Source organism: Peromyscus leucopus, chromosome 4, assembly GCF_004664715.2.
Source record: "Peromyscus leucopus breed LL Stock chromosome 4, UCI_PerLeu_2.1, whole genome shotgun sequence".
Lineage (NCBI taxonomy): Eukaryota > Metazoa > Chordata > Mammalia > Rodentia > Cricetidae > Peromyscus > Peromyscus leucopus.
In genome coordinates this window covers 129,665,107-129,806,236 of record NC_051066.1, presented here as the reverse complement: position 1 = coordinate 129,806,236, position 141,130 = coordinate 129,665,107, and the positions used below count along the sequence as shown (strand labels likewise).

The window sequence follows — 141,130 nt, the reverse complement described above, 5'->3', positions numbered from 1 at the left end:
TGGACTCCTATAGCTCTGCCTGGTGTTTGGCTGTGAATCTCTGCATCTGCTTCCAGCAGTCATTGGAGAAAATCTCTGTGATGACAGAGTATTCACAGATCTGATCACTGGGGTAAGCCAGGGAACTAGCACCCTTTTGAAAATGCCAGCAGATCCTTTGCAGTTGTAAAGGCTGCGGCTTTCCTGTCTTTCTGGAATTACTTGGCCTTCTAGCTCCCTACAGACTTTCAGTCCTAGTAATGTATATTTGTCCACAAAAGCTTGCTGCTGGGGAAGCTCACTCCTTATTCCTCCTTTGTTCTTTCTTCAGTTCATTTTATTACAGTCTATTGAGTAAACCAGGCATGGTATTGGGGGCATGGGTGAACTACACTGATTTTAAAACTTCTATTCTCACAAAACTGACATTCTGGCTTAGTTATAAACAAAATAAATAGATATTGCGCGTGTCTGGTGCTAAGTGGAGAAAAAGACAACACAGAGAGGGAAGGAAAAGATGCTTGAGATACAGAAGTCAGAGAAACCGTCACTTTGAGAGTGACTGGTGGCTTCAGGAGACAAGAGACCAACATAAAGCTATGTAGAGGAAGGATAAGCAATCCAGATGTGTGCAAAGGTCCTGGGGTAGGAAAGACACCTCCTGTGTTAGAGGAATAAACAGTGAGGAAACAACAAAGCAGGTATAAAGCAACACAGCAGAAAAGAACAAAGGATGAGATCAGACAGACAAAGACCTTCCTGCACCAAAAATATACATCTTGTGGGGTAGAGATACGGGAGAGAGTCATATGTGTGTGTGTGTGTGTGTGTGTGTGTGTGTGTGTGTGTGTGTATGTATGTATGTATATATATGTATATATATACATATACATACATATAGACTTCTTGAACTATTCTTGGTGACACTATTGAAACCTAGCACCCTGGAAGCTGAGACAGGACCATTAAGAATTTAAAGCCAGCCTGAGCTACACAGGAAGACCCTAGGAAGGAAAGAAGGAAAGGAAGGGGAGGAAATTACATATGTTGATTAAATTTTTCTTAACCTTATCCTTATCCTTAAGATATTCAGTATCTAAACAGTCTTTGGACCATGAGATGGCTCAGTGGATAAGGGTGCTTGCCAACAAGCCTGGCTATATGAGTTCAATCCTCAGAACCCACATAATGGAAGAAGGGAACCAGTCTGTAAGTTGTCCTCTGATCTCCAAATGAGTGCCATGGCACATGGGCTTCTCTGTACACATACACTACACCTACAAAATAAATTAAATTTGAAAATGTAAAATTATCACAATCTTTTAGATTGTTAGTGTTATCATTAGAAGCACATGTAATAAATTAATACTCTTTTAATAACACTTAAGCACACAGGAATCTGTGGGAGCTCTCTCTCTCTCCCCCCATCCTCTCTTTTATCTGTGAATTAATTTACATTATACTACACATAGTGGGTCCTTAGAACCCATCATAGACCCAACTGTCATTATTAGTGATATAAATGTCCTCAAAAATGTCTGTCTGTTCAGCATGTTGCAGGTGAGAACAGCAGGATTGCCTTTGAACAGAGTTGCTCAACACTCTGGGCTGTTCCAGCATCTTCACCAGGAAGCACATGATAGGATGCTATCAGAACCCATCTCTCAACCACAGAGCAACAGCACCAATAATCACAATGCTCCTCTTTGTTTGAAATCAAACTAGAAGCCACTTGGCAGGCCTTCTTAACCACAGAGGGCTACTGGCAGCCCTTTGTTCAGAGCATGAATGCCAGTGTTCCCGGCCATGAACTTGCATAGGGATAAGAGACAAGAAAGAACTCTGAAGTGTTTAGACTCTGAAAACAGTTTCCCTTAAGTTATTCTGTGTGAAGCCCCAGAAAGTGTTGTGCATCCATCCCTGCTTGCTCAGACTTCATTTCCATCACTGTGATACATCATGCTAATCAAAAGCAACATTGGGAAAGAAAGGGTAAACCTTTGGTTTACATTTATAGGTTACAGTCCATCACTGAGGGGAAGTCAAGGCAGGAACTTAGGCAACAGTCAAGAGCAGAGCAGAAGGAATGCAGCCATGTCGCCTGCTTGTTTGGAAGCCTGCTATTTTTCATCCTGTATACTTCAGGACTCCCAGCTTAGGGAATTGCACCGCTCACCATGAGCTGTCACTTCCTACATCAATTAACAATCAAGACAATCCCCCAGAGACATTCCCACAGGCCAATCTGATAAAAACAGGTACTTATGACAGACTGATCAGGTGATACTCAGTTGTGGTAAGCTGACAATAAGAACCAGTCATCATGCTGCTCCAACCTGCCATGGGTTTCATGGCATAATGTGGAAGAAGTTTCAGTGAGTACTGTCTCACCTACTTCTTATTAGTGTTAACTGATTTGTGTTGTGGAATATTTCGTTACACTGTGAGAAGATATGTCACTGTGATTGCTTTAATAAAAAAAACTGAATGGCCAATAGCTAGGAAGGATTCCCAGGCACAAAGGATGGTGGAAAGAAGAAAGATGGACAAGCCAGCCAGACACAGAACAAGTCAGACACACAAAATGGAATAGAGGTAAAAACCACCTGGTAGAACATAGATTAATAAAAAATATGGATTAATTTGTTTTGAAAGCTAGCTAAAAAAAACAAGCCTAAGCTTTCATAATTAATAAGAAACCTCCATGGAATTATTTGGGAGCTGGTAAGCAGGACAGAGAAAGACTCACTACAAATGGCACACAATATCTGGCTGTGTATATACACTTAAGACCTGAGAAAGCTTTTTAAAAAGGTTCTAAACACACAAAAATGGAGCTGCTTCCTAGTCTTCAATGCCTCTCATGCTGGCCATGGTACAGAGACATGTCTCCCAGCAGTTGCCTTCATGCTTGAGCTGCCAGTATGCCATGAGCTAAGCCACATGGTGAGTTTAAGGATTTGCTCATGCAGACAGAAAAGGTTGCAGATACACAGTAAAGCAGGTTCAGATGAAAAAAAAAATTCTAAACAGATTACAGTATATTTAACAATGTGCATAGGCTTAAGAAAGAAAAAATGGGTATAGGCAGTCATAGAAAAAAACTAAATAGTTTAAAAATAATAGAGTAAAGTCTTTAAAAAGAAAGTAAAGTAATAAAAAGAAAATAAGCCACATAAAAATGGAAAACACTCAGGGAGTCTAGATCCTATACAGTGTCTTGTTAACTTTGAATTTTTTAAAATACTAACCTGCAGAAAACAAGAACTTCTGAGAGACATTGGATTATGGGAACTCCAAAATTAAACTAACCTATATATTTTTTAAAATGTCTTAACTTCACAATGAAAGTCAGATAATGTGTTGCATTGGGAGAGAGGTTATGCTTTTGTTTCCGTGGGAAATGAAAGGCTGTGGATTCCTTGCAGAGTAATAGAGATCAGATTTGATCAGGGGAGATTTTCTGAGGATCTTGGCTAGAAACATGGGGGAGGAAGTCAAAAAAGACTACAGGACAGATGATGTGTAAGCTGATCCCTTGACATGAGAACAGCTCTGAGATGAAATGAGACATGATAAATCTTGTTGACTTCAGAGTTCTCATGACTTGTTTATTACATCCCATCCTTTCATATGGCATGGACAGAGACTTATATTACAGTTTGTACAGTCTAAACAGACTTATAAAGGTGACAGATGTCTTTTACCAGCTCAAACATAGAACAAAAAATCATCTTTAACTAACTTGTGCACACCACACATTCCTTATTTGTGTTAATGCAGATATGTAAGTTATCTTTGAAAGTCTGTGTATTTTCAGAGCAAAGGCATCAAACACCAATGAAAATGGGTGGCCCAGCTGATCCAGCCTCTCAGAATGCTGCTGTTGAACTTTCCTCAGAGCTCTGCATCCAGAACAACTTCAAGGATGCTGGCTGAGATGGTCCAGCTTCACAAAGTACTCCAGCCAGGACTTCAGATAAGCCTTGTACTTTCCCATTGCACAGGGACTGGACAACAAATAATACAGCTAACTCTTTCAGAACTTGACCATTATCCAATTTTACCAGGGTCTCCTAAAGATTCCAGTGCCCCCAAACAAAAAGAAGCAGGAAGGAAATTCAGAATTCCCAGGATCCAGGGGGATGGCAAAATTACCAGGTACAGCAGGAAGGGTATCAGAATTCAGGTGGGGAAAGGAAAGAGGCAGCTGGCAGTGTCAGCTCAACCTTTAGAATAACGAACCCTTAGAGCTGGCCCTGCCACTCCCTAGGGGCACTGTCTGGCTGGGTCTTATCAAGCCCAGCCTGTGTTTATCATTTCCAGACTCACATCTTACCTGAAAAGTGGCCAGGCTGCTGACTGACAGGGAACTAAGCCTCTGTCTCTGCACAGTCAGCCCCTACTTGGGTACAGTGGGTAGCTGAATGGGGTATATGGTGGGGAAGAACTCCCTAAAACATCTCCACAGGCCAGCCAGTCACCCCCAAATGGGTTCACAGATGGTCAGCAAATACCTGAATTCTTAACCATCTCTGTCAGCTGACTGATGTATCCCCCTTACTCACCCCAAGCCTCAATTTCTCCAACTATACCTAGGGTTGGGTAGACAGGGGCATTGGTTCTCTGTGTTTCATCCAAACAACATGTACACTGATTAAGTCAGTTTCCGGGTCCCCACTCTGGAGCCAGGAATGCTAAAGAGACCTTTGGGAATGTGCATCTTACCATCTGCTGTGGCTTCCGCAATGAAGAAGCGCCCCTGGCTCACTCCACTTGCCTCTGAAGTCTCCCTCTCCTATGTCTAAAATAGAAAGGGTTAAAACTGAAGAACTGAAGATTTCAGGTGTGTCACATTTCTTGATTCCCTAATAGGTGGCCCACTCTATGTCAAGGACTTCCAGGTGGGCTGTGACATACAACCACAGACTGAGACTCCATTCCAGAATTATGTACAAGATGGCAGGATGTTCTATTGTAGTTGGAAAAGGGGCAGCTGCCTGCCTCCTTTTTTTTAAAGTTCCAATATACAAGGTCATAGAATTGGCTTTTCCATTCTAAAGGGAAAGAACAGAAAAATAGTAAGGAAAGACTGGACAAAGCAAGACCAAACCCAGCAAGACAAACACAAAATCCTGTAGCTACATGTCCTATATTTGGGGCTCATGATAGAATCTTTTGGGCTCAACAGTCTTGTGAAATCAAATGTTCTAAGTCTATCACTGTGGTATACTTAGCCTCATTCTTGGATTGGCACCACTCTATCCCTGCAACTTTATTTAGTGAGTGTCCCAAATTTATGGCATCTCCAGTGTCTTAAAGCCTCTACTGAAACTAAGACGTCACCACATAAAATGACCTTTCCCAGAATCCATGTGTAGAGAGCACAAGGTCCTTTTGCACACAGATATGTTATTTTATCACTAGCACTGCAGCTGCACCTGGATCTACTGCTATTTCAGCTATTGACTGAGGTTTCACAATCACTGTCCCACTGCTCAGGCCAAGACCCAGCAGGACACAGAAGTCCCATTGGAACCACCTCTTGCTGCTGCCTCCAAATGTAGTTTTTAACTAAATCTATGTTATTCTATTTACCAATAAAGACTCAGGAATCAGATGCTGGGGTGAAAACCTGCTAGCCAGAGAGGCCACAAGAAGCAACTAGCTGACCTTCCTCTTTAGCCAGCTACCCAGCAAGAAAGCATCCTGCTGCTGCCCCAAAATAAAAAATAAAAGACTGCCACACTCAAAGTTCCTCCCTACTACTTCCTGTGTGTGTCTGGATCCATCTTCTGGACTCCCTCTGACTCTCTATGACTAATTTCTGTCAACTAGTTGCTGACTCCACTGCCTGATACAAGGTGGAATTTATTTAATTAACATAGTCTTGTGGTTCACATTGTGATCAAATACCCCTCAATATTTCCCTCTTTTGTCTAAATAAAAAGAAAAGGTTTTAACTAACACAGTACAACTATATACAATAACAATTATCAGGTAAAATTACATTCACAATATCCAGTCCATTTGTATTTGACAACTTTGGAGAAACTATTATCTATCCTATCTTGGTGAGTCCAGAGAATTGTACCTAGATCACTTTCTATCATAACTTATATTACCTAAAAATACATTTTTAGACCTTAAAGTATTTTCTTAGATAAACAACTTAAGCTTTTATGTCTCTCAACATTTGTAAACTTTATATTTCTTTTGTGAGATTCTTATTTGACTTTGGTAACAAAAAAATGGTAAAACTGTAACTATCTGGTTCTCAATCCCATCAGAGAGCTGAGAAGGATAAAAATATTACCTGAGAAAACAGGAAATGCAGAAAAAGCAACTTCCAGAACTATAGAAATGATAGAGACATCTGGATGCCTGGACAGCCACCCAGGGTTCCTCTGCACCACTGGAGCATCCATCTTTGACCTACAGGCCCAGAATGTCTGACAGACTTTTCTGTGAGGTAGGAATTTTGAAGGACTGGCCTGCCTTGTCTTGACAAAGTTCAGAAATGGACTCATTTTGTGTCCTGACTATGCAATCTGGACAGCAGACTGTCAGCAGTCAAGCAAGTGCAGTTTCCTGCCCAGTAGCTGGCACTGTCACATTTGAAGCAAACTCCATAGGGAGGTTTGTTGATGCCCATCATCTTCTCTGACGTAGATTGGTGCTACCAGGAGCAGATGTGTCTCACTGTCATTTAAAGCCTTCTATGATTAAAACATCTTAAATGCCATATTCTGTAGATCTCTGAAGTATTTGAAGACCACGTATCTATCTAAAATATACCTCTGTTGAACTTTGAAAACATACCTAACACAACTACAAGTTTGAGTGTTATAGGAGACTAACTACTAACCTGAATTTCTTAATTATCCTAAGCAGTTTGTAATAGTATCTTTCTAGGACTATAACTTTACATTACATTTTTTTAAAAGATGCATATGTACAATACCTAAACAAGAGTAAAAGCATATATAAAGTATGTTGTGACCAAAATAACCTTAAATTTGTATCACTATACAAAAATCCACACCAATGTAAAATATTTGAGATTAATAGTTGCTTTTTAGTTTAAAATTAGGTTCAAAAAACCTACCCTTTTATTCTATCATTCTTATACCCCCCTTTTTTCATTTCATCACCAATCCCCCTTTGGAAGAGAAAGCAGAATAGAGGCAGGAAAAAGAAAGAGATCCCTAAATCTAACCTCCTTTGCATAGTTTTTTCCCTGATCATGATCAATAACAAATTGCAACCAATCCCCCTAAATGATGAAAAACATCAAAATCCACTGAATGATCAAAAACCACCCACCCCACCTCTTGGGAATGTGAAGATTGTGTTCTATAGACTGCTTCCTGTTGTCTGGGGGTGATGGCATCTTTAGGGGACACTGAGAAAATTGGGATAATGGTCAAGTCCTGGAAAAGCTAGCCATATCACTTGTCCAGTCTCTGGGTGGTGGGAAAGTGCAGGGCTTAACTGAAGTCCTGGCTGAAATAGCATGTGAGGCTGGACCATCTCAGCCAACTGCTTTGAAGTTGTCCTGAGTGTTTTGTAGTCCAAAGCTGATCTTTGGGTAGTATTTGTCAGCTTAGTGACATTATCACAATCCAGGTGAATCTGTCATTGCAGAGCCTCGTCATCTTCTTGGAGACTTCAAAGGTTACTATTAGGAATGGTCATGGTTCACTGTAGAAAACTTAAACATTTTAAATGTCATATACAACAGATCTCCAAAATGTTAGAGGACCACAATCTGTTAAGCACTTCTGATATACACAAACTTAGTTCCTACTTACCTGTTTCAGACTCACACCCAAAAATACATACAGGACACTAGATGAAGATTATTTCTACAATTAGTTAATACTCTTTATGACTATTAATATCCCAACAAAAGGTTTAAATATATATATAATAATCTTCTATATATTGAGAAAATATTTATACCTTAGGAAAAGTTTTAAAGAGTCAAAATAAAACCAAAGGATTATGAGATTAGTAGCAACAAAATAGTCCCTCATTTTTTGTTTTCTTCTGTCCCACTCCAGATAGCTCTTCTGACATGAGACTTTGGATTTTCCTTTAACAAGCATTCATGAGTATAGAGAGGGAGAAAGCCATGCTCCAACTCCAAAGCCAGCTTTGGTTTTTAATTGAATTGGATCACAAAAATATCATTTGCCTTTTGTGTTCACAGAGAGCAGCAAAAACAAGCATTGGGCTGCCCCCGACTTCCCTTCTGGACCAGAGGTGAGTAGCCGGGTCCAACCCGGACCCCATCTCTGGGCACCAGCCACTCCGGGAAGACCTGCCCAACTAGACCCCAGGTTTCTGACCACCGGGCAGGTCCCCTTCTAGCCCCACCAGGAGGGATCGATCCCCTTTTCCAACCCCCCGGCAGCCCCTGCAATCTCCGTGCCCTGCCCCCACGCCCATCTGCCCGAGACCCCAGCCACTTCCTGAGACTTAGAGACCGGCCCCCAGCTCCCATCCTGCCCCCGACTTCCCTTCTGGATGAGAGTTGGACAAGAGAACTCCCTTTTGGACAAGAGAGAGAGACTTCCTGAATCTGTCAGCCCTTTCTGAAACAAGTACACTGATAAGACCAAGAAGGAACCACAAGGAGATGGACAGACGTCAAGGCAGACGCACATACAACAAAATGAAGAGCAATACAGCATCACCAGATCCTAACCCGCCTCCAACATCTAGACCTAAACACCAAAAATTGGAAGAAGCAGTAGAAAGTAGCCTTATGAGTAACTTCATGAAGAAGGTAGAGGCTTGTGTAGAGGAAAAGACAAGAAAATTGGAAGAATGCTGTAAACAACTAGAGGAAAGGGCAAACAAATTAGAAGAAAACAATAAAGCCCTCCAAGAAAACAATAAAGTCCTGGAAGAAAACAATAAAGTCCTGCAAGAAAACAGTAAAGCACTGAAAGAAAATCATGAAAAAGCAATGAAACAAACAAAGGAAACAGTCCAAGAACTGAAAAGGGAAATTGAAAAAATAAAGAAGACACAAACAGAGGGAATGCTGGAAATAGAAAACCTGAGTAAAAGAGAGGGAACTTCAGATGCAAGTATAACCAACAGAATGCAAGAGATGGAAGAGAGGATTTCTGGCATTGAAGATACAGTAGAAGAAATAGTTTCATCAGTCGAAGGAAACACTAAAGCCAACAAAGTCATGAACCAAAATGTCCAAGAAATTTGGGACACCATGAAAAGACCAAACCTACGAATTATAGGGATAGAAGAAGGTGAAGAATACCAACTCAAAGGCACAGAAAATATATTCAACAAAATTATAGAAGAAAACTTTCCCAACTTAAAGAAGGAAATGCCTATGAAGATACAAGAAGCCTATAGAACACCAAACAGACTAGACCCCCAAAAAAAGTCCCCTCGACACATAATAATTAAACAACTAAATGTACAGAATAAAGAAAGAATATTAAGAGTAGCCAAGGAAAAAAGCCAAGTGACCTATAAAGGTAAACCCATCAGAATAACACCCAATTTCTCAATGGAGACATTGAAAGCCAGAAGGACCTGGACAGATGTAATGCAGACACTAAGAGACCATGGATGTCAGCCCAGACTAATATTCCCAGCAAAACTTTCAATTATCATAGACGGAAGGAACAAGACATTCGAAGACAAAGCCAGATTTAAACAATACCTATCCACAAACCCAGCCCTACAGAAAGCACTAGAAGGAAAATTCCAACCGAGGGAAGTCAGATACACACTCGAAAACACAGGCAATAGATAAAGCCACAACAGTAAACCCCAAAGAAAAGAAGTACACACACACTACCACCAAAAATAACAGGGATGAAGAATCATTGGTCATTAATATCCCTTAATATCAACGGACTTAATTCACCTATAAAAAGACACAGACTTACAGAATGGATACAAAAGCAGTACCCATCTTTCTGCTGCATACAAGAAACACATCTCAAATTCAAAGACAGACACTACCTAAGAATAAAAGGCTGGGAAACGACTTTTCAATCAAATGGTCTTAAGAAACAAGCAGGGGTAGCCATCCTGATATCCAACAAAATAGACTTCAAACTAAAATCAATCAAAAGAGATCAAGAAGGACATTACATCCTCGTTACAGGAAAGATCGACCAAGATGAAGTTTCAATTCTGAACATATATGCCCCAAACACAAGGGCACCCACATATGTAAAAGAAACATTACTAAAGCTTAAACCACATATAAAACCCCACACATTAATAGTGGGAGATCTCAACACCCCACTTTCACCACTGGACAGATCTCCCAAATCGAAACTTAACAGAGAAATAAAGGACATAACTGATGTCATGACCCAATTGAAACTAATAGATATCTACAGAACATTCCATCCTAACAAGAAAGAATATACCTTCTTCTCAGCACCCCATGGAACTTTCTCTAAAATCGACCACATACTTGGCCACAAAGCAAATCTCAACAGATACAAAACAATCAGAATAACCTCCTGTGTTCTATCAGACCACCATGGTTTAAAGCTAGATTTCAACAACAACAAAAACTACAGAAAACCTACAATCTCATGGAAACTGAATAATGCTCAACTGAATCACCAATGGGTTAAGGAAGAAATAAAGAAAGAAATTAAAGACTTCCTAGAGATCAATGAAAATGAAGACACCACATACCCAAACTTATGGGACACTATGAAAGCAGTGTTAAGAGGGAAATTCATAGCACTAAATGCCCACATAAAGAAGTTGGAGAAATCCCACACTAGTGACTTAACAGCACATCTGAAAGCTCTAGAACAAGAAGAAGCAAAGTTTCCCAGGAAGAACAGACACCAGGAAATTATCAAAGTGAGAGGTGAAATTAATAAATTAGAAACTAAGAGAATAATACAAAAAATTAATGAAACAAAGAGTTGGTTCTTTGAGAAAATAAACAAGATAGACAAGCCCTTATCCAAACTAACCAAAAGACAGAGAGAGAGAATCCAAATTAACAAAATCAGAAATGAAAAGGGGGATATAACAACAGACATTGAGGAAATCCAGAGAATTATAAGGTCATATTTCAAAAACCTCTACTCCACAAAACTGGAAAACCTAAAAGAAATGGACATTTTTCTGGACAGGTACCACATACCTAAGTTAAATCAAGACCAGATAATCTATTTAAATAGTCCAATAACCCCTAAGGAAATAGAAACAGTCATTAAAAATCTCCCAACCAAAAAAAGCCCAGGACCAGATGGTTTCAGCGCAGAATTCTACCAGATCTTCAAAGAAGAGTTAATACCAATACTCTCTAAATTGTTCCACATAATAGAAACAGAAGGAACATTACCAAACTCCTTCTATGAGGCTACAATTACCCTGATTCCTAAACCAAACAAGGATGCAACAAAGAAAGAGAACTACAGACTGATCTCCCTCATGAACATTGATGCAAAAATACTCAATAAAATACTGGCAAACAGACTCCAAGAACACATCAGAACAATTATCCACCATGATCAAGTAGGCTTCATCCCAGGGATGCAAGGGTGGTTCAACATACGAAAGTCCATCAATGTAATACACCATATAAACAAACTGAAAGAAAAAAACCACATGATCATCTCACTAGATGCAGAAAAGGCATTTGACAAAATCCAACACCCTTTTATGATAAAAGTCTTGGAGCGATCAGGAATACAGGGAACATACCTAAACATAATAAAGGCAATATATAGCAAACCAACAGTCAACATCAAATTAAATGGAGAGAAACTCAAAGCAATTCCACTAAAATCAGGAACGAGACAAGGCTGTCCACTCTCCCCATACTTATTCAATATAGTACTTGAAGTTCTAGCCAGAGCAATAAGACAACATAAGGAGATTAAGGGGATTCAAATTGGAAAGGAAGAAGTCAAGCTTTCCCTATTTGCAGATGACATGATAGTATACTTGAGTGACTCCAAAGATTCCACCCAGGAATTGATAAAGCTTATAAACACCTTCAGCAACATAGCAGGATACAAGATCAACTCAAAAAAATCAGTAGCCCTCCTATATACAATGGACAAAGAAGCTGAGAAGGCAATTAGAGATACATCACCCTTTACAATAGCCAAAAATGACATAAAATACCTTGGGATAACACTAACCAAGCAAGTGAAGGACCTATATGACAAGAACTTTAAGTCCCTGAAAAAAGAAATTGAAGAAGATGTCAGAAAATGGAAAGATCTCCCATGCTCATGGATAGGCAGGGTTAACATAGTAAAAATGGCAATCTTACCAAAAGCAATTTACAGATTCAATGCAATCCTCATCAAAATACAAACACAATTCTTCACAGACCTGGAAAGAATAATACTCAACTTCATATGGAAAAACAAAAAACCCAGGATAGCTAAAAGAAGCCTGTACAATAAAACAACTTCTGGAGGCATCACAATCCCTGACTTCAAGCTCTACTATAGAGCTACAGTAAGAAAAACAGCTTGGTATTGGCATAAAAACCGACATGTGGACCAATGGAATTGAATTGAAGACCCTGACATTAACCCACACACCTATGGACATATAATTTTTGACAAAGAAGCCAAAAGTGTACAATGGAAAAAAGAAAGCATCTTCAACAAATGGTGCTGGCATAACTGTATATCAACGTGTAGAAGGCTGCAAATAGATCCTTATCTGTCACCATGCACAAAACTTAAGTCCAAGTGGATCAAAGACCTCAACATAAATCCAGCTACTCTGAACCTGCTAGAAGAGAAAGTAGGAAGTAGTCTTGAACGTATTGGCATAGGAGATCACTTCCTAAATATAACACCAGTAGCGCAGACACTGAGACAAACAACAATCAATCAATGGGATCTCTTGAAACTGAGAAGCTTTGGTAGAGCAAAGGATACGGTCAACAAGGCAAAGCGACAGCCTACAGAATGGGAAAAGATCTTCACCAACCCCACATGTGACAGAGGACTGATATCCAGAATATATAAGGAACTCAAGAAATTAGACATCAAAACAACCAACAGTCCAATTGAGAAATGGGCTTTAGAACTAAACAGAGAATTCTCAACAGAGGAAACCCAAATGGCTGAAAGACATTTAAGGAATTGCTCAACATCCCTAATCATCAGGAAAATGTAAATCAAAACAACTCTGAGATACCACCTTACGCCTGTCACAGTGGCTAAGATCAAAACACTGAAGACACTTTATGCTGGAGAGGATGTGGAACTAGGGGAACTCTCCTCCACTGCTGGTGGGAATGCAAGCTTGTACAACCACTTTGGAAATCAATATGGCGCTTTCTTAGAAAATTGGGAATCAATCTCCCCCAAGATCCAGCTATACCACTCCTGAGCATATACCCAAGAAATGCTCAATCATACCACAAGAGCACTTGCTCAGCTATGTTCATATCAGCATTGTTTGTAATAGCCAAAACCTGGAAACAACCTAGATGCCCTTCAACTGAAGAATGGATAAATAAATTGTGGCACATATACACAATGGAATACTACTCAGCAGAGAAAAACAATGACATCATGCGGTTTGCAGGCAAATGGATGGATCTAGAAAAAATCATCCTGAGTGAGGTAACCCAGACTCAGAAAGACAAATATGGTATGTACTCACTCATAGGAAGCTGCTAGATGTGGAACAAGGATGACTGGACTGCTACTCACATCACCAGTGAGGCTACCTGGAAAACGGGACCCCAAAAAAGACACGGAGAAATGGATGAGATCTACATGAACAGCCTGGTCATGAGTGGGAACAATGAAGGGCGACGGTCGAGGGAAAGAGAGTGGGAGATCCTAGCTGGATCAAGAAAAGAGAGGGAGAACAAGGAATAGGAGACCATGGTAAATGAAGACCACATGAGAAGGGGAGGAAGCAGAGAGCTAGGGAGGCCCACGGCGATCTACAAAGATACCCCTGCAAAAGACTTCTGGCAATGGTCGACAGACGGCAGGAACTGACCTACTCTGGTGACGGGATGGCCAGACACCCTGATAGTTGTGCCATAAACCCCATCCAAGGACTGAGGAATCTGGATGCAGACATCCACGGCTGGGCCCCTGGTGGAGCACTGGGAGTCTAATTAGTGAGAAAGAAGAGGGTTTATATGAGCAAGAATTGTTGAAGCCAAGGTTGGATAAAGCACAGGAACAAATAACCAAATGAATGGAAGCACAGGATCTATGAACCAAAGGCTGAGGGGCCCCCAACTGGATCAGGCCCCCTGAATGGGTGAGACAGTCATTTGGCTTGATCTGTTTGGGAGGCAGCTGTGCGTTGGTGCCGGGTCCTGGGCTCGTTGCATGAGTTGGCTGTTTGAATCCTGGGATTTATGCAGGGACGCTTGGCTCGGTCTGGGAGGGGGAGGGGACTGGACCTGCCTGGATTGAGTCTACCAGGTCGATCCAGGTCCTCCGGGGAGACCTTGATCTGGAGGAGGTGGGGATGGGGGGTGGGCTGGGGGAGGGCGAGGGGGCGAGAGGGGGAGAACAGGGGAATCTGTGGCTATTAAGTTGAACTGAATGGTGTTGTAAAATAAAATAAAAAAAACAAGCATTGGGAAGATTTATGAAATTCTACCCTGTTGGAGGTAGCCTATACCAATAGGCCAATTTACTTTTTCATGAGACATTTTCTCTTGATGATTTGTCCTTCTTCTTCTTCTTCAGATGTCTCATTTGTCCAGTGGTCTCTGGATTTCTTAGCTAGATGCTTTTATTCTCCTGGAAAGACAAAAACAAAACATTGACCCAACCCTAACTTTGGGAAGTTCCTTTTTGGCAAGTTATACCTTTGTTAAGGCTAAATGTTTTTTGACAATAGAAAAAGTATTGTATTTTAATTTAAATTTTTTTTTGAAATTTTGAAATTAAATATACCTTGGAATGTGTGAATAAATATACCTGTATTTACCTTTCTTTTTATAGATATAAATTTAAGGTTAAGGTGTATTTATTTTTAAATCACAAAGGAAGCTCATTTTAAATTTTAGCCCATCTTTTTAGTAACCCTGTAGAGGGTTTTATAACAATCTATAAATATGGCATGTGTGTGATTTCCCTAGTATGCAAACATACCTATTAGGAGCCATATCTGAATTTTGTCTCTGGGTGGAGGGATTAAAGGCATACACAACCATCACCTCATTTATTGGAACTCTAGAATTTAGAAAACAACTAACTTATAGAGATCCATTTCTCTTTATTGTGATTGATTAAAGGCATGGGCTATCATTGCCCTCCTCAAATATTTTATCTCAGCCCCTAATCATTCTAACTCTTAGATATTAAAAAAAACAAGCTTAAACTGTAGTAACTATGGTGATACATTATGTATCCTAATAAACTTGCCTGAGGATCAGAGAACAGAGCCAGCCACTAGATTAGACATAGAGGTCAGGCAGTGGTGGCACACACCTTTAATCTTAGCACTTGAAATGTCATGCCTTTGCTTGGGAAGCACATATGCCTTTAATCCCAGGAAGTAATATGGCAGAGCAGAGAAAGGTATATAAGGCATGAGGAAACAGGAATTCATTCCCTTTAGGCCAAGGATTTCATAGAGGTAAAAACTAGTGTCTGGCTATTCTGCTTCTCTGATCTTTCAGCTTTCACTCTGGCTCTGGGTTTTTTTTATTGAAAGATCATCTAAGATTCAAACAACAAGTAACACTTTGAATTTACTTAAAACATTTAAATCTCTCCACTGGGTTTTTAATATCAAACAACAGAAATATTATTTTTATTTAAGAAGAAAACTCAAAAGCTGATGTCCAAGATGGTGTTGGTAATGTAGCCATTTCATTCTAACATTCTAATATGGAATTAAGACATGTGGTTTAAGAAACCCCATTTTTTTTTCATTTCTTGCCAATAAGGCAATTCAAAAAAAATACCATTCAAAGATATTTTATCCTTAACTGATCAAATTAAAGGCATTTGTTAGTCTTATAAATTAGTTTATATTGAATGACTAAGCTGTTTGATGAAATTTTGCCTCTCCTAATCAAGAGATCTTTCCTGTTCTAATCAAAACTTTATCAGTCTTGCTGGCTTTCATAGTTTTTCTTATCCTGTGGAAACAAAAGCAAAACCTCTTCCCCAATGTAACACATATCCAGCATTTCCATTCTGAGGTCAACACATCTTTAAAACATGCAGGCTGATTTAATTCATCAGGTTTTTCTACTATCCAGTGTCGATTCCTTTTTCATCAGCATTTTAAAATTCTAAAGTTAATAAAGCACTGTGTAATCTATCTCTGGGAGTCTTTATTTCCCCTTTCTATTTATTAAGAATATCTTTTAAAGTGCAATTGCATCTCTCTATTACCTCTTGTCCAGTAGGATTATGTGGAATATCTGTAATATGCTTCATGTTGTGAAGAACTGTTTCATTTTGCTAGAAACATATGCTGAGGCATTGTTAGTCTTAATTTGTAAAGATATTCCCATAATCACCATAACTTCTAATAAAATTGTAATTATAAAATTGGCCTTTTCAGAACTTAAAGCAGTTGCCCATTAAAATCTTGAATATATATCTATACTATGGTGAACACACTTTAATTTTCCAAACTCTGCAAAATGAAACACATTCATTTGCCAAATTTTATTTCTTTGACTACCTTTTAGGATACTTCCTGCAGGTAATGGAGTATGGTTATGCAAAGAACAAGTAGGACACTTCCTTATAATTTCCTTTGCTTGTTGCCAAGTGATGGAAAAAAGTCCCTTCAACCCTTTGTTATTAGCATAATGTTCATTATAAAATTCTGAGGCTTCTAGCACATTTCCTTCAAATAACTGATTGATTTCATCATTACCTTGTGTGGAAGGGCCTGGTAGACAAAATGAGATCTGAATTTGTTATATATATATATATATATACATATATATATATATATATATATATATATATATATTGATTTCTATTTCTGATTACTTGTTATAATTGAATAAATAAAGTTAGTTCTGAATCATCTGGAGCAAGTTTAGTAGTTTCAATATGTAAAACAACTCTTTCTGCATAGTGAGAGTCAGAAACTATATTACCAGGTTCTGGAAAATCTAATAATACCATGAGAATAGCATATAATTCTTATTTTTTAACAGAATCATAGGGGCTTTGAGCCACTTTACTTATTTTTCCTGACTTATAACCTGCCTTTCCTTATTTATTTGCATTAGTATACAATGTAGGGGCTCCAGAAATTGTTTTTCCTTTTACTATATAGAAAGGGGAGGAAGAAGATGCTGTGAGCTGCCAGTAGGAGAAGCAAGATATGAAAATATCAATAAGTCATAGCCACATGGCAACTCATACATTAATAGAAATGGGTTAATTTAAGATATAAGAGCTAGCTAGCAAGAAGCTTGAACCATAGACCATCCAGTTCATAATTGATATAAGCCTCTATGTGCTTACTTGGGTCTGAGTGGATGCAGGACTAGGCAGGACCCAGGAAATTGATATAAGCCTCTATGTGCTTACTTGGGTCTGAGTGGATGCAGGACCAGGCAGGACACAGGAAAACTTCTGACTGCACTATATGAAGGAGAAACCAATTAATTCTTTCTATAAAGTGAAGTCTCTTGCTTTGGGGATATTTGTTGTTAATATCTCCCAAAAAAATTACCATGAGATCTTTGCTAATTTTTGTTTCCTGCTGATAATGAGGCAATTTCAGCATTAGTAAAAGGTACAATTTCTACTGGGTCTATTCCTGCTAGTTGACGAAGTCTCAATTTTCCTTTAAGAATCAATTCAGAAAACTTTTCTACATAGGTCTTTAATTTTTAGTCTATTTGTGTGCTAAAACTATCCATTTATCTAAGATATTATCTTCCCTCTGCATAAGAACTCCTGTGGGAAAATGAGTAGAAGGTAGAATGACTAGAATACAATCAAGCTCTTGATCCAGGCAATCCACACTTGTATCTTGAATTTTTTTTTCTACCAGAACCAATTCTCTCTCAGCCACAGAAGATAATGTTCTTGGACTAACTATTTAAGTCCTTATTACCTTGTAAGTTTTTAAATAAATTACTTAGCTCTTGAGCAGTTAATCCAATTAATTGGGCTGTAGCCAGTTAATATCACCCAGCAATTTTTGAAAATCATTAAGCATTTGTAATTGATTTCTACTAATTTGTACTTTCTGTGGCTGAATTTTCTGTAAACCTATCGTATAACTTACTTAATTGATAGAATCTCCTGTTTGTGATTTTGCAGGAGCAATGTGTAATTCCCCATCAAGGCAAAATTCTCTTTACTCAATCAAACATACTTTCTAGGGTATCTGCATCTAAATCAACCAACAAGATATCATCCATATAGAGGAAATTATAGATTGAGGAAACTATTTATATATTATTTCTAATGGCAGTTATACAAAATATTGACACAAATTTGGGCTTTTTAACATTCTTTGTGGGAGAATTTTCCAATGGTACCTTCTAACAGATTGAGAATTATTATAGGTAGGCACCGTGAAGGCAAGAACATTATCCTGTTCTTGTAAAGGTATAGTTTTTTTAAGCAGTTTTTTAAATCACTTACTATAATAGACATCCCTTAGGTAATAAAGAAAGCAAGGGAATTCTGGGCTGTAAAGATCCCATTGGCTGAATCATCTAATTTATAGCTCTCAGATCTGTTACCATTCTCCATTTTCCAGATTCCCTTTTAGTGATAAATATAGAATTCCAAGTATTGGTCTTTTAATTGCTCCTTGGATGAGTTTCCCCAATATTGACAGGGAATAATTGAACTAAATTTAATATTAGGTCTTGCAAAAGGTGCCCTAAGCCATTTTCTGATGGCAAAAGGTTACCTTGCCTGTACCTTGCTGATCTGCATTAATTAGCCCAATGCTGGCCTTTGCCACACCTTCTTCATACTCCAGAGGGCATGGGCTGTGTAACCAAACTATAATATAAATCTCCATCTGTGCATTATGAAAGGATGGCATGTAATAATAAGTCATGAGGACTCTAGCTAACAAAATTTATCATGTCTCATTCAGTCTTAGAACTGTCCTCATGTAGAGTTATGAACTTACATGTCACCTGTCTTGTAGTTCTAGTTTTTCTTGGTTTTCTTCTTCATGCTTATAGCCAAGATTTTCAGGAGTTCTCCCAGACCAAATCTTGTCTTTATTAATTTTTAAAGAATCCACAGCTTTTTATTTCCTGTAGAAATAAAGGCATAATCTCTCCCCCAATGCAATACATTTTCTGACTTCCATTCTGAAGTTAAGACATTATTAAAATATATAGGCTAGTTTAATTTGGTAGTTTTTTTTACATAATCCAGTATCTCTCAACAGCTGTCATTTTTTTTTTTTGCTCATTGGTGTTTAAAAATTTAATGTCAACAAAGCACCATACAGGATCCAGACGCCCTGTGTATTTCCCATCCTTATATGGCTTATTCTTTTTATATTACTTTACTCTTTCTTTAAAGACTTTATTTTTAAACTATTTTTCTATAACTGTCTATACCCATTTTCTTTCCTTTCTTCAGCACCTAAGCACATTTTTATGTATACTGTATCTGTTCGGAGGTTTCCTCAGCCTGGACCTAAATTTTTTTTTTTTGGCATATTTTCAGTATTTCTCTGACCATGTGAGCCAAACCTTAAATAGCTAGGGCAACTGCTGTGCAGCTCCACTTAGCACAGGGCACTGTCAGCTGGCTCCATAACTTTCAGGTTGTTAATAGCTGAGCCCCATTTCTGCAGGCCCTGGCCTGGAGCCATGTCTATTTCCACCAGTCCTGGAAAGTTCCTAGGCCTGCATTGTGGCAGTGGTTTCTAACTAGTCTCTCACTGGTAACTTGCTATTCAAGTGCTCTGCTGCATAGCAAGGCCTCTTAAAGGAGCTGTGCCTCTATACACTGCAAGCTCCAAGCCAAATTGTGAGACCACAATCACCAGGAAGCCATATTCAATCTGTGTTTGGAACTTTTCTTCAGCTTTCTCAGTCCCTGTGTGGATATGACACAGTGCTGGACATTGGGCACCAAATGTAGTTGGACTTTTTTTTGGACTTCTAGCCCCCAAATTACTGATGTGGAGACCTATTATTAATTATGAAAGCTTGGCCTTTAGCTTAGGCTTGTTGCCAACTAGCTCCTACAACTTAAATTAACCTACTTCTACCAATCTATGCTCCTTACCTCTCCTCCATTCTGCATGTCCAACTCCCTCCATGTCTTGCTGGCATCTCTCACACACCTAGATTCTAACCCTGAGTTCCTCTCTCTTCCCAGAAGTCCTGCCTATTCTCTCCTGCCAAGCTATTGGCCATTAGCTCTTTATTAAAACAATCAGAATAAAACAACAACACATTTGTACACAGTGTGATCAAAATATCCTGCAACACTCTCCGTAGCTCCCTTGATCCAGAGTCTCCTCCTCCAATAGCTGTTTACTCCTGTAGTACAGCTGGGGATGGACCTTGGAAGATCTTCTGGGTTGGGATTCCTCAAAGAGATCTTTTATTGACCCTGGGCGTTTTGTGAGCTTCCCCCATTGCCCTGGAGGGAATGTCTCCTTTGAGAGGAAATGGCCATGCAGCATCAGGCTGCCCTGCTCAAACAAGATGACAAAGCAAAGTGTTTCTCAGGCTCCCCTGGCAAACAGGCAATTGCAGCTGTGGCGAAAGTGGACCTGGCTACATCTTGAGCCGGCAGCAGACCTGGGTGTCATCTGCATCTTGCTGGGTTCGAAGCATGCAGAATGGAAGAGTCAAGAAGACTGGAGGCTTGTGCCAATGTTCCAGAGAAAAGCCAATGAGGCCAGGAAACTTGTATCCATTCAAGCTCTCGTCAGGAGGGACTAAGTGCAGAAATGAATCTTATTGAGCCCACAGGACAATGAAGTACCGGGAATGGAGAACACTGCCCAAGAAAGCTCAAGACATTGCAGGAAGCAGAGCCTAGAAAGAGGCCGTGTTTGCAATAAACAGCAGGGCCATGGGAACTGGGCTCTTTAAGACCTTTGGGAGCCCAGATGAGGCCAGCATGTGCCCCAAATGCTAGGCATGGAGCTGGGGCTTCCCACTAGGTTTGAGTCTTGCTCTAGATCAGTCTTTCCTTGCTGTTCTCCTTCCCTCGCTTTTGGAATGGGAATGTTTATTCTGTGCTTTGTATACTGGAATTGTGTGACTTTTTTGTTTAAATGAAAGTTCATAACTAAGAGTTTGTCTAAGACACTGGGCTTTTCAAGGATATTTGGAACTGATAAGGGTCTCTGGGCTCTTGAAGTTAGACCTAATGCGTTTTTCTCTATGAGATGGTCATAAACCTCCAGTAACCAAAAGAAGACTGTTATAGTTTGAATCTGAAATGTCCCCCCACATGCTCATGTTATGTCCAGGTAGTGGTGCTGTTTTGGGGGTACTGTGGGGCCTTTACCTAGCAAGCTTAGCTGGTGGAAACAGGATACTGGGTATGACCCCTTTAAAGTTCTAGCCTAGCTCTGGTGCCAGTCTAGCTTCTGCTTCCTGTTCTGCCCAGATCTGAACATCATGCCACAGGCTCCCACCAGCACGGACTCCGGGCATTATGCCTTCCCACCACAATGGACTAAAACTGAGCCAAGAAAATCCCTTCTCCCTTAGAGTATTTCTGTTTTCTTACAGGGATGGGAGAAGCTCCTAATACAATTAGTTCAGCTCTTCTAATAGCTTCCTGCTTTTGGATTGACCTAGGTTGGAGAGGTGGTCAATGGTTAAGCCAGAAGACCTGGTTTGGATTCCCTGCACCCATAAGGCAAATAACAACCCTCTGTAACTCCAGTTCCAGGGAATCCAATGCCCTCTTCTGGCCTCCACAGGTACTGCACAAACATGCACAGGCATCATGCAGGCAAAACAGTCACACACATACAATAAAAGAATCTTTAAAAAGCATTTGCCAAATCTGTTTCTAACCACAGTGAATATAGATTGAGTACCTACTATGTGCCAGCCTCAGTGCTAAGCATCTCAGGAAAAAAATAATTTTATTTAGTAGCCTCACATCCACAAACACATGAGAAAATTGAGTTTCAAGAAGGCTGAAAATTTTACCAAGTGCCAGAGATAGGACTGAAGTCTTCTTTTTCTTTTAATTAATATTTTTATTAATTCTTTGAGCATAATTATTTTTCATACACCTATACAATGCATTTTTAGCTGAGGACCTTTTGAATGTTTATATAAAGTATTTTTTCTCATGTATTGTTTTATATGTATGGGCATTTTAGTTGTAGGTATGACTGCACCACTTATCAATGCCTACAAAGGCCAGAAGAGGTGTTGAATCTCCTGGGCCTAGAATTACAGACAGTTGCCAGTTGCTATATGAGTGCTGGGAATTGAACCTGGGTCCTCAGGAAGACAGTCAGTGCTCTTAACTGCTGAGCTTTATCTCTCCAGTCCCTATTTTTAACTTTTATTTAAAAAAACTATGTATATATGTGTATATGTCTCAGAGTGTATGCACACATGAACAGATGCCCATGGAGGCCAGGAGAGGGTGAAGATGTCAGATCTTCTCGGAGCTGGAGTCCAAGATGGTTATGTGCTACTCAGCATTGGCACTGGAGTCTGCAAACACAATATGCGATCCTAATCCCTGAGTCACCCCTCCAGCCTCTTGAGTCTCCTTTTTCTAATTCCAAACTCTTTTGTCTCATTGAGCTCCTGACGTAATGAGTACAAAGCTGCCTGTCCTCAGGGTACCTGCTATAGAACACTGCATGGCTATTTTAAATGATGAAGAGATGGTCATTGCCCTTCGGTGTTTCTAGAAGTTTGGGAGTGTGTCAGCTGTGAGGGAATAATTCTGTGGCCAGAGCCTGGAGTTCACTGAATGTCGGCCATTGGCTGTGTGTTCAGAAGCCAATGACTGGTACCCACAGGACTTAGTGCTTTGGAAACCTGCTTGTCCTCAGAGCTATTGCCCTTCCTGTGAGGATCCTAAAACTTTAAGACTACATGAAACCTTGTACAACCAACAACTTTGGACTGGAGGCAGCAGAGCAGTGAACAGTTAAGGCCTAAGTCCCAGAACCAAGCCATAAAGTCCAAGCCTCAGCTGTGTGGCATTGGTCAAATCCCCAAGTTTCTCAGTGCCTCAGTTTCATCATCTGTGAATGGGACTCATCCTGGTTCCGGGTCCCTGATGCTCCCATGAGGTTAAATGATGTCAAGTCCTAATAGCCCTGTACTGAATCTGCAGACTTAAGCTCTCAGAGGATGAGTCAGAAGGAATGTGTGTGTGTGTGTGTGTGTGTGTGTGTGTGTGTGTGTGTGTGTGTGTGTTAGTTTGGGGAACCTGGGATACATCTGGCCACTCTTCTGTTCCTGGGCAAATCACAGCTGAAAAAACAAGAGGAGGGAAGGGCGGGGGGAGAAACCAAAAGGCACAAGCGACAGGGAACCCTGGTCATAATGGTACCAGGAGTTAGGCCGTGACAATCTTTTATAATGTGATCCCTGTTGGCTTTGAATTTATTATTTCTGGATCCAGACCCTCCCTGTGCATTGATCAGTGATGGGGAAACTGAGGCAAGAGGGATGAGCCAAGGTGAGTGCAGAAGGAAGTCACCAAAAGCTGATCTCAAGTCCCTATCCTCACCCCCACTGCTCTGAGGGGTCCTCAGTGTGTCACATCCAGGCAAACAGAGCTCCACTGCCAATATCCAACGCACACTCAAGGACAGAGGAAATTCTGGGCCCCCGGAGGGTCCTTCATGGAGACACTCCAAATGCAGGGAAAGTGAAATGTTTTATTGAAAGCACAAGATCTCAGTCCCCATGCTGTCCTGAGCATGGCATTGTTGGCCAATGGGCAGTGGCTGGATCCTTTCCCAAGGTGAAGGCAGGAGGGGAGGAGGGTGGGAGAGTTGGGAGGAGACCTGTGGCGAAGACTGAAGGGACCTGGAACCAGGACGGTGTCCAGGTGATCCTCTCTGGAGCTGGTTCTGACTTCTTCTCACAGTATCTGCCTCTGTCACTCATGTGCTCAGCACCAGAAGGTCCTTCAGGGCAGAAGAGATAACCAGGTGAGGAGAGGGGGCACCAGCTGCATCTCATGGGATGAACAGTCGGTCGGCCTGTGGACCACCTGTCTGGACCTTATCTTGCACTGAACAGAGGATCTTTGACAAGGTAGGAGACACTTCCCATTTTGTCCCTCATCTTTTTCACCCAAATCAGAGAAGCGGGCCTATGTCTTTGTTTATAGCCTTCCCAAATCCAGGAAACATAACTTAAAGGATGTTATACAACAAAATAAATAGTACATAGACTGTAACCCTGACAAAATGCCCATTGTGAGTCTGTCTTATTACAGATAGTTGAATGAACACATAAATAATGAGAATTGAGGGACAGCTCTTTCTTACATAAGAATTCTGGTTAATAAGCATAAAGGGAATTACACATGTAGAAAACTGAAGCAGACAAACCCATGGCAATAATTATTGCTGACAGGATTCAAAGTGAGTGGGGATGCAATAGGAAGTCAGACATGTGGGTATCTGTGAATTCCCCCACAAGGTGTGTGTGCCTGTCAGAGTGACAGAGGGTGGCTTCACACTGGGGAAGGCTGGCAGGAGCCAGGTAGTAACAACCAGGGAGACTGTCCAGGAGAAGCCAAGTGGATACACAGTGTCCTGAGAGGTGACAGTGGGAGAGACCACCCCAGTGCCATCACAAGGCCGTGTCAGCTCTGTCGAAGCTGAGGCCCTCCCCACAAACAGAAAATGCCACAGTCATAAGGCCAAGGAAAGGTGAGGCTGCATGAGATGGCAGGACACAAAGGAGACCAGACAAGACAACACAATTTGGGACACTCCAGAGCAGACCCTGAGCAGCACCAAGGACATGTGGGTGGGCTGGTGGAGCCATGCGCTGGCAGCGCTCACTGCTTGGATTTGGGTGGCAAGCTCTAGTTATATAAGATGCTAACACAAGGGGAAGCTGGGAAATAGCATGCTGGAACGATCTAGTCTCACTCTCTTTTCAAATTTTCCTGTAAATTTAAAATGATATCAAAACAAAAAGATAAAATAAATGTCTAGCTTTGTGTAAAAACAATAAGAAAAAACATCACAAGGGGCTGCAAGGCCAGGCCGAAAGCTGACTGTACCTTCAAACTTTCCACACGTGTTTACACCTCCTTACAGTACTGTGCTATTTCCTAATTATTCTGGAGAAATTCAAATCATACAGTTTAATCGAGAGATCAACACAATTCCCTTACTGGGATTTGAAGGAGAACTAAAACACAAGTCATTAATGTAAAGTAATAAGTCTTTTGATGTGGAAATAATCACGAGTGATTTTTCAGGAAGGAAAAACTCATTCCTACTTTTTCATAAACGCCTGGAGGGTAGGGACAGCCGCATGGAGGGGCAGTGTTTGGAGTCACCGCATGTTATTTCCCATAAACTCCAGCAGAGTGACTCTGGGTAAGTAGCCTGCCCCGATGACACTCCGTCCTCCTCCGAGTGTGTGAACTGTCCACCATGACCAGTGCCACTACTGATTAGATCCAAAAGTCAGCTGAAGGTTTTGCTCGGCCTGGGGCTGGGCTGTGACTGAACTCATGATCTGGTACATGGGGCACATGCCCAGCAAATGGTGAAATGGTGACAGGGAGGCCAAATCCATGTTGGTCCCGTTCCTATGTCCCAGCCCCTTGGTTAGAATAGCCATACTGCTAATGTGGGGTCACGTGATTTCTCCCTCAAACACCACGAGAGGGGAACTGCTGTTCCCCGATGACAGACAAAGAAACAGGTTCAGATATTGCCAATCCTGTAGACACTCAAAGAATGGGGCCAGGGCAGGCACCCCTGGGGTTGGTTCCAGACATGCGCTGTCCATCCAAGGTCACTATCACCTCCCTGAACTACTCTCCAGATGTAGAGGGAGTATTGCTTCCCAGGCCAAGATCCAGTCACAATGTGTGTGTGTGTGTGTGTGTGTGTGTGTGTGTGTGTGTGTGTGTGTTGCATACCCAAAGCAGTGCAAATACACGAAGCATTCTGCAAGGGTAATTCCCCATGTGGAAGAAGGGTCATTCTGGGAGTGCGTTCTGAGGAGATAAACTCTGAGCTTAGGGTCTCAGATGATCCTCCTACAGCATTATACTGTGGCGCTGGTAATGGCAGACAGTTCCAGAAGGCTTACTGCATGCCAAGGGCTGTGCAAATCCTTTCCACTTGAATTCTCATTTTATTCTAAAAGTAGCCTGGTGACTAATGACTGTGACCAGAAAACCAGAGAGGTTGTGTAACCTGCCCAAGGCAGAGGTTAGAACCAGGCAGAGGTCCTCATTCTTCAAGCCCAGTGCCCTCTAGATCAGAGCCATGACTGAGGTAGAAATTCTAGAAAGATCAGAATGAATGCCAGCAAGCATCCGATGGGGTGACTTGAATGTCCACCTGAGAGATACACGGACTGAACCTCGCCTACACTTCCCACATGCTGCATGCTGAGCACACATGTCTTTTATAATGAAAACAAAGCCCCTGAATTCGAACTTCAAGGCACCTGCTGTCAGTGCAATTAGCCAATTATTTCATGAGTTTGGATCTCTGCTAGGCGGGGGTAGCCAGGTTGGAGCTAAGATTGGGCTTGCTTCCAGCCTCCGGTAGTGTGGGCACAAAGTAGGTGTTCAGTGAACTCAGCCACACTTCAACTTGGCAAAGCTGCCGCTGCTTGGAGCCTCAGCTTTCCCAGCTGGAAAAGGGGGGGGGCGGGGAGCAGGCGCGGAAGTTTTCAGCTTTGTACCATGTCCCTCACTCAGGTCCTGTGCTTTGAAAGGGAAAAACTCAAGTTGTCCCTTCACATACACACACACACACACACACACACACACACACACACGCACACACGCACGCACGCACGCACGCACGCACGCACTTCCTCTCAAAGTGGGCAAAGCTGATGACAAGAGCTGAAAGCGAAACTGCCTTCATCTCTCCTTACCTCCAACACGTCGATGTCGGCGTTGCTGAAGTCAATGTTGAGGATTTTGGGCAGAGGGACTCCAGAACCCAGTAGAGCTGTAAAGGGGGTGGGGGAGTCAAGTCAGGTGTGGTCCATGTGGCCAAGAGGTGGCGGCCTGGCCAAAAGCAACCAGCATTTGCAAGACCGTAGCTGTCTTTTCTGCCTCAAGCTTTGTCCTCGAGGTTCCTGCCCAGGAGCCCAGGCTGGCCTCAGACTTGCTATGTGCCAGAGGTCGACTTGAACTTCTGATCCTCCTGCCCCTATCTCCAAGTGCTGGAATTATAGGCATGTACCACCATGGCCAGTTTATGGTGCTGGGGGCCAAACACAGGACTTCATGCATAGTAGGAAAGCACTCTATCAACTGAGCCACATCCCAGCCCCTCCCTAGTGGGCTCTGTGCCTCCCCTGAGACTGTTCCCAAGTCTTGTCATCTACAGTGCTTCCTAGACCTTAGGCCAGTAACCCCAGGCAGCTGCTGCTTCTGCCCCATTCCTGACTTCCGCCATTAGAGAAACTAGAACACATTAATTCTGTTTTTCTGTACTTGTCACACTTACCCATATCAGTGCCTCGGGGACTATGTCCTTAGCATAAGAGAACAGTAAAAATATTTGCTGAGTGAAGAAATAGAATGATGCATGTGGGTCCCCAACATGTGAGTCACCGTGGAGTTTTGTTTGGTTTAAGATGTCAGAAGCAAAAAAAGAAGGAAGAGGCTGGGATGACTCAGCATGAGAAGGGGCTTGCTGAACAAACCTGGTGATGTGAGTTCAATCCTCAGAACCCATATAAAGGAAGAGGGAGAGAACCAACTCCACACAGTTGTTTCCACATATACACTGTGGCACACACACACCTCCTCACACAACAACAACAACAACAACAACAATAATAATAATAATAATAGTAATAATAATAAATGAAACTTTAAAAACAAAGTCAGAGGCTATATAGATTTGCTGGCTAATGTTCTAGAAAGAAGAAAGGAAAAGAGAAAGGTGGAAGGAAGTGTGGTTAGCCTGCCGTCTTGAGACCACTAGAACTTGAAGCTGGGGATGCTTGGGGCCTGCCCTACAGGGATAACTACACTGTTTCCCAGTCTCCTTTGGCCACAGAACCCTTTTAAGGTTTTGTTGTTTTGCAGACCTACTTTGGGAAGCATAGATCTAGTCAAATCTCTCACTTTTGAAGGGGATAGATTGCACTTGGACTTTCTAAGCTAAAGGGATTTTTCTCAAGGATATTGTGGTAGTTTGAAAGAAAATAGCCCCAAAATGGAGTGGAGCCTACTAGGAGGTGTGTCATTGTTGGAGTAGGTGTGATCTCATTGAAGAAAGTGTGTCACTGTGGAGGTGGGCTTTGAGGTCTCATATATGCTCAAGATACCTACCTCACAGTGTTTTAGGCCACTTCTTGGTGCCTGCAAGATGTAAGACTCTCGGCTACAGCTATAGCACCACATCTGCCTGCACTCTGCCATGTCCCACCATGATGATAATGGATTGAACCCCAGTTAAATGTTTTCCTTTATTAGAGTTGTTGTGGTCATGGTGTCTCTTCACAGCAATAGAAACGCTAACTAAGACAGAAGTTGGTACCAGGGACTGGGGTATTGTGATAGGCCTGACCATATTTTTGTTTGGAGTAATTTAGACTTTGGTACTTTGGGTTAGGAAAGCAGTGGGATGCATTAAGCACTGCTTAATGGACCATACTAGTAGGAACATGGAAGACAGAGGTACTAAGTGTGATTTGAACTGTTGGGGGCTCACTCAAGAGGTTTCAGAGGAGAAGAATATGGCCTAGAGATCACCTTGTGATATCTTGGTGAAGAATGTAGCTACTTATTGTCCTTGTCCTAAGAGTCTACTTAAGGCTAAAGGGAAGAGTTTTGGACTAATTCTGTTGGCAAAGGCAATCTCAAAACAGCCTAGTACAGACTCTGTCATGTGGTTATTTGAATTAGCTCTAATAAATATTTATAATGAAAAGGAGCAAACTGAGCAAATGAAAATACAAAATGTACAGATAGAGAAAAGGGACCACCAGGAAGTGGAATGGAGCTAAATCCTGTGAGGAAGTGTGTCACTGTGGAGGCAGGCTTTGAGGTCTCATATGCTCAAGATACTGCCCAGTGTTTTAGAGCACTTTCTGTTGCCTGCAAGATGTAGGACTCTCAGCTACTGCTACAGCACCATGTCTGCCTGCACGCTGCCATGCTCCCCACCATGCTGGTAATGGAGTGAACCTCTGAACTGTCGACTGCCAAATTAAATGTTTTCCTTTATGAACTGCCATGGTCATGATGTCTCTTCACATCAATAGGAACCTAACTAAGACAGATACCAGGTCAGGTCAAGAGCCTCTGGCTCTGGCCTGCTCAGTCCTGATACTTTCTTCTATCCCTGCTGGATTTTTGTGGCACTTAAGGAGTGGGGCGGGGGGGGGGGGGGGGGGGCCTTGAGGGTGTAAAAAACAAGAGAAAGAGAAAGAAAACGAAATACTAAATATTTGGATGTTCAGATGACTCATCTCTGGGTGGGGTCTTCTAAATTTATTCTGTGATTCACAAAATTTGCACACATACAACTTTTAAAGAAATCAAAGAAATGAAGCCATCAGCCAAACAGAAAGCAGATGTGGGAGCTGGGAACCATGCTGTTCCCTGTCAACAGAAATGTGGGCATTTGCTACTTGCTACGTAAAGATAAATGTTAAAATGGGCACGGTGGCATGCAGCTGTAATCCCAACATGTAAGCAGCTGAGGCAGGAAGATCACAAGCTTGAGGCCTGCTTGAGTGAGACCCTATCTCAAACGAATCTAAGAATAATTTTTATTGACTTGTAAGCTTGAAGAGCATTTGCTTTCAGAAACAATCTATTTTAATAAAGTCCTCCGAAATGGCACTGTACAGTATAACTGTACACTCAATATACCCAATAAGCCAGTCACTAGACCCCTGACTCCCATGCCCCAGAGAGGCTTGGATACCCACTCTTACCATTCATTGCTGGCATAAAGGCCAGGTCAAAGATCTTCTCAACCAGCATTTCCAAGATGAATACCTGAGGAAGAAGAACTGAGCTCAGACAGGCATGTGACCAGCAATGATAGACCCTAGACAACCTGGGGGACCTGGAGTCTAATGTGAAGGCCTGGTGCTGCTTGAGAGAACTCCAGAGACCCCAGGTGGCAGCCCCTTGGTACCCTTGGTCCACCTGCTCACAGTACAGAAAGATGAGGATCAAGGCTGCTAAGAGGCAAGTGGGAAAGAAGGCTTGGCTCCTCCCCCAGGAGGCTAAGGAGCCATAGCTAGCCTGCACATCCCAGCTCAGCCTCTAGGGGCCAATGCCAGCCCCCTGTGATGCCCAACCATGCTGGGCTCAGCTAGGCTCAGAAGACCTGGCCCCCTCAAAAGATCTTTTCTGCTGCCTAAACCCTAATACTTACATCGAAGTTGCCGACATTTGAAGTTCTGAGGTTGAGGCTGGTCCTACAGTGAAAGGAAATAGCTCATTAAAAGCAGCAAAGGCCCGAGACTCGTGACCAACTGTCAGAAGCCTCCGCCAGCATGCATGGGAAGACTCCCATCCTGGCAGGAATGATCACAGCAATTCACTCTCCTATACTGAGCACTAAGAATGTTTCAGACACCAACCTAACAGAAGTAAGCCTGAAATTACAGCTTTGCCACAGACTGGCTGTGCAATCTTAGGGACTTCACCTCTCTGTGCCTCAGTTTCCTCACTGGGAGAGGGGAGGTCTGCCAGGACTAAATAGGGGAGGGGGTCCCTATGAAGTAGTTGGAACCATGTGTGATATGTAGCCAGTGCCCTGTGTGGACACCCACTGCCTCTATCTCACTGAATCCTCCTAGCACCCCCACCTCAGGCTGAGGCTGCTGGTTCTATTGTCTCAGCCACAAAGCTAGGGAAGGGTAACAGGATTCACCCTGGGCCCGTGCAATCCACGCCTGTGTTACACTGAGAAGGGAGGCTTGGGTGTGAGCTCACACTCCACAACCAAAGGGTGTCTGTCTCCCTGCACCCCACAGCCCTGCCTAAAGGGGACTCAGACTCTCCCCAGAGGCAGAGGGAGTTTGTGGCTGCTCAACAGGAAGGTTCAGCCTCCATCTGGACAGACGCAGCCTCCTGAGGAGAAGACTTTCCTGCCTGGACATTGTGAGATCCATGCCCAGCCTGCTCCACCCCACACCACCCAAATGCCTTGACACTGCAAACTGTCCATGTCACATTCACCACTGAGAAGCCCAGCCCTCCTCTTCAGAAGTCCCTGCTCTCCCATGGCTGTTCTCACCAGACCTGGCTGGCCATCCCCGGACCATCCTGAGTGGCCTGCTAGCACCACCTGTGAGTGTCTGGACTTCCTAAACACTGATTGTCAACAGGAAAACTCGCCCTAACCTAAGTGTGTGCTGAGGGTCCAAAGTAGGAACTCTTTAATCTTGAAATGGAGGTAACAGTAACCCTTATTTCTGCAGAATTAAGTCAAGGTTAAACAGAGAAACTTCCCGGACCTTCCTCAGTCCTGCACCAGAGGCACCCAATGGACGGCAGTCTTTTGTCATGAATCTTATGAAGTAGAGGCTGTTGTTCCCATCTTCAGAGAAGTCATCTGGCTGACATCACACAGTCAGTCAGTGATCACATCAGAATCTAAATGGTATTGCTGGACTCTAGACACAGTGCTCACCGTTCAGGACAGTGGGCACCTGGGCCTGCACTGGCTCCTGGCTCCAGTCTGTGTAGCATTGAGCTAGCACATCCACCTCTCCGAACCCTAGTTTCTCGTCTCTAAAACAGGAGAATGAGGACCCTGATATCATGGACCTTCAGGAAGGCCACAATACGTGGATTAAGGACCAAGAGCGACTTATTGTCACCAGCACTGTGGTGAGCCCTGAGGCACTTCCTGGCACAGCAGGTTCTCTAGACTCTATTCCTGCCTTTGGCCCACAGTGGTCTCAGCAGACAGGCTATGGTCACCTCTGCAGCCTCTTGAATTTAGCCAGCCCTCACAGCCACACAGGAGACCTCGCCCCCAAGCCTGGTGGCCTTGCGTGAAGCAGCACCGGCAGTCTCGGTACAGAAGACACTCTCTGGGGAGCAGAAGCCCATGGCCACAGACTCTCTTAGCTCTCTTACTTGTCCAGCTTGGCGTCAATCATGAGCTTGTCCCCTTCCACGGAAAATGAGGCCAAGAGGTCTGTGTCCTGGAGGGAGAGGAGGAGATTACACATCATTGTGCTCATGCAGGCTGCTGCAGGCCGGGTGCTCACGGTGTTCAGTGCCCACTGGTGCCCCATTCACCTGAGCATGCCAGGCCACTCCTTGGCCAAGAGGCCTGGCCTCCTCATAAGCACAAGACTGCCAAGAGTACCCCGAAAGCTATGGCTTACATTCAGGAGTCAGCAAGCACCCAGTGCTGTTTCCACTTACGTCTCTGTACTGGCTGAGTGAACATTTCTCAGAGACATGCCCAAGACTTACACGGTGGGTGTTGACAGATACCCCCAAGATCCCTTCAGGAGGGGACTTACAGCCTATTGAACTTGCTGAGAATGAGTCACTGAAGATGCAATTGGGCAACATCCCTGCCAATCATAACTGCCCTGTCCCATGAGAGAGGCATAAAATGTCCAGAGTCCGCCCACCCCACCCCCCGCAAAAGTTGTCATAGGAAAATTTTTATTGCCCCCCCATAGCCTTCCCCTAATAAATAAAATAAAACAGCCTTCTTAAAATTAAAGTCTGCCTCCAACAAACTAAGGGGGCAGTGTTGGTAAAAGACAGTAGTGGAGAGGACCTAGGAATCCGGTGACAGAGGCAGGGGTCTAGGCTGGCACAGGAAGCCACCCTATGGAAACGGTGTTTGTGCTGAGGACTGGAGGGTGTGTAGGGTTTGAGCAGATGAAAAGGGGTGAGAGAGTCATCCAGGCTATAGGAAGGGGGACACCTGCAAAGGTCCTGAGGCAGGAAAGAGGGAAGCATTATATACAGAAGACTGGACAACAAGGAGGTGAGAGGATTCGGAGGCTGAGGTGGAATGATCTGGGCCAGACCAGGCCAGGCTGGGGGCCCAGGAAGCCCGGACTACAGTCTCAGTGGTGTGCCACTATGGCAGAGGGCTTAGCTGGCTCACAAGGTAGGCAGAGCACTCGCTCCCATTGCCAGATAGAATGGCCCTCTCACCCCCACCCTGCCCACTCCTTCCTCGGTGGCTTGTCATGCTTCAGCCAAGGCAACCACCTTTCAGCCTAGAAGTAGCTCATTGGTCCCTAACCCTGGGAGCAACAGGCACTGTGAAGACACAGCAGAAGGGACCAGAGCCTGAGTGTCTGTCTGAAGCCTCCCTCGGGAGGGAGTGGCCTTGGCACACATTTGCAAAGGCAAAATGGTCACTCAGCAGCTACTGTGTGTTGAGCCTGTGCCAGCCTCTGGGGATCTGACAGGGAGTGGGATCCATCTCTGCCCAGCAATAAACTCGCAAATTTAGTTATTTTGTAACATCGGGTTAAGGCTTCAAGTCTGGGAGACACAGTATGGGAGGGTTGTATTTCAGATGAGTGATATGAGAAGAGAGAGGCTGTGCTTAAGATGAGTGTGGGAGGCTCCTCTGAAAAGGTGGTGTTTGGACAGAAACCTACAGTAAGCAAGTGAGTGAGCCACACAGACATCAAGGAACAGCCCAAGCAAAGACCCTGTGGTTAGACTATGCCCGGCTTTTCTGAAAAACATTGAGGAGCCGAAACATGACCAAGAGGAGCCCTTGCAGTACTTCAGGGTGGGGAGCAGTCATTTTTAGGAGATTGTTTTCTTCTAGAGGGTTAAGGAAAGCGGGGGAGAAGGATGGTTTTCATTTTTAGAAGATTTCTTGAGAAGTCTTCTGTAGTATGGCAAGGTGACAGGGGTTCACAAGATTTATCATACTTCAAAATAGATGGAGAAGAGAATGCTCAGTTTTTCAAGTGCAAAGAGGAGGTGAGTGTGTGAGCAAGATGATAGGTATGTGAGGTAGGTAGTGGGTGTGAGGGGTGATGGGAGTGTGGGGTGATGGAGGTGTGAGCTGACAGGTGTATAAGCTGATGAGTGTGTGAGGTGATGGGTTGTGAGGTGATGGGTGTGTGAGATGATGTATGTGTGTGTGTGATGATGGATGTGCGAGGAGATGGGTGTGTGAGCTGATGGGTATGTGAGATGGTGTGTGTGTGTGTGTGTGTGTGTGTGTGTGTGTGTGATGAGTGTATGAGCTTATGCCTATGTGAATGGATGAGTGTGCTGATGACCCTGGTTTTGTTACTGCACACAATATATGTGCACTGAAACATCTTATGTCCTAGGAATTTATCCAGTGATCAGGTAACAATTAAAATAAAGAGGGCTCTCTACTGTGAAATAATTGTGGAGATAACTATTTTGTTCCTTCCTAGGCACCAGGGACAAGGGAATGGGTACCATGTGCTGTTTCTCTCTTCCTTGGCACCATACAGAAGGTGTAACACACAGTAGGGCCCAGAGTGCTTTGCTTATGTGGTCTGTCTGAACACAGCTACACTTCCATGGTTTCCCCAAAGCTGCTCTAAGCACCTTACTAAGGTCCAGCAGCCACTCCTCAAGGAGAGGAAAAAGGTCAAGTTCAGAGACAGGGAGCCTCTAACCCAAAGTCACACAGCCAGAATGGTAATGGCTGGATGTGAGCAAGCTCCCCTAGCCCCAAAGCTGGACAGCTCATTGGTGGGGACTTTTGGGATGTGAAGAGTATGGAGCCTGTGGAGACTTTGGGGGTCTGTCTTTACATCCAGTTATTGGAGCTTCACCCTCAGACACATACCACATCGATGAGGCAGATGGTGGTCTCTACATCATTGGGCTGGGAGACCACAACCTCAGAGGTGGCAAACACCTTCACCAGCGCCTTGTCCTTCTGCAGTGTCACAGATGGGGGATTGGGCACCTGGATCCTGATGGTGAGTGGGCGGGATTCGGGGTACTGCTGGAACACCTGTAGGCAGCATCAGATGGGTGGGCAGGGTCACCAGCAGTGGACTTTTGTCAGCCAACCTCCAAACAGAGTGGAACACATACATCCATCAGCTCACACACCCATCAGCTCACACACCCATCAGCTCACACACTCATCACCCCACACACCAATCAACTTACACATCCATCACCCCACACACCCATCAACTCACACATCCATCAGCTCACACACCCATCAGCTCACACATCCATCAGCTCACACGCTCATCACCCCACACACCAATCAACTTACACAGCCATCATCTCACACATCCATCACCCCACACACCAATCACCCCACACATCCATCACCCCACACACCCATCAACTCATACATCCATCACCTCACACACCCATTACCCCACACACCCATCGGCTCACACTCCATCACAGGAGGCTTACACACTCCAGGAAAAAAAAGCATGGACCCACTGTGGAGGCTGCCTGCCCTCTCTGATCTCCTCACATAGGACCACCACACTAACTATATATGACAAGACAGAGCCTCAAGCTCAATGCCAGACACATGGAGATGCTTGGGAAATGGCTCAGATCCAAGTGGGGTCTCCTGAAGCCCTGAGCCAGGGGCTAAGTACAGTCAAACTTTTGTTAATTCAATCACTCAAACTCGGGGGCACTTGTTTTTCTGGACTAGAGAACAAAGTGAAAGCCAGTGGCTGCTGTTCCAGCACACAGTCTGTGGCCAGCGAGGGGGCACAGGGCCCTTTGTACCCTTCCTGGGATATGAAGGTAGCCCCAAGCCATCTCAAGGTAGAGTTCAGCTGCAAGGACTGGCTGGACCCCCTGAGAAGCCTACTGTGAGCACTCAACCTGTTTCTGCGGCTCAGATCCCCAAAGCTAACTTGCTGAAAAGACTGGTTTATTACAGTTCCTAAATACCAAGCTAATTCCAGATAAAACTCTTTCCTAAATATGGAAAGCAGGCACCAGACACTGCACAAATCCTTGGTCACTTTCAGAGGGAGAGGGAAGTAACTGTTTCTCAAGCAGAATTTGCCCATGGGTAGGATGAGGGAGATTAGGCCTAAGAAGACAGGTCTTTGTCTTGACTGGGCTGATAGTCTTCTGTAGGAACTCTTGGTCCATGAACAAACTCAGTAAATTCAGCCATTTAATTCACCCTGATAACTCTCCCTCAAGGACATAAGCATCAATTAGTCAGGCGTTTGACCAACTGGCTTTTCACAGAGATTTTCAGGATCATTACCCCAAAACAGGCAGCGTCTCTCCTTCAGAGAGGCCCAAGGCAGTTGGAACTGTGTTCCTAGATAAGCAGGGCTCCAGGAGGCCACCAGAGCCTGGGTCAAGCTGCTCTCTGTGGCTCCAGCCACTTGCCACTTTGTCTAGCCTCAACTCTGTGACCATCTTGAGCCATTTAAAGCTCTGTGTCCTTGAAGATGGGTTGATCTCTCTGTGCCTGTTGCCCAACTGAGAACAGGAGTCTGTCTCCCAGTGAGAGAAGGGATTCCAGAACAATCTCATGAGCTGTCCAGGGGCAATGAGCACAGGAAGTGTTCCAGTATCAGAGGTCCCTGGCGGAGCTGCAGAAGCCTAGGACTAAGGGTGCTTCTGCTATTAAAATGCCAACCACACGAGGGCAGTAGCAATCACTTGCTGAGTTTTGTTCCCATTCTCTCCTCACTCTGATCTAGAAGGGGTGTATGGAAAGAGACGGGAAAGGTACAGAGGGTTGTAAATGAGTATCCTCCACCTGGTGTGGCACTTCTTATCCACAGGTTCTTTAATGCCAGGGAATAGGCCAAGAACTAGAGTTGGGAATTGAGAGGCATTTGTTATACTTTTACATGGTCACTTGAAAGGGAATCTGTAAGTATCAGCAAGAGCAGCTGTTAACATCTTCCCAATGCCCACTCTGGGCCTTCATTTCCAGATGAGAAAACAGGCCTGGATAGGTGGTGTCATTGGCAGGGGTGATATGGCTGGGACATGCTGAGTCATGCCCTGCTCTAAACACCTGCCAACTCCCTTTTCAGCTGCCACAAGAATGTGTGTGCCCACACCGATGTCCCTCTAGCCAACCTGGACAAGCCTCTTTCTACAAATGAGGAGAATAAACTCAGAAATGCTAAGACTGTGTCCAAGGTCACACAGAGGGGAGATCACTTGCCTGGAATATGCAAAGCCCTGAGTTCAAACTCCAAGACTATACCCAGCCAAGGAGTAGCCCAGCCAGGAAGAGACTGTGCAGGCTGGTCCACCACCAGGGCTCAGGATCTGTCATCCTCGCCCTCTATGTGTTATCTCATAAGTGTCTGACCTCCATACCTATCCTGAACTCCAGGGAACCAGGTTAGAACCCTGCCCAAATGCTGAGGCAAGGTTGTTCCCTGTTTCGTGGGTATCACTGTCTGCAGAGGGCTCTGACCATGACTTCTGTTGTCTCTTAATCAAAAGGGCACCGCTTAAAACTGCAGAGCACTAACTATATACTCCAGTGACATGGAAGCATTCCCTCTAAAGACATAAAAGAAACCAGAGACAAAGATACCTTGGGATCACTTACTTACCTTGGGTATCAAGGCCCCCAGTGTGGATGTGGTGAGTGGAGGGAGCTCTTCAAACTGTGGGACAAGGACAAGGTCATGTGAGTCCTGAGGTGATGGGGACAGGCAGGTACTGTAACACAGTTCTTAGATTCCAGTGCACCGTAAATAAGACAGATCCCCTAGAAAAGTCCACAGTCTGAGAGTACACTCCAGAGTGGCCACTGTGTAGCCCACATTGCAGTTGCGTGGCTAAATGGATGGGGGCAGCCACTTAGGCTTTCTGTCTACAAATATGGCTTGATGTAGTCAAGGCAAGCCCAAATCTATTGTCGCCAGTGGAATGCCTTAGAAAATCTTTGCCAAGTCCATGTGCACCACCTAGTGTCTGCTTGACCTCACTCTGTTATTCCCTGCATGTCTCTTATTCACTTCCTAAAATGTCAGATGCTAAACAATGAAAATCAGTGCCTCCTGTCGGGGGACGGGGGGAGGGGAAGAGGGAGAGAGGGAGAGACCACTGAACCAATGCAGCAGATAAAACAGTCATTACCTTCTGCATAGGTGCACTGTCAGGGCACATTAGTCACATGTTCAAACGGGACCCTTAAACACTTAAAACCAAAAGAGTGCTTGCTACCTGCACTGGACCTAAATGGACACTTTCTTCTCAGTAGAATTGCAGATTTTCAAGATTTGGGGGGAAAATGTTTGCAAGTATCCCGTTCTTAGGAAAAGCAACGAAATTTATGGATCATAATGACATGTCTCAAAACCTCAAATTTTCCAACATATTGGAGGATGGGTGGATAGACTGATAGAATGGATAGGTATCTACGTGGAATGGATGGATAGATTGAAAGACAGATAACGAATGCACAGGTTCATAGATGGGTGGGTGGGTGGATGGATAAGCAGATAGATAGAGAGATAATGGATGGGCACCTGGATGGATAATAGATGAATGAGTGGATTGGCTGGTAGATAGATGACTGAATGAGTGTGTGAATGGTTGGATGGGCAGTGCATGGACAAATGGTGAATGGAGAAGCAGATGAAAAGATGAGTGGGTGGGTGAGTGGATGGGTAGTTCATGAGAAAGGTATCTGGATGTATAGAAATGAATCGCATGTGGCAAAATATGATCTGGTAAACAGGGAGAGGCACATATGATTGAGACTGCACTATTCTCCAGCAGTTCTGAAGGTGAGAAATCTCTGAAAGGAGTTGGGGAGAGTGGCTCCGAGCACTGCTCTGGGGAGTTAGTGTTTTGTTTTCATGTCTCTTTTGATTACTGGTGTATGCATGTTGGCCAACTGAGAGGATTCTAAGTATTTATGTTAGTGTCACAGGTGAATATGCTATGCCTTACATAAAGTATTGAAATAAATCACATCAAAAAGAGAGCAACTGCCTCCTCCTGGGACCAGAAGCAGCTTACTGCCATGCCTGTGAGGAATGTGAGAGGCTCTGATGGACAGATGATGGATGGGTGGATGGATGGATGGATGGATGGATGGATGGATGGATGGATGGATGGGTCACCATCTTTGGACCTAACTGGAGTACAGGGTAAAGGACTGAAGCACGGGCTGGGAAGACCCCAGACCAACCACTTCCTGCCCTGCTGGGCGGACTCACCATGCCATCAGTGATGTCGATGTCCAACGCACCTTGCTTCTGCAGCATGGTCAGCACAGAACCCAGGAAATTGGCTGAGATGGCCAGCTGGGAGTTGGTGTTGTCACCCATAGGGGGGAGTTCTGGCATCTGTGGCCTGGGCGACACAGCTGGCCGCCCCAGGGGATAGTCAATGAGGTCACCTCCTGCCTCCCCAACTAAAGTCTGAGGAGCATAGAAAGGGGAGGGAAGAGGAAGAGGCTGGAGTCTGGAAGGAGGTGCCTCGGCAGTCCTTCCTGATAGTACCCATGATTCTGAGCTACTCTTGTAGGCAGCTCTTCCTCTACTTGAAAGGGAAGGGGGCCACGGCAGTTCCTGCTTTATAATCCGTTACAACAATTATCACAGACAGTCGTGCACACACCCATATGCATGTGCACACACATGCACTATGGCAGAGATCCCATGTGTCAGCCCATCACAGTAAGTCAATGTGTGCATGCATCTGTACCTGCACCGTCCACACTGGCCCATCCGTCTCCAAAGATGATGCCCTGTGCAGTGCTCCAGGTCTTCTCTGTGCTCAGAGACCAGCTGCTCTGCCCTCACCTTCCTTCTGCACCTCAGCCACTAGGCCAGCCATCTCCCGCTCCTTGCCACCCCCATCATCCCCTACTCATCTGTTGTTGCATTCCTCTCACTGGACAGGACTTAGCTCAAGTGTTACCTCCTCTTAGAAGCACTCATTGACTTTGCTAGTGCGTCCTAGTCTCTTTTTTAGGTACTGTCACGGAGCTGGGTCTGCAATTGACTGTTTGCTTAAATGAGTCTCATGGGTTCTCCTATGATAGACCAGAAATTCCCTTACAAAGAGGCTCTGTCCTGCTCCCTAGTGTGCCTGCAACACAGGACCCAGGCCTGGCAGCACGCCTCTCCAGTGGACGTGTGTGTCCATGCACATGTTGCAGTGCAGCCACATGACATGGGCTGCATCTCTGTGCTGAAGTCTCAGGGAAGCACCATAGCCACATGAACCAGGGATGGCCTGCCTGCACAGGGACTGTGCACGTGAGTGCCAGATCCAGGCGGTGCTGGAGGAGCTGTTCACCCAGCTCACAAGATCCAATCTCCCAACTTGACCTCCAGTGAAGTCATGCTCCCCAGGTCATCACTGGCCACCATGGGAGTGTTTATACTACGGAAACCAGCAAACGATGCCAACCAGAACTTTTGAAAAATCATTAAGAGCAGGTTGTTAACTGCATACGAACATGCTAATGGCCAGCAGAGCATTGTTTATCCAGCAGACCCAGGGTCTCAGCAGCAGCTGCAGACACTAGCAGCTGGATGCCTAGGTTCAGAACCCAGGCATGCAATCACTAGCTCTGTGACCTTGGGCAAATGGAGCCACCTCTCTGTGCCAGTAAACAAGTCTCACCCTGTGGTTCTTATGAGAGCAGACGGAGTTCGTCAGCAAGAAGCACTCACTTGGGATGTGCCTGGCTCACAGTAAGCACCGAACGGTGTATAAGGATGCTTCCCAGTTCTGCCCTACTCTAATCTACAAAGGGTCCTGTTCAATGTTGTTCACAGCATGCGTAAATGCCTCGTTTGTGTGTGTGTGTGTGTGTGTGTGTGTGTGTGTGTGTGTGTGTGTGTGTGTGTCCAGCCCGTGGTAAGCCCACACTCAACTTCAGGGAGAAGGTTTCCAGTCCATCACTTACATTGAGGTCCAACTCGAGGAATTCCCCAGTCACCAGCGGGAGGCTGGAGAAGGTGTATTGCACACTTCCAAGTATCCCCAGAGGCACCAAAGCTGTGGCAAAGGAGAGGGTCACATTACGGTCCCCTTCTCCAGACAGACCCACCTCCAGTGCCCCCGTGCCTAGGGATGTGGTGGGGACATAGGGTGTAGACCAAGGCCCCAGCTCATGCTTCAGGGCAGGGCCAGCTCTGTTCCAACCCCAGCCCTGCCTCTTCCTTGCTGTGTGACTTCAGGCATGTCCCTGCACCTCTCTGAAACTCACTTCCTCCTTTGTAAAGCGTGTTTAACATCACCTTTTAGATTCTGTGGCAGGGTTGGGGGAGAAATCCCAATATTGATGATCCCTGTGAGCTGCGAAGCACAGTGTACCAGGGAACGCCTACAGCTGCACAATGTCCCGCTTGGTTGGATCCACATCCCCCTGACTGCTTGCGATAACCCCTTTGTCTCCTGTGCTTTTTTTCCTCATCCCAGAAAATCATCCTCAAACTGCCTAGTGTCCAGAAGACATGGGCTCCCCAGCAGAGCTGGCTCCACTGTGTGGCTGTGGGAGTCAAGCACTGAAGCATTGTGGGTAATGCCATGTGAGAGATTATACAGCGCCCGCGACACACAGCCACACAGGACTGTCTTGCTTTCAGGACGATCTCTAGGAAATCCAGGACTGGTGGTAGCATTGAATCCCAGTCCTCAGGGCCTGTTCAGAGTCTACACTGACCCCTCTTAGGGAATGAGGGCTTTCTCCAATTTCACAGCTGCCAGGGTGGAGCCAGGATTCCATGCCGGATTCTGGCTGTTGTCTAGGCCAGGCCTCCCAAGCCCTAAGCAGGGCAGAGCAATAGTAATAGTCGGTGTGGAAGGCCTGGTTATTCTTGTGGAACTGCTCAAACTTGCAAGGACTACCCACCACCTGAGGCCTCCTCCCAGGGGCTGCAGTGTCCCTAGGGCTAAGTCAAGCAGACATCAGTAGACATTAGCCACACCACAAAGAGGGAATACTTACAATCCACGAGACCCAGTTGGTCATTGACAAGACCTAACACCACGTCCACAATGGGGCAAAGCTGTAGAGAGAGACACCATGGAGCTCAGGGGGTGCGGAAGCTGGGGGGGTGAGGAAGCTGGGGGAGTGGAAGCTGGGGAGCAACATGCGCCCATGACAGAAGAAACAGGTGATGTAGATGGATTGACTGTTATCTGTGGGCCCTGCCCTCACAACAGTCCAGGGGAGAAGAATCTCTCCTTATTTCCATCTTTAAGATGAGAAACCAATTTAGGGAGGTGATGAGACCTGTCACACAACAAGAAGTATCCCAGCTGGGGCCCAGAGCTGCGGATTCTCAGGCTAGACCTCCCACCTTGCCACTCAACTATCCCAACCCACATGGACATGCCAGGCCCGGCTCTTTCCATCCCGCTGGGCCACCTGTCTGACCCTGGAGACACAATCCCGCTCACCCATCCTTACCAGGTCAGGGAGGACGTTGGCCAGCACTCGGTTCACTAAGTTGTCCACCAGGTTGGGGAGAAGTCTGCAGAGGAAGGGGCAAGATGAGGACAGAGTCACAGGCACGGAGGGCTCTCGGCTGTCCATCCACGCCCGTGTCTGGCTCCAGCTCTGAGCACTGAGAGCCCCTGGGACCTGGACAGTGGCACTGGCCGGAAGACTCTCCCTAGGCCTGCCCACATAGGCCAACAGCAAACTTATTTCCCTCTTGGCCTCCTTTTTCCTTTTCTTCCTCTCTTTCCCCGCCCCGTCCATTCTCTCCTCTCTAACCTCCCTTCTATTCCCCCTCATTCCTTCTCCTCTTTCTTCCTTTCTTCTCTCCCTTTTCCTTCCTTCCTCCCACAAACCAAACATGTCAGGGGTCTGTCTTGTCAGGCTGGGACACCCCAGATTCCTAGCTGCCCAGACCTTCCCTCCAACTCCCAGGGTCTTTGGCAGAGTGGCTTGTCATCTTCCCAGGGACAAATGAATTTGCTACTTTATCTAAGCTCACAGCATAGCATCTAGAACATTTCGTGTGCTCCAAAAACATTTGTGGATGGGGCAGGAGAACTCTAGCAATGAAAATATGCCCATTAGGCTCACAATCAAGGACAGGTAAATGGGACTGAAAAACTTGGGGGGTGGGAGCCATTTAATAGAGCAGGAAGGAGGCAAAAAAAACTGACCAGAATGGGTTCTCAATGCCCATCTGGATCTCAGCTGGTGAAGGCCAGAGACAGGTCACACACGCACAGATGGTGCACAGGTATTTAATCAGTCAGTCAGTCAGACAGACAGACAGACACAGACAGACAGATATAAAGTCCCCGTGGTGGGCTCACTCCTTAACAACACTCCTGTTCACATCTCACACTGTTCCTAGACCCCTCCCCCACAAAGAGCCAACTGTCACTTCTCTGTCAAGCTGTGGAGCAACATCTTGTGGAACCAGCTTAGACACCTCCCCAAGGCTTTCTGCACACCTTGGTCCTTGTTGTAGATGGATTCACCTTAAAAGGGCTGATCCTGTCCTGGTTCTCCTGAGGTCACTAGGAATGTGCACAGGGGCACACACATGTACTGGTGTGCTGGAGACAGTGTGCCACTGATCTGTATACATATATCCTAAATGAGAAGTGATGAGCTACATCAGGCTTCCCGTAAAACGGCATCTATAGACAGTTATTCATGTCAAAGAAACAGGTGGACGAATGTATGGCAAATGACTGACAGCTCATCCGGGAACAGCAGGAAGCCCTCAGAAGCTAGACAAGGGCACTTCAGCATTGGGCGCAGAGAAGTCTCCCAGTTGAATAAAGGGAAGGAGCGCTGTTCAACAGATTTTAGAGCAGGTGCTTGCTTGCAAGCAGAGGAAGGGGCTGCAGAGCCACACTGGTGTCTGTCTGCCTGAGGTAACTCAAGGAAGCGGGAGAGGGACTGCAATGACTAGCCATGGTCAGCTCTGTCACTTGACATTCTGAACGATGTGAATGCTCAAGTCCTGGAAGATCTGGGTTTTGGACCCTGGAGCCTTGTTTTTTTGTTTGTTTGTTTGTTTGTTTTGTTTTGTTTTTTCTGTCCCCGCCTATCCTGAAGCAACAAGAAGAAAAGCTACACGAGGCAAGGGTTTGGAACTCTGGTTGCACAGTGACTCTCTCACTCCTAGAGTCCACATGAGATGAGGGCTGGGGTGATGGTGCCAAAGCCTTAGTGAAACAAGACAGAAAACAGGGATCGGGGACTCGAAGGACTGAAGGTGTGGACAGACAGGCACTCTGCTCTAAGCTGCCATGAGTGTGCCTTCATCCAAGGTCTCCCAGGCCTGGAAAATGTGCTGGCCAATACAGGAATGCCTGACTGCTCTCTAGACAAAGGATAGGGTCTTGGTCACTTTGTAGAAAAGATAGAAAAATATTTCACATACACCCTCAGTCAGGGGTACAGTGGCTGTAACCAGATGAGAAAATTCTCCATGGGTTGCAACATTCATGGACACAGGAGCCCTCTTGGATATATTTTCATAAACTGACAACATAAACTGACAGATTCTGTACCAACTGCTTTACACTCATTATCTCTGTTCCCAAAGCCAGAGTCTACCCCATCTCACAGATTCTGAATCTAGAGCTAAGAGAGCAACAGAATTGTTCAGGGTCACACAGCAGCAACAGAACTGAGATTTGAATCTGGACAGGTCTTTCCAAGGTGGGTGGATGCCCACATCCTGGGCTCAAAGACCCAGACCTTGAATTACCACCAAGCAGATGCCAGACCACAGCCCGAGCAACAGTGTAGATGGCTCAGTAGGAGTGGGACCACCTTATTTCGTGGGACGGGTGACTGCAGTGCCCTGCAGCCCTGCCCTGTCCCTCTCCATCTCGCACTCACCCCCGAAGCAGTTTGACCTTGATGCCTCCCAGGAGGGTGTCGCAACGCTCGATGACCAGCCGTGGGTAGCCTGTGCGGTCCATGGTCAGGCGGACTTTGGCCGTGATGTTTACCTCCACCGCAATATCCAGGAAGCCTATGAGGCTGGAGGAGACCAAGGGACCAAGGAGACCATGAGCTACTCCGACCACCAGGTGTCTCGGGATTAGGCAGGCCTGCAAGGCACCTGTTGCCTCGGGTTTCAGCACTGTTTCTTCTTGGTCATGATTGGGAGCCCCAGACAAGTGCTATCCCACTGCCTCAAGGCAACCTGATAAATCTCCCTCACCCTTAGCCAATGAGAATTTTAAAGGCTAGGAACAAGGTTTGGTACAAACTCTGCTCTGTCTGGTCAGGTAACCATCCTGATGTTTTAGATGTAACCACACCCCACCCCAAGGAAATGACTCTATGCTAAGACCCACCCTCCAAGGTCTACATACTGGGTGGCTAGGAAGGCACTCTGCCTGTGGCTGCAGACAGCCAGAAGAGGAGCGGCCTTGCTACCCTGGGCAAGGGAACTCAAGAAGACTCAGTGGCATCAGGAGACTTGTCTAAGTGTTGGAACCCAAGCTACTCCCAGACCCTAAATACCACCATGGGCTGCCTTTTCTGCCAAAGGGAAGGCAGGCTGATTTGGAGTTCAGACACTTGTGCCCCCCCTGCTCCTCCCGCCATGATGGATGCCGCAACCATGCATGATGATGATGAGAAGAGGCAGCTTGCCCAAGCTCCCCTGACAGGATCCCCTTCTGAGCCACGGGCACGCACCTCTTTCCGTTGATGGCCACACGGGTATACAAGCTCAGGTAGACACCCACACCAGGCAGGAGCCGTACAGACACCCGGGGAAGCGTAAGCTCCACAATACGCAGCCTGCATGTGGTCAAAAGAAGTGAGCTAGCCACTGCTGCCGTCCCCTGCCTCAGAGCACCCTCCCTCACTCCTCTGCCTCTGCTTCCCACAGTCTGTCCCCTTACCACAGAGATACCTGAGATCCATGAGCAGAACATAGAGAAGTTCAAGGTAGAGCTCCATGGCCCAGCATCCCACCCTCCACCCCAAGGGCATCTCTTTGCACATCTGTGCCTTCCATTCCCTTTGAGTCCTTTGAAGACACTGCTCCCTGCCAGATCCTTCCTGCACACTCCTCAGACTTCAGCCAGGGTACTCATGCATGAAGCCACCTGCCCTGAACCCCAAACTGATGAATCCCTCATTCTGCACATTCTTGCTCACCAAGAGCACCTGCCAACCCTTGTGACTGTGGGACTGGGTCTAGCCTCTTTCTCCAAGCCCACACACCCCACTGGCCAATAAGCTCTCCTGGGACTTTGTGCCTGTCTCCAGGCCAACAGTGTCCCTCACATCATAAGAGCTATGTATATTTGTTAAGTTAAATGACTATGGCAGGGAATCTGGGCATGGCTGGAATTATAACACCTAATTATAAGGAATAACTCTAATGTACTTCATTGTGAGATTATGGCATATGGTGTACTATGTATGCCACACAGCTTTAAATCTTGGGCTTTTTTTTTTCCTACATAAATTGAGTTACTGTGACAATTCTACAGATCAGCAAACTGTGAAGCAGAAAGATGAAAAGAATGCCCTAATGTCACACACAAGTAAAAGAGACAGTGCTGGGTCTAGGTTTATAGCCTCCTTCATGTGAACACTGCAAACAGTGGACCTTGGACCTGCCAAGATGTCCAGTCCTTATATCTCCTTAGATAGCCTCAGTACACGGTCACCTGTTTGTGGCTCACCAGTCAAGAGACAGAGCTCAGTTCCTTACCCAGTGATGCCTTGTACAGTGCTCAGGATGCCTCCTTCACCCAGCACACCAAGCACACCACCTCCTCCGAGAAGTCCTCCATCTCCAAGGAGACCACCTCCTCCAAGCAAGCCACCTTGGCCTGCCAGAATGCCTTCATTCGCCAGTATGCCTCCAGTGCCCAGCAGGCCTCCAGGGCCAAGTGCCCCAGTGGCCACCCCAGCTGGGATCTCTCCAGGCCGCAGCTCGCGCCGGTGAAGCCTGCTCACGGTGGACGTGTCTGCTGCAGACCTGTACCGCCCGGAGTTCCGGTGGTAGGCGTAGTCTGCGTGACGGTAGTCTTCATGTCGTAGGTCCCGGAGGCTCCCGTCAGACTCCAGGATCTCCCCATAGCGGTATTTGCCCCCCAGCTGGGCAGTGTTCTCATTCTTCTCAACGTGACCATATTTGTAATTGCCACCAAGCTGTCTGCCATTGGTGTATGTGGGAGGGGGCTCTCGGACATGGAAGTCGTTGTAGGGGACACCACCAACACCTCGGGGGAATTCAGCTTGTCTGTAGTCATCATAGTGGTGTCGTCCACCACCCAAAAGGCCACCACTGCCCCCCAGCAAGCCCCCACTACCACCCAGCAGCCCCCCACCATGGCTACCACCACCCAGAAGCCCCCCACTACCACCCAGCAGCCCCCCACCATGGCTACCACCACCCAGAAGCCCCCCACTACCACCCAGCAGCCCCCCACCATGGCTACCACCACCCAGAAGCCCCCCACCATGGCTATCACCACCACCCAGCAGCCCCCACCATGGCTATCACCACCACCCAGCAGCCCCCCACCATGGCTGCCACCACCCAGCAGCCCCCCACCACTACCACCACCTCCCAGAAGCCCTCCACTACCACCTAGCAGGCCCCCACCACCACTACTGCCACCCAACAGGCCTCCACCCAACAAGTCACCACCTCCTCCACTCCCACCGCCAAGCAGGCCCCCCAAGAGACCTCCTCCCCCACCACTGCTCCCTCCACTGCCACCAAGCAGCCCACCCAGGAAGGGCCCACCACCGTCACCACGGGCTTTACCCATGGGCACCTCCCTCAGGGCGGAGCGGAAGGCGTCACTCTGCTGCATTGTGCCTGAGATGGCTGTGGAAAGGCACAGGTGTCAGCCGGCGGGGGGGGGGGGGGGGGGGCTCCTCTTCCCAGGTCCCAGGCACCACCTTAGAGCATCACCCTACTTGTGGGGTCTCATCCTGCCCCGCCCCCAGGGGAAAAAGCAGCAATAGACCAAGAAAACAGAGCATCACCCAGTGAGCTCATGTCCTGGTGTTACCGCTGTGCCTTTAGCCAGATTTCCGCATCATTGGGCCAAACTTTGGTAGGATTCCTTTGTATGCCTCCCTTCTGAGTATCCCTCACTTCACGGCATGGTAAACTCTACTTTCTCATGAATTATAAATTCCCAGGGAACAGCCTGGGCCAGAATAACAGCCTCCATTTGATGGAATGGAGCTCTCCGATTACTAGGTAAAAAGTCATCTTGAGTCCTCACTGGAGCCCTGGGCAGGGACTGGGGCCATAGCAGGTCCTGGTTTCTCAGGGTACAGAGCAAGGATTTGAGATTTGGAGCCCCCTGTACCTGACCTTCTGGGGACTACACAAGTCTCCAGAAGTCATCCTGTTCACCCTCCTCACACCAGTCCTCAGAGGTGGGGATGGCTCCACCCATTTTCCAGATGAGGAAACTGAGACTCAGGTTGTATAACCAGGCTTTGAATCCCAGGAAGGCTGGCTCCAGGACCCAAGTTCTTAACCTCTGCTGTCTATTGCCTTGAAAGAATGAGTCAGTGCCTAGAAAGTGGCATCCAAGAGAAAGGGAAGCCACAGCCCAAAGGGAAGAGATCACCCAGTCACTAACCATGGACTCTGCTAGCATGGGGAAGGTCCTCAGGTCCCTCCCCTGCCCCTCCCATGCCACATATGACCCCCGTTGGGGCTGGACTCACCATTACTCAGCACATCTTTCGTAACTCTGAGGACCGTGTTTGTGCCTTGAGGTGTACCACACACAGCTGCCACAGACAGAGCAGCCACACACCACGCAGTCCACATACTGATGCTGCTTTCCTGCTGAAACAGTGTGTGTCACCACTATGACTATCCTCCCATTCATCCCTTTATCCACCCACCATTCATCCATCTGTCCATCCACCCACCAGTCTGTCTATCTACCCACCCACCCATCTGTCTATCCTATCCATCCATCCATCCATTGATTCTCTTACCTATCCATCTACCTATCCATTCACACATCCATCCATCCATCCATTCCTCCATCATCCATCTCTCCTCCTTGTCTTTCATCCATCCAGCTCTGGATAGCAGGCAGAGATAAGCACCCTCGGCCTAGAAGTCATATGAGAACCCAAGACCCAGAGACAGGAAACTGACAGAGGTCACACAGTAGGACACAGTCCAGAATTCCTGATACCATTTTAAAATTTTTCAGGTAAAAATTGACCTAGTGACAAGATAACTCACTAAACAAATGTTCCCAGAGCATGGAAATCTATCACCCAAGATGGAACTTAATAATTGAACTGCGAGGGCAGGGATGGAATTTTCAAACCAAATAGCACTCTGGCAGATAGCAGCTCTGGGAAGCTCTCCAGTAGCTATCCATCTACTCATCCACCTACCTGCTCGTTCACCTCGTCTTCTGCTCATGCTTTTCCTCCTGTCCAGGCATCCTTCCAGCATTCTGGCCACCTTCCTGTCTATCCATTATCCAAACAGCTACTAAGTTATACACCATCCACCAATGCACCCTCCTACTCATCCATCTATCCATCTGTCTGTCTGTCCACACACCAATCCATACACGCATCTACTCTCCTATCCACCTTCCCATGAATCCATTGGTGCATTTACCTCCCATCCACACATCCATTTTCCTATCTATCTGCTATCTAAGCAGCTAGACATCCAGTCATATATCTACCCATTCATTAATCCAGCAGTTCTCAACCTTCCTAATGCTGCGACCCCCTAGTACAGTTCCTCACATTGCAGTGACCCCAAAAAATAAAATTATATTTGTTGCTATTTCATAACTGTAATTTTGCTACTGTTACGAATCATAATGTAAATATTTTGGGAGACAGATGTTTGTCAAAGGGGTTATGACCCACAGGTTGAGAACCACTGCAATTCATTCATCCATTGATCCATCCATCCATTCATCTATCCATCCTTCCTTCCTTCCTCTCATCCACACATCCATCAAGGCACTCTCCCATACTTCCAGTCAGCCAACACTCTTCCCTCCCTTCGAGTAATGGGATCAATACCATATGCTTGAGACCATGGCTCTGAATCAGAGCCCTGTAGATTCTGATCCTTAGGCAAAAGACTGCCTTTTTGGGGTCTCTAATCCATAACCACAAAAATGAGGTATCTAAGCCACACAAGTGATGCTTAGTAAAGAGCAGTTATTCATCTTGTTTTAAAACCTCCGACCCGGGTGCACCGGGTGGTGGTGGTGGCGGCGGCGGCGGCGGCGGCGGCGGCGGCGGCGGCGGCGCACGCCTTTAATCCCAGCACTCGGGAGGCAGAGGCAGGTAGATCTTTGTGAGTTCGAGGCCAGCCTGGTCTCCAAATCGAGTTCCAGGAAAGGTGCAAAGCTACACAGAGAAACCCTGTCTCGAAAGAAAAAAACGAAAGAAAAAAGAAAAAAAAAAAGAAAAGAAAACCTCTGACCCTCAGGAAGTGAGGGGCATGCTGAGGTGGGGTGAGGCCTGACTTAGGCTCGGATGACTGGCTTCCGGGAAGGTTTGCTAGCCTCCATGCCCTTGCCTCCTTCACCCACTTCGTCTTCCCAGGCTACTCATTCATCCGCCTCCGAATATCAACACATGACAGTCTCCCATTGTTAACATCGACACCTTCCACTTACACACTCTCTTCTCTTCAACTTGTTCCCACCATTCTTGAATCTCACAAAGCTTCTGAGCTCCATATGCCCATCTGATCCCAGGAGTTTGGGTGCACTCATTTATACTAGAGTATTAAAAACTAATATGTCCAAGAATTTTTTTCAAACACCTTGGCCTCATCTTGACCCATGCCTAAAGAACTATGCGTTAAAAAATTCTTTCATTAAAAAAAAAAAAAAGACAGCAGTGGAGGCATCAGCAAGCAACTGAAAAGCACTACAGAGGTAATAAAGGTCCCATTTGGCTCACACTCCTAGGAAAGCTGGGCACAGTTATTGCATATATACATGTGTCCTGATTTGGGCCTGTTTGCTGTTATCTGAGATTCTGACAGCTGGCAGGGCTTCCTCACGAGGCCTCAGCCTCCCCTACCAACCTGGACCTGTAACAGAGAAGGGACTCTCCTTACCCTTGATGGGGTGTCCAAGTCAATCCTGAGAGGTCTGTTGCCCGGGCCTCTGCTATGGCCTGAGTCTGGTCACTGATCAGCCTTATAAAGTGGCCACAGTCCAAGCAGGGACCCAGACAGGGTAGGGCTGGGTAATTATGACAGACTAGAATTATAAGACCGGAATTCAGATTTTCTCTACAACTTGAGCATTGAGCCCCAAAACCACAAGAGTTTGTGGTTTGTGGCTAATTCCAAGAAGTGTGTTCAGCCCCGGATGGTGTCACATGAGCTGGGGTTTATCACCCTGATCTGGGCACATTCCTGGAAATCCCAGAAAGGCCTTCAGCTGAGCATATCTGGGTTGAGACCCCCAAGGCAGGTACTGCCCATTCCAGGAGGCCTGGTGGGTAGATTGGACCTGCTCAGCCTCACAGGTTCACCCTGTGTGACCCTGTCCTCTACAAGTTTACATTATTTCCATGAGGCAAAGGGAGGCAAAACATGCCCCATGAGGCTGGTTTGGGGACTCTGAGAGGTGGATATGGCTCCAACTGTTCAGATGTGGGGCAGCTCACAGGTAGAATGCGTTAGATGTACAGAAGATCCCCCCGGCCGACCCAAGTGTTTCAACATGAGAAAAGCTAAGAGAGGCATCCAGTGAACACCACACACCAGCCAGCTTTCATCAACCTCACCAACATTTGCATTCTGTGGTACGTGCTCTATCACACTTTATCCAACCACAAAGCCACCTTTAGGTTTCATGATTATTTTACTTTTTATGTATTGAGACAAAGAAAGCCTCGTGTATCCCAGGCTGGCCTTAAATTCACCTTGAACTTCTGAGCCTCTTTTATCCATCTCCCTGGGATTACAGCCAGTCACCAGCAGGTTAGGTCTGTGTGGTGCTGTGGATTCAGTCCAAGACCTTCTGTATGATGCTAGTGAGGCCTCACCCGACTGAGCTCCAGCCTCAGCCCTGTTTTTATATATTTCAAAGTGAGGGGCAGACAGCAGGACGTGACACGACCACTTCCACACACAGGCCACAGTTTTTTATATAAATTTCCACACAGTGAAAGCGCCAAGCCTGTGATGATTTTATGTATCCATGTAGTCTGCATCTTAACCACATTATACAACATCCCCTTCCCCCAAAGTCCCCTCTTTGCTTTCTCCAGTCACCCCCTATTCCCTCAGAGGCATCCATTGACCACTCTACTGCCCAGGCTCCCCTTGACATCCAAGACACCCCACACTCCCACCCCTGTCCTCTCCTTATGCTCCTCCCCGTTCCTTGTTACCCTCCTTCTTCCTGCCTCTGGGCCTTTGCATCTGCCAGCCCTGCTGTCCTCCATGCTTTTTATTCCCCCTCTGGACCGCTTGGCAACCCCTGGACCTCATCTGAGATGTGAATTCTCCAGGAAAACCAGGAGTGTGCCCAGCTCTCAGCCCAACACAAACACAGTGGCCAGTGTCACACACAGACGAAGGCTGAGTCTCCACCTGCCTGGGCACTCACTGAGCCCTCCGGCTCCCCACACTCCGCCCCAGACCAGAGCCTGTTCCACATCCACTTGCTACCACCTCCTCCAGACCACAACCCTCCCACCCGCTACTGTGAGAGGCCAGGGGGTTCTCTCTCCTGCCAAGGCCAGACTCAGGCCTACGTTGCCAGCCCCACACCAAGCGATGCTTCTTGCCCCTCCCTGGCAGCAAAGGGACTCTGAAGGCAAGTGGCATAGATTCAAGTCCTGACAAGCTTGGCTTGTGTCACCACAGCATAGTCTGTTTTCCTGGTCAGCTCCTTTTCAGGACTCGGTTTCCCTGTCTGCAGCAGGGGCGTCAATGGGACGGCTAAGGACAGAGTCTGGGCATGAGTTCTGCTGCCATCTTTCTGCCGGCTTAAAGCAAATTGGTGATTGAATCCAGCCTGGCCCATGAGACTGAAGATGGGACCTGGCACACAATGCTTCTAGGGACAGGGCTTTCTCAGCTTTGTCATCTAGGGTCCTGGTAGGCTCCACAAGGCCAGACGGGGCATAAGGAAGAAATCCCACGAGGGCTAGGAGGGCTCTGGGATTGGACGACTTCCTCCTCTCTGGCCTCAGCCTGGCTCTGTACAGTGAAGAGAGTGGAAGGCTGAGTATGAAATGTCTAGATTATGCCTGAAGCCCCAGGAGACCACAGGCCCTCGAGGTTCCCCAAGTGTGAGAACCGCCCTGAGCAGAGTGGTTTCTACCCCAGCTGCTCTGATCATCTATTTGGACCTCGCCTGACCTTCCCTGGGCTTCTCTCTGCACCTCTGTGTCATGAGAAGTTGGCAGTGGCATTTGCAGTGGGTGGTCCCATCTATGTCACTGGGGCTTCCCCTGTGTAAAATCTGAATCTCTACTGCCTGGCACCAAGGAGGTGTGCCCCAGATACTGGATAAGCAAACGCATCTATCACCGTTTAAACTTAGGTAAAATCCAAGAATCCGAGGAAGCAGAAGCCCATGTGAGCTGCTGAGGGCCAAGCACGGTGGCTGCCTGGGGGGTGGCTGTAGTCCCCCCTCCAGCCTCTCTAACTGCCTTCAGTTCTGAAGCCAGCCCCGCCCCAGTGGCTCTGAGGCTGGCCTGTCTCCTGGGGCCACCTTCGCTATCCTGGAAGGATTAGTGCAGTGGCGGCGCCAGGGAGATCACATGGGCTTAGCGTCCAAAAGGCCCTTTGTCTAGAGCTACACCGTGAAGCGAGCATGGCGGAAGGACATCCAGATCTCCCAGGAGGTGACCCACCCTGAAGGTGACCCAGCCATGAAGGGAGCCAAGTGTGTGCACGTGTGCTGGGTCACTCTGTAGAGACAGAGAGCGCCAGCTCCACCATAGCCTCCTCCCCTCAGCTCTGTCCCCTGTATGAATGGTCAGTTCACTAGAACTGCCCATAGGGGGCACTCTTCATACCATATCCCCTATCCCAAGGGTCGAAGTTCAGAACCAGGGTTCTGTATCTGGAGGAGAGACACTGAGTTCAAATCCTGATCTGTGTAGCCTTGGCTTGTCACTTTAATTCCCTGTGCCTCAGTTTCCTGTACAATCACTAGAAAGCAGGGCTAATTCGAGAAGTTGAACATGGGAATGCAAAGGCATATGGGACTGTGCCTAGCCCTTCGTGAGTGTGTGACACCAACATCACAGGGTCACAGCAGCACACGGAACAGCCCAGCTTTGGAATTATGGTCAACAGGATCTTGGTTGAGTCACAAACTTCCTGCTTTTGCCACTTAGGAGCTATCTGATATCACTTCCCAGAAGCCTCAGTTTCCCAGTTGTAAAACCAGGATTTGTAGCATCAGTTTTCCCATTACTGTGATGCAACACCTGAGGAAAACGATTGAAAGGAAGGAGCGGTTCTTTTAGCTCAGAGGTCTCAGTCTGTGGCCACCTGGCTCCATTGCTTTTAGGCCTGTGGAATGGTGGAACACCATGGCAGAAGGACATGGAGAAGGAAAGTTGCTCCCCCATGCCACCATAGTGCTACCTAGCTGGGGGTCAAGCTTTAGCATATGAGTCCTATGGAGACATTTCATACTTAATCCATAGCAGCATGGAAACCCCCCTCAGTCTGGGCACTGTGGAATTCAGTGCCTAGTAGGGTGGTAAGCAGACTCCGTCCCTGACTTTGGGGAACTCTCAGTCAAGTGTGAGAATTAGACCAGGTGTCTTGATGTGGACACTAAGCACCCCAATGGTGGGAACAAGGGTTCCAGCCTAACTCAGGGAGAAGATCCAGGAAGAGGAAGCCATGCAAAGGCCTGGCCAGGTCGCTACTCACTCACACATGCCAGGCTCTCTTTCCAGCACCTGACAAGGACTGACTTCAGCCCTCTGGGGAACTGGGTGAGAACCGTGGCTTCCCTGTATCACAGACAAGCATCTGCTGTGGTCTGAAAGTGCTCCCTGTGTGATGGGGCCAGTGGGAGGTGCTGGGTTTGTGGGGACTCCAGCCTCATGCACTGATGAGTACCCCTCCAGCAGGCAAGCGGTGAATTCCACAGTGTGGGAATGGTTCCTAAAAAAAGTATTCTCCCCCACCCCCGTGTGTGTGTGTGTGTGTGTGTGTGTGTGTGTGTGTGTGTGTGTGTGTTTCCCTCTCCTTTTTCCTCTCCCTCTTCATCTCTTTCCTGTCTTTGGCCTGCTGTCTGGCATTATGGGATGGCACATCGAGAAGAACCCCAGCAGACATCAGCCCCTCCATCTTGGATGTCCTATCCTCTAAAATGGTGAACCAGTAAATTCCCATTCATTGTGAACCAGCCAGTCCTAGACATCTTGTTGCAGTCCCTCAGCACATATGGGAATATGGGACTGAGACAGAGACCAAGACCAGGCATCTGGGCCCCTTCACCTGCAATAGAAGACTACCTAGACCACAGAGTGGGAGATTGGACGGCTTCCTCCCATGTGCATTGGGTGATGCCTGGGAGACTAGTAAAAACCTACTTTACTAATCTTTTTTGTTTAGTGATGAATTTGTTTGAGCAATGAACTTGAGGGGAGCCCCATCCCAGATGTGAGCAACACCACCATTCCATAGGCTAGAAGCCCAGGGAATAGGACAGGAAGGAGGAGGAAGGAATTCCTGACACACCCCAGTACCATGATATCTGCTTCAGTTGCAGTCCACAGGATGGAGCCAGCCTTTCACAGTCTGAAATCTCCAAAAGCATGAGCCCAAATAAATCCTTTAAACTGTGTCTCCTGGAGAGCTGTCACACTGGTGAATGAAACTGACCATGCCATGTGTCAAGAGCATTTGGCAGTACTCTCTTGTTCTAGGGACATTCCTGTCTTCTCTTTGGTCAATGGGCATCTCTCCAGGGGGGGGGCAAGCCTCACTCAGCCTTGCTTCATGGAGTTCCAGCTCCTTTTCTCCTTGGAAAACTCCTCCTCACCCTCAAAATTCAGCTCATATATCCTGAGAAGTGTCCAAAAGTCAGAGACACAGGTTATGGAGGAGAGTGGGGAATGGACCACGGGGAGAAGAAGAGTTGGGGAGGCATGACAAGGACCAAAACCTGCTCAGGCCAGCCAGGTGGACTGGGACACAGCACTCCAAGAACTGGCCTCAGGTTCCCTTGTCTCTCAATAGTTCCTGCTTAGAATGAGGGAGGTCAATGGAAGCCAAGGCCAACGCTGCTCCTGCATCATTAGGGAATGAACCAGCAGGCAGGCACAAGACCAAGGATCAGTTTATTGAAGCTGGGACTGAACCAAGGTGCTTGTGTGCTTTGTGAAGCAGACCTGTGGCTGCCCAGCTGTTCCCCACCCTCAAACAAGCAGAGTCATGGGGACAGAGGGTAAGGTGGACCCAGGTGGCCAGGGGGCACTTATACTGTCACCAATGCAGGCTAGAGACTGGGAGGAAAACTGAGTGTAGACAGACAGGACTCTGAAGTGAACAGGAAGAGCAGCAGCCATATTGCCTCACGGAGCCACGGTCAGCACAACTGCATTCTGCAAGGACAGGAATTCTCAGTTAGGTCTCCAAGCCCCAGCCCTGCATATCTGCTGCACCTCGTGCCTGGCCACCTGCTCTGAGACCCAGCATTAAATGAGGGGTGAGCAGGTGAATGTGTCTGGTGTGGATCAAGTTGCTGACTCAGACTTCAGTTCAAGGGCCATTTTTACAAATAACAGACTGAATAACCTTGATACCCCTTGGTCTTCCTCCTCAGCTTAAAAACTGGCATGGAAACCCCTGTTCTGTTCACTTCCTAGAGCTGTCCCAAGACTCAGAAGTAGGCTGATTTGAACAGGTTTGTGGCCAAAAAAAGTGTGTTGAGGGTGTCCCAATCTATTATTCATGCCTGCCACAAGCACAAGATGAGAGAGGATCAAAACAAGTATTTGCTATCCGTGAACCAAAGAACTGTGAGTTCTGTGAGTATATTTGAGGTTCCTTCTTCAGGTCAGACACGTCATAATTCAACAGAATTCGGTGATTGATTGACAATGTCTGCCACGGGCAAGGAAGGAAAAGGTAGAAACACATGTGCTCTATATTAGCTATTTCTGAGATAAGCTATATAGAAATGATACAGAGGCAGGTCAGAGGGCGAGGCAGAGCATGCCCCTCAGAGGTGTCAAACATGTCTCTCCAGGCATAAGATTAAGTGGCATCTGGGGCACATCCACAGGGAAGCTCACCTCAATGATGTCTACTGCTGAATTGGCAAAGTTGACGTTGAGAATCTTAGGTAGGGGTATCCCAACCTCCAGGTGTTCTGTGAAGAGAAAATGGTTGGAGAGAACGATGCGGGGTGTCTCAAACCCTGGTGAGGGACAGACATTTCTCCCTATGGGGACTCAGCTTCCTGTGGCACATTCCCACTTACCCTACCACACCCAAACAAAGCAAGACAACCCCCATCTTTGCATTTGTGGTTCCCCTTCAGCCACATCTCCTAGAGGCGTCCGTCCCTGTGCCCTTTGTCAGCTCTAGCTGATACGGCTGCTTCCCACTTGACTGTGAGCACTTAAGCAGGGCCCAGGTGAGGTTAACTCTGGAGGCCCAGAGTCGAGCACCATGGTGCTGGTCACTGCTGTGTGAATGGAAACGCTGGCCTCTCTCTGGCCTCAGTGCCTCAGTATTCTCATCCGTGCAAGGAAGCGAGGAACAAATCAGTCTCCAGTTCAGCTATACCATTGAGCCTCTGCACATAGACAGCCCGGACCACATCACTCATCCATTCTTCTACACGGGATGCCTGCAACAGAGGATGGTGTGGGAGGGACTTCGTGGGAAACGAGAGGCCTGGACGCCTCCAGCAAGCCTGAAGAAACAGTTCTTGGCCTATAATGGGTCCCTTGATCTGGGCTGTCTACCCAACACCAAATGAGACTCTGCTTAATACAAGCTTCACCCTTAGCCTGGGATCTTAGAACACATTTCATTCTAGAAGATTCTGTGGGTTAGGGTGGGTGTGGCTGACAAGGGGAGAAGGAAATGTGTCCATCTCCAGTACCACAGTTCTGACCTTAGAATTTAGATAGTTTAGGAGCCTTCAGAATATTCTAGAATCTGAGGCTGTCCCTGAGATTTCAGAACCTCAGAAGTCTCTGAGAATCAGGAGCCTCAGGGCTCTGTGGGGCTCTGAAATGCTAGAACTTTCTGGGCTCAGGACTTTGTGTGAAGTTCCAGATCTTTGGACCTTGTGAGCCTTTGGACGTTTACAAGTGAGGATCCAAGACCTTGGAAGAACACAGGATTGGCTTGGCTTTCCTAAGATAATCAGTACCACTTTCACACACACACACACACACACACACACACACACACACACACACACACACAGTGCATGCACACACAAACACAGGTGCACAGTCAAACACAAAACATGAACACTAGCACACTCCCTGTTTTTCTGCTCTGATCTGTTGGAGCTGGGCCCACACAGAGGCAGCCATGATCTTGCCTCAGCTCCCAATCCCCACCCAAATGTTCTGCCCTCTGCCAAGCTCCTTCTTCCCAGGAACTTACGTCAAAAGGTTGGGAAAAGGAGGAGGCCAGCTGGACACTCAGCCTGGCAGAGAGAAGAGAAATATTGAGAGGTCCTAGCAGTTCCTCACTTCCTGTTGAGAGCTGTTCATCTAGCTTACCCTGGCCCACCCCAGTCATGGCTTTCCAGGGACAAGGAACAGGACTCAGGCCTAGTTTATCTCTCTCCAGCCTCGGCCCAGGGTCTCTGTCTTCCTCCTTGTGAAATGGCCTGGGAGGTCCTCACTTCCCTTCTGAGACCTCCCTTCAGACCCCTCCCAGCCAGCACCCATCTGCCTGTGTGTATGAGTGGCCTTTCCCTAGCCTGACACTGCACATGGACCAGTCCACATCCAGCAGGTGCTCACTCATAGCAGTGTATACCAGGTGACCCAAGTACAGTTCAGGGCAAGTCTAGACCTCTGTCTTCTCTTCTGAAGTGCTGTGGCATGAACTGCCACTAGGAGGCAGAGATGAGCAGGCAGCAGACCTGGTGGAGGGGGCCAGCAATGGAACCACAGGGAAGTTGTGGGTGGCAAAGCAGGGAGATGTAATCCTGGGTGCTGTGGCTCAGGACGGGCAAATCTCAAAGACATCTGGGAAATCCTCTACCACTGAGACAGGGGCCAGACAGACTTCATAGCCAGAGCACCAGCTGGAGAGGGAGGCCTAGATCACAGGTTCATTGCTTGAGTCTATGTTACAGTCTGCTTTACAAACTGTAAAGTGCTGTGCTGGGAAGTGTGTGAAAGCACGAGGAGAATGGTCTTCCGCCTTCATCTTGGCTGTTTGGATTCTCTGGATATCCAGTTAACAAGGGGAATCTAAGGAAGGAGTCCATTCGAGGCAAAAGCATCGGCTCGCACTCTGGGGCTCCTGTCCCTGTGGTCAGCCTCAGGCTGATGGCACAGGGTGCAGCCTCCACGTCCTGGGGCAGGCTCACTGTAAGGAGCAATCTCTGAGCATAGGGAGCAGTGACGGGGCTAATCAGAGCCACCTACTCTGAGCCCCACTGCCTCATCTGTAGTGACCACCACATCCCCTTCCCGCGGGGCTTAAGGTGAGACAAATCCACTAAACACCCAGCTCAGCGTTGTGAACCAATACCAGGTAGCCCCTATGTTAGCCAGTTCCTGATTCTTGTGTCTAGAGGGAGGGACAAGGCCACCCTAGGACCCCACATTACCGTTCCAGGGACAGGGATATGTGCAGCTTGGTAGTGGATGGAGCCAGCTGGGCATTTAGAGTCATAACCTGGGGAGAAGAGAGGGCAGATGTTTTCCCTGACTCTGCAAGGCATAGGAAAGGTAGCCTGGGTGCCAGGAGAACCTCTGGCCATTCCTGCCACGGGTTGCTTGGGTCCTACTGTGGGGCAGGAGCTGCGGGAGTTCTTGGCTGCAGACCTTGGAGAGACCCCCTGTTTAACCCATGGGGGAGCTAGAAGCTTCCTAGGACACTTGAGCTAACCTAGAAAGATAGCAGAGGAGATAAGCAGGGCAGATGGAGCACACGGCATGCTGGAGCAGCAGACTGAGGCAGGCAGCAGGTTCCTCGGGAGACAGCTGAGCAGAGGCAGTGCCCTGGGGGGCAACTCCCAGGACTCAAGGAAACAGTGTGGGCCCACGGGAGCCAGAGAAGGATCAGGGGCTGGTGGGACGCTGACTAAACGGTTAGGTTTCGTTCAGAGATCATATGGGGGATCCAGCTGTGCCACAGGAGGCTTCCCACCCTCCTCTCAATCACTTACCCCATTCAACTGGAAGAGGGCTACAGGACTTCCTTGAGGGACGGAAGACAGCACATGGATGGTCGCTGGGATGGAGACCGAGGCCTTCTTGCTCTTCAGCACGACCATGGGTGCTTTTGTCACCCGTATGGAGAGCAGGAGGTGCTGACCAGGGGGCAGCTTCCCCAGGGCCTGGGAGAGACGAGAAGAGAACAGCGGGCGTGAAGACAGCTTAGATGCCCAGTATTAGAAACAGCCAGTCAGACAGTCAACAAACAGACACATTGGCCGTCCATCTACTAGGTAAGAGGCGCCATGCTTGGCATCAAGGGTACTGCCTGACCTAGGCTACCAGGCACCTGGCCTTATCAAGGTGGCAAGCCTCTAATCCATGGGGTCTCCAGATCAGAGTCCATGCACAGGCAAAAGCTTCCCCAAGCAAGCTGGGCGTGGTGGCATACATCAAAAATCCCAGCACAAAAGGATCAAGACTCAAAGCTAGCCTTGGCTAAATAACAAGTTCAAGGGTCAAAAAGAAAACAGTGAACACAAACCGCTGCAACGCGAGGGCCCTCCCAGCTGTCTTTGCCACCCAACCCCTGGTGCACCTGCCTCCTGCCCTCAAGAGGGTCTCCTGAATGTCCGTCCCAGGCTGCTCCTCTCCTGAGACTCACCTGCCCTTCAGCCTTGAGACTCTGAGAGATGCAAGCCCCCCTTACTCCCTTGAGGCCACCTGAAGCCATCCCCTTCATGGACTCACAGACCTTGTCCTTCACACCCAATGCAGCAGCCACCTGCATCCTCTGTCCCTCTGTCCAACCCCCCTCAGTATCTGCCGATACTCTAAGATCCCTAAGGTAATAATAGTCATCTCAACATCAGCATGATTTCTGATTCTCCCAGCTGGATAGTGGTGGGTCCAGTCCCAGATGAATTATGGGGAAGCTGGGCCCTAAGATCTTGTACTAATCACTATTCCCATCCATGACCCTTCTCCTCTGTCTCTCCAGGGCAGAGAAGAGCAAGAGCAGGGGACATCTTCAGATCTGGGGTACCCTTGAGGGTAAATCTTGTGATTCCCTGCATTGATAATTCAGTAACTCGGGAATCTGAGCTTGGGACACTGGCCTTCAGATTTCAGCACATGGGTGTCCTGGGGTGGGGGCATGACTCTGTTCTAAAGTGCTGTGTTATTCTGATTTCCATCACTTCTCAAAAGTCAGGTGTCACTGGGACACACAGAATGCTCTAATTGAGTGCTTCCTTCCACTGAGTGTCCACCGAGTAACTGGAAGGACCACAGCCATCAGTGGCCTGGGAAGACTCTCCTGTCCTCTGCCAGCTGGAGTGGCTGTGACCACCAAACTCGGGTAGCTTCTGGGACACTCTGGTTCTTTCCTCAGTCAGTTGGGCTATCAGGAAAGAATATGGTTGTTAGCACTCCACACTTTAGTATAAATTTGGACTCGGTATTAATCATGGGTGTCAAGAGAGATGCCCTGGGAAAGACTCTGGAGTCCATTCAGGTTCATGGGGAAAGAGCCATGCTGATGGAACTCCTAAGAGGGCCACGCACCTCGGGGGCCAAAGCTGCCAGGTCGGTCGTTGTCAGCGGGATATTTCTGGGAACCTGGACATGACAGCAAACAAGAGGTTAGAGAAGAAGGAAGGAATTTCCATGCATATGCACAAGACAGGAATATGTCCCTCCCGCCTTGGCTCGCTACAGACTCCCACCTATTAGTGATGACTGACCCTGTATCAGGTGCCAGATGGTGTGGAGCGCTCTTCCCAGCTTCCCTGGCACCGCCCACACAGCATTTCAGCAGCTGAGCTAAGACTACCCTCACTTTACACAAGGGATGCTAAAGCTCTGCCCAGGGTCTATCCTTGGCTAACAGCAGACCAGGATGTGCAGGATATGCAACTGAGCTGCCTGTTATCAGACCCCTCTCATTGCTAACAGACCCTAGCAGAAAGTACAGGTTTGGCCCAGGCGTTCTTGTCCATCACCTCAGTGATCACTCATGAATATGACCATTTCCAGTCTTTATATGTCAGGGGGTTCAGATAAGATTTCCAGCTCTAGCTGAAATGTTAGGAAGTGTGGTCACACTGGGCCCTTGGGGTAGCTAGGTAGTAGTGGTCACCATGGTCCTGTCAGGTTGCTAAGTAATAGTGACCCCACATAAACCACCTGTAAGAACAGATCTGTCCACACTCTGACCCCAGGGCTCCAGGAGCACTCTCAGGCTGAGCCAACACACCATGATGGTGCCAGCGTAAGGTGTGTTCTGGGATGATGTCACATCACAGAGTTCACAGCCCCGGTCATAGGTCATTCAATGACACATGTTTTAGAATATTTCTTTTCATTGTGTGAAGATGTGTCACTGTGATTGGTTAAATAAAGAGCCGAATGGCCAATAGCTAGGTAGGAAGAAGTTAGGCAGGACTTCTGGGGACAAAGAGGATTCAGAGAGGAAGAAAGTTGGGGTCGCTAACCAGATGCAGAGAAAGCATCATGAGCAGTACAGAGATATGAGGTAACAAGTCACGTGACAGAATGTAGATTAAAGTAATGAGTTAATGTAAGTTATAAGAGCTAGTGTGACAAGCCTAAGGTAAGGCCGAGCTTCATAATTAATTATAAGTCTCCGTGTTGTTATTTGGGATCTGCTGGTACAGAAAAAGACTTGCTACATATGACACCCAATGTGTGGCACCAGACATACTGAGTCTTTCTCTGTTCTGCCAGGCCCCAAATAATGACACAGAGACTTATTATTGATTATGAAATCTCAGCCTATAGCTTAGACTTGTTTCTAACTAGCTCATGTATCTTAAATTAACCCATATTTTTAATCTACATTCTACCATGTGACTTTTTACCTTTCATTCTGTACCTCCAACTTGACTTGCATCTCCTGGTGTCTCCTTGATTCCTCTCTCTCTCTCTCTCTCTCTCTCTCTCTCTCTCTCTCTCTCTCTCTCTCCCTCTCTCAGGAAGTCCCACCTATACCTCCTGCCTAGCTATTAACCATTCAGCTCTTTATTAAACCAATCAGAAGGCACCTTGGCAAAAATACATCTTTACAATGTAAACAAATATTCCATAACAGACACATTTCCCTCCTTTAGACTCTGCCTTATGCTCAGCTAAAGACTCCTAGAGACCCCTTCCCACCCTGCATGAGGTGACAGGCCAACCTTCTTGCCTTAAGCCTAAGCTGTATGTGAGGCCTCCCCATAGCTCAGCGATCACTCTTCTAGGTAAGCTGAGACCAAGAAAATGCCTCTTGTAGGGCTTCTAGAGGCCAGGCCTTCTAAACCACTGGAACAGAAGCAAGGAAGTCCCAGAAGCTCCAGAAGAAAAGTGAAAGTGGCCTTAGGCAAAGTCTAACCCTAGCTTTTTTTTCTCCAACTCAAATCTACTCTTAAGAAAGTGGACGAGAGCCGGGCGGTGGTGGCGCACGCCTTTAATCCCAGCACTCGGGAGGCAGAGCCAGGCGGATCTCTGTGAGTTCGAGGCCAGCCTGGGCTACCAAGTGAGTTCCAGGAAAGGCGCAAAGCTACACAGAGAAACCCTGTCACGAAAAACCAAAAAAAAAAAAAAAAAGTGGACGAGATGTTAGCCATTCCTACATTAGTGTAAACTAGCTTACACTCAAGACAGGTTCATTGGTGCAAGGACATGAGGAAAGCTGGCTTCACTCTGTGCCAGTTCTGGCTGTTGGGGGTGGCTTTCTGGAGGGCTGAGTTTAGAGGGCTTCAGAAGTGAAGGTATGGAGGATTGTTGACATCCTCCTCTAGGACAGAGTGGACAACGGTGTGTGTGCTCTAAACACACCCAACCCTCACTTACAGAGAACAGGCTAAGCGAGGCTGTGAGTGATGACGGGGAAACCCAGCGCCAGCTCTGCCAAGACCGGGGAGCAGCTGTCCCTACCCAGCATGCCCGTATCCCACTCACCACCTCGGGGGTTATGTCTAGGTCGAGGGCACCGTTGGTCTGCAGGAGCCCAAACACGGTGCTGAAGAGGTAGAGTGGGACAGTCACTTGGGAGGTGTGGTCCTCCTTGGGGGGCACCTTGACTGGGAGATGTGGCTTGGGGAAATCAATGACATCACCAGTTATGCTCTTCACGATGGGCTACAGGGCAGAAGACAACAGAGACAGGAGGGTCCGTGACTGCTCAGCCTCCTGGCCTCGCCCAGATCCCCATCCCCCTTTGTGGCTCCCTCATTGACCCTGCTGACTTGGTCTTGAGACACTCACGTTCACGTCCAGTTCAATGTACTGGTTGGAGATGAGGGGCAGTGTAGCCAGAGTGAACTCCACGGACCCCAGAGGCCCAAGGGGCACCAGGCCTGCAGGAGAGAGGGCAGGCAGGACGACCTCAACCCAGCTGCCGGGAACTGTCATTTACTGAGCACCTGCTGCATACTTACCTTTAACCCAGAACTCATTGGGGTGCTGCTGTCACCCCATCTCACCTAGCTGGTGGAGGTCCACAGCCCGAGGCCGCACAGTGACAAAGCCTGTGTTCCTGTTTTTAGGCCTGCTGTGGCTGACCCATGCCTGCCTGATGGAGGTGTGGCCAGAGCACCATCCTGCCCTCTACCTTCTCATACTTCCCCAAGTACAGAGGTCTCCACAAAGCAGAGAGATGGAGTCACTGGGCTGCATAGCTGTGGCTGCCTTGCTGAAGCCTCTGGGCCTGCGGCTTCCATCTCCACAGAGAACCTTTGCCTCCTGTTTCAGCCCCAAGTTCTCAGTGTCTGTCTATCTGCAGACCCTGGGTGCTCAGTGAGTGTCTGTCTGCCTGTCTGCAGATACTGGGTGCTCAGTGAGTGTCTGTCTGCCTGTCTGTAGACCCTGGGTGCTCAGTGAGTGTCTGTCTATCTGCAGACCCTGGGTGCTCAGTGAGTGTCTGTCTGCCTGTCTGCGGACCCTGGGTGTTCAGTGAGTGTCTGCCTGTAGACCCTGGGTGCTCAGTGAGTGTCTGTCTGTCTATCTGCAGACCCTGGGTGTTCAGTGAGTGTCTGTCTGCCTGTCTGTAGACCCTGGGTGCTCAGTGAGTGTCTGTCTGCCTGTCTGCAGACACTGGGTGTTCAATGAGTGTCTGTCTGCAGGCCCTGGGTGTTCAGTGAGTGTCTATCTGTCTGTAGTACCTGGGTGCTCAGTGAGTGTCTGTCTGTCTGCAGACCCTGGGTGTTCAGTGAGTGTCTGTCTGTCTATCTGCAGACCCTGGGTGCTCAGTGAGTATCTGTCTATCTGTAGACCCTGAGTGCTCAGTGAGTGTCTGTCTGTCTATCTGCAGACCCTGGGTGCTCAGTCAGTGTCTGTCTGTCTATCTGCAGACCCTGGGTGCTCAGTCAGTGTCTGTCTGCCTGTCTGTAGACCCTGGGTGTTCAGTGAGTGTCTGTCTGTCTGCAGACCCTGGGTGCTCAGTGAGTGTCTGTCTGTCTATCTGCAGACCCTGGGTGCTCAGTCAGTGTCTGTCTGTCTATCTGCAGACCCTGGGTGCTCAGTCAGTGTCTGTCTGCCTGTCTGTAGACCCTGGGTGCTCAGTGAGTGTCTGTCTATCTGCAGACCCTGGGTGCTCAGTGAGTGTCTGTCTATCTGCAGACCCTGGGTGCTCAGTGAGTGTCTGTCTGCAGACCCTGGGTGCTCAGTGAGTGTCTGTCTGCCTGTCTGTAGACCCTGGGTGTTCAATGAGTATCTGTCTGTCTGTCTGTAGACCCTGGGTGCTCAGTGAGTGTCTGTCTGCCTGTCTGTAGACCCTGGGTGCTCAGTGAGTGTCTGTCTGTCTGCAGATACTGGGTGCTCAGTGAGTATCTGTCTGTCTATCTGCAGACCCTGGGTGCTCAGTGAGTGTCTGTCTGTCTATCTGCAGACACTGGGTGCTCAGTGAGTGTCTGTCTATCTGGAGACCCTGGGTGCTCAGTGAGTGTCTGTCTGTCTATCTGCAGACCCTGGGTGCTCAGTGAGTGTCTGTCTGTCTATCTGCAAACCCTGGGTGTTCAGTGAGTGTCTGTCTATCTGCAGACCCTGGGTGCTCAGTCAGTGTCTGTCTTCAGACCCTGGGTGCTCAGTGAGTGTCTGTCTGTCTGCAGCAGCCAGCAGGTGGAGATCTCAGATGTGGCTGCTCTGAGGCTCTGCACCCTGTGGCAGCTGGACTCCTCCCTAGACATCCTCCTTAGTACCCCTTCCTAGGTCTCCACCCTAGGGCTTCCAGAGATTGCCCCGAAGTGGAGTGGACAGTCTGAGGAGGAAGAGTCCCCTCTAGCCCCACTTCCCTCCATGGCCACCTGCTCAATGGTGAGAGAAGAATCACAGAGGAGGGGCAGGGCCCCAACTTACTCAGCGTAGCCCCCAAGAGTTCGTTCACCACACTTAGCACGCTGTCTACCACAGGGCACAGCTGTACAGGAGGAGACGGAGGTCACTGGAGAGATAAGGGCGCACCCTGCTTGGGGCAGGAGACAGCTGCCTCTCTCCAAAACGGCTGGTTCTGTGGTGCTGAGGCTCAAAGCAAAGCAGAGTGTGGAGACAGGCAGGGGGTGGAGGGCGCAGCGCATATGGGTACCCAATTTCACATCTTTGTTACATGAACCCCATTAGGAAGTGCTAAAGGTTGTTGGGGGGGTGTGCGGTCGAGATTACAGGAAATCTCTGAAGCAAGGTCACAATAGCTGCTCTTCCCTCTACAGTCGCAGGTCCGTCCTGCCACCCCAGTGCGGAGCCAGAAGACCTGTGGTCAGAAGTCCCAAGGTACCTCATCTTCCCTGTCATCCAAAAAGCCCATCACACTCTGCCCTGCACTTACTGAACCCTGTGTTGTGAATGCACCAAGCAGGCACTTGGCCCACCCAAGTGAGACTCCAGCCCAGCACCTCAGTCCACAGTTGGGATCGGAGATGAAGGGCTGCCTGCCAAGGTCACAGTTATCGGCAGACTCATAAGACAGGGTGAGACAAGAATGGTGGCCCAAGCTCCAGCTCGGCACTGGGGGGAGAATGGCTGCAGGCAGCTGGTGTGACCTGCAGCACTGGGCAGCCCAGGAGGAGGACCAGACAGAGAAGCCACAGCACAACCCCACCCAGAGTAACAGCCAAGGACTCCGCCGAAAGAGCTTCCAACACACAGCGCCAGGTGCCCACACACAGTCCCAGAGCCCGGGATGAACCTCCTTGTGTCCACCTCAGATGTCCTCTCCCCTCCCATGGCCTCACTGCTTCCTTCAGTCCAGGGTAGACTATCCATCCACTTCCACCCACACAGTTCTCCTCACATATCTTAGGGATGCCAGCTAACTGCCCTTGGCAGCCCGGGATGGGGGGCAGGGGGGATTGCACACTCACCAGTCCGGGCAGCACTTTGCACAGTGTCTGTTCTACGAGCCCAAAGATGGGTGTGGGCAGCAGCCTGGGTGGAGGAGACGTGAAGGTGGACGGCAGGCCAGGTGGACCAGGGGCTCTGCCTTTCTCCTGTCTCTTCCTTTGGTGAAGTTGCCAGGGGCTCTGGGGACCTGTGTTTAAGCCCTGGCTCCGCCTTCCCGTGATCCACCCATGGCTTTAGCTTCCCTGGCTAAACAGCCTTGTCCTATCCTATGCCACTGGCAGATTAGAGAGGGACCACACATGCCTACTATGCATGTGTCCGACCACCCCCACCCCCATCCCCTGCTGTCCCACCCAATTGTAGGCAAGGGTGATTTGCATGCACAGCAATGTCTGGCTTAGCATGAAGCTCAATAAAGAATGAATGAATGAATGAACAATGGGTTGATAGCCTGAGGATAAGTGATACTGACTGGGCTCAGACCTGTCTGGAGACCATGGGGATACAGGGTCACGCCAGCACAAAGCCACATTCCCAAACAGCAGCAGTACCCTGGGCTTACTACCCAAAGACCATCAGAACAGACACTGGAATTTAAGAAGCCCAAAGTCCCCATCTCTGTTAAAGCCTTTACAGAGGACCTCCATCCTTTACTGGAGCTAACACCAAGCCAGCAAGGTCGGGGAGCTGGGGCTTGGCCTAGGGTGAAGACAGTGCCAGGGAGACAGAGGAGGAGTGGACCAGGGGAGGACAGCGCAGCGGTCAGAGGCCAGCTTCTATGCCCGCCCCATCCGTGTCTGAGACCTTGGGAAGACCCTCTGCCCTGCAGGGGCTCTGCTCTCTCCCTAGAGTGAAGCTGGTCACGAGTATGGGCAGGTGGATGAGAAGGTGTGTGCCGACGCACACAGAAGGAGACACAGAGGCCCTGACATGGAGCAATGGTCCCAGAATCACACAAGCCCGAGGCAACGCTGAGGCTCTTACACGGTGAGAGCAGGGACAGAGATTCTGGGAGATAGAGGGCCCTGAGCAGGACCCTAGGGACAGGAGAAGGACGTCACTCTGGAGGAGGTGTGTTGTGAGCTACGGCTTGGTTCTCATGCCTGGGGCTGTAGGGCAGCATGACATTCTCAGGCAGAGCTGGGAGACCGGCACCCCATGCTGGATGTGTACAAGCCGGTCCCAAGCCAGAGACTCACCCTGACGTCAGACTGATGTGGCCCAGGAGTGTGTTGCAGCGCTTAAGGACCAGGATGGGGGTCCCCCGTGGGCTTATGCCCAGGGCCACCTTCGAGGACACATTCACTTCGGCTGCCAGCTGCAGGAGGCCCACCAGAGGACTGCAAAACCCCCAAAATGAGTATGGCCTGCCTCCCAGACCTTCCCCATCTCACCACGCCCAAGCCATGCCCACTCCATCCTTGGGCCTGGATGGCAGGGGGCCTGGTCCCCAAGCATCTGCACCCCCCTCTTCCCCACCTCAGGCAGTGGAGGAGGGCCTGAGAAACGCCATGGAAGTCTGGGGATCATCAGTGAGGTGGGGTTCTCTGAGGGAATGGAATAGAGTGGGGCCCAAGAGAAACAGAACGGGAGTCCCTTGGGAAGGAAGCAGGGTAGGGAAAATGGGGGGGAGGCGGTGGGTGGGGGCTCCCAGAAGCATACTCACCCGGAGCCGTGCAGGCTAATCTTGGTGTGCAGGGTCAGCTGCACCCCAAACCCTGCCAGCAGCTTGATTGACACTTTGGGCAGAGTAAGTTCCTCTATCCTCAGCCTGGAGAAGGGGTGGAGTAGGTTGCTCACTCCTACATACGCCGGGCACTGGTCGGACCCTGACCAGCAGATTCCCGGTATGGTCCTGGCTGAGCCATGTCACCCCAGCATCACAGTTGGAGGCCCTGTTCTATCTGGCAGCCTCCTCAGCCCTAATTAGGTCTCTACCTGTGACGTTGGGCCCCACCCAGAGAACACCCTACAAGGGACTTCTTGTTATCCTTCCAGCTCATTCTCACTGTTCCTGTCTGGGGTTCCCATTCCTGACACCCTTTAACTTGGCACCCTCTTCTAGCTGGCTGAGTCCTCCTGGCTTTCCTGATTTCAGACAGACATCCCCTCCTCCAGGAAGTCCTCCTTCCTGGTTCTCAGCCTGTAGCTTACAGCCCTGTCATATCAGGCTTTGGCACATTCTACAGCTCCTTGAAGCAAGGACGATACGAGGCTCATTCAGCCAGGGAGGTATGGAGAGATGTGGAATCTAATAATTGTGATAGCGTTTATTGAGTGCTCACTGAATACATGGTTCTCTTTGGTCTGCTGCACACATATTAATGCTGTCCTGATATCATGGTATCCAACCAGGACACTTCGCATCCCTGCTCTGTGGCTACCTAACTGTGACTAGGAAAACACCACACTGCTGCTGTGTCTCAACGTTTTACATGTGTAAAACCCAGACCCTGGCAAGGTCTACCTCAGAGCGACTCAAGGAAGCTGAGCACTCTCAGCTGTCACCAGCACCCTCGTAGATGTGGGTGCTATGTGGGGGCCAGGCCCCCATCTCCTCTGTCACCACAAGCCTATGCTCCTCAGCTGAGTAGATGCCCTGATTCACTCCGGCCACGGCCAAGCGTGTGGGCTGCCATCGTACACAAACATGGTCCCCTCCACCACTGAGTGAGCACAGCGAGGACCTTCCCTGTTGGCTTCCACCCACTCACCTGCGGGGGGAGTTGACATGTGTCTCATCTCTCTGCATTTGGGAGACCAACTTACCAGCAGCGCTTAGGGTCACCTAGAAACCCCTGCTGGTGACTGTTCTGCTCAAAGTATTAGCCACTTGCTCATTTCTTTCATTCTACACTTATCACAAAGCCCTGTTTATGCAATGAGGGCATTCCAGGGAACAGCTCAGATGAGGATTCTTCCCCTCCTTGGTTTTATAATCTACTGTGGTGACAATAAACCAGTAAAATGTGTGGTGTGTACAGACTGAGTGTCCCCTAGAGACCCTGAAGTGTGGAGGGGCTGAGGAGGAGCTCGGCAGGGCCAGAGTCTTCTGAACAGACACCCAAAAGGAGCCAGACAGACACCTGGCTTAGCCCAGAGAAACCAAGCAACCTCCCCAGGGTCACACAGCAAGCAACTGCAATTGTCTCCGCGCACACCTGAGTGACGGTGGCGTGAGGCTATCTGTGCCCTGCCAGGCTCACAGTTATCATCTCCCCCACCTTCCTGCACCACCCTCACTGCTACCAGTCATCACAGCCCCTCCTCCCAGGGGCAGGTGGGGACAAGCCTTCCTGCAGAGCCCCTCAGAGCCCCCTCAGAGCGCCGAGGCCTCACCCAGAGAGTTCCTCCACAAGACTGAAGATGCCCCCGTAGCTCAGCAGGCCGCCGCCTCCAAGCAGCCCTCCTGCGCCCAGGAGGCCCTGGTTCACCGATGTCACTGTTCCCAGCACATTTTGTAGAATAGGGCCCCCAACCAGTGAGTTCTGGATGGCTACAGAGGAGGTGGGGAGGAGAAGATTCAATAAACTCTTCTTCCACCCTGAGGACCAGGACCAAAGCCTCTGTCCCTTTCCTCTGAGCTTCAGGGGCTGTTTCCACTAGGATTGACATGTCACATTCAAGGGGTGGGAACTTCCCCCACTGGCCCCACTTATGGTACCCAGGGAGTGTCGGTAAATAATGATCATGCCCCGCTGACAATCCCTGCATCGAAAGACAGACAAACAAAAGACCAGAAAGGGGCAGACACTGCCTAGTGTCAGAGCAAACCCAAGGTGAGGCCCTGAGTCAAACTCAGGCTCTAAATCCCAGTGCTATCCTGCAGCCGGAATGGAGAGTGGATCGAGGGATTTGAGGCAGTGCAGGAGCAACCCCAATCCTGAGGTCCACAGCCTGACTCTGTGTCTGTGGGCAGGGTAAAGGGGCCCCACTGTGATAGCCCTGCACTGTCCCTGAGATGATCACCCCAAATACAAGAGGTGGGGATACGACACAGCCAGTCCCTTCCCCATGCCTGTCCCCAACCCCAGGCAGCTCCACACAGCCCAGTTCTCTGCTCGAGGAAGAGGCATCATGGCCACTGGAGGAGCTGGAGAGCAAGCCCAAGCCAGAGTGTGCTGCCGGCTCCTCCAGGGTGCTCACAGAATATAGCAGAATATGTCAGCTGAGCCCTGAGAGCCTCAGCTCGAAGAGCTGTCTGTGATGCCAACAGTCAGGGTCGGATCCCTCCCAGCCTGCCCACCTGCCCCTGGCTCACCTTTGCCCAGTTCATCCTTGTCAATCCGAGCAAGTGTGCCCACTGTCTCAAGCAGCCCCAGGCTCGGAGTGGCCAGGCCCCAGAGCAGAAGCAGGGTGTACACACCCAGCATCGTCAGCTGCACACCTGTGGGGGAGCGGGGAGACTTTTCCAGGTCTGCACTGGACCCAGCCTGTCCCCTCCTGCTCTCCATCACTGTCACTGCTGCTCTGGAGCCCTCTTTCCTTCCTAGATAGCCAGGTGTGGCTTTTATTTCTGCCCTATCCAGCCACCGCATAGGGGAAACATCGCATTGCCCAGCACAGCTTCCAACGCCTGCATGGGATCCCTTTTTGCAGGTGGGAAAATTGAGGCCCAGAAGCTGGAGGGAACTCAACCAAGAGCTAACCACCAGTAGGACCAACATTCCACTCTGAATCCACGTGACTTAATAGTTGTCATGTGGCTCTGTAAGCCTGGCAGTGTCTGGGATAAATGCTTCAGCGAGACCCTCCTTGACAGCAGGGAGGGAGCTGTGGCTCCAGGTTGCTTCCTTGTGGGCTGCCGACGCCGTTTCAGGACTAGCTGGTCAGAGACACACAACACTCAGTCTAATATATCCCTCCTCTCCACCTCTATTCCAGTTGTCACTGACATGGAAAACAGGGTGAAGGCAGAGCGTAAATAGCTGGCTATCACTATAAATCCACAGAGCTGATTTCCCTTTAGGTGGATCTCCATCTATTCCCTCACACTAGATGCCCCTCAGTGGTTCCCACTACCCAAGGGATGAGGCCCAGCGCTCCTCACTATTACTCACAAATCTCTTTTGCCACCTTGGTTTTAAATATTCTAAATCCTGGCCCACCCCAGGGCCTTTGCACATGTTATTCCAGTTGCTAGGAGGTCTCTGTGTCACTTCATGGCTGACTCCTAGTCTGTCAGATTTGCTGTCTTCTCCTCTCCTTGCCCTGTCTGGAGAATCCTACCAATCACTGGGATATTTATTTTGAGGTACTTCTCACAAGTCGCATTTACTCAAATATGTCCATATCCTTGCTGGCCAACTCTGTAAGCTACAGGAAGGAGGAGACTTGTGTCTTGGGTCTCCAGGCAGCTCTCACATGGGCTGGAAGGGCACCTGTCATGGGTGAGGGTAGGATCCGGTAGCTCTTCACTCACCAAGTTACAGGTTCTAAAACAGACTGAGTCAACCCAGACCTTCTCCGTGGCACAAGGGTGCCCAGTAGGTACCACATGACCCAGCAACAAACTTGACTGTAAATCTTGTTTACTAAGATGTGGCCCTGAGTGGCCTTGCCACCCTAGGGTCTCTCATAGGAAAAAATACCAGGATGGAAGGAGGGCAGTCAAATCCCATCATTTAGAGAAAGAGGCTAGCCTGGAACTCTGTTCAAGGATGATTTGGGCCCTAGCTCAGCCAGCCCTGTCATGGCCTTACATAGCAAGGACTACAGATCTGTAAGATGGGGGATTCCCTCCTCCTGCCTTCCAGATGCTCCCAGGTCCCTCTTCCCACTGAAAGTGACTCATTCTGTGCCCATTATTCAGATGAGACAGTAAGAGTCACTAGGTCTGTGAAGAGGGTTAGGATGGAGCCAGGCCACCTGGAGCCACCTGGGACCACCTAGGGCCACATGGGGCCACCTTACCAGCCTGTTCCTCCTGCTCTGCAGGTGGGTCCCCACCTCCTGTCAGCTGCTCCACACCTGAGCCCAGGGACAGCCCTTATATATCTACAGCAGCTCGCGGACACAAAGGGGGCACGGCCGCCAGAAACCCGTCAGTATGGCATGTCAGGAGCAAATTGTGGTTTTCCCGGAGGGCCCGAACTAAGCCTTCCTTCTGTGGGGAGAGCCAGGGGCTGGGGTCTGTGCCCAGGGGCGGGATGAAATGTATAGGGGCCACAGAGGCCAGCTCCTCTCCCCAACTAGGGTGGGTGGGGCTCTGGCAGCCCCATAGAGTTCTCTTCAGGTCCCTAACAGCCACCCCAATGGCACAGGGTCCACCTTGCCTCACTTGCCCACCCTCTAAAATGGCCCAGAGGGAAGGAAGCTGCCTTAAAGCAACTGGACTCTCCTGATCTCTAATCCAGCCACAGGCCTAACATGGAGAAAGCCAGGCCTGAGAAAAGGAACTGGGGCCTATTTGGGAAATAGGTCACCAACTCCAACCACCCCCCATGGCTTGGGACCCCCAGGACTCCAGAGCAGGCAGTTTCAGGAGAATGGTATAGAGACAACATTCATTCATTCAATCAGTCTTTCTTCAGCAGGCACTTTGTGTGGTGCCTACTGTTTACCTCATGTGGGGTGTCCCTATGAACAGAAGAGCAACCATGCTCCCAGGGGCTGGCACACCCTTTGGCATTTCAGCAGCCATGAATTACAAATGACAGAAGATAATAAAATCAATCTTCATAGTGTGATTGATTTAACCACACACAGATAGCCAGCATGTTCCCATTTAATGTGTCCTTAGCAGAACACTGAGGATGAGCAGCTTTCTCTCCTTTTCAAGCAGTGGCAACCTGTGCGCACATAGCTCTGAAGGGAATACACACCACACACACACACACACACACACACACACACACACACACACACACACACACGACAGTCAGCAGCCAGGGACAGAAATAAAATTAGAAGATAAGTGGTGTTGGGGGTACTGAGTATGGTAGTCAGATATCCCAAATGGGAGCGGGACCAGCTTGGCCCAAAGAGGAAGTGGGAGTGTGATGGGTACTTGGGAAGGAAGAGCAGTACCGAGCCCCAGGGTGGCTGCCACATGGCAGCAGGAAGGCCAGTGGGAGTCACGGAAGTGTGGCCAGCAGGCTACAGTGTGCACAGTGTGAGCTATGACTGTCTTGTTTTCTTTTGTTTTGTTTCGATCATTTTTTTGAGACAGGATCTTTCCGTGGCCCAGGCTGCCATGGGACTTGTGACGAGCCTGCCTCAGCCTGCCCAGTGTCTGGATTACAGGTGTGAGTCACATGGCTAGCTGGCTTTGGTTTTTATGTGCACTTCTTCTGCAGGTGTCTGTCCCAGCATCCCCTCCCCCAAGAAGTCTTCTGGAACTCTACACTGAGTGAGGCGCCACCTCTGAGCTCAGCTCTGTCCCCTGGGCCTTCCTAACAGCCTGTGACAGCACAGGTGGCCGTCATGTGTCTGTGGTGTCTCCTAGGGGCCTTCCAGGGAGATGAGGAAGAGTGGTGGCACTAACCTGGCTGCTCACATCAATGCTGAAGCAGGGAGCCACCTTCTTCCTGAGGCAGGCCTGGCCTTTTCCTCCACCCCAGCTCTCTGAACAGGAAGCATCTTGAAATATGAGACCTGAGCAGAAAGGGACCCTGGGTTCCAAGTGTGTAGCTTGATGGACTTTTTAACTGGGTGCTCCCAAAGCCCCCCTAAAGTCCCCTCCACATCATGGCCCACCAAAGTTGACCGCTGTCCTGACACAGTGGTTAGGGTGTGAGTACCATGGTGTGTATGTCCTTCTGTGAGCTCCCTCCTCCTGAACACTCCATGGCCACATAACTGCTTCACGTGGCCACGCGAGGAGCAGTGTTCCTCGGCTGCTCCACACATGGATGCTCCATGGTTCAGTTGCTTTTACCATCTTCTGTCTGGAAGCACTGGGGACCTCTGGCAGCTGGTTATTACGAATGAAGCGACAATGTACATTTCTGTCACGTCTTCCTATGGATGTGTACTTACAGTTTCCATGTCTTGGGTGAACAGTTGGGAGCAGAGTCCACGAGTCCACTCACAAGCCTGAGTGGGGGTGAGGGACCACTTGGCATGACCACAGCCATGCCTCTCCTGAGTGGTCATGCTAAGTGGTCCCTCGGTCCCAGCCAGGTGCGGGAGTGCTGCCATTGCCGCTGCGTCGTGCCTGCCGGCACCCGGTATCCACGATGCACTGAAGACACCGTGAAGGAGGAAGAAGGAACAGCACCTCCCTCGTTTATCCAGCACTGGCTGTGCACACAGCCTCTGTGTGTGTAACCGCATCTGGTGCCATCCTGACCCAGTGGGCTTTCATTATCATCTCCTACTCCCCCGGGAGCTGAGGCCATGCCAAAGGGAAGCAGCTGGCCCAAGACCATCACGGCCCAGCCTCAGCCTCCAAGTCACTGGCCACCCAATGAACTCTATAGACACGAAGGCACGTGAGGGGTCCAGGGGACCTCAGAGAAGGACGCAGGCACTGTTGCCTTGCAGGACCCTCATTCGCCACGTCACGATTGCTGTGAATCTAAGGCCAACCTGGGCTATCTATAGAAACCTTGTCTCAAAAAGCTACCAGGAGAAAAACCGAAAAACAAAACAGCAACTTTCCTGAGCTCTCTCAATCCACACTGACCCTTCTGACGTGCCTGGCCCAGCCTCTTGGAAGGCAGGAAAATGCTGCTGCTTCCTGTCTTGCTTTCTCTCTTTTTCCTCCAGGTCTACTCACCTCCCACCCCACCCCACCCCCAAGGTCTCCATCCCTACTTGCAGCCCAGGCATTCCCTACCACCTCATGCAGGATCAGGGAGTGGGCCTGGGGAGGAGACTCATTAAAATGCTGTCTCAGGGTCCTACTTTTCACAGACCCCACCCACCAGGCTGAGGGCAGGGGGCTCTGGCCTACATGTTTAGGAAGGTGATGTGCAGGCCTGGTGGTGGTTATGGGAGCTATGGAAGGGATCGGAGCAGAGGAGGCAAAAGACCCCCCCACTCCCCAGGCAATGACACCTGTTCGTTCCTAGGGTTTGTCCCTTAACGGCTGACATGCCCTGTAGAGCTATTTTCACCATCCTTGGTGGGTTCATCTCCTGTGACTGCTCCTGCTGCAGACTGTTGCTGGACAAGAACATTAGGGAATGTGGGGGGCAAGGGTGATAACATCCTGGAGGCACCTGAGCAAGCAGGAGACAGAGAATGGAGAGGCAGGGTAGGCGGGACACCACTTTCAGGAGCATCACCGTGTCCTTCCCAGGTCAGCTACCTTGGCAGGTCCCTGAGGATTGATAGTTGTGGATCAGCGTTGACGACCTAGCTCAGCTCCCTGTCTGTCTGGGACCTTGCATCTCAGTTTCTTTGCATGATATATGCAGTGCTCAGAGCTTAGAGAGGAGTGAGGAGGAGACTGAGTGGGACTCAGGCAGATGAGTTCAAATCCAGCCTCCCATACATGTGTGAGCCCTTGGGGAAAGTCACCTAATTTCTCTAGGGTTGAGGGAGTTTTGAAAGGTCAAAGTGTCCAGTGGCAGAGGACATCTGTTATGGAGCCCCAGGAGTAGGGTCACCGGGATCCCTTGCCTGGTTCTGTTCTTCCCAGAGCCAATCTGAAGTATTCGACCACACAGCAAGCATCCAGACCTTTCCCAAAGAAACAGAGACCCTGGCAGGAACTGTGAGAGGCTACGCTGTGCCTAGGGTCCCAGTAGAACTGAGGCCTTCCCTCCAACACAATGTGCCTTAGTTTCCTAGCTACACACTGAACCTGGGAAGGTGGCTGTAAGACTGTAAGTGACTGTGAGTGTGTTCTTGAACGCACAGGGACAGTTAGAGCATGGGAGGAATCTCTAACACACCTGTCAAATGTGGGTGTGTCGAGTCCCACCCATGGATTAACTAGACACCAGGACCTGCCAGCACTGCTTCAAGGTTGCTATTGTCCCACAGCCCAGGGGATGATGGCTGATGGGATTAGGTGACAGTGAGGGACAAGGGCATGGCCCTGGCATCCGGGCCTTCCTCCTCTGTGGTATGGATCTAAGCCAGGTTGGAAGAAAGCCACCTGCCAGGCCCCACAAGCTTAAGAAACACTGGCCTCCTGGCCAGTCTCTGCACAACATAGGTACCTGCATGTGCCAAACTGAGGCCCACCCACACCCACATCTGTCCCCAACTCCTACATCAGAGACTCGCCATATGCAGACACAAGCGTTGTGACATGTGTACACACCAGAGTATGGAGGCACAGACACTCAACCACCACGCTAATCATCTCCAGGGCTGAGCAAAAATCGGTCATAGAAGGTGTCCAATATACATATTTTTCAAAGGTATGGATAGTTTTGTATGATTTTTACATTCTAGCAGTTACACTAATTTTCAGCATCAACTTAAAATAGACACATTTAACTTAGCTATGTCTAAATGTGCATTTAGATTAAAAAGAGTCAATTTAAAGACCATGAAGTTTGGGATGTAACTCAACAGTAGAGCACTTCCTGGCTTGTATGAGGCACGGGTTCTACCCTTAACACCACAAAAACTGAAACTTAAATATATATATTTAATATATATATATATATATATATATGTATATATATATATATATATATAAAGAATCCGAAGAAAGGGGGCAGATGGGAGGCACAGGAGCACTCTGACAAGGTTTTGTGTAAACAGAGGGGTACACACAGACACAGGCAAACGCTCCAGACACACGGGCCTCTCTTACATATGACCTGCTGGTGCTTTTGGTGGCCCCAAATCCCAAACCCACTGTACGTGGCCAGATGCTCAAACGTTCGGTGTGCCCAGCCATACCCTGGCTCAGAAACACCTGTTCACTTTTCTTGAGGCCTCAGACCTCCAGCTGAGCAAGCACTTTTTATGCCAGATGATGTCTGGGCACTGCCTATGATGCCAGTCATATGTAAGCTTTACCGCAGCCCTGCTGGGATTGGCACAGGAACAGGTGAGGAAAATGAGGCTCCCACTGGTGCCATGATTCACCCAAAGCACATAGAAAAGAAGAGGCAGAATTGAGTCGAGCCAAGGCAGGCTGTCTGTGCCCTAATGCTGATGTGCCCATCAGGCCACTCTGAGCCTCAACTTCCCTATTTATGAAATATTGACAGTCGTCTCCTCAGCCGTAAGGATTAAAGGAGGCAGCATGGAGAGACTCTGGGGGCACAGACTCCACATGAATAGAGACATCTTCAGATTACCAAGGCCTGGGGCAGAGAATTGAGGCAGAAAGGCCCCGGACAGGAAGTGTGCTACCCTGGGCTTCCACCATCTTCTCAGTGAATAGGGGTGACCTCACTCATCCTTCCTATGGGTTCTGGATGAGTGGGGGAAGGAAAACCATGGAGAGTAACTATTAGCAGATGCTTGGTGCATGCCTAACCCACCCCAGTGCTGGGCCAAGATCCCAAGCTGGCCTTAGACCCTAAAACCCATCAAAGGGGACCAAAAAACACACATTTGTTGGCTACAAAACGAGACAGAAACACTGAATTATGTGAGAGTCTTCTTCCTGTTTATTGCTGAGGCCCACTAGGCCTCCTCCTTTCTCCTGATCACAGGAAGTAACCACTGGCTGCAGGGCCAGGCCCATCTGGCTCACATCTGGGCTCCTCTGCTGGTACAGAACCACGGCAGTTGAAGACAGTTGGCAGAGTCTTGCCACAGTCATTCCGTCTTCAAGCCCAGCACCAGGGCATCCTGATGGGAGAAGAGAGCTGGGTGAAGAGGGGGTTGGGAGTGATGAAAGGAGTCACCCAGGCTCAGGAACAAATAGAAGCAGCCATGGCCAGAAGACAAAAAGCAACACTATGTAAGCAAAGGCCTTGGGACCTGGAAGGTACCTTCGCCCCTCTGAGCCTTAACTATATACCTTCAGGTTCATTGTCTCGGAAAATCAGGACAGCTCTATGAGGCTGATGTCCACATTCTCACCCCCACTTAAACCCAGAAATGGGGGAGGGACATAGAGAGATCATGGTGGCAGAGCAAGAGAGTTGTAAAATGAACTGTCCTTCTGTGCAGTCCTGGCCCAGGCCCTTGTCCTGGAACTGTGCTTGCTGATTCCCCCATTGGCCAAAGTGATAATTGGCATGGCCTCCCCCAGCCCCACCCTCACCTCTACTATGTCCAACTCAGCCAGGTTGTAATTGATAGCCAGAAGGTCTGGAAGTGGGAGCCCAACATGGAGTACATCTGAGAAATAAACACAGGTGAACTGCTTGGCAATCAGTTAAGAAGCTGCCTGAAGCTGAATGGTAGGGATTAGTGTCATGATCGATTGACGATGTCAGCTGGTTACACAGGCAGAGGACACCTATCTGCCTTGTGTTTATATCACAGGCCAAAAAATCTCACTCATGATGGGAGGTCAAGGGTCAGAGCCCAAATTATGGGATGAGCTTTTGTCTCCAAGAAGGTGACATTAAGACTACGTTGGCCTCAATGTTTAGGCATTGGTCATCTACTTCAAAGGCTTTGAGACCACACAGGTGGGAGCCCCCTTTGATGACGTGCATCCTGATTCTTGGAGAAGCCTCACCGTTCACCACAGGGATGTAGGCCTTCTGGAGATAATCAGTGACGAAGCCGGTCAATGCCGTCTCCTGGAAGAGAAAGACAGGGAAAACCCCCAACACAGTTCAGCACCCCTCCTCAGCCTGCCCTCACGGAGGCCTGGGAAACACAAAAGAGGACATTGGGGACAGCCAACAGCTTGTCTAGCCAGCCTCAGACCTGGGGGCTGGGCCCTGCCTTGCTCCTAATTCCTGCTTGGGTGACATGCAGGGCAATGGATCTTGGTGCAGGAATGGGGACACTCCGGAGGCAGGAGGGGGTGTATGGACTGCACTCCTGATCGGACAGAGTTCATACTGGCTGTGCATCCACCACCTCTTTGAGCCCAGGAATGTGAGTTATGGCAGCACCTACCCACAGGCTTTCAGGAAGACTCACATATCCACAAGGACAGTTGCTGATGTCATGTTAATACCCACTTGATTGGGTGCTGTGCTGGGGGCCCTGTGGCTAGAGACTAATTGGAATAATAGCCTGTTTAATCAAGACCAGCCAGGCCGCTACCATGGTGATTCTTTCAGAATCAATCCATAGAGTTATTCAAGTTGTAGCTGGGAAAGGGAACAAGAACTCAGAAAGGCTAAGGGCCTTCCGCAGGGTCAGAGTGTGTCAGGAGCCCCCAGAGATTGGGAGTGACCTTGCTCTCTTTACTCTGACTCCACTGTAGGGCGCATTCCCTGTAGGCTCAGTGTTGTCTGGCCAGGCAAACGCACTTGGGACACTTACATTGAAGTTGCCAATTGAAGAAGACACCCGGGACAGGCTCAGTAAACTGTAAAGGAGAGGGCAGGGTGTGGAGAGAGCATGGTCAGAGCAAGCCACTGAGAGGGGGCCTCCCCAGCTTCACAGCCCCCTACAGGTGCCCCTGTGCAGCCTGTTTGCATATTATCTGTGATGGGACGGTGACCACCACTCATTGCCTCCCATCCTGTCCTCACAGCCCTCCTGAATGGCCTCTCATGAACCCTGCTCTTCCAAACTCTGGGTCCTTGGTCATGTCCATAACTTTATTCACAACCCAACAAGCCAGACTCAGATCCTTAAAGGACACAAGGGAAGTCTTTCTTTTCCCCTCTTCAACAGAACTCCCAGGAGACCTAAGACACACCAGCAGCAGGACAGGCCATGGGCAGTCATCTGAGCCTGCCTGTCCACACTGCATCCTAGCAAAAGATCCTGCATCTCTCCAGTCATTTTAAGCTAGCCATCTGGGCAAACAATCTCCAGCAGAGACAACAGCCCAGGACCAGGCCACCCAAGCATTCCATGTCTTGGTAACTATGATTGGTCTAGCCTTGCCCACGTGACCCAAACTAGACTCCAAGCTTTGGTGGCTATGAGAAGGACTGGACCAGGGCACCTCTTGCTGTTGAGGTCCCTTTACTATCTAGTGGGGAGGGGCTTCCTGAGAATGTGGGCAGCAAAGAGCTCAGCAGAGAAAGGGAAGGAGGAAGCCTGATTCTTGAGAACTTGGCGTGCCTGGATCCCAATGTCACATGAGCCGAAAGATTCCCTCTTGGGCTATAAGGCAGTTCCAGCTGAAACTCTGCCTCTTGCCTTTGAAAGAATCCAGACACAGCTCAATTCAGATGAATGACCCAGGCAAGTACAGGAATTGGTGAGTGGCTAAGTGTATAACCAGGTGGAATGCGTCCTTTCCCCGAGAGTGTAAGAATGGAACAGGACAGTGGATGTAAGGTATGTGGCTAGTGCTTCACTAGAGAAAGCACATAGAGCTAAAGATGCCCAAAGGAAGTAGCAGTTGAGCTGGCCCTGACCCACTTGGGAGAAATGACAAAGGCATATGAATGGAGGGGACCAAGTTTCCAATCCAGATCCACTACGGCAGAGCAGAGTGGAAGAGGGAGAGCAGAGATTGAGAAAGGCTCGGAGTGTCGGGCTAGGATTTAAGATAAGACAGTAGGCAATGCGGAGTCCTTGGGCGTTCAGAGCAGGCTGAATGATCAGAGCAGTCTGGTCGTGTGGGCTATGGGGGATGGATCTGGGTGAGAACCTGGAGTTGGAAGCCAAGCGGTGTCGCCAGAAAGGACAAGAGGAAGAGTAGATGACGGCCAGAGAAGTGTGGTGACAGTGGCTTAGAGATGCACTTGTCTGTCCGTCTGTGTTGTAGATGGTATGAAGAGATAGAAGGATGTGAGGTGGAGAATAGAGCCAGGGCTACTACAGGGTTGGTATCACGGGACCAAAGCTCCTACCTGTCCAGAGAGGTGGCCATCTGCAGCCGGTTCTCATGCACTGAGTAGTGTATTTCCAGACCAAGGTGCTGGCAGAGAGGAGGGAGCAGAGAAGGCAGTGGGTCCCCCATTTGGCACGTCTGCTTCCTGTCCTGTCCTGGAACTGAACCCAGCAACCTCTCCAGGGCCCTCGCCCACAATCCTCGTCTCTCCTATCCCAGATCAGCGTGAAGTTAATAAGCACCTGACCCATGGTTAATGTCTGCACACGGTGATAACAGTCTGGGCCTTTGCTCTCTGACTGTCCCCAAGCTTCCCAACATCAGCTCCTCCCATGCATAGCTACTGCTCAATCCTTCAAACATCTCTCAGCCAGCCCTGGGTGTGGGGTTTCTTTAGGCTTCCACAGTTCTCCTGGAGGAGAATATACTGTCCTTGGGGGTTGAGAAGTGTTGGAGGAGGCACTAACCCACCATCCAGCAGGTGGTAATGCCTAAGGTCAGGTCACTCCATCTGTGCCTGACTCTCCCAGCCTGGGAGCATGCCCAAGCTGAAGGTGGCTACCGATGGGCCCCACTCACAGTCTCCAGGAGGAAGAGTGACTTTGGGTGTTTGCCGTGCCGACGCACTGCAAACATCTCCAGGCTGCCGTGGAGGTGCATCAGGCTCTTTCCAGCCTTCATGGTGACCTTGGGGGGTTTGTTTATCTTGACCTTGATCAGCAAAGGCTTTGGTTTGTGGTAGGTCTTGGCCACCTGCAAAGACCAAGGCATACTCTCAGAGCCAGCCCTTGGAGTTCAGTCCAAGGGTGTCTCAGAAAGTAGCTGATTTCTGCTGAAAGTCCAATATGCAAAGGCCCAGCTGTGCCTCTTAGGAAAGGAAAGGGATAAAATATAGCATTTAACTATTTCTGTGATGAATGCAGGACTCACAAGATACTAGGGCTGAGCTGTCTGTAGGCTGGACCCAGAGAGCGCTCTGTGGAAAGGCTGGGCTGTCTCCACATTGGTCAAAGGGGATGCACATTGAGCAGTTGCCTCCCTAGCCAGTCCCCTTTGCCTGGAGTGCAAAGTGAGTACAGTGGTCACAGGTTACTGGGGCACTCACCTGCGGGATGAAGCCAGCCAGTGTCCTAGTGGTTTGGGACAGCTTACCAACCTACAAATCAAAGTCAAAGTGGGCACTGTGTAAAGTCCAGTTATCCCAACATCCACCTCTCTGCCTTAGGAAGGTGGGGGCCTCAGAATCTTCCTTCACCTGCACACATAACTCTGTGCTCAACTAGGAGAGGAACCTCCAGCTCCCAAACATCATTTACACACCCCAGATGTCATGGCTCCTGACCCAAGATCAAATGCTGAGAAAATGCTGAATGGCAAATCAGGGAGATGATAGGAGAATGGCCAGGTGTGGTGGATGAGCGGGCAAGGCACGTTTATAGACAGGTAGGCAAATGGAAGGGAGGACAGCAAAACAGAGGAGTGATAGAATGCGGGAGGGTGGGCAGATGAGTAGATGGAAGTGTGGGGGAAGGCACCAGTGTGGGTGATAACGGTTGGAGTGGAATGCTGAGTAGCTGAGTGGAGACCAGATGGTGCTGGGGAAGAAAATAGACGGACTGATTGGTGGAAGTTGAGTAGATGGTGAGAGGATGGAAGGTAAGGTGGTGTGACGGAGCAATGAGGGAGGGGGAAGGATGCGCAGGTGAGTACCCAGCTGGATGGACAGGTGAGTGGCAGAGAAAACAGTGTCGAGATGTGTGTGGTAACAGTGATGGAGAGGCATGCTTATCCACCAATCTGTGGTGGGGAATGGTGATGGAGAGGCGCACTTATCCACCAGTCTGTGGTGGGGAATGGTGATGGAGAGGCGCACTTATCCACCAGTCTGTGGTGGGGAATGGTGATGAAGAGGTGCACTTATCCACCAGTCTGTGGTGGGGAATGGTGATGGAGAGGCGCACTTATCCACCAGTCTGTGGTGGGGAATGGTGATGGAGAGGTGCACTTATCTATCAGTCTATTAGTAGTATGAAGCCACAGAAGGACGTGAGGTGGGAAATAGAACCAGGTCATGAAGACACAGTGGGTGGGTGATGATTTGGTAAAAAGGAAAGTAGTGGCTGCCAGGGCATGAGAACTGTAAGGAGAGGGGTGCTGGGGTGGCTCAGAGGGCGAAACCTCTTGCTACACAAGCCTTGACCTGATTCCAGTCCCTTGAGCCCACAGCGGAAGAAGAGAACCGACTTCAGAAAGTTGCCTTCTGACCTCCACATGAATGCTTTTTTTTTTTTCTTACTTTAAACTAATGTAGGCAGGTCACTAAATGGTTGGTTGTCTGGACAGTCAGATGTGCAGATGGGTAGACATAGGTCACATGTGCGGAGGAGCAACTGCCCTTGAAACCCCAAGCAGCCTCCCATCTCCTGTGCCGGTTCTGCATTTGACCCCTGAATCATTCCCAAGCACACCAGGCAGGCAGAGCCTGTCACTCCTGGGGTAAAGCAGCTGGGGTGTGGTGGCAGCTTACCCTCCTGTCCCTGAGGTTCACTTCCAAAGACTTCTGCAGAAGGGCCAGCTCAGCTGTGAGGAAGGAGGCTGAGAGCAGCAGCTGTGAGTCTTTGGCCGAGCCCTCGGGGGATGCCAGTGCTGACCCATCGGTGGCAAGCTGGATAACTTGGCTTTCCTGAAGCTGCACTACAGGCTGGGGTACAAGAGGAGCCATGTGGGGGTGAAGCCACAGGAGCGGCTGGGTTCTCCAACCACCAGGTCAGACCTCAAGTCAGCAAGACAGTGTTAGACCAAGGCAGGTTGCAGGTGAGTAGATGCGGCTTAAGAGGACAAAAGCATCAGCCACTAGGTCCCTGGCAGTCTCTGCTAAAAGTGTTCAGGTCACCTTAGTGGCTCTGACTCTGTCTTGGGCTCTTATGTGTGCAGAGAGTGATGTGAGCCCTACCCCTTCTACAATCTTGCAAGAGGCTTGCTCGTGTGTGTGAGGACCCAGCTCTGTCACTAACTTCCTGCAGAAGCCTCCCAGCCTGGTCTCTTCCCTGTCTCGGTGCCTCTATCTATACAATGTCAGGGCACAGCCACTCTCTGAGAAACATAAATAGGCCTGCAAGAAGTGAGACTGAAGCCACCAGCCTCAGCAGCCTCACTCTGAGCAGGGTGAGAGGGAAGTCCTCATAGCAAGACTCCTCCTACTCATCACTTCCCAGGCACCTGTCGGGCAGGAGCAGCCACACAAGTCCCACCAACCCTGAGCGCCGCACCCTAGGGACCTTCACTACTTACACTGAAGTCCACCTGGATGTGGCTAGCTGTGGTGGCTGGTGGAGCTGCCAAGGCATATTTAACAGTGCCCATCTGGTCCACAGGCATGGTCTCTGTGGAGAGAGGTTCCTTTCAGATAGGCACCAGCCCCAGGAGCAGCTAGAAAAGCCAGAAGCGGCCACTGCTCCTGAGCCGGCCTATCCCTCCGTGTGACCCAAGAAGTGGCTTAGACCTTGGTAATCTGTTGTTCTGCTGGCCCAACGTCTGGGCATTCGTTCTCCAGGGCTCTTTGCAACAATGATAATATATATGAGGTTGGAATTGTGGGCTGTTCACAGGCGAGTAAACTGAGGCTGGGGGAAGTGAAGTGACTTCTCCCAGACCCACTGCTGAGGACACCAAGGCAGGAGAGGATCTTCAGGCTCAGCTATTGGATTTCCCTCCTCCTACCCTGGGGGGCCCTGTGGACCCCAAGTGGTTGAGGCAGCAGACCTCCTCAGCAAAAGATCAGGAATGTCCAGTTAAGACCATTCACTAGGTCATGAGTCATTAGGGATTGTCTGCAGAGCGGCTGTCATGGAATTCAGGTAGAGAAATGAGAGGACCCAGGCACCCTGTGGGGCTTCAGGCTTCTCATCGAGACAATGTGGGGACACCATGTTCTCAGCCTTCCTCTTGTTCTGGAGACAGGCTGGAAACAGCCACGCAAATGGAGGCCATGGGCATTGAAATCCAGCTAATGTGACATCCTGTGTGAAAGAGGGATGTCCTCACCAGTCAGATTGGTCCATTTCTTGTTCACATACACCAGGACAGCATCAATGGCTGGACACATCTACAAGCAAAGAAGGCACCAACCTGAGTGGGCTACACACACAGGGAAACTCCATAGTACTCCACGGGGAATCCTAAGACCCCCAGCATGACAAGGGCCAGGGTCAGGGGCACTAAGGCCCAAGTCATGAGACTATCAACAGCAGAGACTGGACTCGAATCCAGATGACTGCACACCATGCAAAATTGCCGAGGATTCTTGTCCTGGGGCTGGCCATCTGAGCAGGGTTGTCAAGCTGGAACACACATGCTCTTGTCATCTATGCCTGGGCTTGTGGCAGACATCACTAGATGATCATTGCACTTCTCCTGTGGTAGACATCACTAGATGATCATTGCACTTCTACTGAGCCAGCCACAGACTCTGAATCACTCTCCTTAGCCACTATCAACCCACCAAAGTCCCTGCCTAAGGGCAAATACACTGGCTGCCCTGGCCACAGCAGTTGCACCAAGAAGGGATGAAGGCATGCTCAGGATCACTCACCAGGCCAGGGAGGACCTTGCGCAGGGTGCTGTCCACAAACTTGTTGATGGCCTTGCTGAGACACAGGTATGGAGGTGCGGGTGAGCAGTACATCAATGATACCAAGTTGGACAGAGGACACAAAGGTACGTGGTTATAGTTCAGTGGCTCACGAAGAGGAATGATAGGGAGGACCACTATGCTCCCCAGACACAGGACCCCTTACTTGTTAGGCAGATTGGTTTTCACGCTGACCAGGATGACCTCACAGCCCTCACTTCTGAACATGGGGGTGCCTGTCTCCTCATCCTGCAGAAGCCTATCCGTAGCTGTGATGTTCAGGACCACAATGATCTCCATGTTCCCTCCTGTGAAGCTGGAAGACCAGGCAGGCCGGCAGGCGGGCGCTGTTGGTATCTCTGCTACTGGGGCTGCCATCCCCACCCTCTTTGCCCACAACCTTGGCATCTAAGAAGGGAGGGGACAGGATCTAACCCCACATGGTGAAAAAACAGAAAGGCCGTCTCATAGTGATACAACCGGCCTTTCTACTCCCCTCTTTGATGGAACTCTGATGCATGTGAAACACTGATCAACTGTACTCACCTCCCCAGAGCCTCCCTGACCTCTTCTTCCACTGCTCAGTCCCCTCCCCTTCTACCAATGATTCTCTCTGTGGCTCTGCTTCACCTGGTTCCCATCAAAAGAGAACCCAAGTCTACAGTCACCTCAGATCCCAGCACCCACATAATAAACAGTTGGTACTCAGCGATTGTGCATGGGAGGGTGAGACAAGGGGACACCCTCCTTCCCCCATTCTCCCCTCCCACACCAACCTCTTGCCGGTGATGGTCATGCCTGTGGACACACACTGGAAGATGCCCACTCCAGGTACGAAGCTCAGTGTGATGACAGGATCCAGGACATCCTTTACCTTCATGCTTGGAGGGAACAGACATGCACAGTGATGAGAACTGAGAAGACACGATCCAGGCCCTCAACATACTCCTCCAGCACCTCACTGGGAGGTCTCAGTAAACTTATATCCCACGACTACTAGAACCATCTGAAACGTAAACCAAAGGCTTGGACATGAACTAATCTATGTACAGAAAACCCTCATGTGTGAAGGGAGACACATGGCTGACTCTATGTGACCTTGGGCTCTTCTCTTTCCCTCTTTTGTCCTCAAGTTCTCCAACAACAAACTAGGGAGAGTGGATTGGATCCAGGTTTCCCAACAGTGTCACCTTTGATATTTGGGGCTTAGTGATATCTCTGACCTCAACTCATGTACGCTAATAGCACTGTCCTGCTCCTTTGCAAGTTGAGGCCACCAAAAGTGTCTCTAGGCAAATGCCCCCCTAGAGACACTGCCACCTCTGGTTCAGAAACACCATTTGAAAATCAGGATTATGGGGTGGGCTGGGGGGAAGGGGAGGGGGCAGGAAGGGGGAGAACAAGGGAATCTGTGGCTGTTATGTAGAACTGAATTGTATTGTAAAATTAAATTAAATTAAATTTTAAAAAAATCAGGATTACAAGGATGTGGCACACATACCTCCACCTGCCCATCCTGAGCTCTTGATAGACATTGCTAATCTATCCTATTCTGCTAAATCTAGATAGTGCCTCAGAACCCTCCACAGGACAGCAATCCAGGCAGCCCCAACCAGCCACAATGGTGCTTGCAAGGAGCCCTTTCCTCCCATTACTGGATGACTGTCAGCACCCTTCCAGCCCCACTATTTCAAGACTTGTTTCCATTTGATTTCATGTATATTTAGTGAGCTCACTTTCTCCTCTAAATGACTCGGAGCAGAAATGGTTCTCAAGGCATGACTGAGGAGTCCCAGGCCAAAGCAGGAGAAATGCCTGCCTGTTACCCTCCCCCCTCCCCCAGTGTTTTGTCCTTCCTGTGGACCTCCTACTTACTTGCTGAGGCCTTTAATGGCCTTTCCCCCTGGCTGCGGATTGCTGGCCTCAGCAGCCATCTTCTCCAGGATGTGGCTCTCTTCCATGGCACTCTGGACCTCTGGAGGGGAAAGGGTGTCAACCGACTCTCAGATGGGGACAGTTGCCAAGAGGAGATGGCAAATATCACCTGGTCCTTAGAGGAAGAATGGGACTCTCCACTGGACGTGAAGAAACACAGGGCAAGCAGATCAGGCAGAGGGTGTGGCAAAGACAAAGATAGGGAGGGACGTGGGTGGAGCGGGGGTGGGGAGGACGGCGCCGGTGCTGAGACAGTGGGAGTTTGGAGATGGGGATGTTGAGGCAGGGCCAGGTGAGGAGAGAGAGGAAGGAAGGGAAGAAGGAGGGAGAGGGGCAGGGAACAGACCAGGGGTAAGGGCAGCAAGAGTACAGTGAGAAACCTTGCTAAAGGGTGAGGAGGCAATACAGAACATTATCATGGAGACCTGGAAAGACAGCATAGTAAGTGACCAGAACACCTCTGGGCGCTGGTTGCAACTTGAGCCTGCACCAAGAGAGACTGATTCTCAGGACTGGGGTGTCCAAACCTCAGATGATACTCTGTTAGAAACGCGCCCCACCCCACCCCACCAGAGCCACAGGCTAATTCCCAGAGAGAAAGCAAATACTAAGCCACCATTGACCTCTTGCACCTGATCTCAACTATTTCATGGAGCTGGGCTCGGGGTGAAAAACGAGTCTTAATTCCTAGAGGAGGTTACTCTCACATATCCCTCAATCCTGCCAGGGACCAGGTGGTCACCTCGTTTGTGTTTCTCTACATAAACAACATAGACAGGTCACAGGACTTGCCTGAGTCACACAGCAAGTTGTCAGAGCTGGGACTTGACCCACACCTGTCACCTCCACAGCCCAAACATGGGCACCAGCCCCTCCCACTAAAGTGAAGGAGGGACTGGAAAGGAGCAGGATTTCTCACCCCACCTCTAACTTGAGGGAGTTTGGGAGGTTGGCTCATTTTCTCTGGGCCTCCACTTCCCCTTCTGTAGAATGGAAGGCCAAGAGTAGCTTGGTTTTTGTTTGTTTGTTTGTTTGTTTGTTTTTGTTTTTTAAGATTTATTTATTATGCATACAATGTTCTGTCTGCATGTATGCCTGCAGGCCAGAAGAGGGCACCAGATCTCATTACAGATGGTTGTGAGCCACCATGTGGTTGCTGGGAATTGAACTCAGGACCTCTGGAAGAGCAGTCAGTGTTCTTAACCTCTAAGCCATCTCTCCAGCCCCAAGAGTAGCTTGTTGCTTCTAGACTGGCTTTGCAGATTGTAGATGTTCAAGCCCCACAGACTTGGGAAATCATTACCTATCACCTGCCCCACATCCCCCTGGCCCCAGCCCAGGGCCCACCCACCCACCCACTCACCATGGTTCATAATGTCCATGCCCAACCTCAGAAGAGCCCCAGGGTCAGCTCGGGTTCCAGCCAGCAGGCCGCAGAGAACCAGGCACAGGATCCACAGCATGCCTCCACCTGTGCAGAGCGCATGGAGTCACTCCAGGGAGTGTACTCTCCATATGGGCATAAAGCAATGTCCAGGCTGCGCTGCCATATGGGTAGTGGGAAGGCCAGCTGCAGATCTGTATGAGTTCACGTGCAGCTCAGTGGCCACAGTGCTGGACCCACAAGGGAACTCCCACCCATCTGCCTCAACGCGTTTGCCCTGCAGTGTGCACATGGCCACCAAGTACCTCACTTACTCCAGCCCACCCTCACTTACCTCTGGAGTCCAAAATTCCAACTCAGCCCCTGAAAGTCCCCTGAGACCTAGTCTTGTCAATGGGGAAACTGAGAGACACAAGAGGCCTCGTAGCCAGAGAATGGCAAGCTGAGTAATGACCTCATATCTTGGTCCCTCACTATTCTCAAGAGAGCCATGCTCTACACTGGCCCTCCAGGAATCCTGCCCTCCACTTACCAACTCCTGAAGTTCTCCCAGCAGGGGCCAAGTGTGTAGTTCTGGTTTGAACTATGACCGAAAGGAATCAAGAAGAGGCCACTCAGCTGGCCTGTGTCTGCCTGGAGAGGGAGTACCATCTGGACTCACTACAGCACACTCAACCCACCACTCTCCTGACCCCCCCCCCAAGCCAGACCTCCCCTGGGCATATCTTCCTAGGTATGAGCTTATATCCATTCATTCTTTCTTTCATGTATTTGTTCATTAATTCATCCATCAGTTCATCTATTCACTCCTATGTTCATTTGTTCATTCATCCATTTATTCATACATTTATTTGTTTATCTAGCCATCCATCTATTCATTCACTCTCATATTCATTCCTCTATTCACTCATTCCTTCCCTCATCCATCAGTTCATACATTCACTTGTATATTCACCATCCACTCATCTGTTCATTCATTCATCCATCCATTTATTCACCCATCCACTCATCTGTTCCTTCCTTCCTTCCCTCATCCATCAGTTCATGCACTCACATATTTAGTCACCCATCCACTCATCCAGCTCCAGCTTATGGCACACTGCCGCAGGGTGGCCCCAGCAGACAGTCCTGCCACTTCTGGATCTGAAAGTCAGGAGGGCAAGTCGACGAGAAGGGTTAGAATAACAAAGTGGTCAGAGGGCAGCTAAGGAGCCCGGGGCCCAGAGGATGAAAAGAGGCAGAATCTGCAGAGCAGCCCTATAGTCTCTAAGTGAAACCTATCCAACTGTTGTCCCCATTGTTTCTAAAACCATTTGGGTCCAGGGGTTCCCCAGCCCCTGTGAATCACATGTGTGTGCCCAAGCAAGCGCTCATGGCTGACACTCCAGGGCGAAGCTCTCTGAAAGTTGCCACAAGGCTCTGTGCAAGGACAAGGGAGCTCTGAAAAGTCCCCTCCAATCTCACCCAGCCCACAGGTGGGCAGACAGCCCTGCCAGAAGACTTCCCAGGCCAGCCACACTTCACCACAGGCTCACACAGTGTTTTCACCGTTTTAGACCAAAAAGGCCGTGCTGTGGTCCCAGGAGACATGGAGATAACCGGATTCTGGTTTGGGTTGCACCTTTGCCTGAGCTCTGCCTCCTTTTACAACCCCTGCCTTCCACCCACCTACCGTCTGCCTGCCCTCACGGGCTCCTTTCAGCCCTCACCTCCACCATCAGCAAGCTTCCTCTCCTGCGCACGGCCTCAACGACCTCAAAACCAGTAGGAACTAACCACTGTGCTGCCCCTGCTGCCCACCCCAGCCCTTGAATGCCCAGCAGAGCTCTCAGCTTCCGTAGCTCAGACTAGGCTCCCCTCCTTCCTCAGTCTGGGCCCCTGAGCCACAGAGGCCTGCTGACTCTGCTGGCCACTTGGTTCCTCTAAGCCCTGTGTGTCTGAAGACAGCGGTGTTCAGGGGTTACCTGTGAATGAGAGCTTGAGAGAGAGGGGACAAAGACGTAGATATGAGCCCTACCCACCGCCCATCTGCTGAACAACGGCAGAGAAGTTCCTTCTCCTCCTGCAGCCTCAGCTTTCTCATTTGTAAAATGTCAGCTCTGGATGAGACGCTCGGGGAAGAGCCACAGATGGGGGACTGTCCTTACCTTGCCAAGCTTGGGGAAGTCCTGCAGCTGACTGCCCCCTGCCTCCAATCCTGTGACGAGGAAACCCTTATATTCTGGAGCCTGATTAGCTGCTTGGATAATTAAGGGCTTAATAATGGTCAGATAATTATCTAGAGTCACAGAGAACAGGAGACCCAGAGCTCACATGAGCATTTGTTCTGTTCCAACATAAATAGCACAGAAGATGAGGGTGGCTGGTGAGCCCAAGGGCTGCACTAAGACCAGTATTTAGAGACAGATGTGACTGTCTCAAAGGACATCAGTGCCCCTGATATTACTCTCTCTCTCTAACTCATACCTTCCCCAAGGCCAAACACACACTAGGTACTTCAGTCAACACTTATTGAGCACCTACTGTGTCCCAGACCTATGCAGGGCACTGGGATGACCACGGTGAACAAGACAGTTGGGGTTTCTATCCTGAAATGGGTACTGTGCGAGTCACCAGCCCAAGTCCACATCATTCCTGAGGGAGATGTGACAGGTAGAAGCCACTAAGCCAGGAGATAGAACAGATGGAAGGACAGGATGCTGTGGGCACTGGGAGATCCCTGTAGAAGGGATGTTGCTGCTGATGCCCAGGAGAACCATGTCTCTAGCAGGCAGGTGCAAAGACCAGGAGATACTGGATGAAGCTGGGGGAACTATCCCTGAAATTCCCTTCTTAGGGGGACTTGAGGAGGTAATGATCAAGTCAAGTATCCCAGAGGGATATGGAAGTCATATGAGAACATGGTAAGGGAGTCCTGTGCCCATGAAGGCAGAGATGACTCCAGGGTCACAGCCCACCTTCAACTTTGGTCCCCAAGAGTTTCTGGGAAGGCCTAGCCTGGGGACACTTCAAGGGTCTCTATGCTTGGTGAACAATCCAAAGAGCTAATGGGGCCTGGGGTCTTCCCGTTCCCCCCTCAGGGAACCCACAGTCTGGAAGTTGGCAGGAACCACTGTGCCCATGGGCCTTGAGTAGATGAGACCAACTGAGGTCATGGCAGGGTTGATACAAGGCAAGAGCCAGCCCCAGGCAGCCTGCCAGGCTCCGCCTTGATCTGCGGGGTGTGGCAAGCCTCTCTCTGTTCCTACCACTGCACCCCACCACACGCACAGAGTCCAGATGGCTCAGTCTCCTGAGCCCATGAAACACCCACCGTCCTTTGGCCAGACTGGGTACTTGGGAAGGCAGAGAAGGGCAATGGAAGGATGTCAGTGTGGGGAGACACAAGAAGCTCCTTACGGGGTTAAGGGATCTGAAGCCCGACCCCAGCCACTGTCCTCCCAAGTCATGTCGCTCTGGTAGATCTCTCTATCTCCTTAAGCTATGGTCTCCACCTATCTTAGGGCAGAACTTTATGATCCAGGCAGTGATAAACGATGGTCTCTTGATCATCTCAGTTGGGCCAGAGTCAAAACTAACCAGTGAGGGAAGCACTTTGACAATCTCCCCCTTTTTGCATATAGAGAAACTGGCTCAGAAAGGCCAAGTCATTTGCCCAAAATCGCACAGCAAATGAGTGTCCTGGCTAGAGGTTGCCTCTGCATCCAAGAGACCATCCAAGACACACTCAGGGGGCTCCGGCCCACCTTTATGGCATCCCTTCACCGTGTTCTCTGCCAGGACCCTTACCACTTGTCCCATCACTGCTCCAAGTCCAGCTACCCTTCTCAGTCAGTGGGACTTCCTCCTCCAGAGATCGTTCCTGCATCTTCCCCCTCCATCCTCTCAGACTCCTGAGACTCAGCAACCTCTTTCCTTCCCCTCCAGCCCTCAAGGACCAAGCAAGGGTGATTCAGGCCAGCAGCTCCTGTCCACCCCAGATGACTCCACACATGGCTCCAGCACAGACACGTGCAAGCAATTCACCCCTTGCAAAGTTATTGTGCACCTGCTGTATGCTGAATTCTGGGAAGAGTCAGAGTGGAGAATCAAGGGTGAAAGAAGCTCCCACTATCTAGCTCATCTACTCCAATACCCACAGACTGCAGTTGAAGGGCATCAGAGTGACCTGGAAAGAGACTTGAGGACTAAAGGACAATACACTGCAGGACCCATCCTCTGTGACTAGGTGAGCCCATGTCGCAGCTGGTGCCCAGAGATATCAGGCTCTGGTGAGCATAGCCACAGAGAGCAGAGTGGCAGCAAAGGCCTCAGAGGAGCTGAGTGGGGTACAGGTTGAAAGTCAAAAGGGGACCATGCAGGGGGACAACGGCATGTTTGTCAAGGAGCCAGACCTGAGCTGCCCTCTGCTTCATGGTATCATGCAGCTATTTGCTGCCACTCTGCTCTGAGGAGCCCATCTGTGCTGAGCTGTGGACCTCCTCCGTCTCCACACCATGATGAGGCTTCCCGCTGGGAGTGCCTATTGATGCTCTGTGGTTCTCTCTTCCAGCTGGCCCCACACTGCCACACTCACCACACCTCTCGGCAGCCAGTGCCCAGAGGCACCGGACTGAGATGCTGGCACTTAGGGATCAAGCCAGCTCCTTTGGGGGAGGCCATGAGCATCTGTCTGGATGTGAGAGTTTGACTAGTTTTATCCTCTTCCTCTCAAAGGAACATGTTATAAAACCAGGTACATCATGAATACAAAGACTGTCAGGAAGGAAGGGATAATGGAATAGGCAGATTGATAAATTGATAAGAAGGAAGATGATGGATAGGGAAGGGAGGGAAGGAGGAGTATTTAGGTAGATGAATAGATGGGTGGATGGATGGATGGATGGATGGATGGATGGATGGATGGATGCTGGATAGACAGAAGGGTGAATAGCTAAGTAGATGGGTGGGTGAACAGGTACATGATGGATGGATGGATGGATGGATGGATGGATGGATGGATGGATGGATGGATGGATGGACAAATGAATGGAAGTACATATGAACTGATAGTGGGTAGATGGATGGATAGTTGTATTAGTGGGTGGATTGGACTGGGCAAGGTGGAACACACCTGTAATGCCAACTGTTGGAAAGGTAAGGCAAGAGGGAGCACATAAATTTAGTGCCAACCTGGACTAAATATTATAATAAGGCCCTGTCTTTAAAACAACAAAAATGCAGGTGGGGTGGATAGATGGAAGGATGAGTAGATGAAAGGAAGGGAAGAGGATGATGGGCAGGTTGGATCCTGCATATTGAGTTCATGATCTATCTTAACTTCCTTACAGGCTCAGGCTGTGTTGTGGCTTGAATGTGAACTTTCTAAATGTTCCCTACTCTCAACACCCATAGGCTCTTGCGTTTGAACACTTGTCCCCAGCTGGTGCTGTTTTGGGGGAAGGGGGTATGCAACCTTTGGGTCATGGTGCCTGGGCCACTAGGAGAAGGCCTTGAAGGTTATGCCTGCCGTCAGTTCCGATTAGCTCTCTGTTCCTTGTGAAGAAATGACAGCTCCAAGCTTCTGTCACAACAGGAGCTGCTCTTGTCACCACGCCTTCCCTGCCATGATGGGCAAAGTCCCCTGAAACCTGAAGCAGAGTCAAACTCTCTTCCATAAGTTGCCTCTGTCACGTCTTCCCTCACATTGAGGAGAGAAGCCACCAACACAGTTAGAACTCGGAGTTTTGTCTCTCCAAACCCCAAACACCCAGCTTTGGGCAGAGCCTACACATAAATGTAGAACTGATAAATTAATTAAACTAAGCACCCTCCCCCCCCAAAAAAAAACTAAAAGGCACACTGTCCTGAGTGAAATCCCAAGGGAGGATTGTGTAGCCTGCCCTTCTTATTCTTTCATCCAGACTCCCTCTCATCACCAAGCCGGAGCTGAGTCTGCTCCCTCCCTGCCACCCTTGAGTCCACAGATGACCTTGAAGAGGTGGGTGGAGCAGCACCATCCTGTCCCAAGGCTTTGCTGGCTGATGCTGAAAACCCAGGCACCTTCTACTCCCCCTGAGGAAACACACAGAACATGAGCCCTGTGTTCAGCCAGGAAGGAATCGTGGCTTAGAGATTAGCCTATCAGGGAGAAAGATCACAAGGCTTTCACTTGCAGGTACTGAGGCCCCTGCTCTGTCCAGCCCATGCTGCAATGCGTCACTGCTGGGTCTCAGAAGCTCTCCAGCGAACAAGAATTAGACAGGTGTCTGAGAGCAGAGCCCAGAAACGGATCTTGCTTCCTAGAACCAAAAGCTTGCTCGTGACGGGAAAGCCAAAAATGGAAAGGGTGCCTGAAAAAGTCGTGAGCTTTTCACCTGAAATTTTGGAAACAGGGACAAGAATGGGCACGGGGGATGCTGGTAAATGGAGGGGAGACCTGGGCATATTCTTCAGATGCTGGGAAGATCACAGTCCTAGATCTGTCCGGCTCTGGGGCTCAGTGTGTGTCCCCTTCCTCACTAGACATTAGCATCTGCATCCATCAGAAGGAACTCAGAGCCTGCCTGCCTGCCTGCCTGCCTGCCTCCCTGTCTCACAAGGGTCATCTGAGCCTCTAATAACAAGACAGGGAATTCCGCCACCAGTCATAGTGCCTGGACATGGACCACTCATAACCTCCAGCCCCCCCCTCTTGTCACTCTCCAGGGTCCTCTTTCAGAATAGGAGCTTCCTGAGCAAGGAGTGAGAGTCATGATCTGCAGAGATGGACTCCCATCCTCCTCCTCTCTGGGGCAGCTTAGGCGGCTCTGAAGATAGCCCGGGGCTCCACACACAAAGCTGGCCTCAGGCACACACCGTCAGTTGGGAGTTGCAGCTCAAGAGAAGACGTTTAATGCTGAAGTAAGCAGGTCTGCACCAGCTTGCAGCCAGGAACCTCCTCCCCTGGGAGGGGGACAAGAAGGAGGGAGGAAGCAAGAGAGAGACCCGGGTGTCCAGCAAAGATTAAGCAGCCCAGACAGGCAGTCTGGCTTGCTGATGGTGACTCTACATGGCTCTGCCTCAGTGTCCCCAGGCTTGGGGAAAGAAAGCTCTTGAATAGCTGGCTCTCCTCATGATCTTGCTCCGCGCTGGTAGGCGAGTCCACTGGATATCACAACATAGCCCTGGAAGACCAAGAAAAACATAGGCTAATTCAGAGGCCTATGGGGGACTCCTGGCAGCCCCTTCAACCTGTTTCTGGGTAGTGTTCTTATCAGGAGAGGCCATCACCTCACGGGCCCTCAGTCTCCTACTACTCTGTCACTTAAGTAGCAGCATTTGCCAGGCAATGGTGGTGCACATCTTTGATCCCAGCCCTTGAGAGGCAGAGGCAGGTGGATCTCTGTAAGTACAAGAACAGCCCAGTCTACAGAGAGAATTCCAGGACAGCCATGGCTGTTACACAGAGAATCCCTGTTTGAAAAAAAAAAAAAAAAAAAAGTAGCATCACTCACCTCACAAGGCTACGGAGGGAGAGCCCTCAATGAGATTGGCACACACGCTCTATGCTCCAGGCATCGAGCTCATGCCATTGCTGGTCCCTGACCAAGAGTGCAGAATCACTGGGTTCCTTCTCCAAGCCTCAGCTTCCCTAGCACAGCCAGACACTCCTGTACCTCACATGCTCTCCACACTGCACTACTGAAATCTTCACTCCTGAGGCTGCTCACCATTCCTTCATCATTCATCTATCCATCCAACCATTGGTTCCCTCATTTATCAAGTCTCCACTGAGCCTCTGCCACACGCCAAACCCTATGGAGGATGCTGAGGATTCAACAGAGGACAAATGAGACCCAGTCCCTGGCCATCGGTAGCTCAGGGTCAAGGGTTAGTGATCTAGTCTAGGGATCATTAGCCTCACGTGGCTAACACGACTAATTTTTTTATTTTTTTTTTTAATTAGGAGAGGGGAGAAGAGGCCTCAGACTAGCCTCAAACTCTCTATGTAGCCAAGGATGATCTTCTGATCCTCTTGCCTCCATCTCCCAAGTTCTGGGACTGCAAGCATGTACCACTAGAGCCTGCTAAGTTTTTTAAAAAATAAAATTCAGGTCTTCACTAGCAGAGTCTCATTTCAACAGTCCCATGTGCCAAGTGACAACTTTGGACAATGCTGATTCAAGTCATTTCAGAGAACTCCATCATGCTGGGCTCAGTCATGGAGTGTGTCACCAACAGTCCTGACTCCTCTGTGTTTTGTTTTGACTGTCTCTCTTTTTTATCCTTTTTTTTTTTTGCATGTCTATGTCTGTGTGTGGTGTGCATACATTCACGTTCACGTGTGTGGAGGCCGGAAGTTGACATCGGATGTCTTCCTCAATTGTTCTCTGCTTTATTTACCAAGGTGGGATTCTTGCCAAACCTGGAGCTCACATCTGACCAGTCTTGCTAGCCAGTTCACCCTAGAAATCCCCTGTCTCTGCCTCCTGGGTGCTGGGATTGCAGCTGGGTTACCACATCTGACCAGTGTGAATCCTGGGGCTCTAAACCAGAGTCCTCACACTTGCCCAGCAAGCGCTTATCTATCGAGCCATCTCCTCAGCCCCTAGACTACCCACCTTCATGAGAGTTGATCATCAGAACCTTGAGGCCACCATTTTTAAAGAATGAGGGGGAGCATCCTCCCTGAACAGACACTGATAAGCCCCACTTTGGAAGTTTGTCCCATTTCCTGTCCTGTGCTCGGCCTTGTTGAGGGAATTTGCTCTGAGTTCCCAGGTGAGACAGGAAGAGATCATAGGGGGGTCACCCTGGCTATGTCAGGAATGAATTTCATCCATCCTGAGGCCTACTATTCCAGACCTGGGGACAAAAATCACAGGAGGCTGAAGAAGTTGCTAAATTCACCCACCCAGCTGCAGAGCCGCCTGCCAGGCTGCAAGGAACCTCTCTACCTTCCACCTTAGACACCAGGGGCCACGCCCATCCCTGGACACAGGATCCTGAAACAGTTGAAGACTTGAAGCCTCTGGTGTGAGGTGTGATGAGTAAGGGAGAGCCCCTCCCACCATGGTCTCCCGGGTCCTGACTCCTCCATCTCATTGCAGTTAAGGTTTGTTGTGTGGTCTTGGAAGATGCAGGGTGAGCCCCAGAGGGGTGACGCTTCCTCCCCTCTAAAGAGACTTTAATCCCAGCACTCGGGAGGCAGAGGCAGGTGGAGCTCTGTGAGTTCGAGGCCCGCCTGGGCTACAGAGTGAGTTCCAGGAAAGGCACCATAACTACACAGAAAAATCCTGTCTCAAAAAAACAAAAATGAGAGAGAGAGAGAGAGAGAGAGAGAGAGAGAGAGAGAGAGAGAGAGAAGGAGACTCCCTGGCCACGCAACAGCTCTCACCTCACAGACGGAGACCTCAGGGTGGACATAGTGGAGATTGAGCATGCTGGGGAGGGCAATCCCCATGCCCAGGAGAGCTGCAGTGAGACAGAAGTATCTAAGTTAGTCAGAAGGAAGGGCCCCACCTGCACCAGCCCTGTGCTCGCAGCTTGTGAACACTGAGATCTGGAGTGGGAGGTGGGGTCACCCTCACAGCACAGAGGGGAAACTGAGACAAGATCAAGAGACCATGTATTGGCCACACAAATACATGCCAAGAGACAGAGGCAACAGGCCCCCAAAAACCACCCCCTTAATCTTTGAGCCTGAGAGGGCTTGAGAAATGGGACAGGCACAGAGGGTGTGGGCTCAAGAGGGCACCAGAGAGGCCATAACAGTGGAGAGCAGGACTCACCATTGAGGTGATCCAGCAGGGGTTTCTGGAATGCAGTGCTTATGAGTGTATCCACATGATCCATCTGCAGCCACGGCCACGGGACCAACCACCAGAAAAGACCAAGAGAATGCAGTTAAACATACAGATGGACAGACATCAGAGGCACCGGAAGAGGAGGGTAGATCTCCCACATCAGCTGAACCTTAATCAAGTCCCCAACTGGATCAGCCTTGGAGGTCACGCAGCCCAGGAACAGCTCTAGCCCTCACACCAGAGTTACCAACGGCAGGGCTGGCCAACAGACTGCCTGATGACCGATGGAAGTTAGGCGGGCAGACTGGCAGCTGGGTGGAGAGCTTAGGCAGACTAACTTACATCCCGTGGATGCATGGGGATAAAGGAACATGTGTGTGGTGGCAAGCACCTGACCACGTGACATAATGAAGGACTAGCCAGTGCCAGCCATCCCACTGTCCAGTGAGCTCAGACTGAGGGCTGAGCTGATGAATCGATCACTTGCCCACAGGCAGAGAGACAGGCAAAGAAGTGGGGACAGATGGAGGGCAGGTAGGTCCCTGTCCCCAGGCATCCCAGGGAAGCTATGGTGGCACTGAGGTATGTGCCCTTCTCACCCTTTCCCGTCCCTTCCCAAGGCTTAAGGCAGCCCAGTGTCCCACTCACATCAATGGAGCCCACATTGGAGTTGACCACAGAAAGCTGGACCCCCCTGAAAGAAAAGCAAGGGGTGGGCTCAGGGTGGACCAGCCTCCTCTGAAGGTCTCATCACTGTGTGTGGGAGCACTCTGAGGCTGCTGGGTCAGAAGGCACACTTACCCCAACAAAGATGTGGTCCCCCGAAGCTTTGCCTTGGACACGAAGAGCTGAAGGTTCAGGTTCACCCGCTGGGTACGTGAGGAAAGAGAGTCAGAAGGTTCAATTGTGGAGCCTTCTGCCCCTCCCCCACCAGGGCAGACCACACATGTTTATGGAGCTGGCTAAGCGACAGGTCGTGACTTTACAAGCAACTTTACAAAATAAAGAACGGGTGGGGTCCCTTCCCTTCTTCCCTGTGGGGACCCTTCAGAAGTAACCAGACAGGACCTTCTCAGAAAGTGGAGGCTGTCACAGAGGCAGAGAGTGATGGGGACCTTCTTACACAGGGCAGCCCAAGAAGACTGCTCTGAACAAAGCTTCAACACTTAGGCTAAGAATTGAAAATGAAGAAGAGCAGCCAGGCCAAAAGCAAAGGAAGAGGGCGCTGGGCAGAGGGTTCCACGTGTGCCAAGGTGCTGAGGCAGGACGTCCTGGCATGCTCAGGAGACAGAGGTGAACGAATCAAAGCCAATGAAGAGAGCACCGAGCACGAAAGGTCCTGAGGAGCACAACCCCAACCCCACCAGTCCGGGCTGGCCCGTCACTCACCACATCCAGGGAGAAGAGGAACAGTGAGGCTGAGTGGGGGGACGCAGCCAGGACCTCCACAAAGGGCCGCAGCTGCAGAGTGGAGTTGCCGGTGCGGAGTGTGGCCACGGGTGTGGTGCCCAGCTGCACCTTCAGTACCATGGGCACGGGTTCAGGGAACTGGCGGGCCACCTGGGGCATCAGACGGGGAGACAGAGAGGGCTGTACAGGCTCCTGGTTGTCAGTCTCCCTTGGTGGATATTGATAAGCCATCACCCTCTAATTCATGACTGAGCTCAGCGGGAGGTCCAGCCTGGGCCTCTGGACCAGACTTGGGCTCCTCAGAGGGGGTTCTGCCGCTGGTGTTTTTGCTTTGATCCCAAGTCAAGATTTTGCTGTACACCCTGGCTGGCTTTGAGCTCATGATCTTCCTACCTCCCAAGTGCTGGGATTGCAGGCATGCGGCACTGACTCTGAGCTAGATCTTACAGATAGCCAGGGAATAGGAAAGAGAGCAAGATGGCCCAGCAGCAGACTCACTGCAGGCAGAGGCAAAGAGAAGCCAGTCCAGCTGCCTGGGATGGGTGGTCCTTAAGCTCAGGAGAAAAGGTCAAAGGGCAGGTGCTGACACCCCCCACCCCCACCTTGAAGTAGATGGAGCCCATAAAAGCCCCGCGCAATCCCTGAGCCTCTGGCCTACAACAAGCAGAAATATCACCCACCTCAGGGATGAGCTGGCCCAGCGTGGAGGTGTTCAGAGGGTTGTTCTTTGCATTCTGAAATCAGTCCCCATCATGACAGGGTTTAAGGCAGTTTCACAGTCAAGGCCACAACTTGGCCGTATGGATAGAGTTCCTTACCCATGGGTTCCTTCCAAGGGCCATCCTGTTGCCCCAACTCTAGCTGCCCACTGCCCATGACTCCACATCCACAAGATGTCCCCAAAATGGGCCACGGGGCACCCTGCCACAGGACCTGGGTGACAGATCCAGCCCTCACCAGCTTCCCTGTGATGTCCAGGTTGAGGGAACCAGCCTTTTGCAGCATCAGGAGGGCACAGTCGAACAGGTGCTGGGAGAGCCCCAAGGTTGCCATGGCACTTTTATCACCCAAAGGCCATGGCAACACAAAGTGGTGAGCACCATGCAGAGGCTGGAGGATGGGCTTGCCAAGCAGGAAAAGAATAGCCTGGATAAAGGCAGGGGCGCACACGCAGGGCATCAGGAACGGCAGGCCTGTAACAGACCCAGGGCTCCCAGGCACCAGCCTAGCAGTGAAGACTTAGGCCGCACGCCCACCTGGAGTACCAACCACTTTCTTCCCTTCACCTTCTACCCTCTTAGGATCCTTCCAGGACACCGAGGACACCAGCACCAGACTGACTGGAGGTACTTACTCTGACATCCATAGACATATAGTTACTGGTGACAGTGGGCATGCTGGTCACAGAGTATCGGATCTGGGACTCAGGGCCCACCGGGGTGAGTCCTTCATGAAAACAGAAAAGCATTGAGCATCAGTCCCTCACTGGGCCAGCAAACAGCTACCAATGACCTTTCTCAGCCACAATGAGGCCACAAAGTCATAAGCCCAGCTAGGCCTCCCTTGAAGGCATGCACCCAAATCTGCTTCATGCACCCTGCCTGTTGACTGATGAAGACACAATTCTAACAGGTATGTTTGCTAACATTCCCAATCAGTGAAAGACTATTGAATCCAAATTATGGAAGGAGAAGGCTCAATCCAGGCACAAGTACCATCTGACGGAGGCAAGAAGGATGCACAGACAAAAAAAAGATTTGACACCGATCAGCCAGAAAGCGACTTCCGCTCTCTCTTTTCTCATCACCACAGAGTTCACCCAAGTTATTTCACTGCACGCACAGTATGGTCAGTTCCTTCTCGCCCGAGATGGCACACACAAGTCAATCCTCTCCCAAAAGCTTTGGCCTCTCCTCCTGAACACACATCTCCTTCAGGAACTCCAACACCAGAGCAAGGACATCCAGATCTAACTTCATACAAAGCCTCGAGGAAGCTCTCAGGGAAGCACAGCCAAGAGGCCTGGGCTGTGAGTCTACTCACAGGTCAGAATATCCTGCCTTTGAAGATCTCAAAGGTAACCAGCACATCCTCAGAGATGGCTGCAAGTATGGCAGGCCAGAGTTCAGGGTTGGGAGAGCCTAACTCAGCCACAGTTCTACCCTCAAAGTCCTGGATGACCCAGGGTTTTTTCATCGTTCTATGTGTTTTGTCTGGTGCCACATGTGTGCCTGGTGCCTGTGGAGGCCAGAAGAGGGTATCATGTTGAATTCCCTGGAACTGGAGTTACAGACAGTTCTGAGCTGCCATGTGGGTGCTGGGAATTGAACGCACGTCCTCTCTTAACTGCTGAGCCATCTCTTGGCCCCAGTGGCCCAGTTATGTGTGGACTTACATGTATATTTTGAATACCTATTCATATATATGAATATACCCATTCATTATAAAATATCAACTATGGGTTTATCTTATGTGCTTTGTATAGTTTGTTATATTTAAGCATGTAAATATATATTTAATAGTATTATGAAAATAGATTACATATTAAAATATATAAAGACACATTGATAAGTATATATCTCCCTTCAGCTTTGTTTTCCTGTTGTCTCAGCTGGATTTAATTTCATTTCCACTAATATTTTGAAGATTTTTTTTTATTGGGAAAGCAGCATAGTGTGGCTCCCTTCCTTGTCTGTCAGTGGGTCTCAGTTTGGAGGCAGGAGGAAGGGGCAACAGGAAGGGATTTGGAGACTGGTGGACTGTCCTGTCTCCTGAGTTACCTGTCTCTGTATTTGTCAATGCTGTGGACACTACAAAGGTCAAATTGCTGCATGTTTAAAAATGAACAAAACATTAATGTCATGGTGGATATTTAGAATATAGCCTGGCAGTGGTGGCACATGCCTTTAATCCCAGCACTCCGGAGGCAGAGACAGGCAGAGGATCTCTGTGAGTTCGAGGCCAGCCTGGTCTACAGAGTGAGTTCCAGAACAGCCAGCACTACACAGAGAAACCCTATCTCAAAAAAAAAAAAAAAAAAAAAAAAAAAGAGGAAGGAAGGAAGGAAGGGAAAATATGGCCCAGAATCCCAGGTCAACTTTTTTTTTCAATATTTTCTTACACCACAGTAAAAGATACTTTTGTTACACAGCCTTCTGGAGACATGTGGCTAGCTGACACACCCCTTTGGTTTGTGCTTTTTAATGGACTCTAAATATCTGAGGTGATAGAAATGTTAATGTACTTGATTGAACTATTCCACATTATACCCACAAATTAGGGCATCACTTTACATACTGTAAATACATACAGTCCTACATCATCAATTTACAATACAAATATTTTTTCAATAAAATAAAGAAATCACAGCTTCCCTCACTTCACACTCTGGGTGTACATGACTCACATAATCATCCTCCAGGGCTGGCCACGTGGAGTCCCTTATTAGATTTTTTGTTTTTATTCCCCAAAGACAAAGGCAAGAGTTGATCTTTGGGAGAAACACAAACACAGGGCACCTGAAGGTAAGCCTGCTGAGGAAGGAGGAACACACACTTGCTTGTTAATTCTGCCAGGCCCTTAACCCATGCTGCTTCATAACATCAACACATCCAAGACCTGGGAATTCTCATCCCTGTTTTCTGGATAGAACGGTGTGGATGAGTGACTTCCCTAAGGTCACACAGCTCAGGAACAATGGGACTTTAATTCCAATGTGTGCCCTTTCATTCCAGTCCAGGTACCTCAGCTTCTTGCCACCTCCTGTTTAAGGTAAGGTGAAGGTTGAGGGGAGAAGGGAATCAGGAAGTCAAGGAGACAAGATAACTCTGAACTGGCCAGAGCAGTGGATGAATTGTGAGGAGGGGAAAAGCAGCATGGGCCTGTTCCACATAACCTGGGGTTGATGACAGCAGGGCCTATCTACTAAAGAACCCACTGTGAGAAAAGTCAGGCCCTGCCCTGTGTCCCTGGGATAACCCCAGCCTCCGGGTCCTCTGATCCCCTTACCCCCACCCTTCACACTGTCCCAGCTTGCATCAGCTGAGCATCACTAGAGCAGCTCCAGCCTGACAAGACCAGTCGCAGTACCAGGGAAAGGATGCCAGGGTCAAGGCAGCACTGGTGGGTGCCACGCAGGTGCGGCTTCAAAATTGCCCATGGGGAAAGTGATAAAGCCCTTGGTAAGCCTCAGACCGAATGGTTTGATGAAGGGAGAGGTTGTGTGGGATTTGAAGCAAATAAGATGTCCCCAAGTTATCATGTAATGACCTTGTGCAATTAGACCTTAAGTACTGATGCCTGTGGCTAAGAAGATGGGACAGGCCTGCTCGCCAGCCTTCATATCCTACCACAACTAGTCTAGGAAGCCACATGGATACCTTCCCGTGTCCTCAAATAGTAGTGCAGGTCAGTGTGAGGACAATGAGGAATACCGGGGTGTGACCCATGACAGCTGAGGTTTGTGGGTGAGCACTCGGCTCCTTGCATGCCAAGGCGTTTCCACCCAGGCTCAAAAAGTGCCCCAGTGAGAGATGGCCCCAGCTGTTCACACAGTTCAGCTCGTCAGCAACAACAGCAACAGTAGCAACAACTTCTCCTCCTCCTCCTCCTCCTCCTCCTTCCTTTCTGCCATTGTCAAGACTTAGAAACCAGAACTAATGATCATGCAGTGCCCAGGGCATGGGCACGTATGTGTTCTTTTCCTCTTTGAGAGGGCTGCAGAACCAGCGTACAAGTATCCAGGTAAAGGGCATACATCATATCCACAGCCACCTCATGATAGCCGGGGGAGCCTTAGGGCCCAGCACCTCCAATGACACACGCACCCCTCACCACAGTGGCTAGCCTCCCTGTGATGGTGCGGGAGGGTTCCCCAACTCTGAGGATCTCTCTCCTGAAACACTGAGACTCTGACAACGAGAACGGTTCTAGGTCCTGAGAGCCAATGGGGCTCAGTTTCTCCAACAGCAACACTCGTTGTTTAAACATGTGCTTTTATTTTGATTTGGGGCAATTTGGCCTAAAATTGGTAGATTCTAGAATCAAAGAGTTAGTTCTGGAACCTGTAGGCTGCCAAGTTCTGTGAATAGTCCTGTGTTTTGGGGAGTCCTAGGTCAGTGGCCTTCCCAGGGTCCTCCTTTTTCCCAGATTAATTGAAAAGAGAACACTATTTACAATCAGAAGCCAGCAATGAGGACCACACCACCAGGTCCAAGCGGGGCATCTTTGAAGGTTCTTAAGGCCCATGGGCCCAGCCCTCCCATCCCCTGGGGTCCAGGTCTTACCGATTAAAGTGCCCAAATGGACATTGAGGTCCTGCACCAGGCCAGATACTTGCAAACACAACTGTAACAACAGAGAGAAAGCTGTTGTGAGGGCTGTTTAGAGCTGTGGGTGGGGAACAGCCGGGCTGCAGGTCCTTGCCCCCAGAAGCCCCCCAGGTGCACAGCAAGCTGGAATCCTCTCCTCTCCTCCTTGAAAGGCTGGCTTCCACCCCTCCTCGGGTGCTGAGGAGGCAAGAAGAGCTGACAAAGGCTGAAGGGCGAGCAGGACACGGGCATATAGCAAGGAGGGGCTGCAAGCCAGGGTGCCCACAGCCTGGGAACATTGCCATCCCCTCTGGGGTGCAAATGGCACACACTAGGTAGACACGCACACTTCTGCTGCTGCCCCTTGTGGATGGGCTGAGTCAGGCCAGGGAAAAAGAGCCTACTCCCTGGCAGTGAGACCCGGGGCCCATGGGTATCATCTCTCGGCAAGTTAGCTGCATGCAATGATCAGACCTTCGATTTCAGCCATCGCGGCAGACTGGCTCTGCACTCCCCAGTTCTGAATTCCTCTCCTCCATTAGTACCCTCATCCAAGGCTAGCCTGTCCATTGCACAGCCCAGGGGGAGGGGCATCAGGTTTGTCTACTTTGTTTTTAATTTGTCTCGACTGCCTGAGAGATTTGCCACCGTCTCCCTAGCTCCCTAAACTCAACCCATTACCCCACTCTTCCTCAGCACTGCACAGAAGCCTCTTTCTTGTTCTCATGAAGAAATTGGAAGTACCCTATGAAGGGCCTTTTATTTTAAAAAAAATCACTGGCTGAGGTAAAGTTTGAGTGGTTTGTGTGTGTGTGTGTGTGTGTGTTTCACCATCACATACATGGACACACACGTGCACAAAACACACATGTACAGTACACTTACATGCATTGAAGCCCATGCACACACACATGCACATCAAGATACAATGCCCCCACTGCTCATGCCTCAGGTCTTCCAAGCTAAGTCATCTGCCAGAAGCCCCTTACCTTGCTGCTCAGGTCCACTCTGATGTGTTCCTGCACCAGGTCCAGCAGCTCCTGGGAGGAACTGGGGAAATGGCACAGAAAGTGTCCCTGAGCTCCCTGGGCATGGCTCTTGGCAGAGCCACACAGACAGCTGGGACAGAAGTCTCTGTCCTCAGCCAGCTGCCCAGAGATCCCATCTGAGACCTTGTCATGCTCCAGATGGTGTTAGAACAGTGGTCCCCACCCCCACAGAGGAAGAGCTTTACTCTCAGAGAAAGGATCCTTCTTCTCAAGGTTTGGAAGTAGCCAAGATGCTGGGGGGGGGGGGGTCGGGAGAGACAGATGACGGACACTGGATCTTGCAAAAGCCCCATGTGGCCATGTTCTCAGCCAGCTGGCTCCGGTGAGTAGGCTTGGAGAGTGGAGCTAGAATCCCCGGTCCGTTTGTCACTGTCCCTTCAGTGCCCTGAGATGCTCTGCTGAGAATCTGCCCAGCTCTGCACTTCCGTTTCCCCTCTGAACTAGGGTGGAAGCTGGTGTTTCTCAACAGCGGCCCAGAGGAACTCGTGGCTCTTTGGTTTGATCTCAGCCACAGCCCGCTTCACTCTGGGAGGAAAAGCTTGATCTGCGTTTATAGCACCCGGCTCCCTTCTGCAGCCAGGAGGGACCCAGCACAGCTGGATTTCTGTGCTCACTGCTCTCTGGGGTAAAGGTCAAGCTTTGTGGGACTGGTGCACTTCTTTTAGGGTGAACGAAGCTAAGGAAAGAGCAGGTATAGTGAGGGGGCTCACAAGCAATGGGATGGTGAGGTCTACCATGAATCACCTGTACTCTGGGCCTCCATTTGCTTCCTGTGGCATGGGGACCCTTACACAGCCCTGATCAGACACTGGAGCTCATAGAGATGACTCCTGTGAAGAGCTAAGAGTGGCATCCTCAGTTCCAAGTGGCAGCGGCTGTTAGCCTCACATGATGACTTGAATAGCCACCTGCCACAAAGCTTGGCTGGTCCTACCTGACCTCCCATCCCTGGACTGTCAACCTCTACAGGGAGGGGTGGCCTGTAAGGGCCCCAGCAGGCAGCCCAGTTGGCCTCATCGTTACTGGTTAGTGTGACCTGGTAGCTGATAGAGGTAAGTGGCCAAGACCCAGGCTGTGTGGCGTCAGGCAAGTCCTTGGTCCTCTCTGAGCCTCACTGTGCTAGGTCATAGAACAGGTGTGATGGTGAGTCTCCTTGATCCTTTGTGGCCACTGGATGAAGACTTGAGTGAGAAACTCGAGTAACGGCCCCATAGCCTTGGTGTCAGGAACCCCTGAGACCCAGTGCTCCCAGGAACCCACCTGTTACTGCTGTCCAGCATGCTGGCTGGGCTGAAGAGCGAAGAGCAGGTGGAGATGCTGAGCACAAGGGTCCCAATGGAATCCCGGGCCACGTGCACATCAGCCAGCAAGGCCACAGGCAACACTAACTCCATGGGCTCCGGGACTCTGCAGGAGTCAACAACATCTCAGCTCTAGGGTCGGGGGTACCCATGACAGTACCACTAATACCATCACAACACAAAGGCACTCATGCCGTCATAGAGCCAAAGAGCACCCACACCATCACAGAGCCATGGAGCACTCATCATGACAGAACTGAAGAGCACCCTAACATCACATATGAAGGAGCACTCACCATCACACACTAAGGAGCACTCATCATCACACACTAAGGAGCACTCACCATCACACACTAAGGAGCACTCATCATCACACACTAAGGAGCACTCATCATCACAGCACTAAGGAGCACTCATCATCACACACTAAGGAGCACTCATCATCACAGCACTAAGGAGCACTCATCATCACACACTAAGGAGGACTCATCATCACAGCACTAAGGAGCACTCATCATCACACACTAAGGAGCACTCACCATCACACACTAAGGAGCACTCATCATCACACACTAAGGAGCACTCATCATCACAGCACTAAGGAGCACTCATCATCACACACTAAGGAGGACTCACCATCACACACTAAGGAGCACTCACCATCACACACTAAGGAGCACTCATCATCACACACTAAGGAGCACTCATCATCACACACTAAGGAGCACTCATCATCACACACTAAGGAGCACTCATCATCACAGCACTAAGGAGCACTCATCATCACACACTAAGGAGCACTCATCATCACAGCACTAAGGAGCACTCATCATCACACACTAAGGAGCACTCATCATCACAGCACTAAGGAGCACTCATCATCACACACTAAGGAGCACTCATCATCACAGCACTAAGGAGCACTCATCATCACAACACCAAGGAGCACCCACAACATCACAGTGCTAGCGCAAAGCAATAAAGATAAAAAATTCCTTGAAATATCAATGCACAACTTGAGCATTAAATGCAGTTACGCAGAAGCTGCCTGGCACAGAGAAATAATGATGCTAACACAACTTATTAAGCACCTCCTCTGTGCTTTGCACTGTGGAAGAGGCCAGACGCCATAATTAAAGCACCAGATCCATTCAGTTCAACCCTTACCGACCCCTGCAAGGTTCATCTCCCTTCAGATAAAGAAACTGAGAGCTGGAGAAGCAAAGCAGCTCCACCAGCAGCACAGCCATTGGGGCGGGACTAAGGGCTCCAGGGCTCTCCCCTGTCTCTCTCCTCCAGAGGGTGGGAAGGAGCATGAGATGTTATTAGCCCCTCCCTTCACTCTTCCCTAGTAGAGACCCTGAAACTCCTGCCCTCCGACAAGGAGACTCACTCACCGAAAGACTTTGACCGTGAAATTGACTGCCGCTGATAAGCGTACCCCCAAACCAGCAAGGAATTTCAAGTGGAGGCGGGGCAGGTGGACATCCAGAATCTGGACCCTGTAGGGTTGGAATCCAAGGGACAAGGAAACTCCCATTAAACATGGAGTCAGCTCCAGGGAGGCTTCCCTGAGCCAACCCCACATTGTTGATGTTATAAAGAAGGACTTTCTGGCGAGAGGTGGTAAGCACTCCAGCTCAGAAGGCATGCAAGACACCCAGCTGGTACAAAGGCAAGCAGAGGGGCCTGGCCTCAGCCAGGGCTTAGCAAGATGATCATGTGGGTTTCCAGCAGCTTCTGACGATATGCCAAGAAATACAAAATTAGGGAAAGAGACACTGAAATCTCCAGAGTATTCTGTCAACACCTTTGTCCCCCAGCAACAGGAAATGCCCAGTAAGTGACTCCATGACTTCCTTTTGCCTAGGTGAAAGTCATTTTCTCCCTGCCCAGTAGTTGGGAGGGCTAGGGTTGGGACGATTCAGACATCAGAAAATGCCCACTTTCAAATGCCTCATTTTAGCCTGGGGTGACATGGACCCATGACTATTCCCACTACACGAGCCAACCTTAAGCCTATTGCATTCATCCACGGCCATCCCAGATACGCTCCTGCTGCTGAAAGCAAGGGTCCTCTGGTCCAAGTGGTTTGGTACCTACCCAGTGCATTGTTAAGGTCATGGCCACTAACATTTAAACAGCACTCCAGCCCTACCTCAGGGGTCTCAAACTGGTGGCCCCAAGCTGCCTGTTTGTTGACCTGTGCACTGTTCTGGTGTCTTTATGTCTTTTTGTATTAGTTTCCGTCATTCACAATTATAGACAAGTTAGGCCCAGTATTTCAAGGCCTTGATCAGTGTATTTCAGGAAGCTGAGGCAGGAAGATTGCAAGTTTAAGGCTAGCCTCAGCTACATAGTGAGGCCCTGTCTCAAACAAAACAGGAACAAAAAAAAAGAAAATTATAGCTGATAGATAGGTAAGTAGGTAGTATGTAAGTAGGTAGATAGATTTCTTGAACACCCAAAACTCTGGCAATAGCCAGTTGGTATCCCCATAGGGATAGGTACAATAGCTACTGTGTTTGAGTTTGGGATGTCTCCATCCCTTTGGGGCTTTGTGCATTAAGAGGGTGAGCATATAGTTAAGATTGTCCTTGTGTTTAAATTTAGTGTCAAGAATTTGGAGGAAGATGATAGTCTTACCAAATCTGTGGGCCCCACAGTCTGAGCCCCTGAGAGCAGTCTTACCAGGTGACCCCATCTGCCAAGTCTTCTTATAATCTTGCCTGCTGGTGAAAGCCTCTCACCTGGGAAGGCTTACTCACCTATGGACCCATATGCTCATCTGATAGTCCAGAGCATTATGTCCAGTAGATGGGAGCACTTCATTGTGTGGAGTATCTACCTGCAGCTGGAGCACTCTTGAAAGACTCACTCAGGATCCCCATCCTGATGAGCCAAAGCACTCACTCCCTTGGCCAGAAGAATATTCCAGGTAGCAGCAGGAGGACTGGAGCACTGTCTCTAGAAGATGGGAGCACTCACCTGGTAGACTGAAGTACTTCACCACTCCGATCCAGGAAATCAGAGACAGTGACCTGCAGGGCCCGCTGGAGAGGGACTTTCCCAATGTCCGACACTGTGGATCCAGGGCAGGGTGAGGTCAAGTGCCTGGATCCACCAAGCATGGAGAACACATCACCTATCACCTGTCCTGCCCTTCAGGTAGAGGCACTCAGATACCAGATGGAGCAAGCTTGAAGTGGCACATGGGGAGAATGGCTGCTCCATGCAAGCCCACGAGGTGCTCCCTATTCATCCTGTCCTCCCTTTCCCACCGCTTCTTCATCCCATTCCTCCAAGACGAAAATCCTTAGCCCTCTTGTAAGTCTCCATCTGAGCCTCAGTTGTACCCAGAGCTCTCCCAAGTCACCAAGCTGAAGGAGCCACCCACCAATCCTGGTTTCTGAGGAGGCATCCCCTGGGAGGAGAGAGGAGGAGCAGCTTCATCCTGACCACATGTGCCCCAGGTGCTGGACACAAATGCCAGCTCTGCCGTTCACTGCCAGTGTGGCTGCTCCATGCCAGGCTTTCTCTACATGTGCACTGATTACAATGCTCATCTCTCAGGGCCATCGTAAACAGTCAGTGCACAGGCATGCTCCTCATGCTGGTGCTGTGGACCTTTACACTAACAGTAGCTGTCCCCACAGAGTGCTCCAGGTGTGCCAGGCGCTGTTTGGAGCACTTTCGTCTCTTCTTATGCCTAGTTTACAGAGAGGTGAAGACACCTGGATAAAGGAGTGTGGCTCTGAACCTGCCGACTTCCCCCTCACCTGTACTATTAGGCCCCAGCTAAGTAGACAGTGGAATCCAAAAGAGAGACAATGGTTCTAGAAGAAAGCATGAAATTAAGCCAAAGGGCTAGAACTTGGTTCAGACTCACTAGCGTAGTGAAAAGTCTTTGATGCTATCTGAGCCTCAGTTTCTCCAAGCAAGAAGAAGTAAGGCCATGATGTCCGTGCTCCTGATGCCCACCCAAGTCTGGCTGAGCTGAGACTCCATCCACAGTGCTCCCTGACACAGGACCTGTACTCTGAGGCTTGCAGGGTAAGTGGGGAAGACTCCAGAAGAAGCTACTCATCCAGGCTTGGAAGCACTGTGGGCTGCACAGGCCTTCTGCCAGGTTTCCACCCACAGAGAACAAACACAGGCAGATGAGCCAGGGAGACCTGGGGACAAAGGAGCCCTGCACAGAACAAGCAAAGGGCAGGGCAGACACCCCAGGAGGCCATCCTCAGGTCCCTGTCCCTGGCATCCATTCCTGCCGTGTGTGAATCATACTCCTGCACGGATCACTGACCACTTTCCTTGTCTGTCCATCTCCCCGGATGCAAGGTCCTAGAGAGCTGTGTGTGCCCTGGGAGAAGCCGCTGACTCTCAATTTCGTGTTCTAGCCATTAAGGTCCTTCTCTGATCTGGTTGGAGTCCCTCACATGCTAATCAAGTAAGATTTGACCTTTGGGGAAGCAACTCTAGACCCCATTTTGGTGGAACCCCAAAAGTTTCCTGAGAGGCAGCTGAGGGGAAGGAAAGATTTCTGTGCTGGGATCTTGGACCTTTGTGACTTTGTTCTTCTCTGTGGGCCTCAGTTTCCTCATTGTGCCTTTGCCATGGGAGAGGGCAGGACTTGAAAGCATCTAGCAGTAAAGCCACAAGGGAGAGACCTGCACCCCCTCCCTCAACTCTCTCCCCCAACCCTCACCACTACCTCCAGCAGCACAGAGCAGCTGGTTCTCTGCAGCTGACCCCTGCAGAGATACAACTTCAGAATGCTCCCTGTCTCTCTGCACTTGACACCCCTCTCCTGGTCCATATGTGAGCACAGACACCACACATGTACATATGTGCACTTGGGGTGCAAGGCACACCTGTGCACACACATTCAGACACATGCCACAGGCACACACCCTCCCCAGTGCTCAAATCACATCTCTCTAACACTTACAACGATTATAACAGTTATGAAGTCAGCCACTCAAGTTAACTAGCCTAGGTCCAGGGGTAGCACATGCCTATACTCCCAGCAATTAGGGAGGCTGGGGCAAAAAGGACTGAGGATTTGAGGATAGCCTGGGCTACCTAAGGAGACTCTGTCTCAAAAAAAAAAAACCACCATTTAAAAGTAAGTCCTCTTTTGTTTTAGGGGTTTTTTGTTTGTTTGGGGGGGGTGTTTTGCTTTTAAGCATATGCTTACACAAGGCACAAGGGGCATGTGCACTTGCACGTTCACACTACATGCTCACCACAGACTCTATAATTAGCTACTGAGCAGCAGGACACAGTGACACATTCAAAAATCCAGGTCCTCTGCTGGTACACACCTATAATCCTAGTATCACAAGTTCTAGGCCAGCTAGGATGCAGTTCTAGGCTGGGATGCAGCTCAATAGTAGAGCTGTTGCCCAGTATGCATCAGGCTCTGGGTCCTATGCCAAGCACTACAAAAATAAAAAGCACACAGGTCCTCTGCCATGCCTGTGTCCTCACCTACGCCCAAGGTGGCAAGTTGGCGGTTCTCTTACCATAGTCCAGTGCTGCCTTGTTGAGTCGGACCACAGTGACCGGCAAGGAGACACCGACCCCGGCTAGCAGCAGCACCAGCAGCAGGCCCAGACTGCATGTCCCAGCCATGGCTGTCCCAGCCACTACACCAGGCTCTGTAGTCAGGGTAGCAACAAGCATTAGGGAGCTTGGGCAGCTATCCATCCCACCCTTGGGCACTCATGTCTCGTCCCAGCCTGTATCCATGCTGAGTGGTGGTCAGAGCCCTGCTCCAAACCTCAACACATCCATCTTTGCACTTCTGTTTTGGAAACTACCTGCTTTGTAAGACACAGTGAGAGTGTCTAAAAATAGCCAAGACCGCCCCCCCCCCACAAGAAGATGTGGCCTTTCCTGAAGTGACACGGTTGGGAGGGGGTGCAGAGGGGTAAGACCCAAGCAGTGTCAGAAGAGAAGGGTGAGGTCATGATGGGGATATGGAAGGCAGTTATGTGTCCTGAGAAAAGGATTCGGCCCTACTAGAGTACGAGTATTCTACAGCCCAGTCACTTGAAGCCGGTGTCCAGCCCATTGTGCCAGACTAGCCTGGTGTTCAGCTGTCTAGACCTTACCAGAGAAGACCCAGGGCAGCTCCCACCTCCATGTCATCCTAGCCAAGTGAGGCATGTCCTAAGAGTGACCCACCAGGTCCCCCGAGACCAGATCAGCCTAACAGTCAGGTGTGAACCCAGTTCTCCCCACAGCTGCAGGAATGAGAAGTCAGTGCTCCAATGGGCCGGCTGAAGCCCAGCAAGGTGGCACTTGTCAATGTCCCCTGCAAGGCCAGGGACAGGGGGTGCCTGTCGTAAGGGGGTGGCTGGAAGTGGCGTCCCCCATGGACCCGAGGGAGGGAGAAGCAGCCGCCCAGCTCATTCCTACCTCAAAGGTTATGAAGCCAAGTGGACACTCTGCCTGGAGACGCTTTGCCCGGAGAACAAGTGCACAGGCTGCTTTTTGAGGCTCCCCCACTGCGGCCTGCAGACCACGAGGCGGGAGCGAGGGAGTGGCCGGTTTGCTTGTGGTTGCAAGTGTTTTTCCTGCAAACACGGCCTGGTCAAGTGTCTCCATTTCCCTGTGTGATGCGTCTGCCACGCACACAAGCATAACTGCTGGCTGCCGAGGGACCCTGGAACTGGGCCGTTTCAGCTCAAGGATCTGTAGCTCTCTGGAAGGAGGACTCTTCCCAGGAGTGTTCCCCTCGCCATCCTCACCATCCTCACACACATGTAAGGTCACAGGGAAATGGGTCAGAGGGAAACGGGTGTCTGAGGATGGGTAGATGGTATGGCATGGTGACATCTTGGCTAATGATGTCACTTCAAGGGCACAGGTGTGAAGAGTTCTATGCACGGATACGGTGGACTGTCGCGTGAAGGGACTGTGGGTCTAGGATAGTGATTTGAGGTGCCTGTGTGTATGGGAATGCAGTGGGCTGCTTTCTAGGGTGGGAGTATCACACACATGTACTTACATGTGTATACACATGTGCAATGGCCTGGCTGTAGGAACTCCCTTCCATCCTTCTGAGTAAGTCACCTGGGCCACAGACACAAGTGACCTGGGGGACACTCTCCTACCCTAGAGTCCCGTGTGACTCCTACTGAGGCTGGGTCTTCACTGGCACATATGGAACTAACTGCAGACACCATCAAGTGTTCCTGGAATATCCCTGCCTCCCAGCCAGTGCTCCTGGCCTGGTTCTCGGAGGCAGAAAGAATGAGGCATCAGAGATGGCTAACATCCCACTCCCAGAAGCAGTTTGCCTACCATTGCCCAAGACTAGGTCCTTTTGTTCACTCAGCAGACATGGAAGACATGCACAAATATTGACCAAAGCCTTTCTCGGTGTTTGCTTTTACATGAATACTTCCTCTTCTTCAGTTCTTCCAGCACGAGAGGCTCTTGGGTAACATCCAGGCGACATAAAGGAGAGTCTTCACCAGCACCTTCTCCAGAACCTGCAGCCTCCATGCAGCAACACAAGCCCTGTTTACCAAGCACTTCCTACATGTAAGGGACTCGGCCTACAGGTCTTCAGCCCAACCCTGTGCTTGTGCTGGAATATACTGAGTACTATGATTACGTTGAGTAAATGGACGGTTAAAAGGTCTTGTAAGAATTAGTATCAGGATTTGGGTTTCCCCTTCACTGGGCATTCTCAAGGGGCTGCCAAGACAAATCACCACACACCCAGAAACTCAAAGATTTATCACCTTTTTTCTTTTTCTTTTTTAATATAGGGTCTCATTGTAGCCCAGGCTAGCCTCCAATTTGCTATGTAGTCAAGGATGACCTTGACCTTCTGATCATCCTGCCTCCACACCTCCCAAGTGCTGGGATTACAGGCACACATGCCATTTTGTTGGGGGCTTCATGCATGCCAAGCAGGCAGCCTATCAACTGGGCTACATTCTCTACACCCAAAAATACGGTTCTGGGGGTCAGAAGGGCAAGTAAGTCTCACTGGGAGAAATCACTGAGGTATTGTAGCATGAATTGTTAGAAGGTCTTATTAATAAAAACAAACCCAGTGCCAGGTATTGGGGTGAATGCTGGAAGGTCAGAGAGACAGAACAAGCCACAGCTACCTTACCTCACCAGTTCCTCAGCTGATCCTGTTTCCTCAGACTGAAAGTCTCTGAGTCCTCACCCAAATGAATCTCAGCTGAACTACTACTAAAAGCCTAAAAGCTTAACCAGACCAAAAGCTTCTAGTTTCTGGTCTTCATGCCTTATATACCTTTCTGCCATCACTTCCTGGATTAAAGGCTCTTGTTTCCACGCCTAGATGTTTCCAGTGTGGCTTTGAACTCATAGAGATCCAGATGGATCTCTGCTTCTGGAATGCTAGGATTAAATACATGTGTGCTACCATTTTCTGGCCTCTATATCTAGTGGCTGTTCTGTTCTCTGACCACAGATAAGTTTATTAGAGTGCACAATATTTGGGGGAACATAATATCAACACAAGGTATTGGCAGAGCTGTGGCCCTATGCTAAGACTTCTTTTTCCCAGGAGCTGAGGAGAAAACACATCTCTGCCCAGTGCCATGCTCAGGACCCACACGCATGCCCAGGGCAGTCCACCCTGGATGCCAAGGAGAAAATAGAGGCCACCTGATACCTTCTGGCACCAGGCAGTCGGACACTATTATGGTGAGCAAATGTATGGCATGGTATGGAAGAGAGAGACAGAATGTTTCATGTCCTGTGGACAGAGGCATATCTAAAAAGGTGAAAGCAGTGAGGGTGGGCTGAGGTGGGTGGCTTGATTGCCACCCAGAGCCATGATGATGTCTGGGCCTGGGCTGCCACCAGTGTCCATGCCTAGGTTCATGCCTCTATTAAAGCACCAGTCTATGTTGATTTACAGGGCTTCATACCACCATCAAAGAACAAAATGATAGGGCAGAGTTGGCCCTGCCCCTTACTGGCTGCAACCCTAGGGAGAACTGGTCCTGCCCTTCACCAGCTGCAGCACTCAGGAGAGAAGTCCTGTGCTTTACCTGGGCAGCACAGTAGAGCTGTCCCTGTAGACAGGGGCATAGGTGAGCAGACCCTGAGGGTGTAAGAGTGAGAGTACTGCCCTCCTCCCTGCACTGTGATGGTGAGGGTGAGGGAAAGATGCCCTCCCCCTTTGCCCTTGCCACTTGTGACAGGTGAGGAAGCTGACCCTCCCCTTTACCAGCTGCACACTCAGGAAAGCAGGTCCTGCACCTTGTCTGGACAGTAGAGCTGACCCTGTCAATGGGGGCTCAGGTGAGCCGGCCCCAAGAACGTGAGGGTGGGAAATCTGGCCCCACCACTCATCTGCCATATGGTGGCATGGACAAGAGAGACATTCCCCACTGTGGGGCATACATGGGCTGCAAAGATGGTGCCAAGAGGAAGTTTGAGAAATAGAGCCCAAGTTGTTTACGCTGAGATTAGATACAAAACTCGGGAGATGATGTCAGTGCATAAATAGCTTGTAAACAAAGAAATGAGCATAGGGTGACCTTTAAAACAATTGGTTGGTTCCTTCCACCCTCTCCTAGGGTTCTGAGGTTTTCTGCTATAAAAGAGGCTTACTGCCTAATAATAAACGAGTTCTTGCTTGACTTGACTCCCCGCTGGGTCTGACTGTCTCCAGGTAGGAGAAAGGCTGGGAAATGGGTGAGCAGCGCACTGACCTTTCCTCGGTTCCAGGCCACCTCTTCAGAGGTGACCTAAGTTGCTGGTGGGGCAAGACCCCACAACCCTCCTCCCCCTGCCCCTTGCCACCTGTGGCAGGTGGGAAGCTGATCCTGAGGTCCTAAGAGCGGGGGAGCTGTCCCTGCCCCTCACCAGCTGCAGCACTCAGGAGAGTGGCCCCCGCACCTCACCTAGGCAACACAGTAGAGCTGGCCCTGGCGGTGTAGGTGTTGGTGAGCTGGCCCTGAGGGTGTGAAAGCAGGAGAATTGACCCCACCCCTATTCATTGCTGCATAGGGTAAACCAGCCAGGGCAGTGTTGGAGAGCTCACCCTGGTGATGAGGACAGGAGAGAGCTGGCGGGCTGATCAACCCTGCAACTACCCAGGCACAGAACCAGGGTTATGAGTTGGCCCACCCCAATATCCACCCCATCTATGATCTGCTGGAGCACATGAAAGGGCATCTGCAGGATCTCCACCACACAGGGCAACAACAGAATACCCAAGAGGACCCCTAGTGAGGGCCCAGTATTGGTGGCATAATAGAAACCAGATGCCTTATACCAGACCAATGACTCTTTTCAATGAACACTTGTAAGTAAAGATATAAGGACTGAAGGGTATACTGTACCGTGTGAGTCACTGGGCCACACTGCAGCTTCCACAACAAGAATTTTTTTTCTTAAAATTTATTTTATTTTAGGGGGGAGGTTGCAAGGGCAGAGGGCAGATACGAAGGGACAGGGAGATGAATGGGATCGAGATGCATGAAGTGAAAGACACAAAGAATAAATGAAAAGAAAGTTTAAAAGAAGAAAAGGAACTTAATTCACATGCAGCCTGAGAAGGCAGTGAGCCCAGGAAGCATGGGGCAGCAAAGAGTCCTAGGAGCAAGGAGTGTGGCTTGATTATGGGCACCTCCATTCTTGCCTCTGCCCAGCCTCTGCCCTGGCATGGTCCTCCCTGGCTGACAACTTCAACCTTCACATCTTCAAAATGGAAGGTCAGTCACAATGGCACCCTCTGAGGGGAGGTTCTGGAGACAGGCTACAGACTTGGGATCCTCCATTCAAGAATTCTATGAGGTCACAGAGCTGACAGTTCCACTTGACCCAGTAAATTCCCTGTCACCTTCCAGGGGATACTCAGAGGTGGTGGTGGCGGCAGTGGTGGCCACTTCCTCCTCCTTGACTCCCATAGATCTCTATCCTCATCCTCCATCCTTATAAAAGGAAATCAATGCCCCGGGCAAGGAACACTGGGGACTCCTGTGCCCTACCTGAAGACACGAGCCACAACGCCAGGCACAGGAGGTGAGGCCAGCAGCTCCTGCCTTTTCCCAGCCTGTTAGAGTTCCTTAGGGATAAACAGGCCTTGTCGACTGTCCTTACAGAAGCAGACGCTTAGGACAGAGAGCTCGAAGTAGCTTTCCCAAGGTCTCCTGGCAAAGGCAGAGAGCACAAAGCACTCATCATCTCAACACCTATTTACTGAGTACCTACCATGAGCTAGGAGTGCTGTATTGCGAGCTCACTGCTCTAATGCACCTCGGGGACAAGGAGACGAATATCTCCACCCTCTTTGTTAAGAGTCACCCAGTTGCAGGTGACAGGAATCCCAATTTGAAATGATGCCTGCTTCCAAGAGGGAAGAAAGAAACTCTTAAAAACTTCAGCATTTTAGCTCATCTTTTAGTATAATTATCTCCTCCCTTGTTTTTAAGTGGGCACACAGTAATGGTGTGTTTATTGGGTGCAATGTGGTAATTTGGTACACACGGCACATGTGTGGTGGTGAGGTCAGGGTAATGAGTAGGTCTTTGTTCTGGGAAACTTTAAAGTCCTGTCTTCTGGTTATTTTGAGATATACTGGTCACCCTGCCATGCCACATAGGCCTCAGGAATGTTATGTATCTTATATTTGGGGAGGGCCAATAATATGTTCACACAACCAGCCACTGTGTGGGACTGTATTCTATCACTCTAACAAAGCACCATCAATTGCTGAAAAGGTTTGCCTCATGGTCTGGAAGTTCTAGTCCATAGTCAAGGGCCCAGTAGTTTCTGTGACAACATATGACTAGAGTGTAGGAAGAAGGACATTCACTTCAGGAGCCAGGAAGCAATGAGAGAAAAGGGAAGAGATTAGGAACCCACAACCCTTTTCCAGGATATGTACCCAGTGACCTAAAAACCTCCTACTAGGTCCCACCCCTTAAAAGCTCACGGCACCTCCAAAAACCACCACCCTGGAAAGCAATTCCTTAGCCTATCTGGAGACATTTAGTATCCAAAACACAACAGTGAGATGTGTGATTTCTTAGTAAATACACACTAATATAGAGAGTGTCAAATTGAAAAATGACTAGGGATTCCTATCTTACAAAATAAACATGTTTCTATGTCCCTAACCAAGAGGAGGCAAGGTGAGGATAGTGTCGGAGTGGGTGGACTTGAGAGTTCTCTGATGCCTCCCAAATTCTAGTCTCCCACTGCGCTGTTGCTCTTTCTTTTAGCATCTCGTGTGGCTGGTCACCAGGCTACCTCGGATCCAGTATGTGGAGAAGCATGACTGTCTAGAGAGGGAGGAGAGTGGGCATGGCCTCCTATGGGCCTCACTTCAGCAAAGAAAAGCTTTTATCAGTCCCACACCCCCAGAGCCACCCACCCCTCTCCCCCAACACTCCTTGAGCTAGCAGCCACAAAGGGAATGAGAAGACTGTGACGAACTTTATCCAGTTAGGACCATCCCACCATGGCCACAGTACCCACACACCTTGTCTCAAAAGAGACCCAGGTTTGAGGTCAGCCAGACCTCATCTGTCCCTGATTCACAGCTTCTTAGTCTGAAACGTGGTGGCACCATGGACCTCGTAGGATGTAAAATGTGGTTGTGAACCTTGTCATCCTCAGGGGCGTCCAAAGAAGCCACACCACCAGCAGACCGACAGAGGCACCCGCAGCAAATATGAGTGAGCAAGAGCAGAGTCTCAGGGCTTCACTGGCACCTGGCGTAAAGTTGGGGGTAGAGCAGCCAAGAGGCGCACACCAAGCCCTGGACCCCCGGGTCTCTGCAAGCCCGTGCCTTAAGGCTGGTAGGGACCTTGTGCTCTATGTTCTCTGCAGATGACGCTCTCCTGTTGCCTCTCCGAATCAACACCCCAGGCCTCAGCCTAACCCAGTTCATACTGGGTTATATGTGTATGTATATATATGTATGGAAGAACTAGTTGGCGTAGTAAGGGCTAGGGGAAGGGGAGCAGCTTCAGACCAGGCTTTTCTAGAATTCAGGCTACCCTGGGTGGCAGTGTATACAAGGAACTACAGGAGGCCCCACCCGTTCCAGGCAGGGTCTCTCTGGAAGCAGAAGTAAAAGGAAAGTTTGCTAGCATAGGAGAAACTGTCCCCAAGTCCTTCTCTACTTTGGCTCCATTAGTCCACCCAGCAATCCATCCAATATCCATCTACACACCCATGCATGTGTGTTCATTCTCTATCCACTCAACCATTGAGCCATTCATCACTTTCCCTTTATTTTCACTTGTTAATACATACAGTCATCCCTCTGTCCATCCATCAGTCCTCTGGCTCTCCATGGCCCCATTTTACTCTCTACCAATCTTCCAAGCCAAGAACCCACCGTCTTTTCCGTTCTCTCTTCCTGCATGCATACACCCACCTTCTCACCTATCCTGTACCCCCCACTTACTAGCTTAAATCGTGCTGCACTCCAGAGATGAACCCTAGAAGGACACAGCCCTCACCAGGCCCCCGGTGTCCAGGGATGGCATTAGCACACACCATCTTTTGTGCTGCGGAGTGTACCAGGCTCCACTGACTGCCATCTTCAAGCAAGGCTTGCCCATAGGCCTTGAACTTACAGCTGCTTACATAAGCTGAGACAGGGGCTATCCTGGGCTCAACCATCAAATCAAGAGGGTCTCCCAGCTCCAAGGACAGGCAGTGAGTGCTCACAATGGGGCCAAGATGAGGGTACAGCGCCTTGCTGGCATCTTGTCTCCTCTTCAGCCTGGCTCACCTGCCTGGCCTGCTTCCTGAGGACTCAGGCCCAGCAAGTTCTACTTAACACCTTCAGGTAAACGCGAGAGAGGGGAGAGTGGTGTGGGCACAGTGACAGCACCTTCATTAGTTTGGCTCTCCCCTGCTAGTCAGACCAGATGAGCCCTCCTCAATCTGGCTTCTGTCACATCGCCCTTCTCAGACCTTCCGTGGCTCCCATTGCCCAACCCCCCAGTGTGTACCTTGCCCGACTCCTCTTCTCCTAAATGCCCTTATTCTGCTCTCTGTGCAACCACAGGGCCTGCAAGGCTGGGGTCCTCACTCCCTGAATACCCCACCAGCTTCCCATGTCAGTCCTTTGCCAGGGTTCTTCCTGTCTAGAATAACTTCACCCCACACCCACTTCTCTCCCTGTGCTTGCTTGGTCTATATAAACCCCCTCTTCTGAGATGCCCACCTCATTCACTCATTTAAACTTTACGTTTTAAATATTACCTAATGGCTCCTCTGGGCCCAGCCTCGCCCCACCTTCCACCACCACCATGGGCTTCCAGCCAGGTGGGAAAAGAGTACCAGGCTAGGATTGCAGGGTGGGGTGACTCTGGAGGTCCCGGAAGGAGGGGGCAACAGAGCTGCTCCCTGAAGGACAATTTCAATAAGGAGGGGAGCAGGAAGGGACAATGGACAAATGGAACAGTGGAGTGAAGACAAGAGGAGCCTGCCAGACGGCAGCTGACCTTGACAGTGACCTTTCTGCTTCTCAGGTGCAAGTTGCTCTGCCAGAAGCTCATGGAGAAGATGGGCCTTCTGGTCCTCTGTGCTTTTGGTGTGTCTCCGGGGCCCTGCCTGGGTCGGGGGGGGGGGCACCCCACCCTTGGGTCCATTCTGGGAGAGGGAGCCCAGAGATGACCCCGTCTTTCATGCTGGCAGCTACCCTGCCTTTCTCGTGAGTGCTGCCCTGCAGCTTAAGAGCAATGAACAGTTGCAGAAGTCGGGCAATGCTTTGACAACTTTTTAGAGTTAAGAACAACAGATACATGTCAAGAACTTTTAAGTAATAGCTTCAAGCCAGCCTGGAGCTCATAAAATGCAGGAAAGACCATGCTGCCTTCTCTGAGTCCACTGGGCCTCCAGACTGAGATATGAGGTGGAAGGAGGTGTGTCATTTAGCTTATGTGGCACACATCCCACAGAGGACACCATTTGAGCGCGATGCGGCTATTACTCTATTCCCATCTTACAGAGAAGGACACTGAATTCTGGAAAGATTAAGTAACTTCTCCTGAAGTTACACCACCCTAACTTACATGCGTTAATTCCAGAATCCAAGCTTTCAACCTTTTGAGTTAAGTGGGTCATTCTTGTTCTCGTGGCCCACAGGCTTCTGGATATTTTCCATGCACTTACCCTCAAAACTGGAAGTCTGGCAGGTGAGTGTGAGCCCCCTGCAGGCCCCGTAGGTGACTGACCTATCTAAGTCATCAATATCCCTCTGTAGTCTCTCCTACTCTCACCAAATCTGGATGATCCATTCTTGGCTCATCCCAGATCCAAATCGCTACCTTTGCCATCCCACCCGCCTGGAACCCCTCTCCTGCATGTGACTCTCACAGACCACACACAGTCATCCCTCCACCATCAGGTGGCTTTTCTGTCATTCAGCCCAGCAGTGGCCCATCTCCCTTCTCTAGACTGCCCCCTGCTCCCCCCTCAACCCCGCTAAAATAAGGTATAAGGAATCATTGCTCTTTCTACTCTCTCTACTTCAGTGAGTTGAGACTTACTCCATCAGGTTTTGCTTCCTGGGGAAGAAGGAAGAGGAAACCAGTGGCCAGAGCTACTGATGGAGAAAGTCACAGAGACCTATAAAGAACAGGGGGGTGGGAGAACTTTATCTGTTCTTCCTTCTTCCTGTGTAAGCTGTTGTCTTCTTTAAGGTCTAGCTGAAAGATCACAACCTCCAGACACACCAAAGCAAAGGAGGTCACATTTTTCTTTTTCCTCCATTTTCTGTAACCATAACCATCTCTCCAACTGTACTGGCAACCCCTTAAAGGAAGCAGGCAGGTTTGATTCATACAAGCAACAGCCATTTCAGTGCTAAGCACAGGGGACTGCCATTATCGGTGTTGGGTAGCTGGTTACCAGATGGGAGTGTGAATAGAAGAAGAATGGATAGAAGGATGAATGGATAGATGGATGGATAATTATGGAGGAGAAAAAGCTTCGAATTTGGATAGATGGTAAGTGAGTGGATAGGTGGGAGATTAAATATCAAGGTGGATGACTGGGCAGTGGTGGCACACACCTTTAATTCCAGCACTCAGGAGGCAGGGGCAGGCAGATCTCTGTGAGTTCAAGTCCAGCCTGGTCTACAGCTAATTCCAGGACAGCCATTACAGAGAAAAACCTGTCTCAAAAAAATCATTAAATATGAAGGTAGATGAATGGGTTGATTAACGGCCATGAGAGAGCAGAGAGACGAAGCTCTTATCAGGCCCAGATTAGGTCACCTGACAGAGATCCCTGCTTTCTTCAATACTCCACCAGGATGACAGCATAAATAGCCCACTGCAGAGCCTGAGGTAAGAGCAAACTACTTATTAGTCCTATTTTCTTCTAAAAAGAACAGCTATAGTTGGAATCTAGGGTATATCCTTAGCTAAAAATATGGATCCAACACTCAGACCAACCTGGACTTAAATCCTAGTCCTGTAAATTCTATGTGACTGAGCTTATGCAAGTCATCTCTTTTTTTCTGGGCTTTTGTCTCACTCATGAGATGAGGCATAGCTTTCATGTTGCTCCGGGTAAATAGGCATCAAAAAAAGATGTGAAACGTCCTGAAGAGTTACTGGCTCATAATCGGTGTACAGTAAATGGTAGCTAAAAAGAAATAACAAGTCACTACCTGGTGACAGCATTCTTAAACAGACAAAAAATACTCATGAATATTTTGGGAGGATTGAGCTGGACTTAGGGATAAAGCAAAAGGAAGAGAAGGAGTAAAGCTTTACACCTAAGAATCCGAGAGGGGTGTAGGCGGGATGGACCCAGGAGAGTGGAAGGTTTTAAAGGTTTTGTTTTTTTTTTTTAAGGCTTACTTGCAATAGCAACAGCATAAAGCAATCAGTTCTTGTTTTACCTCCTTGTTGATAAGGATGTACCAGGAGAAGGTACGACATCACACTGGGGAAATCCAGGACCTACGAGGTAGCATGAACCAGCTCATTGCCAAACTCCAGGAGATGGAAGCCATGTCCGATGAGGTGAGATACTGCCATTGGCCCTTCACCTCCCAATGTCTTTGTTGATGCCCTGTTTTTTATATACCGAGTTATTTTCTTCCTTTGTTTCATCCCTCATATCGATAGAGCATATCTCCCCCCTCCAACACCCCTTGCTAATAACTTCATGCAAAAGAGCAAAAGAAGAGAGTTATATGGGTTTTTTTTTATTTTTTAAAACCTGCATGTTTTGAAATATCCTTATCTTATCCTTACACCTAATTGATAGTTTTGCTAAGTATAGAAATTTAAAAAGGAAAGTTTCTCCTGAAAATTCTGAAGGAAGCCCATCATATTCTGGTTTTCCCATTGCTATTGAAAATTGCACAATTCTGAACTTTCACCCTTTGGGTCTAATCTGGTGTTTGTTTTGGCTTTATTTTTATCCCTAGAAACTATAATGTTCTTTTTGTGTCCAGTATAACCTGTCTGGGGGTTTGCTATTATTGAATATATGCATTGGTGTTTTTCAATAACTTCTTAAAAATCTTAGCTTCTATCTCTTAAAATATTCCTTCTTAAAAAATATTCCTTCTAATCCATAAACTCTTTCATCTGGTATTCTGATTATATCTACAATAGACCTATGGAGTAGGTTCAAGTGCTTCCTACATGATTTATTTCTTGTTGTTCTTCATTCTTTTTCTCTATGACCTAAGTTTTGACAGTTTTGTCTCAACTTTATTCAGACTCACTTGCAGTACTGTATTCTGTATATAAAATCAACCATTCATTTCACATATTGCATTATTTCAATTTAGAATTCATATTCAATATATTTTCATTTCACAAATTCAATTCTACCATCAATTCACCATTTGTCTGTGTTTTCTATCTTTTCCTTTATTTAAGATATAAATCATGCCGGGCGGTGGTGGCGCACGCCTTTAATCCCAGCACTCGGGAGGCAGAGCCAGGTGGATCTCTGTGAGTTCGAGGCCAGCCTGGGCTACCAAGTGAGTTCCAGGAAAGGCGCAAAACTACACAGAGAAACCCTGTCTCAGAAAAAAAAAAAAAAGATATAAATCATGGTGTATGGCTGAGGCTGTTTAATTTACCTCAGGGCCAACAGGAAGCAGAGCAGAGTAACAGGAAGAGGCAAGAGTAAAACAGAGTCCCCAAGGACACATCTGTGACTTACTTATTCCAGTTAGACACAACTCATACAGTTTCTAGAACCTCCAAATAACAGTGTCACTGGTTATGAATCATGTGTTCAACACACAAGCCTGTAGGGCACACTTCATATTCAAACCATAATCACCATTAATCAAAGCACCCACAGATGGCCTTGTCACCTGGCTTCCTCACAACATGTGACTTTGAGAGAGACCCCAGAGATACAAGCAACATTGTATGTAAGCCCTTAGGACTCAGTCACAAAACCTCTTTTCTGTCCTAGTCCTGACTGATGGGAAGGGGACCTTGGACACACACACACACACACACACACACACACACACACACACACACACACACCTCTTTGAGAAGATATCAGTATCAGGTTGAAAAAAATAGAGCTTGGAGCAGAAGACCTTATTGCAGCCCTTGTTGGGAAACAGAACTGGCCTCCACTGGAGGTGTCTAAGAAGAATAGCTGGCCGTGGCTGAGCACTGACTGTGTACAGTGCTTTCCAGCCTTCCTCTGCCAGGCCGGGGGAGTGCTCAAGGGCCCAGAACCTGAAGCTGCTAGCTCTGTTTCTCACAGCTGTGTGAGCACCAAAGCTTTATGCCTGTGGGCTGCCGTATTCTTACCTCGAAGATGGAGCGACAATTGCCCAAATCTCCAGGAAGGCCATAGGGGATGACAGAGAACATGATGGGCTTCTCACAGCTCTCCAATCCCTAACAGCATTTCACAGCCATAGTGGCAGAGAGGATTTTTGTCCCATCTAACAGATTTAGGAAATCTAGACTCAGAGGCACCATATTGCCCAAGTCCCATAGCAGTAAGGGCTGTCTTTCTCTGGGGGTCCTGCCTTTGACTCCACTAATTCTCTAGGACCTCTGTGTGACATCTTGTAACATGAACTTGAAAGCTCACACAGACCCAGAGGATAGGGGTGACTTTGTGTCTCAGGGCTTCCTCCAAGTATAGCAACTAGGTCATCCTACTCAGGGCCACCCACATCCTCTGAAGGTGGCAGAGGTGTCCTACAACCACCTGTCATCCGCCAAGAACACTGACAGGGCTCATAATCTGTAAGAACCTACCAGGACACAGCCTGTGTTTTCTGCCTTCTCAGCAAAAAATGGCCCAGAAAATAATGAAGATGATACAAGGTGATTACATTGAAAAGCCAGACTTTGCCCTGAAGTCCATAGGTAAGTGACCTGCCTCCCCATTGGCCCACCACAGACCTACCTCAGAAACCCTTCATGAGGCGTACATGCTTCTGCTACTGTGAAGTTCAGCCACAGAGCTGACCTCTGCTCCCACCTGGCCTTCTCTGACAGGGGTGGGCAACAGGAACTCATGACCCTCAACTCTACCCATGCTCCTCCACCACCCCTCACCCCTTACATTCCCCAAAACCGGGGCTTGGTGCTTGGAGGAGGCCCTGTGGTACAAAGGCTGACTTTTGAGGCAAACAAGTGGCCCCAATGGCAGCCAAAGAGTGACTTCAGGAGGAATAGAGCAGGTGTCTAGGGAGGAGGGGACCCCTTTCCTTGGGAGACATTTGGGTTGAGAGGATGAAGTGTAAATTGCCCATGGGATGAGCCTGCAAAAGAGAGCTCAGGGTGCTTGAGGGTGGGACTGGGACCCAACCAGGCAACACCCACTGACCCAGGCACCTCAGACCTCAGTGAAATGTGGGATCAGACCCAAGAGCCCCTCTCCAGAACCACCCCAGGCCCCCTTCCACTTTTCAAGCCACACCCCCCTTGCACCCTGCACATACATGCAGCTGTTCTCAGCACACCAGCCCAGTATCTGGGAAATACCAATGCACTGGTTCCCTTGGCACACAGCCTGGGCAAGCCACTCTTACACTACTAACTACAATGTTCATCCCATTGCCTAGAGGGGCACACTGAGCTCCAGAGATGGCAGGGATTCAGCCCAAGCAGGAGCGCGCCCTCAGGTAGGAGTCCCCCTCCAGCACAGGCTGAGACACCCCCCTCCATACAGGGGCCAGCATCGACTTCGAGCACACGTCAGCCACATATAACCACGACAAGGCTCGCTCCTACTGGAACTGGATCCGGCTGTGGAACTACGCGCAGCCCCCGGACGTGATCCTCGAGGCAGGGGGCGGGGCAGGCGACAGAGGGAGGGCCAGAAGAGGGCTAGGAACAGGGGCAAAATTGAAGACAGCAGCAGGAAGGAGAGATGAGGCAAAGACGGGGGTGGGGGGAGGGGGGCAGTGGACAGGATGATCGCTGGGAGGGAGGGAAGACAAGAATGGAGAAAGACCAGGAGCCACAGGGAGGCCTCTGGCAGGAAAAGGACACAGTGACCCCACCCACCCACCCAATCCTGACACATTGGGGTCTAAGAACCCTCAAGCCACCTTGGAGGGTGGGCCTGAGATGTACTTCCTCTGCAAAGGAGGACAGCAGGCCAAGAAAGCGGATCACTTGGGCACTCGGTATGTGGCAGGGCCAGCGTTCAAACACTCGCCCCTCTGAAAATGCTTGCAGATGGGGGGAACTGAAGCCCAGAGAAGGGAACAGGCTTTTCCAAGCCCCAGAGCAACTACAAACCACTGGGACTTCATCAGCTTGGGGCAGTGCCACAGCCACAGGCCACCCCTCTATGGACCCCGCCTTCAAGGAACTCCCAGAGCCCATCTAGGACAGTGGCCTCTCGGGTGGGGAAGCCTCCTATTGGATTGTCCGGGGACAAGCAAGGCCCCTCGTATAACGGGTTGGCAGTGAGGGCCTGGGACAGGGGAAAGGAATCACAGAACCTAGCAAGCACTGACCAGGGAGACAGGTGGTGCAGCCCAGGCAATAGAGGGGCCAAGCCTGACTGCAAAACACTGGCTTCAGTCAGGTCTGGGGCAAAGTCTCTGCTACCCGGGCTTCTGCACTTCCAAGCCTGGCCAGCCAACTCCAGCTTCCCATTCCACCAGCCCTACCTGACTTCCCTTGTTGGCATGCTTTCTCCCAGCTAACTGCTACTCTCCCTTGTCCCAGCTCCTGCAGGAGTCCTTCCAAGATCCCCTCAACCCTTATCCTAGCACCACAGCCCCTGATGCAGGATGGTGCATACTGTGTCTTCAAGAAGCCCAGCACCTACTGGATGAGTAGCTTCCCCGTGTGCTGTGAGGCCACCCCTCTTCCCATCCCGGGCTTCCGTTCATGGTGGTTAACAGCGAGCCCATTCCAGGGCCAAATTACCAAGTTACACTTAGAGCTCTGCATGATCCTGGGCCACTCATTCCCCCCCACCACCCGCTCTGTACCTCAGTTTCCTCCTCTGTACAGGAAGAGCACATTCAAGCCTAAGTCTCAGGGTGACATGTTGGGAGTGAGGGATGAAGGAAGGAAGGAAGGAATGGATGGACAGACGAACAGGAACTGAGAACAAGGCTGAGAGGCCCCTCTCAGGCCCTGCTCTCCCTGAACAGCTAGAGCTGAGCTCTGTGAACGGAGAGAATGGTCACCTTCAGGAGGTTAAGGAAATGTGGGAAGCAGGAAAGGAGGGACCCCATCCGCCCAATACAGCCCCCTCACACCTGCCTCTTCCAGCCCAATGTGACACCTGGCAACTGCTGGGCCTTCGCCGGTGACCGTGGCCAGGTGACCATCCGTTTGGCCCAGAAAGTCTACCTGTCCAACATCACACTGCAGCACATTCCCAAGACCATCTCACTGTCGGGTAGCCTGGACACCGCACCAAAGGACTTTGTCATCTATGTGAGCACACAATGACAGGGAGCCAGGCTGGGCTGACGGGTCTACCTTGGAAGGTCCAAACCTTAAGAGAACCCATCCACAGAGCTGAGGGAATGTGGCTTAGCTAGGTTGGGAATGGCCAGAGTTGGGTACATCTCAGCCTTCCAGGACCAACACAGGCAGCTGCCTAGTTCAACCAAGGCTTTTCCGAGGCAAGAGAGACCATTAGGCTTCATCACGATGAGGCAGCCCATAGAGCTATCAGTAGAATGGGATCTAGAGAAGGATTTAGAAGCAGCCTGATCCTTACTGATGGGGTTGAAAGACCTCAGCTTTCCAGCTCCCCATGCAGTGGTCCTTCCTGTCCCAGACACCAGGCTGTGACACTGGCCACATTGATGGGGAGCCCCTCCCTTATCTCGGGAGTTGTGCAAGTCTTAGCCTGCTGCGTTTCATACCTCCATTGTCTGGTTCCACAGGGCATGGAGAGCCCCCCCAGGGAGGAAGTGTTCCTGGGGGCATTCCAGTTTCAGCCAGAAAACACCATCCAGATGTTCCCACTCCAGGTACCTGGGGAGGCCACAAAGGCGCCTCTGCTGAGGGTACCCCATGTGCAGCTCTCCCCAGTCCCCTACAGCCCTGAGAAGTCACTCCATAGTCACTCCAGCCTACTTGACAGATGATGAAACCCAAGAGACCAGACACAGAGCTGCTGCCTGAGGCCCAGAGTAGCACCCGGGGGAGCCCTCTGACCCCGGCTAGTCTTCCCCGTTTTCTGGTCCTTCCAGGAGCCCTCTTGCTGCATCTCCTTCCTGGATAGCAGATGTTGAACCCCAAGTGCCCATCAGATAGGGCTCCTGGCTCCAAGCTTGAGGCCTCTGTGCTAGGAGCCTCTAGTCAGAACCTGATCTGGCTGTAAGAGAGGAAACTGAGGCCTGGAGAGGAGGACATTGGGGACACACAGAAGCAGGACTGGATGAGCTGGCAGGTGACTGTCCAAGTTTGGAATCTGGCTAATGCTGGTCCCAATCTCAGTCTCGCCACAACAGCGTGACTGTCCAAGTTTGGAATCTGGCTAATGCTGGTCCAAATCTCGGTCTCGCCACAACAGCGTGACTGTCCAAGTTTGGAATCTGGCAAATGCTGGTCCAAATCTCAGTCTCGCCACAAGATCTGGGCTCCAGGCTTCAGGATCCCTTCTGTACTTCTCTGGGAGGCTGAAACAGGCACTGAGTTTGGGTTTGGGTTTTCTAGCAGAACGAAGGGGTGAACCTAGGATCTCACACTTCCTAGGCAAGTGCTCTTCCACTCAACCATATCCCCAACCCTCTTTTTTGAGACAGAATCTCACTATGGGGCTCAGGCCGGCCTCACTAGTAGCTGGAATTATAGGCCACCAGTCCCGCTCTGCCTTTTCCATACTAGGCAGGGGGCTTAATAATCACCATCTCCACCCACTGTGGGCACAGGGAATGGAGGAGCAAAGTTTACAGAGAAGCCACGACATGCCAGGGGCTAAGAGTTCCTTTTATGTCCATGGTAATCCTGGGGAACATCTATTAGCACTCCCGTTTTACAGAGGGGAAACTGAGGCCCAGAGAGGCACAGTGGCTTGCCGAGGGCCCCACAGCATCACACTGCCAAGGTTCCATGGCTGAGGCATCTTCCCTACAGCACACTGTGTCTGTGCTTCTGGCCCCAGCGCCTTCCGCCCCCCACGTGCTGAGCCCATGCCCCTCTCTAGGACTCCACTCCCACAGCTGTGAAATGGGAAAGTTCCCTTCTTCCAAGGCCCCTCCGCCGGGTGGAGCAGAGGCCGGTGGGGGAACTGCCACTGTCTGGCTCTGTTCCAGAACCAGCCACCCAGGGGTTTTGCTGCAGTCAAAGTGAAGATCTCCAGCAACTGGGGGAACTCTCGTTTCACCTGCCTGTACCGTGTGCGTGTGCACGGCTCCGTTACCCCTCCCAGAGACTCCCACCTAGAACCCCTGTCTTAGAGATTAAAGTGTATTCTTCGGTCCCAGCCAAGTCTGAGTGTCTTTGGGCCATGATGTAGTGAGGTAGACTGCCTTGGGGACACGATAGGTCATTGCCTGCCAGGCACCTGGGTACCTTCATAACAGTCCCAACTGTCCCCATTCCACATAGGAGGACAGTGACAGCTCAGAGTAATCAGGTGACTTATGGGAATTCACAGTCAGCAAATGGTAGTCCCTGGAACAAACCCCAAGCAATCTAACTCCTGCACAGAAGACATCTCTCTAGATTCAAATAGACCTCTGTCTCCCCCTATGGGTTACCTTCAGCAAGATTCCACCCTCCTGGGGCCTCAGTCTCCACACCTGTACAATAGGGACAGGATTGAAGGCTATTAGAGCATATGTAGCAGATGAGAGGTCCCAACCCTGCCCACGCTGTGATGTTTCAATATCTTTTAAACTATTTGCTGTGTGATGTTGGGTAAAATATATACCCACTCTGAACTTCATTTTTTTTTCCAGGTAGATACACCTGGTCCTCAAACTCCCATCTTTTACCTGTGTATTCTTGCCATGGCTGTTTAATCTGCTCCTTGCTAGCATTTACTTGGGAGCATACAAAAGTACTAGAAACAGTGCCCACCATTGCTGTTGACTGTAGCCCGGGCCACACAAGTCCTAGCCCATATCATAGCACACAGCGGATGCTGGATGGTCACTGGCCTTACCATCAACTTCCGGCTGTAGGCAGGCAATAAGAAAAGCTGTGCTCCCAGAGGGACCTTGCCCTAGAACAAGGCCCCAGCAGGATGGGAGCAGAGTCAACTGGAGCCTGCAGGCAAGGACAGGGAGGTAAAGGCTGGCAAGGGCCCAGCTGGGCATTGGAAGGGTGGGGAAATCAGAACGAGCTTGTCTCCAGGGGAGGCACACTGGGCAGCCCTGCCCTGCTGTAGAATCTGCCCCTGGGCCATGTGTGCCAGACCTCCAGACAGCCTGGTTCCTCCAGCACTAGCCTTGGGGCCCTTTGGGTCTCCACAGTGGAAGGGACTTCTGGAGACAACTCACACTCCCACTGCCCTGCCCAGCAGTCAGCCTAGAAGCCAAAATTTGTGGAACGTTTCTCTGGCTCTTCTGTGTTTTCCTGAGGCAAGCTCCCAAGTATCCCAGGCTGGCCTTGTACTTCTGATGCCCCTAGCTCTGTCTCTTGAGTACTGAAAAGTACAGGCACTGAAAAGTACCCGGTTTATGTGGTGCAGGGGATGGAAGCCGGGGCTTTGTGTGTGTGCTGAGCAAACGCTCTCCCTTAGCCCATGTGAATTGTTCTTGCATGACAAACACCCCACTCTGAGTGGCTGTAACCTAGAAATGTGTCCCACGTGTGCTCTGGTGAGCAACCCTCTCCTTCCAGGATCACCTTGGCACTCCCTCTGTGCCTTTTCCAGACAAATGGAATCGGCTTGCAGAACGGCTTGTTGGATTTTCAGCATCTTTTAATAAGGCTCATCTCTTGCTTCGTATAAATTCTGCACTTTTCTTGGCAGGTTGAGTCCTGGCTGTCTCAGATGTTCAGGGCTGTCGCAAGCGGGGGTCCTTACCCTCAGTGACACTGTCCATGGAGTAATCCCTGCTGCTTGTCACCCCTGCATTTGTCCCGCCTTTGTTCCCACCCTCCTGGGGTTCAAGTTCATTGTCTGGGACGTTCTGGGTGGACACTCACGTGATCCACTGATGGGCACTTGCCAGGCTCAGCTGTGGTGCGGTTGTCAGTCAGCTGGGACCTGCCATGGCCTGGGGTGCTCGGGGACATCTCCATAGCTCCTCGAAGTTACAGAAGATTCCAGGGGAGCTGTGCATGGGGAGCTTTGCCTGCTCCATCATGGAGAAGAGTTCACAAACCCCTCCCCAAATGAAAGGACACAGGCCATAGCTGGCAGACCCTCCGCAAATGTGATTCCCACTACACATGTGAGGGACACCCAGTGCTGCCCTCGACCCTGCCCAGGGAGCCAGGCCTGCTGATTCCCCACCCTTTCTTCTAGCTCACTCCACATCATCTGCTGAGGCCAATGGTCCTAGAGCAGAAGATACAGGTCCCAGTGCACCTGATGCGCCCAGCAAAGCACAGGGGTAGGGCTTATTTTAGGGGAAGCCTCTATCAGAAAAACAAAGGTGGCCCCCAAGGCGCCTCCCGTCCACCTCTTCCCAGATCCTCACCACTCAAACCCATCAGCATGAATCAGACATGTGGGCCACGAGCCAGGGTAGGAGTCAGGTGTCCCAAGCCACTGAGACAGACCCGGAGGTATAAGACGCCAAGTCACCCCCAGGCCCCCAGAGTGGCGCCTCTGATAAACCCAGCTCCAGTCCCAGGATTTAGCTAATCCCCTTAATCTCCAGAGCCAAGGCAGCGTTGATTGGGACAGACTGAGACACACAGACTCCTGGAAAGACAGAAGGTCCCTGGTCCTACCCTTGCCCTGTCACCTTGCTGTGTCACCTGCGGGGGGTCACCCTCTGATCTTCAGTTGCTCGGTCTGCACCAGGAGATGCTAGCTAGCTTCCTCCACTTCCTTGTCCTGAGAACTGAGGCCCTGGGTACGGTGTGAAAGGTCCCTGACAGCTGAGATGGTGAGTGAGCTGCTTAGCAAGCACACCTATAATCCCAGAACTTGGGAGGTGAGGGGAGGATTAGGGAGTTCAAGGTCATCCTCAGCTACATAGATCAAGGTCAGCCTGGGTTATATGGGACTGAGAGAGAGAGAGAGAGAGAGAGAGAGAGAGAGAGAGAGAGAGAGGAGAGAGAGGAGAGAGAGAGAGAGGGGAGAGAGAATGAATGAATGAATGAACTGTTTAGAGCCCAGTGGGGAAGTACCATGTCATTGTTCCTCCAAACGAAGTCTGCGTCTGAGCCTGTACACACCAACACAGCAAGAAATCCCATAGCCACCATTTCCCAGGTCTCTGTCCCCTCCCATACCAGCTCTGGACAGAGACCCTGAGACTCTGGTTACCTGTCCATCATTCTAAGATTAAAACCAGCAGGGGATGGTCCCAACTCACCCCTTTCTCAACATGGGGCCCCAAGGCTCACAGGAAACTAAGCTCCAAGCTCCTCCAGGGCCTGTGGTCACATGAAACAGCTTCTGCTCCCAGCAGCCTATGGGATCTATTGTGCTGTCCACCCCTTCTCCCCGGGCCTGGGTCTGGGGCTCCAGGGTCTCTGGTCCCGGGGAGGAGACAACTGTGACCAAGAAAGGGAATTAGATAAGTTTTCTGTCTCTGAGGCCTTCCCTAGGAGAGGCCAAAGGAACCCTCAGCCTAAGTGCCCTTCTAGCAGAGCTGGCCTAGACAAGGAGGCAGAATTGGGTGCCACCTAAGAAAGGACATTGTGATCATGCCACTGTGGATGGCTTGCCTCCCCCTCCTAGAAATGTGTGTGCCTAGGTGGACAGGCCACTTGAAAGCATAGGAGTCTGTGGATTTTCTTTCCTGGTTCTGAGGTAGCCACTTCTCCTTCTGGAGGAATTCTGGGCCCAAGACTGACTAAGAGTATCATCCGTGGAAGGTGCCATTTCTTATTTTAATCGTCTGAATCACTAGGAAGGGTTGCCTCATTTTCTAGATGAAGCTGGGACAGGTTAAAAAGAGCAGGTCAGTGTTGCCCAGCCAGTGTGGAGAGCCAGGAGAGCGCCTGGTGAGCATAATGGCAGAGATGAGACAGGTTAGGGACCTGCCTAGCCTGGAAGGTCAGCCCTGAATGTGCAGCCTTAGATGGGTCCCCTTTTCTGTGTGAGCCTCTCTTCTGTCCTATAGAACAATGGAGAGCCACCCTCTGATGTCCACAACAGGGCAACAATACCCCCATTAGATATCACAGGCTGACAAATATAAGGGGCAGAACTAGGAGTGGATTACCTCTTTGGGAAGCCATTGGCCAGTGAGGTCCCATAGCGCCCTAACACTACAGGCTATTGCCATTGCTCTTGGTTACCTTCCAAAAGCTGACAGAAGACCCTACTGCTGAAGACACCACATACTTGAGTGGTAGAACACAGAGAAATTAAGCTGGTATTCACCGGGAAGCTTCATCCCTACTGGCTAGCTCTCGTGGTTCTGGCAGCTGCTGTCCACACGGCCAGAGGTGAAAAGCAATCACCAGTGTTACCCATCTGTGAACCTTGTGAGCTCTAATAATGACTGGCCTGCCACGACACGCCACTGGTGCAAATGTGGCGTGAATGTCATGAGAGGGACCGACCACTTTCTGATTTGATGTAAGGTCCAGCCTACAGGTTCGAGCCCAGATGGGGTCAAGAATCTGTGGCTAGACAAGTCATAAGCCCTAGGGGAGAACCTACTAATATGACTCTGCTAAATGCGCCTAGTATTAAACTGACTAAGGACTTACCGTCATCCACATAGATCAGTGTATCTCTCAGGTTTCATCAGAGAAACTTCTTTTGGCAGTAGATGGTGATTAACAGACCCACAACTGATCAACATTCAGAGAATAAGAAACTACAGAGTGCTTAGTCCTAAGTGGGATGTCTATATCACACACCTTCTCCAAAGCTCAGGGATCCTTGCAAAATAGGAGGCAGAAGGACTCTAAGCACCGGCAGCAGTGGATGACTACAGGGAAACTGTGTTTTCCGGGTACAGCAGTACAAATGCACACAGATACCCACAGTGGTTGGAACAGTATGTTCAAAACTCATGCAAAGCCATAGAATGATCCAGAGCTTCCTAGCCCCCCAACAAAGGGTATCAAGGCATGATCCTCTATCCCCACAAAGGCTATGGTTTTCTGTGCATGGAGGACCCTTATCCCAGAGGAGTGCCTTCCCAGCCCTCTCTCAAAAAGTAGTGAACATCGGAGCTATTGTTAAAGACAGGTGGCTGAGGAGGCAGTGTACTTAACCAAGTGCCTGCTGTGCAAACGTGGAAGACTCGGGTTTGAGCCCCAGATCCAGCCAGGTGTTGCAGTGTGTGCTCGTAATTCTGACAGCTGGGGGATGGACACAGGTAGATCCTTAGGATAGTTTCCAAGCCAGTCTAGACTACTTGGTAAGTTCCAGGCCAATGAGAGATCCTGTCTCAAAAAACATGGTGAACATCATCTGAGGAACAGCATCAAATGCTTACCTCTGGCCTGCACACTCATGCACACACATGTATGTGTCACCTGAACACACACACAAAGGAACACACACACACACAAAGAATTGCCAGCACCAAACAGACTTTCTCTTTGGTTTTGTCAGAAGAAATTTTAGAAAATTGAGCATTGATAATTCTAGTTTTCATGATCAAAAGAAGATACAAATTACTAATATCAAATTAAAAGGGAGCATCACTACAGATCCTACAGAAGACAACAAAAAAGGAAAATTTGTGAACAGCTTTATGCCAATAAATCCAACATCTTAGTAAAAAGAACAAATTTCTTCAAAAACATGAATGACACAACTGACGCTAGAAGAACTGGCAGCGAAGTCAGACATGGTAGTGCACCCACAATCCCAGCAACGAGGGAGGCTGAGCAGGAGAATGGCAGGTTCAATGCTCAGCTGGATTACTGTCTTAGTTTCTATTGCTATGAAGAGACACCATGACCACGGCAACTCTTAGAGAGAAAACATTTCATTGAGGTGGCTCCCTTACAGTTTCAGAGGTTCAGCCCATTATCATCATGGTGGGAAGCATGGCGGCTGGGAGTATGGCGGCTTGCAGGCAGACATGGTGCTGGCTCCATCTTGATCAGAAGGCAACAGGAAGTGGACTGAGACACTGGGCAGTATCTTGAGCATAGGAAATCTAAAAGCCCCAAAGTGACACACTTTCTCCAACAAAGCCACATCTCCTAATAGTGCCACTCCCTGTGAGCTAATGGGGATCAATCACATTCAAGCTACCACAGTTACATAGGGAGAGTCTGTCTCGTTATCATTAACAAAATGTAAAAATGACAATTATAGAGACTCGTTTATTAAAATAAATTTCAAGGCCAGATTTTTTTTCACTTACAGAAGCTGTGGAGGCCTCCTTGAGCCTCGTTTTCCTGTAATCCCACTGCTCAGGATAAAGTAACTGAGAAAGCTGAGTGTGCCCTGCTTCATGTTGGACCACTCTGGCATCCCCGGCGTCTGAATCCAGAGTGCGCCGTGGAGTGACTCACAGATGTCCTCTGAGCTTGTTTCCTAAGTTGTAAAAGCTGATCTGTTGGGGATGTAACTCAGTGGCCGAGCCCTCCCCTGCTTTGGAACCCATGAGTGTGAAATGTTCTCAGAGGGGTGGCGGCACATTTTCCTACAGAGCAGAACAGCCACCGGGTCTCTAGCCACCACTAGAGACCAGCAGACCTGAGGCTGACCCACTCCTCCAGGGTGACCTGAAACTTCCCTCTGTGAACTACAAACGAGGCTAAGGGAACTCCAGGAATGGCCTTCTCTCAGATCCAGCTGCAGTGTCCCACTGTGTCCTGTGCCCAACACCTCAGCTCCCAGTCAACTTGGGTTTGCTTCCCAGCACTGGCAAAAAAAAAAAAAAAAAAAAAAAAAATAGTTGCCACCTTGCTTGCCAGAGAGCGTTCTGAGGTAGGAGAGGCCACAATGACTTGGCAGTGCAGAGGCACAGAGCCATCAGTAGACACCAGAGAGCTCCCGGCAGGCAATCCTGAGAGCTGTGTGCCCTAGGTCAATTGTCCTCACGGGCCCAGGTCTGGTGCCTGCCTCATCTCTAGTCTGACTTACTGTAATTCTCTCCAGAAAGGATAGGGCTCCCTCTGCTGGCCATGTGGAAGAACTGTAAAAACTCTACCTGAAGTCACGTGCCCTTCCCTACTGCTTGTGATCTGTTAGAATGTCATCACAACAGCTGGACATCTGTCCCTCTGTCCCCTCACCCCCCACCCCTACCCCAGAGAGTCAAGACAAAGGCATGAACTGTTTGAGTTTTGTGTGTTTTGTTTTGTTTAAGGCTCAGAGGGCTCGAGAGATGGTTCAGTGGTGAGGAGAACTGTCTGCTCCTCCAGAGGCTGCTCACAACTGTCTGTGATTCCAGTTCCAGAGGACCCAGTGCCCTCTTCTGGCCTCTGCAGGTACTGCAGACACATGGTGTGCAGATATGCCTATAGGCAAAACACCCAAACATAACATTTTGAAGAATTTTCTTTCCAGACAGGTTTCTCTGTGGTGTGACCCTGGCTGTCCTGTAACTCTCTCTGTAGACCAGGCCAGCCTCAGACTCAGAGATCTGCCTGCCTCTGCCTCCTGAGTGCTAGGACTAAAGGCATGTGCCACCATACCTGGCTAGGAATTTTTTTTTAATAGGCTCTGCAGTCAGTCTCCTTCCTGAGTTCAAATCCCAGGTTTACCTAGAACCTGCTATGTGACCCTGGGGCAAGAGACACGACCTCTCTGCGCCTTGATCTCATTATCTGGTAGGTTGGGATAATCTCAGAACCTACGCCTTAGAATTGTTTCATAGTAAGTACCATTGTTGTCATTACAGGCTAAAACTATTGCTTCTTCCTAGCTGCGTGAGACCAGGGTGGGAAGGGGCTCAGTGTTCCCTGGGCCCTACGGCTCAGAGCCATACTCTACCAGGAGAAGCCCACCCAGACTCCCCAACCCAGCCCGGGCATAAGTGGGAGGCTCAGAGAGAGCAAAGACAGAGGCTAGGGTCCCCACAGAGGAGCCAGGAGGGGCCACGATCCAGAGGCCTGGGTTACAGCCAGCCACCCCTGAGTCTAATCATGCCTGCTTCTCAGTGTCTCTGCCACGGCAGATGTAGAAGCCTAGGGCTCAAGGAACCGTGGCCATGGGCCTCTGTGGCCACAGAAGAGACCTGATCTGGACCCCGGAGGGAGTGATGGTTGGCACCAAATGTCAACTTGTCACAATTTAGAATGTAACTTGTCACGTGATTAGGGAGCCTCAACTGAGAAATTTTCTGCAACCTGTGGGGAAGTGTCTTGTCACACCTTCAATGTGGGTGGCCCCTTCTCTTAGCAGCCCAGGTAAAAGAGAGGTGTCTTGAG

The 141,130-nt window shown here is 49.6% G+C and overlaps 5 protein-coding genes across 7 annotated transcripts; 1 reads left to right on the top strand and 4 right to left on the bottom strand.

The window, feature by feature from the left end:
• Positions 1–23,782: 23,782 nt before the first annotated feature.
• Positions 23,783–51,259, bottom strand: Bpifb4 (BPI fold containing family B member 4). Of its 3 annotated transcripts, none has more exons than XM_037205325.1 (17): positions 51,095–51,259; positions 48,697–48,820; positions 47,774–47,836; positions 46,709–47,222; positions 45,679–45,783; positions 44,869–45,012; positions 42,460–42,523; positions 41,995–42,055; positions 40,951–41,042; positions 39,248–39,451; positions 37,631–37,684; positions 34,891–35,061; positions 32,205–32,272; positions 30,490–30,532; positions 30,041–30,104; positions 27,014–27,090; positions 23,783–24,054 (listed from the first exon to the last, which is right to left on the bottom strand). In XM_037205325.1, the coding sequence occupies exons 2-17, from the start codon at positions 48,800–48,802 to the stop codon at positions 24,031–24,033; spliced, it is 1,854 nt and encodes a 617-aa protein (XP_037061220.1). In that variant the 5' UTR covers positions 48,803–48,820; positions 51,095–51,259; the 3' UTR covers positions 23,783–24,030. The 3 variants fall into 3 exon arrangements, with proteins under 3 accessions (XP_037061220.1, XP_028743335.1, XP_037061221.1); XM_028887502.2 differs by having other exon boundaries at positions 48,697–48,817; XM_037205326.1 differs by lacking the exon at positions 47,774–47,836 and having other exon boundaries at positions 48,697–48,817.
• A 5,048-nt stretch (positions 51,260–56,307) lies between these two features.
• On the bottom strand, positions 56,308–73,623 carry Bpifb3 (BPI fold containing family B member 3). Its single transcript, XM_037204407.1, has 16 exons — positions 73,582–73,623; positions 71,930–72,055; positions 71,008–71,164; positions 69,335–69,439; positions 68,868–69,008; positions 67,689–67,752; positions 66,688–66,748; positions 64,600–64,691; positions 64,294–64,473; positions 61,897–61,950; positions 60,342–60,512; positions 59,781–59,848; positions 58,598–58,640; positions 57,761–57,824; positions 57,265–57,341; positions 56,308–56,571 (listed from the first exon to the last, which is right to left on the bottom strand). Exons 2-16 carry the CDS (start codon positions 72,039–72,041, stop codon positions 56,542–56,544), a joined length of 1,419 nt encoding a protein of 472 aa, XP_037060302.1. The 5' UTR covers positions 72,042–72,055; positions 73,582–73,623; the 3' UTR covers positions 56,308–56,541.
• A 5,596-nt stretch (positions 73,624–79,219) lies between these two features.
• On the bottom strand, positions 79,220–91,031 carry Bpifb6 (BPI fold containing family B member 6). Its single transcript, XM_028887426.2, has 16 exons — positions 90,935–91,031; positions 90,382–90,489; positions 88,959–89,058; positions 87,860–87,964; positions 87,250–87,399; positions 87,045–87,099; positions 86,498–86,558; positions 85,745–85,836; positions 84,981–85,154; positions 83,559–83,609; positions 83,033–83,206; positions 82,473–82,540; positions 80,983–81,028; positions 80,222–80,285; positions 79,799–79,875; positions 79,220–79,380 (listed from the first exon to the last, which is right to left on the bottom strand). Exons 2-16 carry the CDS (start codon positions 90,479–90,481, stop codon positions 79,348–79,350), a joined length of 1,350 nt encoding a protein of 449 aa, XP_028743259.1. The 5' UTR covers positions 90,482–90,489; positions 90,935–91,031; the 3' UTR covers positions 79,220–79,347.
• Positions 91,032–97,253: 6,222 nt separating this feature from the next.
• On the bottom strand, positions 97,254–115,750 carry Bpifb2 (BPI fold containing family B member 2). Its single transcript, XM_028887514.2, has 16 exons — positions 115,665–115,750; positions 114,767–114,901; positions 112,227–112,320; positions 110,636–110,740; positions 109,198–109,344; positions 107,878–107,938; positions 106,865–106,925; positions 102,934–103,025; positions 102,537–102,725; positions 102,260–102,313; positions 101,559–101,729; positions 100,971–101,038; positions 100,818–100,863; positions 100,155–100,218; positions 99,761–99,837; positions 97,254–97,547 (listed from the first exon to the last, which is right to left on the bottom strand). Exons 2-16 carry the CDS (start codon positions 114,873–114,875, stop codon positions 97,494–97,496), a joined length of 1,392 nt encoding a protein of 463 aa, XP_028743347.1. The 5' UTR covers positions 114,876–114,901; positions 115,665–115,750; the 3' UTR covers positions 97,254–97,493.
• A 4,334-nt stretch (positions 115,751–120,084) lies between these two features.
• On the top strand, positions 120,085–133,134 carry Sun5 (Sad1 and UNC84 domain containing 5). Its single transcript, XM_028887518.2, has 13 exons — positions 120,085–120,272; positions 121,872–121,930; positions 122,085–122,159; positions 122,988–123,054; positions 123,743–123,804; positions 124,359–124,408; positions 125,529–125,563; positions 126,139–126,247; positions 128,512–128,590; positions 129,399–129,514; positions 130,964–131,131; positions 131,590–131,676; positions 132,964–133,134. Exons 1-13 carry the CDS (start codon positions 120,199–120,201, stop codon positions 133,105–133,107), a joined length of 1,125 nt encoding a protein of 374 aa, XP_028743351.1. The 5' UTR covers positions 120,085–120,198; the 3' UTR covers positions 133,108–133,134.
• The last annotated feature ends 7,996 nt before the right edge of the window (positions 133,135–141,130 follow it).

Excerpts from the sequence above, each read along its gene's own strand:
- Bpifb4 (XM_037205325.1), bottom strand. The coding sequence starts at position 48,802 with ATGTGGACTGCGTGGTGTGTGGCTGCTCTGTCTGTGGCAGCTGTGTGT. Across the intron at positions 47,223-47,773 it reads CCTGAGGGAGGTGCCCATGG|GTGTTGGTGGTGTCCCCTAC; the intron begins GTAAAGCCCGTG and ends AATTCCCCCGAG. Across the intron at positions 37,685-39,247 it reads TCGACATCACTGATGGCATG|TTTGAAGAGCTCCCTCCACT; the intron begins GTGAGTCCGCCC and ends CTTGTCCCACAG.
- Bpifb6 (XM_028887426.2), bottom strand. The coding sequence starts at position 90,481 with ATGCTGTGGATCCTGTGCCTGGTTCTCTGCGGCCTGCTGGCTGGAACC. Across the intron at positions 87,100-87,249 it reads AAAACCAATCTGCCTAACAA|CAAGGCCATCAACAAGTTTG; the intron begins GTAAGGGGTCCT and ends CCTGTGTCTCAG. Across the intron at positions 85,837-86,497 it reads GAAATGGACCAATCTGACTG|AGACCATGCCTGTGGACCAG; the intron begins GTGAGGACATCC and ends CTCTCTCCACAG.
- Sun5 (XM_028887518.2), top strand. The coding sequence starts at position 120,199 with ATGCCCCGGGCAAGGAACACTGGGGACTCCTGTGCCCTACCTGAAGAC. Across the intron at positions 124,409-125,528 it reads CAAAACTGGAAGTCTGGCAG|GATGACAGCATAAATAGCCC; the intron begins GTGAGTGTGAGC and ends ATACTCCACCAG. Across the intron at positions 128,591-129,398 it reads CTTTGCCCTGAAGTCCATAG|GGGCCAGCATCGACTTCGAG; the intron begins GTAAGTGACCTG and ends CCCTCCATACAG.
- Bpifb2 (XM_028887514.2), bottom strand. The coding sequence starts at position 114,875 with ATGGCTGGGACATGCAGTCTGGGCCTGCTGCTGGTGCTGCTGCTAGCC. Across the intron at positions 101,039-101,558 it reads TCCTCTTCTCCCTGGATGTG|CGGGTGAACCTGAACCTTCA; the intron begins GTGAGTGACGGG and ends TCACGTACCCAG. Across the intron at positions 99,838-100,154 it reads CCTGCTGGATCACCTCAATG|CTCTCCTGGGCATGGGGATT; the intron begins GTGAGTCCTGCT and ends GTCTCACTGCAG.
- Bpifb3 (XM_037204407.1), bottom strand. The coding sequence starts at position 72,041 with ATGCTGGGTGTGTACACCCTGCTTCTGCTCTGGGGCCTGGCCACTCCG. Across the intron at positions 64,692-66,687 it reads ACTCTTGGGGGCTACGCTGA|GCCTGGTGCCCCTTGGGCCT; the intron begins GTAAGTTGGGGC and ends TCTCTCCTGCAG. Across the intron at positions 59,849-60,341 it reads CCCTCTTCCAGTTGAATGGG|GTTATGACTCTAAATGCCCA; the intron begins GTAAGTGATTGA and ends TCTTCTCCCCAG.